We start from the raw sequence: 135,837 nt of genomic DNA, 5'->3' as shown, positions 1-135,837 counted from the left end.
ACGGTTACCCTCTTCTGTGCCGTCGTTCTCGTCTCGTGGCCCTGCCTCGTCCATTTCGTATATAAGACCCTGGATCTTTGGCAGGTCATTAGAGTGCAGATCTGCTCACAGACTCGCTCACTTCTCACTTCCCTCCCTTTTCTCCCTCTCCTCTCCTCGTGAGGCCTCCCCTTCCTGCTCTTGTTACTCTGAGCTGTCCTATCAATCCCAGAACCCCCCCCCCCCCATCCCACCCTACTCTTTGCTTGAGATTCCGTTACACAAGTTTGCCTGCTCGAAAAAGACACCATCTCAACAATGGACGACGAATCTGAACTCAAACATGAGAGCCAGGCGGCCGGGGATCGTATCCGCTGGGATGCTGATGAGGAGGCCGGCAGGAAGGCACATCGTTCTAGTGCTGCTCCGGCTTTGCACCATGCCCGGTCAAACACGTCAATGTCCATCCACTCGGTCCGGTCCAGACGCAATTCTATCGACGCTGCCGCTGAGCTTCCCATCCAGTACCGCACGGTGTAAGTGTGGACATGCGACTTGAAGAAAACATGAAAACAAATGCCTCGGTGTCTTCTTCTCTCGGCTAACGATACTCTTCGAAAAGTTCCTTTGAGATTGAAGAGTACAAGACAAAAAGCGAAGCCGTCAAGAAAGCCAAAAATGTCGCAACAGGTTGGTGATACTGCTGGGAACCCTCCATCGTGATCTATTGTGTGGCGACTATATAGTGAACTACAGTCACTGATACCCATCTGCGCCTCTGCAGAACTCTCGGAACTCGAATGGCACACCCTTTCCGTCGACGAGATCCTCAGACGCCAGTCATCCTCCCTCGCAGACGGCCTTTCCGCAGACCAAATACAGCGCCGAACCGCACACTATGGCAAGAACGCGCCCTCGCCCGCCCCGACAAATCATACAAAACGCATCTTCGGATACTTCTTCAAGGGTTTCGGTACCGTGCTTCTCGTGGCTTCCATCCTCGTCTTCATCGCATGGAAGCCCCTAGGAAGCCCGCCGGCCGTAGCGAACCTGGCGTTGGCCATCGTGTTGCTGGCCGTCTTTTTCATCCAGGCCGGCTTCAACATGTGGCAGGACTGGTCTTCCTCGCGGGTCATGAATTCCATCAAGACGATGCTCCCTGAGAATTGCATGGTCATTCGTGATGGCAACCAGGTTGAACTGATGGCCGAGAACATCGTCCCTGGCGACATCCTCATTGTCAAGTCGGGCAATAAGCTACCTGCCGATGTGCGTTTTCTCAAGGTCTCTTCGGATGCAAAGTTTGACAGGTCTATCTTGACTGGTAAGCCACTCTCTGCTTCTGTTCTGTATCTAACTTGGCACTCGTGATTCAAAATTTTGCTTTCAGCCTACTGTTGATTTCAGTCACTGACAAGGTACAAAACAACAGGAGAGTCTGTTCCTTTGCCCGCTTCTGTTGACTCGACCGATAACAACTACCTCGAGACTCGATGCATCGGTCTCCAGGGCACACATTGTGTTTCTGGCACTTGCACCGGTGTTGTCGTCGCCACAGGTGACAACACTATTTTTGGACGCATCGCCAAGCTGACCAACGAGCCCAAGAAGGGGTTGACCACTTTGGAGCGTGAAGTTTTGCACTTTGTGCTCATTATCTGCTCAATCATGTTCCTCATGATTGTGCTTGTCTTGATTGTCTGGTATGTCGTCAGGCCGGACGTAAAGTCAAAGTTCAAAAGCTAACTACTTCTCACTTACAGGGGTACATGGCTAAGGAAAAAATATCCCAACTGGATCAACGTTCCCAACTTGATCATTTCTTGTGTCTCTGTCGCCGTGGCTTTCATTCCCGAGGGTCTGCCCGTTGCTCTGACGGCCAGTATGACCATCAGCGCCAACATGATGCGGAAGAACAAGATTCTATGCAAGTCGCTCAAGACCGTCGAAACACTTGGATCTGTCTCGATTATCTGTTCTGATAAGACGGGTACTCTGACCCAGGTAAGCTGCACTACTATCCACTTCTACTTTGGTTAAGCGTTAGATTAACCAATTACATTGCAGAACAAGATGATTGTCACCGAATGCGCCATTGGCACCATGAAGATGACAGCCGACGGTGCCCGGGATAAGATCGCAGTTGACAGACACAACCACCCTAACAACAACTCGTTGGAGCAGCTTCGTGCGCTTGCTGGTCTCTGCAACGCTGGGCAGTTCGATGCCGCAACCGTGCGCTTGCCACTTCACGAGCGCGTCATCCACGGCGATGCTACAGATCAGGCCATCCTGCGCTTCTCTGAGAGTCTGGGGCAGACCGCTGAGCTGCGCCGTTGTTGGCAGACAAAGTACGAGCTTGCCTTTAACAGCAAGAACAAGTACATGATCCGGGTTCTCGGCATGTCGCATCCTGACGGACTCTCACTTGCTCTGCCTTCCGACACTGCTTCGGTATTCCAGCCAGGCGACGTGTAAGCCTCCCCCTTTTCCCTCGAAAGAGAACCCCAAGGAGGAAAGTACAACTTCTGACACTGAAATTTAGCTTGTTGACCATCAAAGGCGCTCCCGATGTGCTCATGCCAAGATTGAGCAACTATGTTAATCCTGCCGGATATACTACCTCGCTGGACCCTGAGACCCGTGCTACTATCGAGCAAATTAAGGATGAATGGTCGGCTCAGGGACGTCGTGTGCTGTTGCTCGCTCGGAAGGCCATCTCAAGATCTGCCCTCCAAGGTCACCCATCTGACAGCTCTTACGAGATGGAAATCAACAACCAGGCGAAATCAGGTCTGACGCTCGTCGGTCTTGTTGGAATCGTCGATCCTCCCCGTCCCGAGATTCCCGAGGTCATGAACACCCTTCGTGGCGCGGGTATAAGAATCTTTATGGTAAGCTACCAATCATTTGAAAAAAACATGTTGCATATCGAGGTGACGCAAAAGACTGACCAAAATACAGGTTACCGGCGACTTTGCTCTCACGGCGCAGGCCATCGCAGCGGAGTGCAACATCATCAGTGTCCCGCGCTCGCAAATCGACGACATTTCTGCCCTCCAACGCATCAACCATGCCGACCCCTCCGTCAAGCACATCGTGGACGACCTCGAGTCTTCTCCGCGCCAAGCCCTTGTTCTTTCCGGCCCCGAGTTGATGACCCTCAACGAAGAGCAGTGGGACCAGCTCGCCAAGTACCAGGAAATTGTCTTCGCGCGAACGACTCCAGAGCAGAAGCTCCGCATCGTTCGCGAGCTGCAGTCCCGTCACGAGATCGTAGGCATGACTGGCGACGGCGTCAACGACGCACCCTCCCTGCGCGCCGCCGACGTCGGCATCGCCCTGGGATCCGGAAGCGATATCGCCATCGAGGCTGCCGACATGGTTTTGCTAGACTCCTTCTCCAGCGTCGTCGAGGCCCTGCGGTATGGACGCATGATGTTTGACAATCTCAAGAAGACGGTCGCCTATCTCCTCCCGGCCGGAAGTTTCTCCGAGTTCTGGCCCGTCATGACCAATGTCCTCTTCGGCATCCCCCAGATCCTCAGCAGTTTCCTCATGATCATCATCTGCCTCTTCACTGATGCCGCCGCCGCCATCGCCATGGCGTACGAGGCGCCCGAAGCCGACGTGCTTCTGCGCAAGCCCCGCGTACCCGGAAAGGACCGCCTCGTCGACTGGCAACTGGTGTTGCAGTCGTACGGTCTCGTGGGAGTCTTGGAGACGTTGTCTTCGTTTGCCATGTCCTACTGGTATCTGGAGCGAAACGGCATCAAGTTCAGCGATATTTGGTTCTCTTTTGGCAACTTGCCTTCGTCGATCGACCAAGACTACTACCAACAGAAGCTCAACGTGGCAAGCTCAATCTACTTTGTCAACCTCGTCGTCATGCAGTGGTTCAACCTCCTGGCCATCCGCACCCGTCGGCTGTCGCTGTTCCAGCACCCGCCCATCGGCAACAAGCGCACGCAGAACCTCTATCTCTTCCCCGCCATCATCTTTGCGCTACTGATGGCCATCTTCTGGCTGTATGTCCCTGAGTTCCAGACGACACTTGACACGGCTCCGGTCCCTGTTGAGTATTGGTTCCTGCCGATGACTTTTGGTCTGGGTATTCTCCTCATCGACGAGGCGAGAAAGTTCGCTGTGCGGAAGTGGCCTACGGGCTTTATTGCAAAGTGCGCATGGTAGATATCAACACTGGCGTTGAATTTGGGGGTTTGGGCTGGGGACGATATACTGTAGAGAAAATACCCCTGGGCTGGACGATTCTTTTTCTTAGCGGGAGTAGAGGGGAAGGCATAGTGTTCTTTTCTTGTTCAGCAAGCGAGCCAGCGTTGACTCTGTGAGCAATTTTACATTTATTTGCGTTAATTTTGAACTCGAATCCATCATCCATCTTTCAAACTCCAACAATAACAGAACCATTGTTGACGACTAGGACTTGGCTCGGGTCCCACGTGATGTTTACTCAACTAGCCAAGCTTCATCTGTCGATAAAAGATTGACGATCATCTTCATAATCAGAGAAAACAAATAGTGTTTGGAACGGCCTTCCAACAAGACTTGACACTACATGGGGATGCAAGCCTGCGGGGTGTGGTGCTCAAGAGGTCTAGGCACTGAATGCTCGTTCAGCCATACTTCCCGCCATCGTGGACTAAGGAATACCTGGTACTTAAGACATTGGTTACAACTGGTTTCTGCCGCACCGATATCAACAGACAAGGTTCGTCTTATGTTAGTCAATGATCAAGTTTCTCTAAAGGCTTTGGAACTTCTTGTGTTTCAGGTCAAGTTAAAACCGCCAACTGTGATTGACTTTATTTCTGTCGCTGAATAGATGCGGCTACAAGTTGATCACGGTCTGGACGTTGAGGGAACTCTCTGGATTGTTGTAGGAAAAGAGCAAGTATGACGTGCCACTCCGCCAAGGTCCGGGCGGCCACGGATGACAGTGCGTCGCTAGCTGGAACATTGGATCTTGGAGTACAAGTTGTTACCGCTTCTGGAAAAGCTGCCTGTCGGACCGACCTTGGCACATGGCGCCTATCTGCAGGCGATCTTGGCGACATAAGCCTGGCGACTGGTAGATGGCATAGAGTCGAGACGGACTTTGGTGCCGTTCTGTCGAACCAGCTTGAAACATGCACCTCTGGCATTCACGAGCGCGCTGCTCTGAAGCGGTTTCGTACAGGTCGTGCCAGGTAACGTCAGCACTAAGTCAATCCTTCGACAGCGACTACGTCTGCGCTTACGGACGACATGAAGGGCCATTTTCGAGTACACTTATTATCCAGGAACATGCTCAAAGCGCTATCCCCAGACGTAGCAAGGATGGGACGAAAGAAATATAAAGTCGGCATCAATGCACGTTGGGGTTTTCTAGTTTGCCAAAAGGACCCCAGAACTACCGGTATTTGAAACCCCACGCCACCACCCGGATGAAGTCTCCGAGTTTATTTCGTGCCGCCTTCAACCCGTTTGAGGCGCCCAACGACACGGCAGGAAACCTGCAGGGAACTGGATTCCGACCCACAGTGATGATGGATTGGGCGCGCGTCAACGACGGCTGGGACGCGGCCGAGCTGCTCTTTGAGAAGCACCACGTCTTTCTCGAAATTCTCTGGATCTCGAGCACGTACATGCGTTTTCTAGTGCCAAGTTGGAAGAAAGTTTCGACGCCGACTCATGCAAAGTATGCAAAGCTGCCCTGGATTCCTCTCATGATCCATGTCATTGTCGGGACGACCGAAATGTTCCGATACTACTACCCTCTCGCCATCGCCGGTGAACCTCCCGTGCCAAACTGGATCGACCTTGTTCTAGGACTGGTCTTCTCGGCCGGTAGCTTCCATCTGGCTGCGTATGTCCGTGAGGGGAACATCCCCTTCATCAGAACTACATTCCAGGCAACTGCTGTGCAGCGAGCGCTCGCCTCCACGTTGGGGTACGTGCATGGTGACGCGCAGTGGCACCGGGCGTCCATCAAACTGCTGAACAACTTCACCTGGGTCCGGTGGCTCTCCACGTTCGGGACGTATCTCCAGGGATTCAGAACGTACGGGGAAACCTTCACGGCCACCGTGGTCATGGCTCATCCGCTTTCTTTGTGGGAGGGAGACTACCCCGCGGGGATTCCTCTCTATGCCTCCATCGTGCTCGCGTTGTTAGCCGTCGACAAGTGGGCATCACGAAAACTAGACGGAAAGTGAGTTACGCTAGAAGACCCGACGATCCAATACCGCCGTCCGAAAATGTGGTTTTTGGGCTGACCTGAACGTCACAGAACAGGGTTTGTCCCCCGCGTTCTCGCGAATTGCGGACTTGTCACCGTGAAGAAGGGTTATTTGGAAACGTCGACGTCTGGGGAAAAGCTGGAGTAGCTTCGCTGCGCGAACCATGGTCTGCTAAGGTTTGGGAGGAGGAAGCTTTCTGTGTACCTTACGGATTTCGCGAGAAGTTCTGCTTCGGCTACGGATTACACGCTCGGAAACGTCGCGGAACCTAGTGGAGTCGTGGCTCCCGATTGACACATTGTTTACAGTCACATCAGACTGATAACTTGATTTCAGATTCAATGTTTCAAGTTTTATTTTATTTTTATTTAATTTTTTCTAGATTTTTTCCTTGTGGCTGCTGCTCGTTGAGTAACGTGGTCGCAAAGAGTTTGCAATGGGAATTGGCAAAGTCACAGAGAGAGCCGCAGGACAATGTGGACTCGGTAAACCTCCGAGGTGCGGATGGATCACCGAATCTCGCATGCAGGTTACAGACCCAATCCCAAGTGCCGCAGCTAGTGGTCATACGCCTGCATTGGGATAAGCTCGCCGCGAAAAGGGAGAGCGAAGCCGATCGGCTCGTTGCATTCGTAGTGAGTGCCACAAGTCGCCAGGGTCTGGCCGGCGAGGAGAAGAACACGAGGGCCGTCCTGAGACTTATATGCTTCCAAGATTCGGCAAATCCCCCAGCCCCTTTTCATCAGCATGAGATCTGATCGAAGGGGAGGGCAGGGGAGAAAACGGGTGCGGGCCTTATGCCGCTCTTATTGCGCACTTCTAGAAGGCATAGCGCGTGTCTTGCTTAGTTACGCCGTGTATTACGCCGTCGTCACTATCCCCGTTCGCCGCCGTCTTCTTTACGCCGCGAGTCAGCCAGCCCGTTCGTGACGTGGGGGGTTCTTTCGGTTCGCATATCCACTGATAATGGTTCTTTTGGTCAACTCTTGGCCTTTGTTGGGGCCTTGGCATCGCATGCTGCCGTCTTGGCTGCTGTTGCTTAATTGTCGCCGCATTGCATGGCATCGTTATCAGTGCTGGGCGGAACATCGTCAACAGTTCAACGACACTTCGACGCTTCAACAGAGGCGTCGTGGGTTTCTAGGTGGAACCTTTTCCCACACCGAACCATCCATTGCATCCGACGTGCTTCTAAGGCCCGCATCTGGGATCATACGACTACGACTATACTCTTTTGGCTTTTTCTGCCCCCCTTAGCCGCCTGGCAAAGGCCGGTTCCGCAGATTGCTTGCTGGATGGTGGGAGGGATTTAAGCAGCAAGGCGGGACCCGGGAGGGTCGTCTTGAGCGAAGGCGGCGAATAGGTGGAACGAGAATTCGTCTGAGCGTCTCCACGGGGGAGGTGTGATGAAGCTATCGCCCTCAGGGAAAACGGGACGGGTGTGCCTGGCTCGGTCGACTTCCGTCCTAGCCCTGGCCGAGTCAACCCGGCCACGCACAACGGAACGTGGTCGGCATTGACGACACATGAAGGCCCGTCGTCGCCCGTACGAATACTTCTCAGCTCTGTCAACAAGATACCTTGTCGAGCAGCGAGCCCTCTCCAAGTCCCCAGGGCCGCCAGGGCCGCCAGGACCCTCTCCCCTCGCCTTCGTTTCTCCATCTTTTGCTCGCCGCCCCTCCACATTGCTGACCCTTACCTGAACGGAGAAAGCAAGCTCGTTTGGAGTTTGGATTATGAATCTGCTTTGCGGTCAGAATCCTGCGGGGTCTCCGCAGACCTTTCCCCACAAGGGAACAGTCACATTGAGATGGACGCCGTCCGCTTGATGAAATTCCTTAAGAGCGAGGTCGCCTCGCCTCTCTCCCAGGTGCTGTCCCATCTGAGTTCCTATCCCATCCTCGTCGACTGTCTGTTCTCCTTGCTCCGTGCGGACATACAATCGGGCTGAAGCTTCTCCATCACCTGAAGAATTCGGATCACAGCCGTGCGCACAAAACATTAGTCCCGATAATGGGTGCGAACTACTTCGGCCGCACGGGCAATGCCCTGAGTGTTCTTCAGATCGCTCTTGTCGTCTGCCCGGCCTTCATCCTCTTCGGATACAACCAGGCTGGTCTCGGTGGTCTACTCACTTCTGAGGACTGGGTCAAGACTTTCCCTGAAATTGATACTGTCAACACCACCGGCAAGACCAAGAACGACAACTCGACGCTGCAGGGTTTCGTCGTCGCTACCTTCACCGTTGGTGCCCTCTTCGGTGCCCTCTCATGCTCTTGGTCTGGCAATGCCTTCGGACGTCGCAATGTCATCTTCTTTGCAGGCGTCTGCACTCTTATCGGAGAGATCCTCGAATGCGCTTCCTTCCAACTGGCGCAGCTTATCGTCGGTCGCCTCATCGTCGGTTTCGGAGTCGGTCAGCTCAGTTCTATCGTGCCCGTGTGGCAGAGTGAGACCTCCGGCGCCAAGGACCGTGGCCGCCAGGTTGTCCTTACCGGCCTCTTCACTTGCGTCGGTTACGTCTTGGAGAGCTGGATCAACCTTGGCTTCTGGGAATTCAAGACTGGCCCCGTCACATGGCGTCCTCCTATTGCCATCGCCATTGTCTTCTCCCTGATGTTGATGGGTAGCATCTACTTCCTTCCTGAGTCGCCCAGATGGCTCGTCATGAAGGCCCGATCCGCCGAGGCTCGTACCATCATTGCCGCTTTTCGGGGCTTGCCTGAGGACTCCCTTGAAGTCCAGGCCGAGGTTGCTGGCATCGAGCACTCGCTCGAGGAGACTACGCAAAACGCCGCTAAGCTCTCGGACATGCTCAAGATGGGCGACGACAAGCTCGCCTACCGTTTCGGACTCTGCATTCTGCTCCAGTTCTACCAGCAGATGTCGGGAAGCAACCTCGTGTCAGTCTACGCTCCCATCCTGTTCCAGCAGAACCTGGGTATGGCGCCCGAGCAGTCCAAGGCCCTCGCTGGAGGTGCCCTTACCTGGAAGTTCCTCTCATCGTTCTTGGCCTTCTTCGCTATTGATCGATTCGGTCGCCGTGCCGTCTTCATCCTCAGTGGTTGCGGAATGGCTGCTTGCATGACCTGCCTGGCCATCACGACATCGTTCCCCAAGGACAACAAGGCTGCCCAGATCGCTGCTGGTTGCTTCATCTACCTGTTCAATACCTTTGTGCCTATCGGTTTTCTGGGTGCCAACTTCCTGTACTGTACCGAGATTGCGCCCATCCGTCTCCGTATGGCTATGTCTTCCATCTCTACTGCCAACCATTGGCTTTGGTAAGCCACAACTACATGCCGCCTTTTCCATCACAATTTCTTGCTAACAATTTCCTAGGAACTTTGTCGTTGTCATGGTCACCCCCGTTGCCCTCAACACGATCGGCTACCAATACTACATTGTCTACGCCGTCATCTCGGCCTGCATTCCCGTCAGCGTCTACTTCCTCTTCCCTGAGACCATGGGCCGCAACTTGGAGGAGATTGAGCTGCTTTTCAAGGACTCTCCCTCCGTGTTTGCCACGGTCAAGTTCGCCAAGAACCGACCCATCGCCATGCCACAGGAGTTTGAAAGCGACAAGCCACCACAGAAGGCCGACTACATTGAGAAGCAGACGGATGACTCAATGTAATATGGAATGGAGTTATATTGTGGTTGGAAAAGTTCAGGATGAAACACCACAGGAGCAGTTCAGCATCAGCAAGCGGAAGTCTTTTTTTTAGCGAAATGAATCAAAAGTCATGACTTTGGTATCTGCGAATACCACACCCAACTTCTGCGCATCTCATGGTCATACGTGAAGTATCTCAATCCCGAAGGCGATACGAAGAATAAGTTTAACAGCGATTGTTGTTTTCCCTTTCCGAGTCTCTATGCTTCTGCACTTCCACTTGGTTTCACAGTCGTGATTAATATCCGGAGGGCTGGGGTATTATTTACGACAAAGCCACCGGCCGTGGCACAGTCGTAGCGCCCATGAAATTATCCTCGACCAGTGGGTCGCTAGTATTTCCAGGCCCATTCACAGGCTCTGCTCTCCCTCCTCGGGGTCCCCTGCGGCAAAGGCCAATGCAGCTTACTTAGACACGAACATCACCCCATCAAACACGCGTCCGGGGGTGTGATTTAGGTAAAGTTTAGGAAGAAAGTTTCAGACCGGCCATACTGTGTACGCCTTGGCCTGCATGAACATTAACATTACAATATTCAAGAATCACTGTGTTTGTGTTATTAAACTGATGAATGAGGGCCTGTAAGACAGCGATGCGCGCTCATGATGGGAATGAGATGATCTTGGCTGGGCAACCTGTAAAAGTAAGCCTTGATCAGATCATTTCCAGGGAAATGAGGAGCTGTGAAAAGAGTATGATATTCACGCGTCAAGTGAGACCAACCAAGTTCACGCGCTCATCTCAGAAGGCCAATAGCCCTTATTTATGCACAGATGCCCCGGATCTTGTGAGATTGCAAAGGAGTCAGACGCATATCGGACAGCATCTGATAGTGGCCGTCAACATGTGCCTAGTCTTACTTGCAGCTACACTAAGCCCCAATCTGGCAGGAAACATAGGCTCTAGTGCCTTGGAAGTACCGTCAGCAGAGCTGAAATGCTGGTGTAAGGCCGCTGTGCCTGTTGAAATGCCATCCTCCAGTTGTCTATGGGACGATCGAGGCCTTTTCCGCCTGTTGGCTGCAGAATATTGATCACGGCGACAACATTCAAGCTTGCAACAGTACCTATCAGCGGCACGATGCAACAATAATGCAGCATCTCGTATTCGTCTATGTCTTGGCGGTCGGTGCACTTTTGGGGCGCGATAAGTCGCATGGCTTATATCATGCCTTCGCGCCTTCTAAGGGCAAATTATACTGGTAAAGAGTCTTTCCCCAGACATTCACCTGATCAAATTTAAGTTTACGATGCTCAGCTCAATTCTCAAGACTGTGCTGTTGGCTGCCGCTGTCGTGTCGGCATGCACCCCTCCGACGGAGCCTCTTTCAAACAACATCACCGAGGGTTTCGGAATTCAGATACAAAATGCCTCTGTGCCCATCATTCACAATCGCTACATCAACTTGTGGTCAGCGGGCGGCGGAGACCAGCATCTCTACCTGAGTCCGGCTGGAAACTCTGCTTTCAATTTGACCCTGGTCAACGGCGTGCTGTCGAGGGGAATCATCCATGCCGTCATTAACGGAGAAGTAAGTCAATTAGACAAAGTTTGGCGTAGGCATTTTATTAATAGTCCATAGTACACCGCAGATGACAACACTACCAAGATGTTCATGACGGAGCGCGGAGACCCCAAGGCCTACTTCCAGCCAGTCTATGGATGCAACCCCGACACAGATGCTGTGCAGGTCGAATTGGATTTTGTTTCCAGAGCCGCTCTTTCGGGTGGTTTCATCTGCTTCAGAAGTGCATCCGGAGATAGACATGAGGCGAGATACTCTCCTCCCGGTAATACTGGTAAGTTTCTTAATTCGATTTCTTGATCAGCTTTCCCCCTTATACCGGCCTTATCCTGTAAACTGGAAGATGAGCTCCGGGCTAAGTGAATACTGTAGTCATTAGAGCAGATCGGCCTTGCTATGAGGTAAGATTGGCTTTGGTTCCTGCTCCCGCGGAATGAGAAGAGCTTAAGACGAAGGTATGCGTAACATGAGGAGAGCTGGGTGATTGGTCCATACACCTCGAGAGTCTAGTTGAGTAATCAAGTATTTGAGTTCGTAACAACTGCAAATCACAAGGATCGATCTCAACCGCGGGTCTTCATGCTGAAACATGCATATAGATCATGCCTCATATACTTAATTCTAACTTTGTGAATTCAACTTAAGGATGTCAATCAGACGTCCGTAACTTGAAACTTACCAAAAACAATTGAATGAAGCATTGTTACAATTTCAATATTTTAGTCGTCGTATATTTGAAGTGTTGCTGGATTGCATATGCTGTTGGTCCAGGCTCTTTGGCACCTAGTAGACTAGACGCGTGCTGTACTCACGTGAAACATGCCAAAAGCGCTGTGCAATTTTTGCCGAGGTCCAAACACGATTGCTGGCCTGACATCGCTGCGCACTCGCAATCAACAACTTACCCATCACCACGTTCGTAATCGTCAACGCGTACCTGTCCGTTCTTGATCTCAATCACCAGTAGTTGTAACTCATAATGAGTCGCAATCAGGACGCCGACAGGTTGCCGCAAACAATCGGCGAAATAGAGGCTCTGCCTTGGTGTCGCACCCTCCTCGCAAACCCAAAAGTTACCACATTCGTTCCGCAATCCCGTGTCCCAGAAAACACCAACCCACACGACAGGTTCTTCGGGAAGACGCTCAACAACGCGAGTGGTATACCGGCATGCATCAGCTTCCATCTCACGACGCCGGGAAAATCCGTCATCACCGAACTTTCGTCCCTATTTGCGCTTTCAAGAGGGGTTGATGGCTACCCCAACATCGCACACGGCGGCATCACTGCGGTGCTGATCGACGAGGTCCTTGGCGTGTTGATTCAAAGAAACATGGACACGGAGAGAGAGCATCCAGTTTTCAAGATGAATACAGTCACCTCGTCCATGAACATCAAGTACCTCAAGCCCATCAAAACGCCATGTGTTGTGCTAGGGGTAGGACAGATCAGGGATATCCGTGGAAAGAAAATCCTGCTTAGAGCTATTCTCAAAGACGCAGAGGGTGTGGAGTTGGTGACGTGCGACTCTGTCTGGATTGGTATTCCGAGGGTCAAGATATAGAAGGTTCTTATAGGGATTAAGTAGGATCTGTACGTACACGTCATCCATAAGTTTGTGTGTTGTGAGTCCTTCGGGAGGAAGAAGTCGAAAATAACATCAGTCAAGCCGAAGCATTTGGCAGTGGTTCTCATAGATGCCTTTCTTACTACGAGTTTTGGCTGCATCCTCTCTATTCTGGGCGGCGGATGCAACTCGATTTTGCCGTATAGGTGGATGCAATCGACGTCGTTGTTATCAACTTGGGGAATCAACGTGGGGAAGTATTGAAATATCTCGGTGACAAATTGCTTCCGTTAAACCAAGGGCCCATAAGGTAGAGTGTACAGAGTGCCCCAAAACGGCCATATTCCCCATATGGGATAGATTACTTTGTGGGGAGTTCCTTTCGCGGCAGTCTAACTGACAGCAGCCTCCTTACCTAACGCGGGTAGCACGGATGCATTTTACTTCCGGAAAATTACGTGACCGGGCCAATCATGAAACTACCTCATTCTCTTCCATCATCTTCACTGAGAAATTTCCTGAAATTATCCCGATTCGACCCAGGGGTCTTGGTCGGCTTCTCATTTCACTTCTCGTTTACGGACTGCCGGCTGCTATTCGGAGCCGAGTTACTATTAGCATACCGCAACACGCCGGCCGGCTGTGTGGGTCGCCCAGTCCGGACGCCTTCCCGAAACAGCCATCCGATTCTCAGGTGAAGCGTCCGGGGTTGGCGTTCCGGCGTCCCACACCTCCGCACACCGGTGTGGCACACAAACATACACGCTTTACCATGGATGCCATGGATACTGAGTCCGTCCAGAGCGGACGGACGCAAGACAAAGCTTCCCGCATTGCGAAGGTTCGTAGGACCCTGAGAAGAAATTGTCCACAGACACTTATCCGTAAAAATAAAGGCCTGTCTACGATGCCAATCTAAAAAGATCAAGTGCGACGGAAAGACGCCATCATGTTCTCCTTGCGTCAATCGCAGCCTGGAGTGCGTGTATCAGCAGGTACAGAGGCGGCGTGGCCCAGGCCGAAGGTATGCCAAGTTCAGGATCTGCCCACTTACATACTCATCCATCACAAATGGATGTCGGAATTGACCTTGATTATGTAGCAAAATGTACATCCAAGCTTTAGAAGAGCGACTGTCAAAAATGGAAGCTGTTCTGAATCAAGCTGGGCTTCCGAGGCCCGGGGCACCGCCGACCAGGATATCGCCTTCAGAAACTGATGCCGCGTCTGTCTCTGTGTTGGCCGGCCCGGCGATACCAACCAGCACAGCGCCAATACCGAACCACCGGCTTGATGCCGCACAAGCCGCAGCCAGTCACGCCCCAACAGATCACCCCATGGGTGATGAAGTCGTAGTACCGCCAGCGCCGGGCCCGTCTCGTAACTCTGGCGGCCAATCCAACCTCAGAGGTAGTCAGACGCCTGTCCCTCAGTCTCGAGAGATTCGCGAACCACCGTCGCAAATATCAGACAAGATGCCAGCCTTTGCCGTCATTGCAAGTCGTATGAGGGAGGTTAATTCCGCCTCTTATTGTTCTACATTCAACAGACAGGTCTTCACCCCTCGACTCGAACGGGAGGAGGCCATTACTATCTTGATGCCTCTCTATGAAGACGTAATCAGAAATTACCCGCTTTTGAACTTTCACTACTTTGTTCGCCATTTCGAAACATTACCAGCAGCAGATGACACTTTTAACAGCACATCAGGCTGGGCATATATGAACGCTGTTATTGCCGTCGGAACACGGTGGAAGACTATCAACAATGCGTTTCAGGAAGTCTGTCAACTCGCCTGGCCTTTCTTCAAAAATGCATTTTCCGTCCTTACAGAGCTGATGGTCAAGGGCAGTGACTTGCTATCGGTGCAGGCCATAGTCGCCATGGCAGTCTTCATGCAGGGAACTACTTGCACCAGAACAGCAACTTTGCTATCATCTGCCGCAGTAAGACTGTCTCAAAACATTGGGCTGCATCGGCAGCCTTGCACCATGATGTCGATGTGCGCACAGGATGTCGAGGCACGAAGCCGGGTGTTCTGGGTGGCCTACATACTCGACAAAGAAACTGGTCTGAACCACGGCCTAGATTCGATACAAGACGACGACGACATTGAGACGGAGCTGCCGAGTGGATGGGGAGACGGCGTTGACATCTTGAACCTCAGAGCCAAGCTCGCGATGGTAGAGTCTTCGATCCGCAGACGTTTATATACAGCAAAGGGTCTCCGGCTTACCGACGATGACTTGGTCAAGGCCATTATCGATTTAGATGCCCTTCTTGAGGAATGGAGGTCAAGTATGCCCACAAATCTTCAACCATCCTATGAAACCCCGGCATCAGGGGCAAATATTGCGCCAGACATTCTAAATCTGCACTTGGCCTTTTACAGATGCACAATGATGGTGCACTGGGCAGCAAGACGGCACGATCAATACCCTACCGTAGCTGTTTTTGTGGGAACGCCCGCTGGATTCGAAATGCCCTACATCCAGCTGTCCTTTTCGCAGAAGCGATGCCGCATGGCGGCGCACGCGACCTTGGGACTATTCCGAACTATTATAACGCCGCAATACGCAGACCTATGGTAAGCTTCCGCGCGCGAATCAATGGTCCTTGGTCCTTGGTCCTAGACACTCAGCTCACATTTACAGGCGAATCTTGTGTTACCCCCTTTGCGCCAGCATCACTCTCTTGACGGATGTGCTCGAGAGTCCAGGTTCTTCTCGCGCTCGGGGAGACTTGGCAGCAACGCGAAATTTTGCCCATTTCCTTCAAAAGTTCGAAAAGTCAGAAGGATGTGATTTGAAACGTGTCTTGACGGCGTGCGCCATGATGCAGCGAACGGCGCAACATACTGTTGATGATGCTCAGAACATAATGCGCACCCAGAATCTGGTCGGCAATGACGGCGGTGGTGTGTCCCTCATACCGGGTTTCAGTCTCAGTGAAGATGCGCAGGTGAGACATTGGCTGAATTACAAGCTTGGAGCCACGGCTAATACTTTTGTTCTTTTGATACTTAGGTTCTGCATTCTTTGCTCGGCACGGCAACACATCCGATGTATCTCATTCAAGGACTCATGGGGAATCTGCCCAACCGAGACCAGAATCTTACAATGAGGCTTGCGCAACTGCTTGGTACTCCCTTTGAGAGCGGCAAGCCGGGCAGTCCACTCGGATCTCAACCGTTGCAACCGGAGACGTACGGCTTTGGCTTCGGTCAAGGCCAAGCTGGCAATGACCCAACGGCGAATTGGTCTTGATGATAGCGGCGTTGGTCTAGAATCAGACTCATGCAATACATGGTTGCCATTTTAAGCGACAGGTGTCATAGAGAGTTGAATGCGCTCGCTCCGAGATAGAGAAGTTAGAGCCTGAGAAATCCCGAAACAATTGATGACACATAAGTGTCGGGAACTGGAGCTAAGCCAATCCACCGACGCTCGATCAAGCAGGGGTTATTGAATGTCCGAAATCTCAGTTGAGAATTGAAGCCAAGTTATGGCTGGTGTACCTAAGGTATATTCATACTGCGCGTGGCGCCGCAGACGTGCTTGACTGGATGCCCGGGTACGAGCCTGATGTTGGAGATCAGTCTGCTTCTAAACGGCGCCCATTCGCTCTTGAATTGCATGTGCTACTGTTGGTTTACGTGATCACAGGGTGATTTGTTCGATCGAACCGTGGTGACGAAGGGTCAATTACTCTTGTATTGATCTCTGCGTGAAGTGGAAAAGAGAGGTTCCAACCGGTGGTTGGATCGCCGGTCAAACGCTGATATAGAGACCCTCAGATGGCCCCTGCGCTGGCGCTGACTCGAGGTCGAATTGGGCTTCCAATCCGACAGCTACAGAATTAACAAGCGCTCAACTGCTGGAGGCGGCGCTCTATTTTACAATTTGAGATCACTGTACCGCAACAATCATCCGAGGGAGTATAGAAGGACAACTTGAATTAAGCCGTCTAAATTTCTCAGATGAACAAGAAGCCAAATGTCTATACTAAGTTGTGAACTACCATTATCCGCCCAATTTCTGGAGGCCTGGAAGTAAAGATTCCTTCCGGTCAAGATTTGATCGTTGCCGAATCATCATCTCTTATATGCATTGCAAGAAGTCTTTCCGATGCTACCGACATCCATTGGCACATGAGGTTGTCCTATGACAAGGCGCACCGACCACACAGACCCGGCTTCTTGCCACCTCATCTTGACTTATGTTAAGCCAAATCACAGGGCAAACGTCGCGTCACCTCGGTTCTTGGAGGAGTATGCAATTTAGCAAGTAGCATACATGAATGAGTTATATTTCATGGTGCGCGATGTCTCATATGCGTACTTGAATCAATCGAGTAGATTCATTCAATAGGAAGATGATTCTCTCGCGTTCTCTTCGCCAAGGGTTCATGCTAGTTAAGTCATCACTGGCTTGAACTCTTTTCCGTACACTCATTCAAGGTGCACAGATCATTAATCCTTCTTCGCCAAGTCTTTCCCCGGGCAGCAAGTAGTCGAGAATGCCAGCCGTGAAAGACCTGACACTCGGCATCATGGCCTGGACGAGGACACCACGAACCCACATCTACGGAAAGCTCAACACTGAAGGTAATACAGAAGCTCTCTGGTCTCCCGAGCCATATGACAGGCCAGATATCCTTGTTAGGGTCCAAAGTACGTTCCCTTATGCTTTGTTCAAGCTGTTGTCCCGGTTATTCTCTTCGCTGGTCTCTTATTTGGCGTATTTCGAAGCGACAAAATCACGATCAATAGGTAAAGTTCCAGACTGATCATCCTGAAAAGCTGTTCAATAAGCTCAGCAACATGACATCGGCATTGATCTGGACTGAATCCAAGATCTTTTTATCCCCACCTTTTTCGAAGAAGACGACGGTCTGTACGTCGTATCATCCGATAGTCTCGGGCTGCGACAGGCGGCTGCCGATAGAGGCATCGATTCACCGAGTGTGACTGGCAGCCCGGAGGATATAGTTGGTTACGCAGCCCTATTCAAGAGACTTCTATCGATAAAACCATGGGATGGAGCAAGCTTCCGTTTAACACATATTTCTGGAATACTTCGGTGCAGGTTCTAGTATATTTCAACGCCCATCGCAATGGTAATAAAGGGGGGAGATTGCGTGATTGGTGGAAGAACAACTGGGACTTTCCTTGTCTCCAAAGCTTGGCGGAGATGCACTCAAAACCTCGAGAGGTTCTGAAGCCGCTGTTCACAGCTCTGGTAGGGAATGGCGTGGATGACTTGGTATATACAGCACCGGCTGCGGATGCTAACAAGAGAGGAAAATCCGTATTTTCAAGAAGCAGGACCTGAGGGGCCAAGGGCTCGCGGAGGCAGGTTGCGACGGTCTGTGTGAGTCTGAAGGCCATGACGACTGGTGGAACGAGGTTCTGCAGGACGGTAGGGGACCTATTAAATACATGGACATAGGTCTAGTCTGTTGTACAACATCGCCTTCTTTTCATCAACACTCATCTACAGAATTTATGATGAACACCTTTCATTTTAACCCCCAGCTTCCAGACAACTTCTTGAGTTGGCTTTGCGTTCAGAAGATGATCGATTAGAGGGGAAATGCATGTGATTGATGGGTCAGTGAAGAGCTTCGGCTCGGTAGGAGTACCTATATCTTTTCTCTACCATTTTCAAGTCCTTGCAGTGCCACCTCCATTGACTCGCAGAGTCAACATCTCGTTGCGCCCCTCAACATTGAGGACAAAGCACCTGACCTCAAAACTAAATCTGGTGTTTGGTTTCTTCCTTGACTAAGTTGAGATCCACTTCGCTAAAGGATACCTGGTCAACATCGTCACGAGGCCCTATGGCCAAGGTCCTCAAAAGCATCACCTACCAGGGTCATCAAATGCGGAAAGCCATATCCTAGGAAAATTCGAATCCTCATTGATACTACAGCCTGTTCAGTCCACTAAGATACGGTTTTTGTATGGTTGTGGAGCTGAAGACGGATTCGACGATCGGCAGAGAGGGAATACGAGCTCTGGAGCTATTTTGAGACGACCAGGCAGCAGCATTTAGAGCGCTACATTTTCCCGAAGGATTCGACTGCCGGAACGGGAAACAGACTCGCAGCAACGAAGAAGACGAGTCGTCGACTCGTCGGAAAATGGCTTTCTTCCTTGGCAGCACCGTTTCTCTCACGATGCCATTGGCTCTGGTTGATATTGCTGAATAACATGGGCGGTAGTGCCTTAACATTTCACACAACATTGCATACAGCGACATGCAACTGACGTGTGGCAGACACAAGTTGGCAGATTCCGTGTTTCATCACAGCAACGATCCCACCTGTACCGTGACTATTGGTCAACGGAGTTGTTATCCGGTGGTTGGGGCGTCATATCATTCGAGAGGTTGTTCTATATGAATGAGCTCTTCCCGAGTCTTCGATGACCTCCCAATCAGATAAATCCTCTCATTCCAGCATAGCAACATACCCGTATTAGCTGCAATCCAGGCATGAGCAAGAGTGCTTTTGGTAAGATATACCACCTGCTGAAGGAGGCTCCCATCGCCAACGCTGATCGATACCCCCTAGAAACGATGTCGAACGCTCCCGAAGACTTCAGCATCCGATCTCCGGTTCCTCAATACCAGGCAATGCATACTCCCGCATCAACTGCTATTAGCAGTTCCGGAACTGCTGGGCCCAACGTCAAATACTGCCACGTCGTCCACTGTAACCATGGAGAATCTCTCGGTGAAGGCTCCAGGGCCAACATCGTGCCCGTTGCTCTCGTGAAGAGATGGCCCGCCTTGATTGAGTGCCCTGCTTGCAAGGGAGTCATTCCCACCACCACCGACTATACCATTGGCAAAGGAACGCAGTAAGTCAGGACCAACCATGACTAATATCGCAAACACTTGACTAAATTGTTTTGTAGTTGGATGGCCGTCATGCTCTTCTGCACCACCGGGGTTGGCGTGTTCGCTCCGTACGCCATGAGGCCATTCAAGGACGTCGTTCACAGCTGCCAGCGCTGCGGACGCAAGGTAGCAACTCGTCGATTCGGCGGAGGTACCAAGGCGCATCTTATGTGATTAAACCCATATTTGAATTGATGGATGATTTTTCGGGCAGTAGATGCCAATCCTGCTGCGAATCAAGACATGACCAAGGGTCCATGATCTTCAGATGACTATTTCCGTAGTTTGAGCACGGGTTGTCACGCACCGTTTTCTAAGTCAATCGAAGCTTCATCCTGATTCCGCTCGTACCTTACTTGGCATCCTTGTCGCTGTCCACTGCCTAAGCAGACTTAAGCGTCCCAATGAAGTTCAGCCAGAATGACTGGCACATGCGGCCTTCTTATCGCGTGATACAGGGGAGTCAACAACTGCCGCAGCGCAAACGGCAAATGGCGCTTTGATTTCGGATCAGGATGTATCCACACGTTGCATCCTGGTATCAAAGAATAGGCGGGGCAGCTTCCGTCCGAACACCGCCGATAGAGAAGGGTTACTTCAGACGATTAACCAGTAGCTGATCCTGGTCAGGAAGTTGTCCAACTTCCTGAATTGGCAAAGGGAGCACGGCCACTGCCACCAGGCATGGCAGTGTCCCAGTTTCCTGCTTGAATGGTTGCAGGAAACGTCAAGATAGGCTCGTGGAGTTTGGACATAAAAGGTCTGGGTGGGTGCAGCATCTGCTTCTTCTTCTTCTTGCCTGGGTAAAGGTAATCACAACTTTCACCTTCAGTTTCAAAGTTCCCAGTATATAGGCGCCGGCAAAATGCACCGCGCCATCTTCCTTCTCCCTTTCCTCCTCCTAGCCAGTCCAGTATCAGCAGTGACATGGTACTTCCTCCGGTATTACCCCGCCTCCGGACAGAAGTTCACCTCCTTCTCGGGCGAGATGGTGATCCCGTCTCTACCGCGCGCCGGTGTTTACTACCTCTGGCCAGGCTTGCAGCCGACCGATAACTCTGGCGTATATCAGAACGTTCTCGACGGTCGTAGCGGAACCTGGTGGCTGGGATCCGGATGGTGCTGCTCTAACCCAAGTCTCCCCTGGGGTGGAGGCTTCAACACCTACGGTGGGGAGACAGTATCGTTCCAGAACACTCTCAAATCGGACGATTCGGCGTGGACCAGCATCGTGACGAGACAGACCGGAGGCCAGAGTGTTACTAATGACTTTGCTTTGGGTAAGCTGCAAGTTGATGATAAGCGAGACCGGCGGCACTAATTACCTCCTACCCCAGCCGACAAGTCTTTCAATCAAGCGCTTTTTGCTATTGAGTTGTAAGTAATAGCAGATGTCAAGTCTGACAACGAAGCGTTGACTAGGATGTCTCAGATACGATGTCTCATGGGACTTCGGTCCACTGGCATTCGACAACGTTGTAATTGTATGTTCATCTGTGTCACAGTGTCAATCAAGGAACGCAACTGACACCGTTCAGACGTCTATCGGCAGCTCAAACTCTAGTTGGTGCAATAGCTTGCCGGAGAATTACGATTCAGCGACAAACTATACCATCTCCGGCGCGAGTGCGACTGTAAGCGGTGACACAGTCACTTGCAGCATCCAGTCGGTTGTGCTTCATGCACCGGCGTGAGACACGGAACCATGCGGTTCATCCTTCGACAACGATTGGTATTACGATGTTGTTCTAAGAGAGGTGGCTCTCTGTGTTCAGCATAAGGGGATATTAGGAAAACCAGCTCAAAGCTACATATCAGCCCGCAGGCTCACCCATCTCTCTAATATCTACCTTGGTTATGAACAGACGTCATTGTGAATGAGTGCGTGTGAATGAAAGATTGGTCTGGCGGAAGATCCGCTACAGCTCTCATCATTGCGTGCCCAACAGAAGCAAAAAAGCCCAGTGAGACAAGCAGCGATGAAGCAGCTTAGGGAGCCGGAACCTGAGAAGGGTTCCACCAGGGGTAGAACCGCTCACCCTCGGCCAGGGTCTTGAGGGTGCATGCGGAACCCTCGCAACCGGCACCAATCTGAGTGGTGCCCCACCAGTTCACCTCGGCACCGAGCCATTGGACGGTGAAGAGCATGAGAATGCCCGAAAGTGCAATGCCGGCGGAGAACGAGGCGGACAACACAAAGTTGTACTTGGACCAGAAGGCCAAGTAGCGGGTGCGGACATAGATCCAGGACAACCAGGCGATAGGAACGGCGGGCCAGGCGTACGAGAAGCTGTACGGAGCCCAGTTGATGCCGCCGTAGAAGAGAGCAACGGGGTGGAACTGGCGGAGGTAGCGATTCTTGGGGTAGAACTTGATCAGGTAGTAGAACAGGACTGGCAGGATGATACCCAGAGGGAAGCCGAGCAGGAGGTAGTTGTATTGTCCCTGGTGGCCAAAGACCTTGATAGGTCCAATGGTGCCCCAGAGAACGGCGGCGGTGAAGAAGGTGTTAGGTCCCGGGCACAGGAAACGCATGGGTGCGTTGGGAGTGCAGACGTTGGGGATGTTGATCTGGAAGTTCATGACGCCGGTGCAGACGAACGTGGAGATGAGAGTGGCAACCATCTGGCAGGCAAAGGTCTGGCGAGGAGGAATCTTGAGGTAATGAGCGACTTTCAAGTCATTGGCGAAGTGAACAGCGTGGGCGCATGTCACGTAACTGATTCGATACCATTAGCACCAGGCGCAACCCCAAGTGGGGAGGGTTTTATAGACTTACCCAAAGGACTTGAAGAAGTTCATGGCCAGAGCATTGCCCTGTACCCACATACCACCAATGAACTCGGCCAGAACGTTGAGAGTGACCTCAATACCTGTCATGGCCTTGATGATTCCGATAGGGATGACGAAGATAACGGCCAAGAAGATACCGTAGGGGACAACACCCGGGGTAGTATAAGTAGGCCATGCTGCGACACCTGCAAAGCCGAAGCCAGCTGCGACAATGAGAGTGCCAAGGTACCACCACTCGGAAACTGGAAGGACTTTAGCGTTTGCCGTATTTCATCACTGTTGTGGTGCTCACCTTCAGGGTAGGAAGCCATGAGACGGTTGTGGACGTCCTTGTACTCGCCAGCATCTTCGCCTTCGGCAACGGTCTTCTTCTGGCGGCGAATACTGGCCCACATGTTTTTGAAACCCATCATGATCTCGTAGCGGTGGAAAATGGCAACGTGGGTGACAGCAGCAGCGTAGAGGGCAAAGAATGCGCCGTAGACCAGTGTGTTAGCGGCTCCGAGGTAGGCGGCCGAGTAGTTCATGTACTTCTCATGGTCATACATGCCACGGTCATCAAGGGCGCGTGAGACGTTGTAGAGCTCGCCGAAGTGGTCGAAGACACGGTTCGAGTTGATTGGGAGGTAGGCAGTGTTCCAGGCGTTGGTGTAGTAGAGACCCATGATCACGAAACCGATCAACCACATGCCGAGGGTGCGGTTGAAGGTGGAGAAGGCAGGAACCATCTGTTCATTCAAAGGTTAGAAATGTCCATATCTAGACACTAGATTGGTTCAGGGTACTTACCAAGGGATCGACACTGTCGAAAAGCCTATATGGGAGAACAAAGTTAGCGCAAGTTTGATCCAGATTGGGCTGATTCTCGATGAGTCGAGGGGCGTATACTCACATGACGTTCCAGTCAAAGGTAGGCCAGGGGTTGAACATTCCCAAACCGTTGCGGAAGCCTGTCAAAATCTCCAAGTTTTGATTGTCGGGCGAGATCCAAGTCATCCAGCTGAAGAAGGTGAGGACCTCAAAGATGTAGTTCGGGAACCAAAAGTAAACAAACATTGCGGCAAAGGACCACAGGAAGAACTTGTATCGGGTCATCGAGTACAATCTCTTGAACGGTCCCGGAACCGCAGTGTTGTTCTCGTTGTGGAGCGCCGAATTAAGGGCGATCGTGACGAGAGACGCCGGCCACACACAGTACGAAGGGTACACGATGAATCGACGGGTGAGGCCTAGTCGTCGTTAGAATCAAAGATGCCTCCGAGGTATATAACGCGTGTACTTACCAGCGAGACCGTATCCAATAAAGTTGGTGGAGAGAGCAATCAGGATCTGGTAGGCAAAGCTCTTGGCGTATGGCTGGTTGAAATACTGGGGCAAGACCTGAGTCCAGACAATGTACTGTGTGTACGGCAGACTCTTTGCAGTGTTTGCCATGATGGCGATAAGCATGTGCTCCTTCTTGTTGAATCGGCCTGGATTGAGGGCAAGTTTGTAACCAAAGATGGAGAAAATGGTGTTCGGCATGAACTTCTCCCATGCCTTACCGAGGGGAAATGCAAGAAGCTGGGCGACGTTGGATTCGATACTGATGAGGGGTTGACGGATACTGAAGAGCTATTCCCATTGTTAGCATTTTGCAAGGGACTCATGGAGCGAGGTCCGCGGTCTACAACGTACCTGGTTGATGAAGGCCAAGAACACCGAGAAGAAGACACCAATGGTCCACGCTCGGATCGTCCCGCACGGAAGTGAAGGGTCGTCCTTGTTGTCAACAACAGCTCGCACCTCAGCGTAGGGGCTGTTGTTGGTAATCAAAGCAGCTTCAAGCTTCATCTCCCAAATCAGTTGCTCATGCTTCTCGGGATTCTCGAAAATATTCTCGTTGTCTGCTGTCGTGTCAGTCTTGGTGACGCGGGAAGTCCTCGTCATGTACCACTACTCACCAAGAAATTCATGGATTTTCAGGAGAACGCTGTGAGGAAAGTTCGGATCACGGTTGTGAATCCTCAGCACAGTCTCCATCATCTGCGCCCCGTGTCAACGACATCTTCATATTACACATCCTTCCATCATACCTTGCGCACTCCTTCCAAGGAGAGTGTGGCAGCGACGGCCTTAGCCTCAATGAGATCATCTTCTGTGACGTTCAGATGCCTAAAGTCGTCAGCTTCGGCTGTGATCAAGGTCTTGAATACCGAACTCACGATTCGAAGACCTCTTCCTCAGAGTTGAGACGGTGGAGCTCCTTGGTATGCGCGCCCTTCACAAGCGTGTCAACTCAGTTCGTGCAATTGTTTGTCGTTGGCACTCACAGCAGCAAGTTTCTCGCCAGTCAAGACACCCTGTTCTTTCCCAACGTCTATGGGAGAGACCGGCGAGTCGTTCTTTTCGTTCGCCATCGCGCGTTAAACGGGCTGTAAGGTTGGGCCTGAATGTAGAGGAGTAGACCACGACGCAAGGACCAGACCCGATCGCGTGGGACATGGCGATAAATAAACCTTTTGAAAAGACAAGAGGACGGGCAGGTCGCTTATCAGCGGTACCAAATGGTCGGCGCCCAGATGCCAACCGGGTACCTCACGAGTGACACATTATGGGCTGCCGCTTTTGGATGATGCGAACGTGTGGCAAGGTGTCCAAGATAATTTTCGGACGCATGCCCAATCTAGGTCTACTGGGCAATATCTTGGCTGTCTGGTCGAAAAGATCGACCTTCTCGGTCAGGCATACAGCCGATAGAATGGGGTGGCTAGCAGATATGCAAGAGGACGAGGATTGGCTCGTACGACCAGGCAACTCATCGCCAGTCGCGAGACTGCGATCAAGAAGTCTGGGCGCGATGCCATCAGGCAAGGAGGCAGTGGAACCATTTGAGTTGACAAACAATGGCCCAGCTGTTGGTCCGTCTTGACGGGAAAGCAGGACAGGGAAGGGTGGTCGCAGGAGAAGCAGGGTCTTCGTTGAGGTCCTTGCAAAGTACAGTCGGCTACGTGGGGGAGGGTCCAAACTGGTAGGTCCAAGACAAGGCTGGTATCCATACGCACCTCTTGCTTGCCACGTTCTGTGCACACAGGGAATGATGCGGGTCCAACAGTGCTCTGCATTGAGTAGGGAACGTTTGTTAGGTGTGACTGAGGTGGAGTTGTGGGTACGGATGACTCTCAGAGAGACTCGCTCTAGAACTCAAGGATATCCAAAGGTCTAATGTCATGATCTACCTCCGGCAGCATCTTCGGAAAGCGACTGGCACCAGTGACATGGCACGGCGTTGATGAAGGGTCTCTGGTGAAAGCCCAGTTTGCCATCATCCTGAAGGAGAACGAGCCTATTTCCAACAAATCAGATAGCCTGAGATTATGTCTTGAACATTTTTATTTCTTGCCGTTGCCGGCCCTCGTAAAACAGAGGCAGGAACTCGATATTCAAACAGGGCAGGGGTTCAGCGGCAAGGCGTAGATAGGTGGTTAGTGCGAAGGGCCCGATGCTGGATTTGGCCTAGTTACATAAGCGCCCAGCTTGACAAAAGGCCATCAGATATTTTTGGCCTTCTTGGAAGGCTTCTTGGAAGGACATCAAATTAGCCGGTGTGGTGTTGAGGGGAGATTGAAGAGTGCACGCCCAACAGAGAAGGGGAAGGGAAGAAACGGAGCACCCAACTTGAACATTGGACGCTGAGGTTTGTCACATGTGTGGCTGCACGGGAAAATATTAAGGTTAATTTGGCGCTAGCACGGACCACCCGACCCCCCAAATCAGCCACCCAGCCCACGTGCCAGCTGTGCCAGCTATCTTCTGTGGCTGAGGTGGTGCAGTGAGTGAGTGAGTGGTGTTCTGCCAGCTGGAGCACCTCCTCGGGCCGGTGGCGAGGACATGTCTTTCCAGCTGCATCTCCATCTCTATCCGACAATAGTCTGTCTACTAATACCTTGGACGACCAAACAGTCGGAACCCATTCTCGATGCAAGTCGTCTTCTCCACCAAACGGTAGGCAGCATATGTTCCTCTTCCCAGCAGTTCCCAACCAGGCAGTATGTCGGGAACTTTTGTCAATCACGTTCGGGCTGACGTTGTCTGGGAAGGCCATCCTCAAATCACAAAGCTCGCAAGAGGCGGGGAACAAACATTTTGCGGCAGGCCAACGCCGTCTTCAAGGCTACACTACAGAGTAAAGAGTCTCGTTCTTGGTGTATTTCTTACTAGCGGCCGTTGGTGAACCCCTGCTTCCCACCCTGTCTCTCCCTTCTCCTTGTCGGCAGTGCCCAGATCTCGCTCGGCACCAGTCGAATCATCTCATTGCATACGACTTATCCAGCCGTACCTTCGACGTCCCGTTCGGGCAGGAGGATAACGCCCGCTCTATATAAGAACGGCACCACCTCTCTCTTGGCTTTTCTTGGGTTTCTCTTGGAATTTGCTTGGAACAAAGCCATCCTCTGCGATTGATCCCCTTCCACCCTCGCTATCGGCCTTTCTCTGCGCCCTTGGCTTCTTGGCGGTGTCTGCTATCATTCCCCTCCTCGCGATAACCCCCTCCCGATTCACGAGCCGTGCTCTTTCTTCCCACCCATTTCGATATCCAACACCACCAGTGCTCGGCGCCAACGAGCACCAACGCGCACCAACTTGCGCCTCACAATGGCATCGATCAACGTCTCGGATGGCTGACGCCTCCTGTCTTGTCCTGCCGCAAGTGGCGTTCGTCAGCTTCTTCGCAGAAAAAGGAAGGTCTTCTAGAATACTGCGAGGAGGGAGGCGAGTGCAGCTGATGGACGGCTTTCGACCGCGCATGTCGCATCATTCGTCAAACACCCTGGGCTTATCGCAATCTCTCGCCAAGGATCCAAGACCCCAGGGCTCAAACTGAGCGGGTTTCCCTTTCTTGGAGTCGTCGCATCCTGGTTCACATCGCCATATCCCGGCCCAACCCCCGATGGTGACGAACCTGCGGTTCGGTTGCTGCAGCTGGTCTTGTGCCCCCCTCCCAGCTGTTCTTCGAGCTTCCTACCTCAGAAAGCTCTATGCAGTCCAACCCTGGCATCGACTCTGTCAGACAGCCAGCGCGACCTTCGAAGTCGTCGCCCCACGTTCTGAGTACTCGTGTGTCTATTGCGGGCCGATGCTCTAACAGTCTAGACCGGAGACATTGAAGATTACGAAAGGATGCTTGTTTACCCGTGGTGAATCGGGACAATTCCCACGATGGAGACGCCCGATTCGGCATTCACACACCACTATCACGATTTCGTAATGATCGCGACCTCTGGGGGCAATGGCATCTAAAAGGTCCTTATGAGAGACAAAGAGGACAGACTTTCGACGACCGGCATGTGGCTGCGTCTTGATATCGTCGTCGATGTTACCACATAAGTCGTCAACCGCAACATTACGCAAGACGACATAGCTATGGCAGTTTTGGCTTTCTGGCGCTGGCAAAGACCCGACCAATGTAGTCATGTTCAGACGGAGAATCGTCGCCCGAGTAGGCTCGTTTGATCCTATCACCCCAGTTTCTTGCGAGTGGCCAATTTGAACAACCGATCTATGCGATAAACGGAGCAAACTTCCTCTTCTAGCAGCCGAGGGATTCCAGTTCAGAGTTTGCATCCCGTAGATGTCCAGCTGCGCCGCAGGCGAAGCGGTGTCCATTGGTTCTAGCCAACGCTTTGGGCTTTGCGCCTCGGTACAGCTATACGGAGACAACGTAGTCTGGTGGTGTCATTGATGATGTATGACATGCCCGGTCCGCAAAATAACGTCGTCGCTCGAACCCGTCTGCACAAGCTCTTACGATTTCAAAGGCACCATCAAAATGATCCTTCCACCCAGCGGTTGGAAGTATACTTTATGTTGACAGTCAAATCATCATTGGTTGACTCGGTTGCTGAGACAGAGCCATCGTCTTCTGTCGCGCAGTACCTTGCTGATGTATCACTGCAACGAGCTTGCGGGATACGAGGACCTGATAAACGGCACATGCCGCTTGGCTCTAACCGGGTCCTTGACATCATATCAGAGCCAAGGGACGAGTCTTGCCAGCGGCTTTCAAAAGAATGTCACTGTCTCGGCGCCTATCAGCGAGAGAATGTCAATTTTAACATATCAAACCGACTGGCTGGTACCAATGTGGTATTACAGAGATTAATGTACATGAAACCATGTTTTCCCGAGTTCTCTGATCTCTTCCCATTTCTGAACCTTGACCTCCTGGGCTACCCTTGGATCAGCTCGGTCTGCCAATGATAAGACTACATCCGTACTCAAACAAGTAGGTGAAGGAGTGGAAAGAGAGGCAACAGATAGTTAAGAGAACAACTTAATCAGGTGTGGAATCTTACAAGTACCATAGTTCACCTGAACCGAAGTAACTCGATGACGCTTGACATAAACCAACCGACCAAACTTAGCCAAAAAAAAAAAAACCAAGACGATGTTCCTGTGGTTCATGCGCCGACGCCGAGAATGTGGCAAGTTTGCCTTCGCCGGCGGCTTCTACGCAGATATGCATGCAGAAGCTCTTGTCCTTACCTAGGCACCAGCCAAGGCGTAGTTGGATCAACCACTCCAGCGGGTGGCACCATGGTTGCATCCACTTCGTGGTTTCTTACAGTTCTCCCAGAGACCCGCGAGGTTGGGACATCGTTGACGTCCATCCTCAAGGATTCGAGTCCCCCCCCCTCCGGGCTTCTTATCTTTGACAGGCTCAACTTGGCACCATACACGGCCGTAGGTGATAGCAGATGCGCCGAGAAGACCATGAGAGGACTTTTTTTCACCTCCAATCTATCCTCAGTTCGGATACTTTGCGGCCGTAGGTGGGTGGCAATGTCATCATCTCTAGTCCTGTCCAGTCGTCTATCGTCTCACTTTGTCCCAGATTCCATTGATCGTAAGATAAAGAAGTTACTCACAGCTACGGCATGCTTCCGTTGGTTTGCCATGCCGTGCCGCTCTCACAAGCTCGGAAGTCGGCCTTCGTATTGCACCCATCCGTGTTGGGAGACAGTCGAGGGGGCAAGCGACTGTCGGTTGGTTAGTCGCCGTCGCTCTCTCTCCTTAGTCCTTCTCTGCTATCTGCATGCTCATTCCATAGGGCCACGATGAGATCATCGTTCATGGCCCTTCGATTTCGGGATATCGCGCCAATGATTTCTCCCAAGGATAGGCAGTTGAGACTTCGTTTGCTACCTAGGCCGGCCGATAACGACGGGTGGCGTAAGGTGAAAGTTAAAGGCTCGATTGACTTAGGCCGGTACTCATTTCATTCAATGTGAAATACGATCCTCTTTTGTTCACTCGTAGCTGGCCGCAGAGGATACGGCATCTCCAACCACATTATTTTGGGAAATTTGCGGTAGTGGTCCCGAGGCGGTGGTCCTGAGAGAAAGCAACTTCTGATACCCTTGTAGGTATTGTATTCGGCTCTCAAATCAGGACAGGAGCACTGAGGCCTCATTCAGCCAAGCCGCTCTCTCGTCTCACGCGATTATTTGTCTCTTTCTGAGACACGACAAGAACGTAGCAATGGTTGTAAAGCCCTTCGAGAGGGCCATCAGTATCATGCTGCCAAAGCCTCAAGAGGTCTTCTGCTCAGCAATTACTGGCACCGAGGTTCCTTTGGATGGCATCCGTGAACTTTGCATGTTCTACTTTACATGCCTCTCGATGACCACACGTCGGTGTTCTCACGACTTGACGTCGACTTCGATTATGTACACCAAAGGGGAGCCAGTACCTTGTCTCCTCAGACCATAGCGTTAACATCTTTCTGCAGAGCCACTCCTGTGTCGATCTGCCACATTCATAGAACATAACACCACCTCAGCCGAGCCTCATTGCGCCTCTGGCAAAACCGCAAGAGAGCCGCATCATCGTAACATCTACATCCCACGAACGGTGCTGGAGTTGGTAGTTGCATCCTTGGACGGGTCGTCACTCCAAGTTTCTCCCGGCCTAAAACACCTTCATGCTGTATTCGATCTGCCAGATACGATACACAGCGGTGCTTAGACAGCGGCCTTGGTTGGAGGCAGACGTCACAGCACGTCCTGGACGCTTGCTGCGCCATAGATGAGCACTATGCTGGGTGTCAGGATACCGAAGAATGCAACGAGAGTTCCTTTTGCGGCTGAGTTCCTAGTGTTGATCATCGTCTAACGGCCAAGGAACATAACAGAGTCAAGTAAGGCTAGCCCCGAGGAACGGTTGCATGATTACCAGGCGGGCTGGGAAATCCATTAGAAACAACCCACCAACCCTTGGTCACGACGTACTCGGAGAATAAGGGCACTTCACCACGGCCCTGCTGCCAAAGATGATCGTGCGGGGGACGTAGAGGATATAGGGTCGAGGAGGAGCCGCAGAGGATGGGGAGGTCCCCAGTTACGTCACGGGCGACCACGACGCCGACGAGGTTGCAAAGAATTTCACCGTCACGGCAGCGCTGGCGTTCCGAGAGAAATTGAGACGACATACATCCCGGCTGACGTGGGCCTCGGAGTTTGTCACGGGGCGGCAAGACTCTAACTCGGCTTGCACAGTCTCTACGCCGCGGGTCCGGCCGGGGTATGCCGGGATCCGTTTTCCGGACGGAGGGCGACGGCAACAGCTTCGGAAGACGTTCCTGCCGAACTGCCTTCTTTGGCGCGCTGCGCAGTTGCCCTCGTCGCACTCTGAAGTTCAAGCCCCCCTCCTAGCATACTCGTCAGCGGAAGGTGCATCTCTCCTTTCTTTACCAGCAAAATAGCTGACGATATCGGTCCTCCTCCTGGCTAGTTTATGAATGCAGTGGTACTTCGATATCATGGAAAGAGCACTCACAGCACACGTTGAAACCCTGGGGTGCAAAAAAGCACCGTACATATTAACCCCCCGGACAGGGAAAAAAGACAAGAGCCTGGGTAATGTCGTAATATTGTCGCCTATAACCCTGCTGGAGAGTCCACCGACTGCGAGGGCAATGATGGCGAACGTCGTGGCACTGAGACAGGAAAGGAGGGCTTACACAGTCATTGTAAGGGATGGCCCATTGGGCTGAGGCCAACCAATAGCGTGTACATCCTCTTGACGCCTAGTGAACGGGAGCTATGGTTGATGGTCCTTGGCTCGTTGTATCACGCGGTGTTACACTTGGAAACAAGGAATTTGGGTCAGCGGAGGTTGGAAAAGGCTAGGGTGTCGCCGAGGAGGCCGTCTCGCATGAGGTTACGCGGTCTAGCATCTCCGCGCTCGCAGACCCGGAAAGCGCTAGGAAAATGAAGGTATTCCAGGTACTGGAAGCAAGGATGAGCATATGGATCATGTAAATCACGTCTGGATAATTAAATGGCCTACCACCTGCCCATCAATTATTGCCACCATTTCTTGACCTGATCATAGAACTAATGTATTCCACCGTCCTCAGCGTCTGCCCTTCTTCATTGTACTGAGCGAAGGGCTACTAATGATTTTGAACTTCATCGCAGGCTTGGATATAAGTCGACTTGAAAGCATCCGCTGCTCGCATCGCGTGCTCCCGCATGCTGTGTTCCCAGCAGAGCACCTCACACCTGCAAGTGGGATGAAGCTTGCAGATGTCCTTCAAATCAACTGTCTCGAAACTTCATTCATCCACGTTTCAGTGGTAGCTACAGAATTAAAGACCTTGTCTAGAGGAAATCGTCTCTCAAAAACTGTGGCACTAAAAATCCTTTCAAGGCGTCGTCCAGTAGTCCATGTCGAAACTTAAGGATGGGACACCAGAACACAGCCACACCAGTCACGAGAGAGAAGTGTTTTAACAAGACTGCGAAACTGCAAAAATTCTTCCGGCGTCACCAGGAACATGGACTTTGAATTGTCACCAATTTCTGGCTTTGTACGTGGGATTCCCCTTTCCATGAGACTCTTTGCTTGGATCACGACCATGGCGGAGGGGCACATACACACACATTTATCGCTCGGTCCAGTTCGTCCTGCAGATCGTTATCAACAACGTCAGGGTCCCGGCCAACTGAGCCAAATGCAGGTTTTGTCGCACAGAATTCTTCGGTATGCATGACCTTTTGATTCAGATCTCCTGGATTCGTCTTCACTGGTGAGACAGTCGCATGCATCGGGGTTGCCTTGTGAACCCCCAATTCGGCCATGGGGAATGCAATATTTAGATATTAATAGCTTTGTACAAACAGAAATGGAGGCGCAATTATTGTGGCATCGCCAACTAAATCTTGATTGACTTCCTTCCGAGACTCGGATGGAATGGTCGCCAGAAATGTCTCAACTTCGATGTCATGATCACGCGAGGAGAGCCGCATTCGAGAGGTTCTAGCGGCCCTCGCAGCAGATGCCGTGACCTCGGCGGCGAAGTCGCAACATGCGATGGGAGAGAGGGTAATCCGACATCTGCCATCGTCGGTAGATTCGTGCAGATTCTTCCGGATAGGACCAAAAGCTGTCAATGCTGCCGCTGCGGAACACTCCGAAACACGTTGAACCTCCTTGGATGATAGCGCTTGAAGCTGACGGACAAGACGTAGAAGACGAACACTGGTTCGAGGAGCCGAAACGGACGCTTCAAAGACGGCGCTGCTGACTCCAATGCAAGTTTCGGCGGCCGGATCTGACAGCTCATGGTGATGTGTCTAGCACGTTGCACAGCATCCATCAGCAACGTCACGGAGCACAGCTGGCATTTGCAGAGAATAAGCGCGCTATTTAGAGACGCAAACATGCGCGTCTTTGAGCTCGGTAGTGGTTTTCAGCCACCGCTTCGCGAAAGATTTTAGAAACCAAACCATCTTAACCTGATAGGGAAGCGGGATGCCGGCACCTCTAGTGTCGATTCCAAAGAACCAAATAGGCGCTGGTGGTCAGTAGTACCTCTTCAACGGCGTTGCGCCCGGCTCCGTTGGTGCAGCGCTTCCCAACACCATTGGAAGGCACTTGCCGGACAGCTCAATTCTATCAGCATAGCTATCTCTGAGGAGGCTGGAGCTGGACATCAGGAGCTTCAGAGCGTAGGCGACGGGGATGCTCTGATGGTCGCCGATTGCCATGACCCATTCTGTGGTTGTTCTTAGCATGTGCTGGGCCGTGCTCCGGGCTGTGTAGATGGGATGAAGCTGCTGCGGGTAGCTGGATGTGTGGTGCCAATGATCCATAGCAGAGGTCCATGTCAATGCTTCGGACGACGAAAAGTCAAGTGCACTGACACTACATCAAATACTAGCAGAGGTCGAGGACGAGAACTTAATGAGAGGGAGCCAGGGAAGGATGCCGTCATGGCGATTGACCGTGGTGGTGGTCGTCGTCGATGCAGGCGCTTACTGAGATCACCGCGGCGGTTACTTTCCCACAGTCTCATTTCAGACGCGAAGAGTCGAGCCAGACGGCTGTCACGCATGGGAGGCCCCGCGTCGCGGCCTCACAAAGTACGGACGGCTCCCGAGCACTTGCTTGGATGAGATGAAATGTGGTGGTATTGGCAGTTGTGAGAGGACGCAAAAGGCGTGTCAAGAGCCGTTCGCGTCACAGGATAAGGTTAGTAGGATGATGTGCAATGACGGCAGGCCTCCAGCGCGAGAAACAATCAGAAACCGCCGGAGCGTTTCAATTGACGTGCCCTCCAGTTCGCGGTGAGTCTGACGGTGCTCGACCATGGTCTGAGGTTTGGTTAGGTAAGCAGGTATGTACCCGCGAAGGGTAAGACGAGTGTGTGTGTGTGTGTGTGTGGATGGCAGCGGCACTTGCGGCGTCAGACTGAGGAGGGGTCGGGATGACGGGAAATGACACTGGAGACGGGAGATGAGTGGATCGGACCTCCGCTGGGTCCAGTAGGACAGTGAGCGGGCGGCTGATAGTAAACCCGGGCCTGGTTCGACGCCGGGCCGTTGATCTCAGCTGAAAAGGTGGTGACAATCACAGCTGGAGAGGCGCGATGGGCAGGGCGAGCAGGCAGGAACCCGACAGCTTTTGGTTGACTGAAAGACGGTGGGTGCGTATCCGTACTGCGTAAGGTACCTAGTAAGGTAGTGGGTGGGTGGTGGATGAATTGTGACTGAGTCGCTGGAGGTGGAGGCACTTTGGCGGAGGTGCCTTATCCTTGCGGACCCGGGCCAGATTGACATGGGTGGGGCCACCCTGTGGGCGGTACTTGCGATCTTGTACCTAAGCGAGAATTGTATCTGCAGCTGTGGGCGAATTTGGAGGTCTCGACTCATCTGGCCGCTGCCCGCAACATCTCGTTTTTAATTTTGACCGACTGACTGCCTGCGCAGCTGGATGTTTTATCTTTGACTCTTTGTAGACCTTCGCTTCTCTTGACTCTTGAGTATCGCAAGGCATCCCAGACTTTGGGCCAGCACGCCAGACCATAGCTGCATGCTGATATAATATATTGGACAATGTCCGAGTGGATCAAGGACATTGTCTGGCCGTTGCTATGGCGGCCTCTGACTGGCTCGCCATCCAGGATGAACCTCCCACCCTCCCATGCCGCTTCATAAGGTGCCATGGTACCGTAGTTCTGCAGCCAGAGAGCCTGTTCTTTTCTTCCGCTTCCCAGCTTCCCAGCTCGATGGCTGCAGTGATGATCCAGGGCTACCACACCCACTCAACACGGCCTACACTCGTCTAATCTGCCGCCTGCATAAAGTCTTGTTTATCACGCTGTGGGTTGCTGGGACTCTCACTTTGCAAGCACATGAATTCTCTCACTGTGATTGTGGTTGTATGTATCCATATCCGTACATGCACCACGGACATTGCGCTCTGCGTCTTTTTCACTACCCTGCCCTAGTTGCTAGCAGAGTACGTACTTGGTTGTGTAAATGGAATCGAGATACCTGGGAACATCCGTCGTACTCATGTACCTGACCTCACTCAAGGAAGGGGAAATGGTAGGTACTCAGGGAGGGAGGCAAGATAGGTACGTCCCTCAGGTACCGCCCACTTCTCCGCCCCCAATCAGAAAGGGGGAAGAAAAACTTCTCCACGTCCACCTCTCTCCTCTCCCGTCCGTCTCCTTCATTCTCCATTGGCATCTGCATCGGATCCTGTTTTCCCTCCCCCCCTTTTGCCCCATTCCGCGGCCTACCCTGGTCCTTTTTTTTTTTTCCCTCCTCCCCTCGACAACACCGCCGGAAGGTTGTTCGTCCTGTCTCGCCAGCTGCCTTCCCTGTCCCTGTTCACTCTTGTCTGCTGTATGCATAGCTCAACTCATCGTTGATTTGCCGCTCATTTGCTTGCTCTCTCCAATCTGCCGTCATTTCGGCTCTACACTACTCCGTACCCAATTGCCCACTGCATCTTCACCCCTCCTCATCTCCCGTCACCTTTTTGCTATCTTCGACCTCGTCGCCTCGCCATCTACGTCGCTACCTAGCTTGGCTTATCCCATCCTGCCCCATCCCATCCATCCCACGCTCGCTACTTCATCTTGCCTTACCTTAGTATTCCTTGGATCCCTTTTGTTTCACTCACCCCCTCCAGCCCTATCCCGTCCGTGCCTATCAATTGACACCTCTGCATTAATGTCCGGGTCTTCATACACTATTACATACCGTCACTCGCTACCTCACCTTGCCAACAACGTATCCATACATTAGACCTCACCATACCACCCTTCTTTACCGCTACATTGTCGCCGTTCACGGACTCAAAATCGCTGTTTCTGTATCCGTATATTCGTTCGTTCGCGCCGCACCAACACCACCAACACGCACATTCTTCCATCACTTACCAAACCTATATCGAACCCGAAGTCAACGCTTTCAGCCGTGTCGTCCCATCTTGATTTGACTGACGCATACTCCCGTTGCTGCGTCTTTCGACACGACAGAGCCAGAAGCACGTCCTGTGACCCTGACAACCGGCCAATCCGCCGTCAACATCCCAGCCATCTCGAGACACTTCACCAGTGCTTCGCACACACTGGGCATCAAGGGGTCCCTCCCCACAGACAGTCTGCTTTCGTCTCGTCTCATCATCCCTCGTCGGAAAGACAAGACGATCAAGCACCAGCCAAGCCCGTCGCCAGGGATTGCCCGCTACGCATAATTGCGCCTTGCGAACCATCCGCGCAACCCGCAACCACTCTCCTACCTCAAGGTTCCAACGCCCATATCCCAGCTTTCATTACAGCATAGCCTGGTCCATTTCCCTTGCTCCACGTACCCAAGCAATCCAAGGGGCCCTCCACATCCATCCACCTCTCTTCTGGACTGTTGCCCCATTCTCCCAAGACCTGGCCACGACCATCTCGACCTTCGTTACCGCCAAACAAGCTTTTTGTCTTGTTTTCTCTTCCTCCCTTTTGTTTCCTTACTTTCCTTTTTTTCTCGACACTCGGCGATGCAATGATGATATACGGGCATCAAGATATTGATCTCGCGGGTCCCAGTCCAGGTTCGCCTCCAGGTATGACGTCCTCCAAGTCGTCAAAGTCCTCTTCTTTCAAATCTTTCCATTCCGACGACACTAGCGTCCTGGACGACGTTAGCCACTTTGAAGAAATCGGTCTTGATGACGATGCTTCCCACTACGACACACAACGCGTTCGCGAGTCACATTCGAAGCCTTCTCAACCCTACGCCAGGTCCTACTCCAATGACTTCCGCCCTCCATCATGGAAACCACCGCACTCTCGTTCCCCTCCGATGACACGAGACCTCGCGAAGCCTAGAAGCACAGGTCCCACGGTAGACCTCACTCCCCACTCCCGTGTTTCCTCTCGACCACCCTTCTTGAGCTTGAAGACCGAGAGCCACCTCCTCAACCGCCGTAGCCCAAGCGCTGACCGCCTTTCCGACCCCCGTCGAAGCCCGGTGAACCCGGTGAACCCTCGAGGCTTCGCGAGCCACTCGACGACTTCCCTTCAATTTCCCCGCAAGAACCGCAGCCCAAGCCCGAACTTCTCCCTGCTACCGAGAGACCCCAACGTACCCCTGAAACCGCGCCGGGGTAGCTGGCAGTCGAACCAAGACAGGAAATCGACGTTTGAGTTGGAAAAGGAGTGTGACGAGGACGACACCGACGACATTCCGGATGGCCTCATTCTCGACAATGTTCCCATCTCCCCTAGACCCAAGTTCGAGCGCACACCAAGCAGGCCAACCTCCTCTGGAGCATCCCCCAACAGGCCGCCAAAGGAACGTGTCCGTAGTGTTGGCAACGGAACATCTCCGATCCCAGTTGAGACAGGATGCTTGCGCTCCCCATCGTGGAAGTCTGACACCGCTCTATCGTCAATTGGCGAGCGTGGGCCTGAGCCGCTCAAGACCCGGGCAAGGAGCTGGAATCTCGCATTGGCAGAACTCAATGCTGACGCCAAAGATTTGACGGAGAAGCTCGAAGAGCACTCGGATTCTGTGCGTGAAAAGGCCGCGGAAACTGCCAATCCTACAGGACGTCACACGTGGAATGGCAAATCTCTCGAGCAACATGCCCAGAAGCCCCGGGTCAAGTCCGCCCTTCCCGACCTTCCTTCACTTCGGAGCCAGACCAACATCATGATTGACCCACTTCCTATTTCCAAGGAGAAGGAGGCTGTGCTTAGTCGCACACGGCCATCATGGCTTCCTCCTAAGGACCCCGCGGAAGAGAAGCGTCATCTGCGTGAATACAAGAGAATGATGGCACGTAGCGCCGAGGCAGAACGCCGCCGCGAGGCCTCACGCTCGGCGCAAACGTCTTCACGAGATCTCAAGGCCGACAGCCTGATGCACATTTGGGAGGATGATATCATCCCGAGATGGACCGACGCCATCCGAGAACGCCGCACCCGCGAGCTGTGGTGGAAGGGAATCGCACCGCGCAGCAGAGGGCAGGTCTGGTCAAGGGCCATTGGCAACGAACTCGGTCTGTCGGAAAAGTCCTACAAGGCTGCCCTAGGCCGGTCTCAAGAGCTTGAGGAGCGAGTCAAGGCTGGCAAGGGTGATTCGGAGGACATCCAGAGAGCGGCGTGGCTGTCAGCTATCCGCAAAGATGTGGCCGAGCACACTTGGCAAGATCTTCGGATCTTCCAAGTCGGCGGACCTCTTCACCAGAGTCTCGTCGACGTCTTGTTTGCCTATGCGCTGTACCGGAGCGATATCGGCTATGTTAAGGGTTGCAACGTAAGTCCACCTCAGCTCCCATAAATACCGGTCTCTAGGACGTGATCAAACTAACTCCATTTGTAGACTGTTGCCGCCCTTCTTTTGCTGAATCTTCCCTCGCCGTCCGCAACATTCATCGCCCTCGCCAACGTCCTGAACCGTCCGTTGCCTCTAAGCTTCTACTCAGAAGATCCCGGTGCGAAGGCTTCGGCCTATAACCTCGTGATGCAGACTCTGAGCGTCAAGGCTCCCCGTCTCCACGAGCACCTGACTAAGGACATCTCCGAGGGTGACGCGGATTTCTACCTGGGCCATTTCTTCATGGGACTCGGAACGACACACTTGGCTATGGACGAGGCCGCTCGCCTGTGGGACGTGTACGTCTTTGAGGGCGATGCGGTCTTGGTGCGAGCAGCCGTGGCCACTCTCATGCGTCATGAAATGGCACTTCTTGGCGCCAAGTCCGCTGGAGAAGCCAAGAAGCTGGTCGAAAGCGGCGCCAACAAGGATGGCCGTAAGGCTGTCGTTGGTGACGATGGCGCCGAAGACCACTGGATGCGATCGGTTCGTGAAGCGGGCAAAGCCTAAACTTTTTTGAACGGCCTCATCTCAAAACATCCCTTTACGCTTGATGATTATTTCGGCTTTGGAAAACATACGACATGATCCTAACTGTTTATATCTAATCTCCTGGGCCGGTGTCGTACCGGCCCTTCCATCGGAGGGAATCGCACATACACCAAAAAAAAAAAAAACACTCAACTAAGCTCATTTTAGACAGTCGGCTGCAAGCTGTCTACTCATGGGCGTGTACAAAGAGCAACCGGCGTCTGCGGCGCGATGGACATTACTTGTGGGAGCTGGTTTTTGTAGCAACTTTTTTCTTTGACTCTTTACTGTACCAGACATACTATTCTCACCTGTCACCTGGCTGTTTCGCAGTGCGCGAGCATCTCATGGACATGGACAAGGACAGACATTCTTACTGTGGCGTGTAGATATATAGACGCTGGGCGCCGAGGAACTTGTCCATGCGGAACATGGCAAACCCGGCTTTCCTGCGGATAAAGCAAAGTCACGTTTCTTCCGGATGAGAAACGTCTTGGAAAGAGGATATCACCTGTACTGGCTTGACACCATCGTCGTTGGGTATATTGTTCGTCCCAAAGACGATTCTGGGGGTTTAGCATCAAACATTTTCTGGCGTCGCTAGCGATCCGCATTTTGTTTTCTTCATTCTTGAACCGGGCGGGGTTCAAACAATTTTTTCCGGAAGTGTCGACCACCTTTTTGATATCCCCTTCGTCTCATAGTCGTATTGTAGATCCACCCGTGCTAGCATTTATAACATGTTTACGCTTAGATTATGATAAAGCTCGTGAAAGAGCATGACATACGCGATGAGCACACCTTGACCTAGGTGGTCTTTGATAGACCTCGATCTCCGCGACGTTTGCCATTCGGACTTGTCTATGCGTAGACGTTCTGTAGCCCCAAACGGAAGACCCTGCGCGATATCGTGGAAGACGAGGTCGTAAGAGCCAATATCCGAGATCCTCCCCAAGTGAGAGGCCTCGTAGGATACGTCATTAGCTCACCTCACTTGCACTTGTCAATGGCACAAGATTTGTCTTCAAATCCTTGAATTAACCTTCCTGTGCAGATGCCCCAGCCTCACCTGACCGCCCAAATGAGAAAACAACTTGGAAAGGCTTGTGGCGGGCCCCTAAAAGACTTTTCACTCCTCATCTGGTCCCTTTTCTTTTCCAGGAACTGCGACAACTTGTGGGCGAACGATTTCTGCTGCTTCGTCCTCATCTAAAACACAAAACCCCAAACCCCTTTGTCTTGTCTACTACTTTAGTTGACAATCTCCTCCGTCTCCTCGAGCACCTCCTCCACAATCTCCTCAATGATCTGTTCCTCACCATCGCTGGTCTGCGTCTTCTGGGAGAGAAGGTAGGCAACAATGTCGGCGGGCAGGCCGAGGTCCTTGCGCTCCTCGGCAACCTCCTCTTCGATGGACTCGCGCCAAGCGACCCACTCGGCGAGCTGGCGGCGGCGGGCCTCGACGACCTCGCGGTCGGCGGAGGCGCCACGATCCATGTCCTCCTGCTCAAAGACGCGGCTGTACTCGCGCAGGTTCTTGCGGATCTGCTTTTGCTCCTCCTTGCTGAGCAGCGTCGCGGGGCGCGGGCGCCACGCGAGCTGCTTGAACTTCTCGATAGGCTCCTCGCGGAGCGCTTCGCCCTTGAAGTCGTAGATGTGGTATCCGTTTTCCATCTATATAGTCAGTCTGGTCAGTAATTGCAATCGTAGTGCTGGCGAGACTCGGTGACAACGTACAGAGTGCTTCCATGCAGAGGCCCAGGTGGCGACGAAACGTCCTGAGGGGTCCCACTCAATGTCAGTAACGCCGTAGTGGTCGCCCGTGTTCATGAGCTGAAGGTTGGCGGTCAGATCCTTGTCTGACTCGGGCTTCTCGCCCTCAAAGTCGAGGTCGAAGAAGTCGAGGTCGGAGCTCTGCTGGTTGTGGACGGTGGCGATGACGACGAATCTGCCGCGCGGGGACCAGTAGATGGCGTTGCTATTCTTCTTCTCCAGGGTGCGGAGGTGCTTGAAGTTGCCAACAACATTGCCCTTGGCCTTCTCGGGACAGAAGAAGGCGACGGACGTCTTGGGGGCGACGGCGACAGCGCCGGCGGGCTCAGTTGTCGTGATAATGACGAACCTGTCGCCCTTGGGCTCCCAGGCGAAGTTGATTACGGTGTCCTTGATAGTGTCGACGACCTCGACAGGGACGCCCTTCTCCTTAATGCGGAAGATCTCGAGAGTCGTGGCCTGAGACTTCTTGGACTTGGAATGACGATCGACCTTGACGCAGAGGTATGAGGCATCGGATTGCCAGTGGAGCTTGGCGTCCGAGACGCTGAAGAGGGGCAGTTGACGAACAACCTCCTTGCTGGGGATGCTCATAAGACCGACTTTGGCGGGGTTGCTGCCGATTTCGGGTGTCCAGTAGGTAAGAAGTTGCTCGTACGTCTTAACGCCCTCTCTTTGGACGCTAGCTGGGGCCCAGTCGAACTCCATGATGCCCTCGATCTTGATAGAGGTCTTGTCGAGGAGGTTCATGCGGGGGAGCTCGTACACAGAGATACCGGTCTGGTAGTTGAGACGCGCGACGTAATTGTCATCAGCAGACCACTTGAAGGCGGGCCAGAGAAGCTTGCGCTGCTTTGCCTCGTCCATGCCCTCCATGTCCAGGTTGGCAAAGGAACGGATGGGCTTGCCGGACTCGACACTCCAGATAACATAGTTCTTGCCATCATCGTCAACAGACAAGGCCGGGTGGCCCTCGTCGGGGATGGAGATGGGGCGGGCAGACCATGTTACCAGGTACTTCTCGGAGGGGGACCAATCGACGAAGGTGACGAAGGGGTGGGGGAAACGCTTCTGCCGTGACCACGACGGACCGCCCCAAGTCTGAACACCCTGGGCGTGGACCGAGGTGAGGTAGGTTCCTTGCGGCGACCACCGGATGAAGCTGTCTGTCCAATTTTGACGGTCAACAACGTTCTCGGGGATATCCTTCTCGTTGTTCCAGAAGACGCCGACAGTGTCGCCACGGTACATTGCGAACTGGTCTCTACCACGGCCGCTGGGGTCCTTCATGAATGATCTCAGATGCTCCGTCTCTGTGAACTCCTCAATTTGAGGCGGCGTGTACTCCTCGTGGACCTTGCCTTCGCGGCCGTAGCGGTCGATATCGGTGAGCTTGTTGACGCGGAGGGTGTGCTTCTTGTCGAGGGGGACCTGGTCGAGTCCGCGAACGGCAGCGGCAGCCTCGCTGGGAGATGAGTACTCGACAAAGGCAAATCTAAACGGCCGTCATCAGCATCGCTGGTATATTTCGAGCGCGACCCGTCCCTTTGGATCAGGTCCCGGATTGGATCCACCGAGCCAAACATACCTCAACGACTTTCCATTGTCGCCCATGGGCATGTAAATCAAGTCTTCTCTTGTCTTTCCAACAGAGTTCAGCTTCTTCAGCAAGAACTTGACCAGCTTGGGCTTCTGGTCCTCGTTGACTTCGGGGAGGCCATCAATAACCACGAAGGTGTCATATCCCTGCTCCAGCTGAACCTCGTACTTTTCGCGCAGGTCGGAGATGTCGATCTCCTCCTCGTCGTACTCGTCGTCGTCGAGATCTGCCTCGCGCAGATGGTCGAAAGAAGGCGCCATGATTGCGACGACTGATCAGTCAACAGTCGAGGTGTGGCGGGTTTTTTTTCTTCGGATCGGGGGACGGAAGGGAGGGGGGTTTGCGTGTCTCTCGGTGAGGATCGTTGCGATGGCCTTTCTGTGGTGGGAGGAAAAAAAGAGGTGCCAAATAGAGTGGGGTCGGGAGGCTTTCCAGTGGTTGAAAATGCCCCGCGATTTTCTCGGTTTTTTTGTGAGGGTTTTCGGCCTGCGGAGCGCTTCAAAGTGGCTCTGGATGCAAGGTAAAATCGGTGCAAATTCTACGAACAGGCTCCGGAGTTTTAGAGGCAAGTTTTTTTATCAAGTATCTGGATCTCACGTCTGGAAGGGGTAAGGTAGTCAGTGCTACGGGAGGCAACAGGCACCAAACGGCTGTCGCGCGCACAATTTGGACCTCGTTTTGGAAAGTTTTTGGTGATATGCCAGAATCGTGTGGGCTGGATTATCGGGTTGTTCCGGCCCCGGAGGAAGCCCCTCGCTACTGCCTACCCCCAATAGAGTCACGTGATACGTCTGCCACCCCATACCGTGAGGCACCTTTTCCCAATCGGACTGCTTCAGGGTCGCTCACCGCCCAGAGAAGCTTCTTCGATAAGATGTAACCCCGCCAGGTGCCAGGTGCTGCCGTGAGCGGTGGCGCGCACTGACCACTGACAACTGTTACAGTGGAGGATGGACGTCTGTAGAAACACCACAGCAGCTCTGCTCTGCTCACCAGACTGCCTGGAAGCTCCTGCCCAGCACCCCCCACTTCGCCAGGCTGAACCCCCCCAAATTTTCTACGACGATTTTCTCGGTGAAGCTTCCCCAAGGCTGAGGAATCCGTACAACCCAGACACCTTTGTTTCCCCCCACCCACCGAGTCACCGATTCGACTTCGATACAGAGTGTCTGCATAATACACATTCACCATGGTTCGTCTTGAGAATCTGCTCCCCCGTGTGCGTGGGTCATGGCACTGACAATAGTGTGGCGCCCCTCTAGTCGTCCTTCAGCCCGACACAAATCTTCGAGGACGGAACCACGGAGGAGAAGGGAGAGAATGCCCGTCTTTCCGCCTTCGTTGGCGCTATCGCCGTCGGCGACCTCGTCAAGAGCACCCTCGGTCCCAAGGGAATGGACAAGATTCTGCAGTCTGCGTATGTTGAACCTCGTCCATCTTCAAATCACCCCCATTCCTGTTTGATCCACTGACAAACATGGCTGACAAACTTTCAGGTCAACTGGCGAGATCATGGTCACGAACGACGGAGCTACTATCCTGAAGTCTATTGCTCTCGACAACGCGGCGGCCAAGGTGTTGGTAAACATCTCCAAGGTCCAGGACGATGAGGTCGGCGATGGCACTACATCCGTTGCTGTCCTTGCGGCGGAGCTTCTGCGTGAAGCCGAGAAGCTTGTCGACAAGAAGATCCACCCCCAGACCATTATTGAGGGTTACCGGATAGCAAGCCAGGCCGCCCTCAAGGCCCTGAAGGAGTCAGCCGTCGACCGCAGCAACACTCCCGAGGCATTCAGAAAAGACTTGCAGGCCATCGCCCGCACAACTCTCAGCTCCAAGGTTCTGGCCCAGGACCGCGACCACTTCTCTAAGCTCGCCTGCGATGCCGTGCTCCGACTCAAGAACTCCTCCGACCTGAGCCATATCCAAATCATCAAGAAGGCGGGTGGTAAGTTGAGCGACTCGTACCTCGACGAGGGTTTCATTCTCGACAAGAAGATTGGTGTGAACCAGCCCAAGCGTCTGGAGAAGGCCAAGATCTTGGTGGCCAACACCTCCATGGACACAGACAAGATCAAGATCTTTGGCGCGCGCGTCAAGGTGTCATCGACTAGCAAGCTGGCCGATCTTGAGAAGGCCGAGAAGGAGAAGATGAAGGCAAAGGTGGAGAAGATTAAGTCGCACGGCATCAACTGCTTCATCAACAGACAACTCATCTACAACTGGCCCGAGCAGCTTTTCACGGATGCCGGCATCATGTCCATCGAGCACGCTGACTTTGACGGCATTGAGAGATTGGCGTTGGTGACGGGTGGTGAGATTGCCTCGACCTTTGACCATCCCGATCAGGTCAAGTTGGGACAGTGCGAGCTTATCGAGGAGGTCATTATTGGCGAGGATACTCTGATCAAGTTCTCTGGCGTCGCCGCCGGCGAGGCATGCACGATCGTTTTGCGCGGTGCCACAGATCAGCTTCTGGACGAGGCAGAGCGCAGTCTGCACGACGCCCTTGCGGTTCTATCGCAGACTGTGAAGGAGCCGTGGACCACTCTGGGTGGTGGATGCGCCGAGATGGTTATGGCCAAGGCTGTCGAGGGTGCTGCCACTCGCGTTGAGGGCAAGAAGCAGATGGCCGTCAGCAGCTTTGCGACTGCGCTGCGCCAGCTGCCCACCATTCTGGCGGACAACGCAGGTCTCGACTCTGGCGAGCTTGTAGCGCGTCTGAGAAAGGCCATTTACGACGGCATGACGAATTATGGATTGGATCTGCTGTCACCCGGTGGTGGCATCACCGACATGCGTGACTTGGGTGTCGTTGAGAGTTACAAACTAAAGAGAGCGGTTGTTTCGTCTGCCAGTGAGGCAGCAGAGGTACGTCTCAGTCTCATCTCCAACCCCCTTGGCTCCTGATTGGTGTTGATATTGATATTCGGAATCAATGACTAACACGTAGCAGCTTCTTCTTCGCGTAGACGACATCATTCGCGCTGCTCCTAGACAACGGCAGCGCGCTTAAAGGACACGCCAGTGATGGCAGCACATGAAGAATTCTCGGCAGGAATGGGAGGTCAAGAGAGGGTGAAAAAGTCATATTCGCATGTTGACGTTGAGTGAAAGACAAAAAGTGAATACCATAGACTGGGGGGATCAATCTTGGGCTGAATGAATCAATGGCAGTGTCATGAATGACTCGAGCGTCCTGTCCGTTGGCGGGTTTCGGCACCCATGGTGTCGTCTCATGCATTTTGGTGGTGACTTACAGTACACCTTTGATGCTTCCCAGTCTCACGAGCCGACAGTCGACAAAACGAAGTGGCCATGAGCTGAACTGCGGCTGAGATGTGAGGCTCTGTTCGCCCTACTGCATCGGACGGCAAGGCATGGTGCATGCATGGGTGGTGTGGGTGATGGGAAGAAGCGGCTCAGAATCGGACGACAAGTTACAACAAGCTTCGCCTTGCCCCTGGTGACGACGAAGAAGGTTCCCTGGTGCATGATCGACGCGGAGAGCCGATGCCAGTTGGGGTAATAGGCAGCAGGAGAACTTAATTTCTCCGCACGGCATTGGTTGAGATTCTCCTGTCCGTGCAAGCCAAAGTATTAGTCGGGGATTTGTAGGGTATCGGTACTTCCTTCATCCTCAAATATCCCGTCTCTGGTCCAGGTTGTTGGTTCATCGCAATCTTGCTTTCGTCTCTTGTACCGTTGGCACCTCTCCCAGAGCTATGGATCCGGATTCCTGATGTCCAAAAGAATAACACAAAATAAAAATGGGCAGAGACGCAAAACAAGTAAGGTCCACCGGGCCCGCAGATCGGAATGTCGAGGGATGGAGCCGGAGCGCAAGCATTGTCCAGGAGTCGCATTGATTCGGTTCTTCTCCACACAACCACAGCCGCTCTCACGGTCTTGCCAGCAGTACCTCCGTAAGATCCAAGGTACACGTACGCCGGCGGCCGGGCAGTAACATCCCTCAGGCATGGGGTTGAACCCAGGGCTTAGTCTCCTATTTTTCTCTGCCGGGTACAGCAACTCGGGCATGGCTCCTTCTCCGCTGCCATCCTTTCGTCTTTTTCCCTTGCCGTTGTTTATCGACACCACTTCCCGTCTTCATATTCCTCAATCCCGGCATACAAACGGCCCCATTCAGTTGAGAGGATTACGCAGTAGCGAAGCGACAAGCCAGGCCCAAGCCCAGACCCAGGCCCAGACCCATCTCAACCCGTCTCACGCCACGTTTCTTGGACGACGGTGTTCAATACGGGAACGGGATGTACAGCTCCAACCAAAGGTTCCTATTGCACCCTCGTGTATGGACCGGCTGTTCGGCACAATGACGGTAGAATGCTACGCCGTACTGGACGGGTGGCCCGCCTGGACATGATTGGCCCGTTCCTTGGTCAGAGATAGAAACAAGGCACAGCAAACGCTACGACGGGCTCCCAGCCCCTCCAAGTTCTCCAAGTTCTAACTAGGAAAGGTTGGCAGGCAGTCGTTCTTGTTTGTCTCGCATAAGCATAACTGCGTGTAGCTGCGGTAGCGACTGTAGCCAAGCAGGGCCCCGAGATGTGGACGTGTGTTTGTCACTCAGCCAGGTTGTGTTTGTGTGTGCGCGTGTGTCGGGCGTACGCTAGCCATTCTCCAGGAAGCACTGCCCTCGAGCCGGTCGTCTTGCATGTTCCTATTCCTTCTACCTCTTCCCCGTCTCTGTCCTTGTTCTCTTTTCCTTCTCTCCTTTTGGTCTGGACTCTGGACCCGGTTCAGCTTTGACCTGCTCTGGCCTTTCTTCCCCCCCCCCCGTCAGCTTGTCACTTTGCCTGCCGCTTCCATCTACCTTACCTATTCATAGGCGCGCGTGCACACAAGTCTGCCCATGGTGTGGAATTGGACCAAGATCATGGTCGCGTAGGATTTCTGACCGTAGCATAATCCTTTTGGCATTCTCCTCTCGTTCTTCTTCTCGCATCCCAGACGACTCCTCGTCATCTGCTTAGGTATTCCGTTGCATCTGCCGCCTCCGTTTCTCCGCTTGCCAAGCCGGCTCTGGGCAAGGCGAGTTGACACAGGCCGATGGCGGCCCCGCTGAAGAGACACGGCATCTTGGCGGCTTGGTGAGTGAACACCATCATTCCATTCCTTGCTGTACGCCCATACGGTCTCAGATCAGTTCTTGACTCGGTTTTCTCTTTTCTCGTTTCTCGCCCAATTGCGTTTCTTCATGCAGTATTGACCTCTTGTCACTGACATTGGACATAATTCCAGTATTCTGCTTCTTGCATGTACAGCATGGATATCCTCACGGTTTAACAGCAGCGCCGCTTTTGGTCAGTAAAACCCACGGGCACCCGGCCTCATCTACCGACTGCGACACAGACCATCGCATATACAACGACCACTAACACCAAACAGAGCGGCCAATACACTTCTCCATCTTGACGCTCCTCGAATCCGGTCTGCTCATTGCAATATTGTGCATACAGCTCTCGCCATGGAAAAGCTCGAGCAGCAGCGGGTACCATCTCGTAACCTTTTCAACCTCGAAGCATGACTGGCAAAGACGACTCCAAGCCGGCATCGATGTCGCGCGCAACCCTCGCTTCTTGTTGTCGCCCTACTTCTTTCTAGGATGCGCCCTTGTACTGCGATCGCTGCTCTTCTGGCGCACCATCCGCACGATTCACTGCTCGTGGGAGAGCTTCGAGGTTAGTCTACGAGCAGTTGCCGCACTGTTGAGGAAGCCCACCATCGTGAAGGACTAACACGCCGCACGCAGGTATTTCTCCCAGCTCTCGTCGCCCTTTATACGACGGCGTCTCCGTCCACAATCCGACTCCAACAACACAATGGCGACCAAGCCCGATCCCGACGCTGCTGTAACGTTGCTCACTTGCGCTACCTCATCATCGCTATCGTTTGGGCCTGCGCCACGAGGGCCACCCTCTCACTATCGACACGATCTGCCGGCGCGATCTGTCCCGCAGGCTTCCTTCGCTGGGAAAGACAGATTCCCCTGGCCCAGGTCGTCACAGTCAATTTGGATGCGCTGCTGCTCTTCGGCCTTTCGAAATGGCGGCAGGACGCTGTGGACGATGCACCGCAGGCTTGGAAGTTCGCGTCGAGGCTTTTTCTGGGATCTGCAGGTGTACTGGCCTTGCTTGCCTGTTTCTCCCTCCACAATCTTCAAAACATACGATGGGCGTTTGGGCTGCACTTTGTCGAAGTACGAGATCTTTTGGCGGACAGCACGGTGGCGTCGCTTGGTGTGATTTCGGGGTTTTATGTCATAAGTGACATGCATCCCAGCACGCTGGGGATGATTATCACGGCTTCAGGTGTTTATGCGCATCAGCTCGTCCGCATGCTGCAGGCAGTGGCGCCCATGGACGGCTCTCTGCCCTACATGATAGCCAGCGGCCTTACGATAGCAGGCGTCGGCCTCCTGTTGCGATACGAAAAGGACATCGCCAGCGCCTCTGGCTCGTCATCAGGGGACCCACGGCTCATCCGGTTTCTCATGGGGTGGTACGTCGTCCTCGTCGGCTTCCTCTGCGGGACTTACCTCATCTTCTATCCCGATTTTAACTCCACCGATACTATATCCTTTCCCGATCTCCTTTCTGCAGCCAATACCCAATCCGACGCCTGGATCGCGCACGCGAATCAGAGCTCCACCCTGGTGAGCGCGGTGAACGAATATCAACGGCGTTATGGTGTGGCACCGCCTCCCAATTTTGACAAGTGGTTCGAGTACGCTGTCGCCAACGGCTCGCCCATTATCGACGATTTTACTCAGATCAACGACGATCTACTCCCATTTTGGGGTGTTGCGCCGGGCGTATTGCGGGACCATACGAAGCATTCTTTGGAGGTGCCATGGCTTGGGATGGGAGGCATTCGGGTTCGTGGGGGAAAGGTTGGTGTGGCTCCCGGCACGCCTGGGTCGCACATGTGGATGATGCATTCGATGAAGAGTATGATTGAAGACTTTGCCGAGCATCTGCCCAACATGGACTTCGCCATTAACCTGAACGACGAGCCTCGTGTGGCGATTCCATTCGAAGACATGTTGAGGCTTCACAGCATTGGCTCAGGACCGAGGACAAGGCTACTCCATTTGAAGGACCGGAAGACGTTTGACGGATCCAGGCCGGCAGTCTGGAGCGACGAAGACGCTGTCAGGGGACCCGAGGAGCGGTCTCCCCACTTCACCGACCGCATCCGAGACCAGATCTACTACGACTATGTCGCTCCAGCCTGCCCGCCTGATTCAGCCGCTCGAAACACAAGATGGTGGAGCCGGAAGGAGGCGTGTCGCGGATGCCTTCTACCCCACGCTATCCGCGTCTTCGAAGCACTTGAGAATCCCGTCGTGTCAAATTGGACCTCGGCAACAGATCTCTGCCACCAACCGGACTTGGCGTATCTTCATGGATTTCTAGTGTCTCCTGCGCCGGCCCTTTTCACGAAAGAGGCATTTCCCGTGTTCAGTCAAAGCAAGACTTCGGGGTTTGCCGATATTCTGGTGCCTTCGCCTTGGAATTACGATGACAAGGCTTCCTATGATGAAAACGAAGACATGGAATGGAGTCAGAAGAAGAACACCATGTTCTGGAGGGGGTCGTCGTCGGACGGATACGCAGCCTGGGGCTCGTGGCAGGGCTTCCTCAGGGCTCGGTTTGTCCAGGCTGCGAATTCGATAATGAAGGTTCCCAAATTTCAACAAGATGGTCAGAGGCAAATCTCAAGATCGGAAGATCTGCCAGATTTTGACGTCGGCTTTGTGAGTAAATGGTCCAAGTGCCACGCAGATGACTGCCAGAGCGAAAAGGACACTTTCTGGGGTATCGGACGGGACTCTCCAGACAAGCCCAAGGTCCCCTTCACCGATCATTGGAAGTACGCGCACCTGATGGACCTCGACGGCGCGGGCTTCAGTGGACGTTTCATTCCCTTCCTCCGCAGTAAGAGCCTCGTCTATCGTTCCGGTCTATTCCGGACTTGGTTTAATGAAAGGGTCCACGCGTGGCGTCACTACGTCCCCGTCGATGTGCGGCTCCACGAGCTTTGGGATATTCTGTTGTACTTTGGTACTGATACAGAAGGCAAGAGGCGAGCAGAGGTCATTGCTGAGGAAGGGAGGGCTTGGAGCCGCAAGGCGCTCCGGAGGGAGGACATGCGTATTTACATGTTCCGGCTATTGCTGGAATGGGGACGACTTGTGGATGATGAGAGGGAAAATCTTGGGTTTGCGGTTTGAAAATACCCCTTTTCTGTATCTTTCTTTGCAGTGCTGGTTCGCGATAGCATGGGATGGATGGCGCAACTTGGATGAGAACTGGGCCACCGGCGTTGGGTTGATCAAAGGGCTCATGCTTGGCATCCCGTTGATAGAGCATCGAGGGATAACGAGTAACGAACACGATTATCGGTAGCGGCTTGCGGCCACCCTAGGTATATAAATGAGGACATCACTGCCATGTAATGCCTTTTCTTGGTTTCTTTCCGATCCATTAGTGTGAAGTACTGACTGACCCCTTCTAAGCTCAACGATTATGCCTGTTCTTGGACAACCGCCAGTGACCCGGTCTGGCTACCTACACTGTTGAACAACCAGAATATTCAAGGTGTTTATCAAGGATTCCCGCCAGAATCAAGACATGGAAGTTCTGAACGAGCCACGTCACAGTCAAAGGCGGCAACTTGTTCCTGTCAGAAAAGACGTTTGGAAGATTGCCTCGAATGATCAAAAAGCGAGTTTGCATTTCATAGATCAAATCACATCATCATCGAGGAGTAAAGCAGGATTCAAATCTTAATTATAACTCACCACAGCCTGATGCTCTGCTTTCTATGCAATGACTCTGGCCCGCGATACTTGGATTTCGGAACGAGAACGTTATACTCTAGAAGCAGGAGTGATTCCCATCATCGCGGAGAATGAGCTCCATATCAACGTCGGTAGTAAAGTAAGCGTGTGATGGGAACCATTGCGGAGGAGCGGCGACCAACCTCAGTATCCATGGCAAATCCGACTTCGTCTCGTTCCTGGCTTGCGGGACGAATTTCTCCGACATGTAGGCTCAACACCAGTGAAAGATTATAGATAATTAAGCAGCTAGATGATAGATTATAAGGCATAGAATTTCCAAGGCCAAACTTGATTCAAGTTTGACCACTTGTATTGGATGCCTCCGAGTATTACGTGGTGAGGCAAAAGAAAAGGTACAAGCATTTATACGAAGGCTTTGCAACTACCCATAATATTCGCAAATACATTGCATAAACCAACGATACGACAAAATTCACAAGCTGCGTACACATATTGCCATCTTTCATGGCTCAAACTGTACGTTCCACTTGATCGCATGGTTGGGAGAATACGGCTTTGGATCGGTCTTGGCTGTACCAAGGCTAACATGCGATTCTTACGGGCTACCGCAATAGTTCTACTTCATTTCGGCTTGCACTCAACAGCTTGCCGGCTGCCAGCCGCAGAGTAGAGCCTGCTAATGCTGCACATCCGCCTCCCGGTATGTTCCTCCCGGCGCTGGAAGCGATAGGGGCAACGGTGGCACCTACTGGCCCAGTACGAAGGTGACATGCTACAACATCTTGAGCTACCTCGCGAGGTATCAGGCTCTCCTTTGGGGCTCGGAGAAGGCGTTTGTGAGACGCGGGGTTGGATTGTTGGGGTGTCTCAGGCGCCACGGATGGGGCTGGCGTTGTCTGACAGGAGGCACAACTTTTGCTCATGCTGATATACAAGGCATGACAGAGGGCGACAGGCTACCTATCGCCCTTTGGGCCTGTCGTTGCTTTCCTCTCTCCGAGAAGCATATGAACCGCTTGGGAAGCTACTCGCAGTAAGCTGGTTAGTATTAAGAGTGTTACAGCATTTGCCGATGAAGCTTTTGAGAACGGTGGCATGTCGAGGAACAGAAATGGCAGTGGAGGCACGATATGCAGATCTTTGAGACGTGTACTTTCACATGTCTACGACATGATCTGCCGTTCTCTCGAAAGGCGGGCAGCAGCCAGACAGGCAAGCAGCCGTAATACCGTCACATTGAGTCCGCGCCGGGTATCATTCTGACGTCCTGTCACGAGGGATTTGGACAGCGAGATTCTTCATAGGGACATGCACGATAACATTGAGGGAGGGTCTGTTTGACATGCAGCGGTATCTGGTGAGAAACTGGATTCATGTATCGTTGATTGGCGGTCAAGAAGCACTGGTTCAGGCTCACGCGACTGAGGCGGTGAATAAGAGGGCGTGTCCAAAGCCTGACTTGAGACTTGAGGCCCGCAGTGGCAATCTATGAAAAGATTCACCGCGGTTTCTTGCCGGTTTCAAAATTTCGATTGCTTCCAAGAGAAAGCTGTATGCCAGAAGGAATGTGTGAGGCTGTGGTTATGGCCAATGTCTCACCCAATCACTCACTCACTCCGAGTCACATTTTCGTAAACTCTTTTTTCGAGTGACATGCTGGAGCTAGAGCTGTCAGTCATCCGGACGGGTCCTGGGGCAACCGAGACAAAGTGTTGTCAGCTGAAAGCCTTACGAGACATGGTCATCTTTAGCCGCAAAAAGTCAAATCTTTCATCAGCTGCGGATGATTGGTGCTAATGCGAATGCCCTTCCTCGTTGTCGTTGTCGTTGTCGTCCTCGTACTCTTCCTCATTTTCCTCGACAAGAGATTTCGGAGCAGCGTACCCGTACACAATCCCAAATTTCCTCCAAAACGGCTAGGGCAGATTAACCTGACTGAAACGCCACCCTCCCCTCCGGGACCAGGCGGGACGAAGGAAATATTCCGCCTCTAGCCAGTTTTACTGCCAATCAAGCGATGTTCGGCCCCGACTCGTGTATCTCTGCGTTAACTCGCAGGACACTTTGCCGAGACGGGGAGGTATCAGCAGAGTGCCAATGCCATCGTTCCCTGATTCCCCTGCAAAGCTAACGAGTGTGAGTGCTAGCAAGGGGTGAACAGAGGATGTCGTGACTTTTGAAGCAGGTTGTGGCGCCTGTCACTACCGTCTCGCGTACCTACTATGGTAGGAAGCAAATCACATGTAAAGGGAATTGGTCTTGTGGTCCGTGAAAAGAACCCAGCCTCGGTTTCGTTATGGATGAGCAGTGGACGGCACCACACCATGATAGTACACAACGGTGGGCCCGAGTTGCGCGAGTGCCATGATGAGCAGTGCAGGCTCGGTCTGCAAAGGCGTCGTGCAAATAGCTGTTGGCTGTGGCATCTGGATGATGGATCTCGAAGGCACACTTTTTCCCCTGGCGCCTCGTTGGTTCGCTGCCGGAACGGATATTACTCGAGGCTGGGGAGCACAAGAGGATCAAAATCGAACAATTACCATGTGATGATTGGAATTGGTAGTAAGCAGCAGACGCCTTGTCGACAAGCAGCTTGCCCCGATCCTTGTCCCTCGTGTAATTGAGTATGTTGGGATGGCCCCCGAGGATCTCGATGGTCTCAGCGGTGGGTGGAACAGTGGTAGAAGGTCTCCGCGATACTAAAAGCGAATGGAGCTTTGTTGTCCAGTCCACAGAATATCATAATGTCCGGCATTGATGTTGATCAGTGAGAAAGGGACGATTCCACGCAGCTTCCATAGCAAGCACGCAAGGTATCCATCCGTTTTGAAGCATTCAAGACCTGAACTTCCCGAGGTACGTAACCCTGGAGAGAGCAGGAAGTTGCGAGAGTACGTAAGGTACAGAGTAAAGACAGGCGATTCATCCCTCTGAGTGGGGTTCGGTCAGTACGTACCTCGTACCAATGAAGCTCTGCCATCGCGACAAGGCCCTGCCCTGGACTGCAACCATCTCAACAAAATCGAACCCCAACAGAAAATTTCAAGGGCAGCAAATAAAAATAAAAAAACAAAAAGTAGGGGCAAAAGGAGGGCAATCGATCTTCACGCTACAGAAGCGAAGCAGGCAAAACCGGACCCTGGAATGCCATGATGCTTCCAGAAAACGGCGTTCCCACCTTGTTTCAGGGTCTTTACGTCCTGTTCAAGCTGCGAGCTGTGGAGGATGGCAGTCGAGCGACTCGATCCCAGACCGTTTCATCCTCTATCTCGCGGGTTTGCCCGAGGTAAATCGAGTCGAGTCCAGTCGAATTGCCGTACGTATTGTTGTTGTCGTTGTTCGGCCTCGCCTTTGGCATGGCAGATCTGGTGCGAAAATTGAATGCCATGCAATGCGATTCCGCAAAGTTGCCGGCGGGCGAGACGCATTTTTGGCATTTTTGAGACGTTGTATCCGTAGACTAAGGTAGACGAAAAGCGAAGGCGTCAATTCAAGATTCAAACCCCTTCCCCAGCTGCGGGCCCTTGATTGGCTAGCCGCGTCAGCAGCTTGCCCTACTCCCGATTGGCTGGATCAGGCTGGAGACGTTGCTGGCCAATTGTGAGGCTCCAGTCTGTCGCGTCTTCCCAGCCCGCCCTGCTTTCCGCTGCTGCTTCGTTCGTGGGGTTAAAACGGAAGGAGAAAGGAGAGCCACTTCGTTGCGTGCAGAAGTACGTACAGTTTGTACACCCCTGTCAACCAACTGAGAAGCGTGGGGAACCTGGGTACGTACTGCCGTCCCTGAGGGCGGGCACCTTATCGATCGTATCCCCAATGATTCCTGCTTCCTGATTCCTGTCAACACATTAAAAGTCCAACATTTTGGCCCCGGTCTATTGCGGCGCAAGAGGATTCTCCGCCGTGTACTTACATTGAGACTCACCCCAGGGACATCCCATATTGAAGCAGAATCTCCTGATTGCGAACCTGTCGGAGTAAATCGGCGGAGAGAAGTTCCAACTCCCAAGGCAACAAACGTACTGGGCACGTTGGGGTACGGTTTGCGGGCATGTGGTGAGATCAAGACGGACATGAACTGCGAGTCAAATGGTACAGGGTTTGGGGTGGTTGTTGATCTGACTCGATATTGGCTGCGCAGCCACACTACCGTTTACCCTACGACTGGAGGATTTTCCGATCTGAATCTTGCCCCGAGCAAGCGCCATCTTCACATGCACAGACGAACGCCGGTTTGTGCCAAACGTGCAAACGTAGGCTCGACATCTGGGGGAGTGACTGGTGGCCGGTGGCTGCACCACCTCCTAGAACAAGACCAATCGACGGCCTGCGTGTAGCACGCTTGCTACAAGACAAGACGTCAGCGAGCGCCAGTACGACCCGGGATGCATAACGGGAGCGGCAAGACACCTAGTGCAGCTCGGGCGGCAAATCAACTTGGACTTACACGGTGGTGTCTTGGGTGCTTGGGTATTGCCAGCCCGCAGGTCTGAAGGGCTAGTACCACAACAGTTACAGCATCAGGTAGGCTGTCTTGCGCAAAATATGTCCAACTCGGGCCTCCGAAGAAGCTGTCCCAGGATCTGCCGACTTCTGATGGAAACGGAGGATACGGCATTTAGTCTGTTTGTTTTGTCAAACTGTCGAGGCCATCCAGGATCAACTGACTGACCCGGCATGCTGCTGCTGATGGATCGACCCAGCATTGCTACTGCCTGCCTGCCTATGGCTTGAGTGCTTGACTCTTGAGACTCCAGCAGACTGGTTCGAAGGGCGGTGAGGTTGGCTCATGGCCAGAGTGGACCACAGGTAAGGGTGCAATAACATAAGCCATGCGGTACACTGCAGTGACTAGTAAGGAGGCAAAGGGCTGCTTGAGAAATGGAGGGCCAAAGGTAAGGTAGCTAGATAGGTACAGAAGAGACAGCTTGCCTCTGCCTGTCTCGCGTTGCAACGGATGAGTCCATGTGTTGCCCTGACAGGCATTGATTCGCTTCCCAATAGAAGCCCCAATGGGGATAGAGTCGGTGCTGGAACATGAATGGCAGATGCAAGCAGTGGCAACGGCGCGAGGATCGAGAGCAAGTAGCGTCACGAATCGATGGGGGAAGAGTACCTAGAAAGAAGACGTCGAGGTGCCGCTCTAGGCCCCCAATTGCTCAGGCGTCAAGTCAGAATAGGAGCAGGGCAAAATTCAGCACGGTCAAGACGCATGTTGCCTTGCCCCCCGAGTCTGTGCGGCAATGCAGCGTGTGAGATGTGAGAGAGGAATGGTCAGTGGAAGGCACCTCACTGCATGCTTGATGCAGGTGGACTGCATAGATTGGGTGGGAAGGTTGCGGATACAAGCAGCCCAGGTCGAGATAAGGTCAAGACTGCGCAACAATTACATTCATAGGTGTATCAGTACCTACATCCGACTCGGCTGATGCATTCGCGAGTCCCGACCTTCCTTCTCGCCCTACCAGGTGCCTTACCTAGGCTCAGGTACGTACCGAACCAAGACCCTTCAGACCGCCGACTTCGTCCCAAAAATTCTTCTTCAGCCGATCTTTCCCCTCTCTCTGGTATGGTTAGAAAAAACAAAAAAACAGAGAACCTTCTCCAAAAGTTTTTGGGGCAACGACCTCGTCCAATTTCGGCGTTTCCAAGTCGTCCATGAAAAAGACGGCAAGCTGGGATTTGGCTTGTGAATGGCATGGGGAAGTTGTTCACCAGTAAAAGTGTGACGTTATTGCTGTTGGGGAGGGGGAAATTCGACTTCCGTTATCAATAGGAGCCGAGGAAAGGCCACCAGAATCCAGAGATTTAACGGGAGCACGGGTACTCTGTGGCTAACCCTTGGCTGATGACTACATTGATGTATGTATTCAATGGCATTTGACATGACCGAAGCCCGTGTCTGAAAGTCTGGACGCCGTCTGGAAGAGCTTGTGCCCCTCCTGCACTCCGAGCCAAGGTACCGATAGACCAATCTGCAATCCCTTCCTTACCTTACATGAGGTAAGACAAGGTAGATCCAGATAGCTGACCTGGTGCACTTTCCAGCTTCGGTATTTCCTTCCGTCCGTCTCTCGTGGGATTCGCAAAGGCTAGTTGGTATTAGCCCGTGGAGGGAAGGAGGTGGGGGGAAAAGATACCTCTTCAGCATAAGATAATTGGTGTGGCATTCTTGTACCTTTCCTACGTACTCGACTTTCTCGCCGCCTCCTCCTCCTCCACCTGCTCCTCCTTGGTGGGTAACTCGATCAACGGGCAGCGAGGCCCAGCAGAAAAATCCAACAGCATTTGGGAAGGAAAGCAACCGGCCATCACACGGCACGACACGACACAATTCATTGCCCTCACACCCCGGTACCCCCCTGCCGCGCATTTCGTCCCTCCCGTCCCCGGTCCTGCTCTCCCCTTGCACCGTGCCCTGCAAGTCCCCGCAGGCCACAAGCAACGGAGTTGCCTCTCTCTCTCTCTCTCCATTTCGTCCCCAACAAAAACGGAACCGAGGGACAGACAGACAGACAACACGCAGCCAAGGAACAAGAAGCACGCAGTCGCTTTACCTGCACACCACTCTTCCGGGAAGTCCCAGGGATCTCCTTACGCTCCATCCGTTACGGTGCCTGACCGGCCAATTGTTACTGCTCGGTAGGTACTAGCATAGCGAGCCAAGGCCCGGGAGAGACACAGTTGACAACTGGTCCCGTCCCGGTCTATCGTTTGCTAACTATTTTGTCTTTTCGCCTCCGCCACGACCCGATACCGACCTTCGGTTTTTCCTTCGTGCTTCATTTATTACTCCCCTCCCTTCCTCTTCCTCCCGTCTGCTTCGTGCCCTTCCCTGCGACCCAATCGGCATCCTCCTCTTTTCTCCCAAGGGCCATTGGAACTTGTCCACCGTTCCTCTCAGTGTGTTATTTAACACCGAGGCACCCATCATTAAGCTGCACCCATCCCTATTCTCTCCCTAGAAGCAGCACAATAATACCAATCACCATGGCTTCCACCACTTCGTCTGCGCCGGCCGGCCAGAACCCCATTCTCCGCCGCACCGTCACCAGCACCACCGCCGAGACAGACGCCTCGGTCCCTTCGACTGCCATGGCTTCTCCCGTTGACTCTCCCCGGCCCTCGGCTTCGTCGACGTCCTTGTCGTCTATGGCGTCTGACGATGCCGTCCTCCAGAAGAAGGCCAACTACACCAAGCTGTACGACACCTACGGCAATGAGTTCACTCCTCCCGACTTCACTATCAAGGACATCCACAACGCTATCCCCAAACACTGCTTCGAGCGTTCTGCCCTCAAGGGCTTCGGCTACATTGGCCGCGACATCCTCTGTCTGGCCACCACCTTTTTGATCTTCCACAACTTCGTTACCCCCGAATACGTGCCCTCCAAGGCTGCGCGCGTCGGTCTGTGGGCTGTGTACACCGTCCTTCAGGGTCTTTTCGGTACCGGTCTTTGGGTCATTGCTCACGAGTGCGGTCACCAGGCCTTCTCGCCCTCCAAGACGCTGAACCACGCCGTCGGCTGGGTTCTCCACTCCGCTCTCCTCGTCCCCTACTTCAGCTGGCAGATCTCCCACAGCAAGCACCACAAAGCCACTGGCCACATGGAGCGCGACATGGTTTTCGTGCCCCGCACTCGCGAGCAGCAGGCCACCCGAGTCGGCCGCTTGGCCCACGAAGTTGGCGAGCTGGCTGAAGAGACTCCCATCTACACCTTCCTGATGCTCATTGCTCAACAGCTCGTTGGCTGGCCCAACTACCTTATGACCAATGTCACCGGCCACAACTTCCACGAGCGCCAGCGTGAGGGCCGCGGCAAGGGCAAGCACAACGGTGCCGGCGGTGGTGTCAACCACTTCGACCCCAGCAGCCCCATCTTCGAGGCCAAGGACGCAAAGCTCATCATCATGTCTGACATTGGCCTCGGCATCACCATCAGCATTCTCACCCTCCTCGGCAACAAGTTCGGCTGGTCCAACCTCCTGGTCTGGTACTTCATTCCCTACCTCTGGGTTAACCACTGGCTCGGTAAGCGAAAAGAAAAAACCTCGAGTTTGACCTGTGGAGTGTGAGCTAACTCGTTGCAGTCGCTATTACCTTTCTTCAACACACCGATCCTACCCTTCCTCACTACACTGCGGGTGAGTGGAACTTTGTTCGTGGCGCTGCTGCCACCATCGACCGCGAAATGGGCTTCATCGGACGCCACCTCCTCCACGGTATTATCGAGACCCACGTCCTTCACCACTACATCAGCACCATTCCCTTCTACAACGCCGACGAGGCTTCCGAGGCTATCAAGCCTGTCATGGGCAAGCACTACCGTGCTGACGTCAAGGACGGTCCCATTGGCTTCATCAAGGCCTTGTACAAGTCTGCGCGTATGTGCCAGTGGGTTGAGCCTAGTGCCGAGGCCCAGGGCGAGGGTAAGGGTGTATTGTTCTTCCGCAACCACAACGGTCTCGGTACGGCACCGATCAAGGGCCCGGTGAACTAAATTACGGTGTCGAGCGACTAAAAGAAGAACAAAAAGGTCGTGTCATCTCATGAGCCGGTCCGTGATGACCCTCTCTGCATATGCTGGTGTGGGACTAGGGCGATCTATACCGCCGAGGTCTTCGAGCTCTGGAGTTGTCCGTCGTCTCGTTAATGTGCGATCTTTCGAGGACGCCGTGGTAATGTCGAGTCGAGTGCGAAAGCCCAGAAAGGTTTGGAGACGGCACAGAAGCTATAGTGCAAAAGGAAACTGGCAAGGCGTTAGCATTTTTATACCAGTACCGAATGGATAGATCTATAGACAGAGAGAAGTCCAAGAGTGAGCAATAGAATGAAAGCTTCCGAGCGTTCTGATCACACCGCCATGCTTGTCAGTAATTCTCTGTGTGATAAACATAAAACCCGCTTTCTGTTGCGAGCTACTGGAAGAAACTACGACCCTCGATGCGTTCTAGTATCATGAACGAACGAGCGTCTTTCACCTAACGCATTGTAAAGGGGGCTGCGGCTTCAAGCAAACCCACCCTATCTACTGACCTTAGTTAGGCCAGAGCCTCATGAACACCTGAGAATGCACGTACGAGACGTGCACAATACTCCCAGGTCAAAAGGGGAAGCGCATGGTCAGGTTGTCGTATCACTAGCTTCAAAGTGGCGCGTGTAGTTGGGAAATAGTCCAGAAGTTCCCGAAGCTCGACAGGTTCGGTTTAAATCATCCTGATCGTGGAGAGAATGCGGGGTGCGCATGCAACCTTGCGGACGCCCTCAACTCGGACGGGCCAATCAACGACTGATCATCTGATGGTAGAGAAAAGGCCTGGGGGCCCCGGGCGGAAAGAATTTGTGGCTTGGGGGATACGGACCGTGAGCGTACAGGGCGTTTGTGTCGTGGCCTGGGCCTCGTGGGTTTTTGCTAACCGAGATGACATGCTCTGCCGTCCCGACCGCTCCGGGTCGCGCGGATCCGAAAGGAAAAGAGGAGACCGGATTACTGATGAAGGCCCGAGTCCGGCGGTATGCAGGTGCCGTTTTTTCAACGTCTTGCCCGGGTTTTTCGCGTGCGCCAAAGGTTGCATTCATGGGCTTGGCATCGAGCGTTGGATGTTGAATACCGAAAGACACCGAGTATGGTGTATCAATGCGATCCGTCTAGTCATCAAAGCTCTTTTGCTTGCTTGTTTGGGGTGGGTACAACCCATACCCTCCGCTCCGCTGAGCTGGTATTCGGGGCGTCACTTTAGATCCTATTGCCCTATTTTCAGCGCAGGAATCGGGCTAAACTACAAATCACTCGGTGCAAAGGATTTGGACCGAACCCAGGTTGTCTACCTAGCTGGAGGGACTACATTGCCGAGTCCCTCGCTTGGGGTCTTCGACTGCTGCTTGTCGTCAACTAGAAATGCTATGCAACATTGAAAACTAGTGGTTGCAGTAGCGGAGATTCCGATGCTTCATGCATCTGAAGGCCTATCACCGAGGACCACATGAAAAACTTGAATCTACTACTGACTTTCATGCGTTTGCAATGTCCCGTCCATTACTCGGCCTCCAAAGCCAAGGTCGAGGCGCTTTCGTGGTCCACTGATGCTTTCACATTTCGCAGTGCGAACACATTCCATGCCGGAGCTGATAATTGCAAAACATGAGAGTTTCGTCTACTTAACATGCTTGCTGCCGCAATTCTGGACTTCAAGAGAAACGAGGAGGATACGATAACATGACTTGAGGAGGTGTTGGTCAGTATGCAGTTGTAGGAGCATTCTTCCCTCAATTTTCAGCATCAAGATTGCTGACTTTGCGCCATAATCTGTCACTCGATTCCGCCGGTAGCGAATGCCGTCTTGCAGGAGCAGTGTCTCCTTGTTGGGCTGCGTGTGAAGTCGAGACTATCCGGCACGTCTTCATGGCTCTTGGTGAGGAAGTATAAAATGAATGAGCGAGTAACTCGTCGTTCTGTAAGCAGCAAGCATGTGGAAGCAAAAGTGGGAAGCTAGGGAAGAGCTATTCATTTGAGCCCATAACGATTCGGCTCCAAAAGAACAAAGCTTCCCGTGATGTGATTTCTCTTCAGTGTTGATATATGGCAAGGAGGCCAAGTTACGGGGGACATTGGTCATTGGTAGCCGGTTGCAAGAAACCTCTCGAGCTTGAATTCGCCCATGGTGTTGCGCGTCAAAGCCTGGAGCCCATCGTCTGTCGAACCTTGCCATGTAGCATGGAACTCCACGTCCTTAGATACGACCGTGAGGACAGAGCTGGTGGTGGGCCAATAGAGAATGACTGCGCCGACAAAAATTCAACACGGATCTCTTATTGGCAGAACGTACGCCGCTCGAATTTGGAATATGGAAGCAAGGTAGTGGAATATTCTCTGGCAACTACCTTGACGAAAACAGCATATCGCTGGGCCCTAAACTCTCTGTCTAGACCAGCGACTCATCGACCTAGCAAACTCAGAGTTCAAGCTTATTTAAGGTGTCAACAGAGACTTCGTCATAGGGGTTCTCGACTGTGGTCTGCGTGGTGTCTCGGATGCGGTAGTTGAAGGCGTGGACCGCGTGGACTGCGAGAGGAGACTTTTGTCCGCCCTCAACGATTTTCATGGTCCTTTTGCGTGGGCCTAGCTTTGAGAACGCCGTGAACGTGGACAACGCCTGGAGACTCCGATGGATGCGGAAAGTGAATACGTCTTTAGACAGCAAATCGTTTTCTCAAGTAACAGGCCTACTCTGGAGAGAAAACGCCCGTCAGATGTACGGCACCTCGGAGTAGATTCCGATTTTCCAAGGGTCCGGGTCTCCACTCGACTTCACTAGTCTCTGAAGCCAAAGTGGTTCCCAAATTCTGGGTAGGGGAGGAGGAAGGAAATTTTGAACTGCATGCGGAAGTGGGAAAGCCATGCTCTTGACCCTCATGGCAGTAGAGAAAGAGGATGCCATTCGGAGAAAGTATTTCTCACGAGGGACTAACGTGGCCCGCACGAGGAGGGCCCGGGTCTCGACCGTCAAGTGCTGACGGTGTTGTGGCGAGAAGATCACTTACCTTTTGGTAGTAGTTGGGGAGACGGTCGTAGACCAGCGGAAAGGGAACGGCGGACGGGCGGTGGGGCCGGGGGGATGAATGGCAGCAACAAGACATTGGGGCCGGCGGACTCCAGTCTCGAAGCCGTCAGCTTTTTAGGTCAGCCGCTTTGTCCGAAGAGGCAACGTCTCCCCGGGGCCTAGAGATTCGTTAGTTGTTAGACGACTTGGTGATTTCGTTGACAGATGCTAGAGTCGGCCTCTCGACTGTATTCGTTCACGATTTACGGCAATCGGAGCGGGCTATAATTTAGAGGTGATCTGAGACTATTCTGCCGTCCGCCCGGGCATCGGCCGATACGACTTAGAGGGAAGCCGACATTGGGCAACTGAGAGTCGGCGAGAGATGAATGCTGAGGGATGCATGGGCGTGGGAAGTTTAGCCAGCCACAAAGAAGCGAGATGGGGTATGAATTCCTCAGGAGCTATGACTAATTGGACAGTACGACATAGCGCATTCATCTGAGACACCTGACTTCGACGTTTCTTGTACACCTATCCGTAGAGACCCTTCCAGAGCAATGTGATTTGCCTTGCCGTCACCTTCAGCTGGTTGGCCTGGTCCCGCGAAGACCATGCCTAGGCCACGTTTTCGAGACACGTTTTTTGACGTTTGCGAAGAAGTTCACGTGTGATGGGCAGGGTGTGATGGAGAAACGTCTGCTTGGAGGTATGCCATGATGAAATGTCGTGTAGAACAATGGACGGAGTGAGGTGGTATCCAACAACTTGCAACAGTCTGATAGTGTAACGAGGGAACAAGACAACATCGATATCGTGTGACTTGATTCACTTATTCTAAGCTTTAACCAATCGTGACATCGATCGTCTCACTTTCGAATTCACCCGTCAAGACCCCGTCGCCAAATTGCAACTTCTCAAGCGTCTCCTCGCTAAGCTTGTCCGCCGTCGTGGGCCAAACAGTCTGCCACTTGCCCTTGACAGCCACCCGTGCCGTCTTGCCGAGCTTATCGAGCGCCACGATGGGCTCCTTGAGCACCACCTCCTGGTCCTTGCTTTCACCCGGCTGGAGGGTGACGAGGTCCTCCGGGCGCGGCGGCATGATCCGGCGCAGCTGAACAGTGTGGACCTCGATCGGTTCGCTCTTGCCCTCAGGCGTGATGGAGACGAGGCCGACTTGGATGGCGAGCGGGTCGAGGGGCGTGTTCCAACGCAGGATGGTCAGCGGGGCGTCGTGCTTGTTTTCCACGGAGAAGGATAGTGTGGGAGGCGATTCTGAGGTCTGACGGATGCGGAGGGAGAGCTTAGATAGCGCACCGGCTTGCTGGTTCTCTTGCGCCATGATGTCTCTGGAGTAACCGCTGCGATTACAGGTTGAGAGGATGAAGATGAGGGCTACGATGAGGATGATGGGCCGAAAGAGCGAGCGAGCTTGGCAATTGCTCATCGATCCTGGTGCTCTTGTGATTGGTGTTGGAGAAATATGAGGATGGCGATAGGCAAGGACATGTGCGAGAATTGGAAGTCTTTCCAAGTTCTTGACTCGAAAGGTGTTATGTGGGATGAGAAATGAGGCTACGAAAGCAGGCGATGTTGACGTGGGCAGCAGATGTGTCTGAAGCGGAACAGCTTCCTAAGGCGGCAAGTGGGATGGGAGATGCCGGATGACGTCAATCGATCAAATGCGGTCGCCTACCAGTGCTGCTGGAAAATTCCTTTTGTTGTTGAATGTTTGGTGAAAAGAGGCAACATGGTGAATGGAATGAATTGTCGCGAGAACGCGCGCGCTAAGCTCGGAACAGCAGTAGAAGCCGTAAGTGTCTGGGAATGTCCAGCGGCTTCGACCACGCGAGTTTGGTTCCGTTCCTTTGGGACGGACCAAATGCCACGCTTGCCATGGTTCATGAGTTCAAGCTACGGAGACTATAGTCTTCTCGCGATGGTGTCAGCGGCGTGGATGAAGTTCATGAGAGACCCCCGATGTTTACGACGATGCGATTGAAAGCGGGCCAAGCTTCATCTAGAGAGCACGGCAGATCGGTTTTGCGCTTCTATCCGCTGAGGAGGCTGCCCGATCCCCAAATAAACTTACCTACTTGCGATGAACTAGATGACAGCTTCGGCCGGACGGCGGGAGACCCCGCACCTTGCATTGCATCGAAGATTGATGCGCCATGCTGCCCCCTGTTCTGCCTCCCCCCCCCCCTCTCTCTCTTCCTAGACTCGGCATTGGGCTAGTTGGCGACACGACTTCAGACGACGCTAGAATGGCAGGACGGGAAGGTAACACGTCGACTTCAAACTTGGTGCATAAAAATCTCGCGCCGGTCTACGGACGAAAGAGGAAGGTTGCCAGATCAGCGCTTTTGCGAAGGAAAATGACGGGGGTGCGGGGGAAGCAAGGATACGGAGGTCGGCGCCGGTGACCCACTATTTCCGTAGGTTCACTCCGTCCGGTAGTTGCCCGCGCCACTACCGGTCCTAGGGTCGAGGCCCTTCGGTGATGTTTCCGTTCTGCTACCGACGTCATCTCGAACGAGAAAAACGTGAACAACGTTTCTGGACCGCCATCCACTGCAGCGTGTCTCACTTGGTTTGCCGGCAACCTGGGACACTCAATAGGAGGAACTACTCGCTATTACGAACTAGCCCCAGCTGCCCGGGCACGGAGAATCCCTGTCTCACTCGTCAGCCAGCCCGTGTCTCGCAGCCACCGAGGGTAATTCGTGTCATGTCTCACGTCCGCTCCTTGTCTCTAGGAGACATCCAGCAAGGCGCGGTGCGTTAACCATCTACAGAAGAGGCTACGGCTCCCCAGGCTCTTTATCCCCACAATCCCGAAATCCGTTTGCGGACAGTGAGCCTCTTGGCCCAAACCGAGCCCCATGTAATCCGCTCCGAATGTAGGACGGTATTTGTGATTGGATGATCTTCCGACTTGAGTCCACGGCAGTTGAAGACCCGTGGTCCTCGTGTATACTTGCAGATCACTTGCAGATCGGCCAGGCTTGGCCTTTCCGTGGTCCTCAGGTACGCTGGAGTTTCCTGGTGTAATCAACACGCGATGTGACACCCACTTCCAAAGCGATTGGAGATTCCAAGGCGATTGGAGAGCGACATAGAGGCCTTAGTCTAGTGGCGCCGGGTGTCTTGTCTCTCCTCTCAATGAAGCTTCCGCATCTGTCCTTCGTGGCTTACACAAACCCAGGCTGTCCATCACGTTGGAACCTTAGTTTTCCCTACTAGGCTACTCGAGCCTGACGCACTTGCCGATTCCAGGCACTGCCCTTGCCCCCTTGTGAGGTGTATGCATCCCTCTCCAACTTCCTGCTCCTTCAGAGGTACTATACGCTTACCCTCCTTTAGCCTTTCGGTTCTCCTGTTGATCACAAGTAAGGTGTGCTCTCGATTCTTTGGCTCGACAATGGCGAGCGCCTCCCGCCCCATGGACTCTTCTTAGCCATCGGAACATCCTTTGGAGCCTCAAATTCCTGCCAGACTGCGATTTCGCGTGGCTTGGATCATGGCCGCTCTATTGCCCAACCGGATCGGGGAGCCACCAGATTTGATGTCAACTCGAGTGGTATCGTGCGCTGAACGGTAAGACCCGTTGAGTTTTCATTTAGTATAAAGCCAAATGAAATCCCATCCTCTTCATGGCTTTTCGTTTGGATCACCACTCTCAACTCCAACAGTCTCTCAACTATTCACCATCGACACCGAAAACTCTCCGCTTCGCAAGTCAAGATGAAGTTCTTCGCTGGTCTCACCATCCTGGCCTCCCTTGTGAGCGCTTCTCCCATCGAGCTCGTGAAGAGGGACACTCCGCTCCAAGCCAATGTGACCAAGAACGGCAACACGGCTGTCAAGATCGCCTTGAAAAACGTTGGCAAAGTTGACCTCAAGCTCTTCACTCCCGGCACCATCTTGGACACGGCTGCCGTTGAAAAGGTTGCCGTCTTCAATGGAGGTAAGAACTTTTCTAAAAAACCTCAAAATCCTGGCGCTGACTCAAATTATAAGACAACCGCCTCCCCTTTGATGGCGTCCGCTTGCGCATGGCCCCACAGAATCTCCTCACCGACGCCTCCTTCAGGACAATCAAAGCTGGCGAGACTATTGAATCTGCAGTCGACTTTGCAGAATTGCATGACTTGGGCAAGGCCGACACCTTCAAAGTCATGGTCAACGGCGGTATCCCTTACGCACAGGCCGGCTCGACAACCATCGCCGGCGTCCTGAACATCGACAGCAACACGCTCAACATCAACAACGTCAACGTTACCAAGGCGGCCCTCACACGCACGTCATACAAGCAGATGATCAAGCGAACCATTGTACAGTCCGATTGCAAGGGCGTTCAGAACAACACTGTGACCGCGGCTCTCATCAGCTGCCAGAAGCTCGCCCGCGCCGCTGCCGACTACGTCACCAAGGACGATAAGCGCTTGACCGAGTACTTCAAGTCGACTACCGCTGCCAGCAAGAAGACCGTCGTCGACACCTTTAACAAGGTCGCTTCCGAGTGCGGCAGCCGGAACAAGGGCGTCTCCAAGCAATACTGCAGCGACGTCTACAAGTCCTGCTCTCCCGGCGTCCTGGCCTACACCGTCCCGGCATACAAGTACATGGTCAACTGCCCTTTGTACTTCACTGCGCTTCCTTTGCTTACCACCGGTTGCCACAACCAAGACCAGTCGACGACAACTCTGGTACTTATTCTCTCCTCGAGACTTTTGAGTGGAGCTAACCATTTTGATCGTTTAGCACGAGATGACGCACTTGCTCGAGGTCAAGGGAACACTCGACTTTGGCATTTACGGCTACACTGCATTGAAGACTCTTACGAGCGCTCAAAACCTCAACCATGCGGATACCTATGCGGTCTACGCGAATGGTAAGTCAAGAGAACCCAAGAGCCAACTAAGAAGTGATGGCTAACACTCTAATTTCAGCTGTCAACATGGGCAAGACTTGCTAGCCGCGATGAGGAGTTGAGAGTTTTCGTACATATCCACCAACAAAGACTACCGAGTTCTTCTGTGCATATTCAACGGGACCGACTAGGCTAGGAGTCTACGCTGCTCCATGTATAGGCGACGGTCTTTTTTAATGTTCAACTTTAATGGTCAACCACTAGTACTTAGCTTTGGTATTGGGAATTAGAGGGGCCCTTAGATCTGTCATTTTCAACGCAATAGAAACGAGATCATGATTCATTCACACTTCACAGATATCTGATGATATAGTGACTCTAATGTGCTAAGAACCACCTGAGCCCCCTGCAATTCCGAGGCGAGAGCCTGTCTCCAATCGAAGTGGAAGAGCGAATGATGACGATTAGTTGTTCAAGTGCTTCCAGGACAAATGAAAAACAGGCCTGGTTGACGACTAGCCATCGTAGGTCATTAGTCTCGTATGTTATTATCGATAGTGCATCTTCTGTAGTCATCGCCATTGCTAGCAAAGCATACACGAGATCGAGGAAACGCTCAATTAAAGGTAGTTTAGGAAGAACAGTAAAGTAAGAAGAGTACAGCGACGAGCAAGAGTGTGGGCAAGAGCTTGTGTGAGGTTCTTCGTCAATTGCGCCCCAGTTAAATCATTCTGTCAGGGAAGGAGAAAGCAGGGGCAAGTTTTCGACAGAGACATCCGAGCGAGGATAGACTTTGTGTTGGACCATACCTGATTGACTAAGTATAGTCTTATATGGTAACTCGTTGTGTTTGTTGTAATCCTACGTCGTCCAAACGTTAGTGACAAGTCTGACACACGACCCTTGACCAAGGGGTGCCCATTTGGGGTGGCGGCACTAGGACACCAGGTCAACATGCAGGGCATAGACATTGACATGAAAAAGACCCGATCCTCGCCTGATCAAGCTTCTGGAAGCTCGTGACTTTCTTTCGCCAGCAGCATTTTCTAAATTCTAACCGGGACTCTGCATGGATGTTGCGGGTTGGGCATGCATGCTGTTCCCGGGCGCTAATGGCAAGGCGCAGCACAGGAGAGGCGGTCTTGATTTTTGTTGGAAAATAGTTTCCCTCCTAGATGAGTTGATGTACGCATACCCGTTTTTAATCTTTGTATTTTGAATACCATACCAAGGCGGGCCCAGCCGTGAGGGGCCAAGGAGGCGAAGCTCAATAGTTCACCTTACAATTTCACGTGCGGTTAGTTGGAGAGGAGCTCGAAGTCCGGGCTGCAAAGACTCGAAATAACATCGTATCTATCCCGTCCCGCTGGGACATTAGACATGGGTTTTGCCGTAGCCAGCCGTCGGCCTGAACATTAGATCCCAATCACTCAATGATGAGCCCCGCTGGGTGGGACCGTCGACCGTTCGTGACCTCGCACTCGGGCCCAAGAGCGGGTGCCGGTAATCGAAGGACTCTAGTGTACGGATACAGAAGTCTCTCATTTTCATGACCCGGTTAAGTGGATGTTGCGAGATGCGTACGCAACTACGCAATCGTCAATGGGGCTACTACTGTTTACGCTGCCCGCGCCTTGCACGCGTGTCATGCGTAACTCCGCATACTCATGAAAGCAGGACAGGTCCACAGGATACAGCGAGCTTGAGGTTGTCGTCGTGAGGGTTTTATGATACGTGCTAGTCCTGCAGGACGAAAAGTTTACCGAGTCGTGGGCCGCATCTTGTCCGTGCTTTATTACACGCGCGGGCGCCAGAGCCTCGAAGCCTAGGGGGAAGAAGCAAGGTTTGCTGGAATGCCCCGTGTGCTTTGGCATATTTTTAAACAGGTATTATTGCGCCGTCCCGGACGGCGCAGGACACCCGCGTAGAGTTTTGGGCCGTTCGGACTGGCAAAAGTGTAAAGCTTGCGAAGAAAGCACCGAAGCAAGGGATATGGGACGAGCTCGCATTGCACGGCCGGCACGTTGCGTAGGGAGACAATCACACACACGCACAGCAGAAAGGAAGGCCTAATACGAAAGGGATGGCGGGATGTCTAGGATGTCGCGTCTTGTCACTTGCAAAGTTCCATAGGGGGGAGATTCCGTGATTCCGTACGAACGCTGAGGGGATTGATCGGCCATGGCAAGGTTTAGTTGGCTGAACGGCGACAACAGTCTCTCTCGAGACCAAACACCTGTGCAAAGAATGGTTACACAAGTGCAAGCCACCGAGACTCGACAGAAAGTTACAGTGAACAGTCCATCTCTGTACGGACGTACTCCGTACGGATATCCTGAGGATAACATATTTGTTTGCGTGCTTGTTGTGACTTGTGAAGTGGGCGACGCGGGACGGACAAGTATCAGGGGGTGGCGAGTTACGCAGCAGGGTGGGTAGGTAACCTTGCCATAGTTGTCTTCCCTGTGCCGACAGGATCTCCTCTTCTGTGTCTTGTCAAAAGGTACGAATGCTGGACGACGTCTACACTACACAGTGCGATGGGCTCGGAGCCGGCTATTCTCCCGTGGCGCCAAAAATTGGTGCTCGTAGTTGCTTGCTTCCCGCACCTCCATCTGCTCCTGTTTTGCCAACCAGTGACGGCGAAGCTGCAGGAACAACCAGCATCACAGTCAGATCGCGGCGGTGCTAATGAGAAATATCCCCTGAGGACACTGTGTCCGACACACCTGATCTGCTGGATCAGCGGTTCCGTCAACCAAGATGGACCGCCACATCGACAGACTCGGCGAATGATCTGTTCCTCGACGGGCTGGACGGCGGCGCTGGATTGGCTCCGATTCGGCAGCCGACCAAAGAAACGAACGGGAAAACCCATTCACTACCGACCTCAAACAGCCATTGTGCCATGCTCTCTACGATGATTATGTAAACGACACTGAAGACAGCGACGGGACCACCGTGTAGACCGGGTCTTGATGTACTGCGTGGTGGTGCGTTCAGAGTACTACGTATTGCGTACTAGCGTATGCAGCACAGTGGACAGCGACAGCTAGCTCCCGCGAGCGGTCGAGGGTCGAGGTCGCAGTCCAGTCGGGTCCTGTGGATCGTCATCTTCAAGAACGCAGGTCCGGCCACATTCGCACCCTATCGTACAAGTTCTAACTTCCCCCTTACGGCGTGCGGGCGAAACCTTGCAACTGCAAGTGTGCAACTGTACCATTGCGACACCGGCCACTAGGCAACTCTGGTCAAACTTCTAAGCCATGTCGATTCGGACTCGGCGAGCGGCTAGGGGGGCCTGGTAAAAGGGTTCGGGACGCGGAGCCCTAACGAGGACCCTGGATCCTCTCTCTTGGGTTCTTGAATATGTGAATGGGAGGCTGATGATATTATATTGATGGCTGAATAAATGTCGAAGCTGGATGGGGCGGTAGCACGGCGGAGAGAGAGTCTGTTGGACGAACCTGACGACCAAATCAGTGTTCCGCTTTTCCACAGCTTGCTATGGAGTTTGGCAGATCATGCTGTTTGGGTTGGCACGCTTGGAACACCCCCGCGATCCCAGTTTGCCACAGTTTGAGGCTTCCTAGGGGCGATGCTTGTGTCCCTCGACCGTCGACCGTCGACAACGAAGGAGATGGATGTGGAGGGGGGACGGGATGCGCAGGGCAGAGAGAAAGCGTGTGGTGCCGCTGGCCGCTGGTGCGCTTCTTCTCCTCCCTTTTGAAACTGGGGGAACGCTTGCGAGCTCTGAATGGCCGAGGTGACGGTGGTGGGTGGGGCTCGCTTGACGGGAATGGTGGAGATGAACAGTGTGAAGCCGTTCCTATATGAGAAATAGGCACTATATACAAACTTCCTCCAGTGGTTTGTCTGACTTGTGCTGTCCGCTGTCCAAAGGTGTTGACTCTCTCAACTCCAGGCCTTGAACAAGCCCCGTTGCCCCGTTAGGCTCCCCGTTTGGTCAAAGTTGATCCTGGTCAGCCCGCTGTCCCGGTCGAGCCTACGACGACACCCACAAACGGCCGCTTATCCGCACTGTATACAAACGGCACCCAAGAGCTTCCCTTGCCTTCCACCCTTCCACAGCCCGCCTGGCGCCTGCCGGCTTTGCTGGTGACCTCCAGCTCCCGCCGGTTCCTGACAGACTTCCATAACCTACCTACCTTACGGAGGAAGGTAACCTGGGCTGCATTCACTGGCATGGTCACTGGGCTAATTAGGTACCTTCGGTAGCTGACAGACCTTGAGGTGACTTCCACCTCAGTGCATGCTTCCATTGGCTTACCCCCGGTGCGTGTGCTTGTACCTGTGCTTCACCCCCCCCAAAAAAAACCAAAGCTGACAAGGTCGAAATCGAGGTGAGAGAGCAAGAGCAGGAAACATTCAAACCCGTTGCTCTCGCTCCCTATTTCCAACGGAGCCACCACTCTTCTTCTCCATCTCCATCCTCACCTTCGTCCCCCCAACCTACCTCGCAATCCGTCAACGGAACCACTTCACCTATCCTTCATCAAACCTACTGTTGATACCTCCCATCCGCCTCCACAGCTGCATCCCACCTGCTGTGTACGGAGTACCTTTTCGTCTTTGTGGGCTCCGATTCAGTTCGCTAGCCCAACCCACATTCACATGGTCCTTTTCCGCCGTCGGACCATCAACACCACAACCACGAACACGACCTCTACGACGCCCACAGCTGCTTCCATGTCTCGCCTGCTCTTCAACCAACACTGGGAAGCGTTGATGTAAATCCCTTCCGCATTACAACAAATCTACCATGCTGCGACGGCCTCCAGGCGAAGGGACGCGCGTTGCTCGTCAGCGAACCTACCTCCTTGCTCTCGCTGTACTCGCCATCTCATGTCTACCCCTCGCCGATGCTCAGCAACAGCAGAAACCTATCGAGCCCATCCCCCAAATACACAGAGTCCATCAACACCAACCCGCTGCCGGAAGCAGTCAACACGAAGCCGTTCGTGATGTACTCCCTGACGCTGCTGCCCGCAACTGGGCCGCTACCAATATCAAGGCCGACAATGCTGTCGAGTCTCCGAGGCGTCGAAACTCCGTAACCTCGAAGCAATCCCAACCCAATAAACAAGAACACGAACGTCGGTCCGACCCCGACAACATACTCATTCCTCACGATGCGAGCGCCATCGCAACTTTGGCTCCGGCTCAGTCCGTGCGAGCACCTCCTTCTGGACATCGACCCATTGCCTCCCGCGTTGGAGGTGGTGGGATCTCTACGCAGCACCATGCGCGGAGTCTGAAGGACTGGGAAGTAGAAGACTTCGTTCTTATGGCGACCGTCGATGGACACCTTTATGCCAGTGATCGTAATCACGCCACTGAGCGCTGGCATCTCGAGGTTGATCAGTCAATGGTCGAGACGACACATTATCGTCTCAACGCGTCCGATCTGGACGATGACTACAACCATATCGACCACTACATCTGGGCCATTGAGCCCAACCGCGATGGAGACATTTACTACTGGTCTCCAGCAGGCTCCACTGAGCCCAGACTATTATCTACCGGCCTGACCATGAAGCAGATGGTTGACGAGGGCGCCTCGGCCCTCGATAATCCCCCAATCGTCTACACGGGCACTAAGAAGACCACCATGATCACACTTGATGCCGCTACGGGCCGCGTGCTCAGGTGGTTTGGCTCCGGCGGCTCCCACGTCAACGAAGCAGAGAGCTGCTTGCGCCCAAACGCACTATACGACCAGAACAACGAAGAGTGCCGCTCCGCCGGCACAATTACTCTGGGCCGCACTGAGTACGAGGTCGGCATAGCTCGCAGAGACGGTCGACCGATCGCTACTCTCAAGTTTTTCGACTGGACTCCTAACACAAATGACTACGACCTGCTCAACCAACACCATCAATCCATTGACCAGCGCTACCATACCACCACACATGATGGCAAGATCTATGGTGTTGATTACGCCAATGCTCACAAGGACAAACTGCCTATTTTCTGCAATGCGCAATTTGCCTCGCCTGTAGTCAAGGTCTTTGACGTCTGCAGACCCATGGGACTCGAACCCTTGAGCAACCCCGATCTCATTGTTCTTCCCCAACCTGTCCCACCAGCCAAGGATGACAGCAACGCCCGGATTCGAAGCCAACGCATCTTCGTCAACCAGACCGACACGGGCAACTGGTACGCTTTGTCCGGGCGTTCTTACCCTCTCATATTGGACGCCCCCGTGGCCAAGACTTCGTCACCTGACTGGCTCCAGCTTGCCCAACCGTGGGGCAAGCTGAACGAGACGCAGCGGGTTGGAGCAATGATCGGAACCCACTACATGGATGGTGTCATTAGGGGAAAGATCTACCAACCCCCTAGTCTACCTGGACGCGCAGAAGCGTCTGATGCAGTGGTGGACCCTGAAAACCATCCAGTTCTGCCCACTACTGTTCCAGACGACGCTGTAGAGACGCCTACCATCGTCAACAAAGTCAAGTCTATCCCGCATCACGTTTCCAACAGCGTTATCGACTTCTTCTCCAATCCTGTTTTGATTGTGCTCATTGTTTCCGTTCTGTTTTACTATCAGAAAGATCTACGTCGTTGGTACAAAACTAAGACGACGAAGTGGTATATGCGAGATGAGGCTGCTTCCGACACAGAGGATATGGGTGCCGATGCAACTCCTGAGCAAACGATCCATGACGAGATCCCTCCTTCTGCGCCTGAGCAGGCGGATGCACGTTCGGTACCACAAGAGGCTGCTGCCGACAAGCAGCTAGCGCCTGAGGGTTCAGTCCCCGCAATTGAACCTGCCACTGAGAACGAGAGAGAAAGTGAGAAGACGCCAATAGTTGATCAATTGGCCGCAGGCGTGGACAAGCAGTCTTCTGCCACCCCCCCTGAGCCCGGTACCCCTGATGTCAAAAAGAAGAAGCCTGCTCACCGTGGCCGTCGCGGAGGCACAAAGCACCGGAAGGGAAAGAAGAGAGAGGAGATGTCGCAGTCTCGCGACGACGAACCACCTGCTTCCGTCGAGGAAGCCGTCAACAAGGCCAAGAAGCTTGGTGTACAGGCTACTGGTTTGGAGCCCGATGTAATGACCATGACAAACGACATGCAAGCGGTAGGCGAGTCGATCATCAAAATGGGCGGCATCGAGGTCGACACCGAGAATCAACTTGGCACGGGCAGCAATGGCACCCTGGTCTTTGCTGGTAGATTTGACGGGCGTGAAGTGGCTGTCAAGCGGATGCTTATCCAATTCTACGATATTGCCTCTCAGGAGACGAAGTTGTTGCGAGAGAGTGATGACCATCCCAATGGTAAGATTTGAAAGACGAATGCTTCTGTGGACAAGTCTAATAAACAATTTTAGTCATTCGATACTATGCCCAGCAACAACGAGATGGATTTCTGTACATTGCTCTCGAGCGCTGTGCAGCCTCTCTGGCAGATGTCATTGAGAAGCCTCACCACTTCACCCGATTGGCTCAGGCAGGCAAGATGGATTTGCCTGGTGTCTTGTACCAAATCACCAACGGCATCCACCATTTGCACAATCTTCGCATAGTCCACCGCGATCTCAAGCCACAAAACATCTTGGTCAATATGGGCAAAGACGGACGACCGCGCCTTCTCGTATCCGATTTCGGTCTCTGCAAAAAGCTAGAAGGTGGCCAGTCCTCCTTCGGCGCCACCACCGGTCGCGCCGCGGGAACATCTGGTTGGCGAGCCCCTGAACTGCTACTCGACGACGATGCCAGGGACACTGCCACTATGGAGTCCAGCATTCAAAGCGGATCAGGATCTATACTTGTTGGTTCCGACATGATGTCCAACCGTCGTGCCACTCGCTCCATTGACATTTTTAGCTTGGGTCTGGTATTCTTCTACGTCTTGACGAATGGTTCACATCCTTTCGACTGTGGCGATCGTTACATGAGGGAGGTGAATATTCGCAAAGGCAATTACAATTTGGCGCCTCTAGATGCACTCGGCGACTTCGCGTATGAGGCCAAGCATCTTATCAGCTTGATGTTGAATGCCAACCCCAAGGAGCGTCCTTCAGCTCGTGATGTTATGGCTCATCCCTTCTTCTGGTCTGCCAAGAAGCGCCTTGCTTTCTTGTGCGACGTCTCGGATCACTTTGAGAAGGAACCCAGAGACCCTCCTAGCGACCACCTTGTTCACTTGGAGAAGCACGCGCAGGCGATCACCAAAGGCGACTTCCTGCGTCTACTGCCACGAGACTTTGTGGATTCTTTGGGCAAGCAGCGTAAGTACACGGGGTCCAAGCTGCTTGACCTGCTGAGAGCCCTACGTAACAAGAAAAACCATTACGAGGATATGCCCGATTCATTGAAGCGGACAGTTGGGCCTTTGCCGGAGGGTTATTTGGCTTTCTGGACAGTAAAATTTCCCAGATTATTGTTGGATTGCTGGAACGTGGTATGGACCGTGGAATGGGATAGTACTGACCGCTTCCGGGAGTACTATGAGCCGGCTGGTCTTTGAGGTAACCTTCGTTTGTCCTAGTCCACATAAAAGTCATTCTTTTCAAATGTATTTTCCTCGCCTGCGAACCGATGATGTTGCTAGTGAACGCATGGAAATGTCGGCGACCCTCGGGGTACTTACTAAGAGTCTCGATTCCCCAACTTTTAGCTGGCAATAAAGAGTACAGGTCACGTAAACTTTCTCTCGAGACTCCGAGCATCGTACCCACTGCCCCCTCGTGCGGGTTTGACGAAGTGTGTAGCCAAGTCTATCCGGGTCCTCATTGCTACAGACGACCTACGGTGGTAACCGAGAGGGCCAAGGCTCATATTTGCTCTACTTGACGGCCTGTTTATTTCTTGTTACTTTTCTGCAACTCCTAGGTTTTCTTTATTCCTTCTCAAAACTCCGGGCCACGTATGGCCAACTCCCTAGGTATTGAGCAATCTTCTTCACAGCGCGGCTTAATATGCCGTTAAATACTGTCACTCATCCATCACAACGCCTCGTACCACCAACTTCTTCTTTAACCCCACTGGACAAGCACCTTTTTGCCCTTCTTCTTCTTTCCGCCTGTGCTCTGGACAGCGTCCTCCTCCTCCTTCTCCGACACATTCTCGCTTGCTGCTCCGCTTCCCGGGGCCGATCCCCAACTGAAGCTGCTAGCGGCACCGCCAAGATCGCGTCGTACACCTCGGCCCGTGCCGTAGCCGAAGATTGTTGTGAGGGGTTTCTGCGCTGGGGGCAACGCGGGGAAGGCAGAAGATGGCGGCGGGCGACCGGCGGGCGTCGAACGCACCGGGCCTGCGGGGCCGGATGATCTGGAGGCGGAAGGTTTGTTCGGCCCGATCCAGGATGGCTGGGGTGCCGAAGACTTGGATGACGAGGAAGCCGCGGGGAGCGCAGGGAATGCGGATGATACTGGTGGAGGACGCGAGCCGCTCGATGACGAGACCCAGTTACTCGAAAAGGCCGGTGTCACGGGCTTAGGTCCCGAGGCGCCGGCTCGGGTGCTGTTCTTCAGCCTTAACACTCTGTTTGAGTGCTTCTGGTTCTGGTTCGGTGCCGCCGCTGGTGCAGTGGGGGATGGGGAGGCCGCGCTGGCCCAGCCGCTTGAGGCTGTCGTCGCGCCGTGCATACCGCCCAAGCCAGGCAGAGACGGGTAATCTTCATTGATGGCTCTCCAGTCCTGCCATGCTTTATGCAGGGCAGTGACCTTGCTCTTGTCCTCGAACAAATCAGCAACCTCACGGACCAGAGTGCCCAACGCGTTTGACGATGTGTCGGCGAAGAGCGAAAAGAAGGCATCGACCAGTTGAGGGGCGGTAAGTTTTCCTTTCCGGAAATTCGAAATGTACTCGCGGAACGCATTCATCTTGGACTGGTCGTGGCCAAGCATGTTTGAGGCGCGCTCAACAACTCCTTGGTGGCGCAACATCACCGCCCTCTCCTGAGGAGGCAACGATGCGATATCGGTCACGTTGAGCTGCTCCATCTCGACAGTGGGCAACACAGGTGCAGGGTTAGCCGCGGCTGCGGGACCTTGACGTGATGATCCTCCAGGTGCCGGCGCACCGTTACCTCGGCGAGTCGAGGAAGCCGGTGTCGTGCTTGATGGCTGGGAGAGCGAGCCATCAAAGGTGCGGTTGGAAACTGACTGTGCTGAATGGATGGCCATCTGTCTTTGGAAGGCAAGCTCATCGCGACGGAGCGGTTGCGCAGAGCTCTGGGGTATGGGCTCTGCATTGGGATCCCGACCACGGCCACGACCTTGGCGTCCGCCTGAAGGTCCATCGCCACTGCCGCCGCTTCTTCCTCCCCCACTCCCTCCGCGTCTCTCGTTCTCGTATGGCGATCTATAGTCAAAGCCTGACATGTTGACTACCCTCGCATCTCTCCGAACATCCTTGGACAGAGAGTTGCCATGCTCTGCCAGTTGATGTGCCTTCAAGTCCATCTCCGACTCAAAGACGACGAACTTCTTCTCCAAACATTCTTTATCCAGACAAGGGAAGTGATCTTTTTCGAAATGCTTCTCTAGGGCATTGTAGTTGACAAAGTAGTGGGGGTGTCTCGAGTCTCTCCGGTCGCAGATGAAACATCTCTCGTGCTTTTCGCGACAGTGATCAAATAGCTTATCGTCGTCGTAGAAACGCGATCCGCAGAATCCGCAGAGTGGGTGGCCCTTAAAGCCCGTCTGATCAATGGCACCTGGTCTGTCGTCTCCATGTCTCATATGCTTCTCGAGCTCTTTGTCCGCGAAGAGCTCGTGCTCGTGAGTAAAAACCTTCTTGTTCCTGGTACACAGGTCGCACATCTTCATTTGATGCGTTGAGCGGACGTGCCTGTGAAGATCTGGCCAGCCTAATCCAGCGAAAACGCAGTCCTCCGCAGGGCAGTTGTATCGGAGGAGCACGACAGTGTCGCCAACAATCTCCTCGTTGGTATATCGAATACCAATGTTGCTGTCGAAACTTGTAATGTCGGCGTTGGTGTAATCTTCGTATCGCTTATTCGCATCCTCTGTGAAGACGACGAAGGGAGAAGGAGTCTAGCTTGGGGTCAGTTTCCGCGTATCAGTATAGCGCCAGTGGAAGTAAGACTTACTCGGCAATGAGGACAGTCCTTGGTCTTGTACAGGGCCCTCATGCGAAGACCACAGATGTGGCAGGTCTTGTGGTTGCATGGTGCAATCGAGTGGAACTTGATGGGCTCTGCGCAGATGAAGCATACCTCTCCGTCGCTACTCGCCGTATCATCATCCTCTGCGGCCGTACGTGTAAGCACCTTGTTATCGGCCTTGGTGATAGATGGATGAGATGTGCTCGAGGTGTCTGGCTGAGTTGGCACTGCAGCGTTGTTACCGCCCCTGCCACGTCCTCCTCTTCCTTTTCCCCGGGTTCCAGAATTGCCTCCTCCTCCTCCTCCTCCTCCTCCACCGCCGCGACCTCTTCCGCGGTTACGACTGCCCCTCGAGGGGTTAGAGTCACCGCCCGCAGCTTGAGTGTCGGCCATCGGGAGAGTCGTCTTTCATGCAGACAGCGGGCGTGGAAGCCAAGGATGGGGTTGTCCAGTCGGCTGAACAGCTCGGTCGAGACCAGCTGTCTCTCTTGTACCAACAGTGCGCTTGTTTGATGCGCGAAAATGGTCTTCGACTTAGACTTGGTTATGACCCGGTATAGCTGCAGCTGGAGAGCTAGTTCCGGAGTGTGTGTAATGGTTTTGAAGTGCAGCGCAAATGGAGGCAAAAACGAGAGAGGGCTTGGATGTAGGCGGGCAGCCCGGTACTTTTAATCGGGCGCGGCGAGACGAGAGACGTCGAAATTAATGATTATGTGTGGCTCCCAAGGGAACCGCAGGTGGGTTGGGTTGGCTCTGGCATTGGTGGGCGGAGGGAATTCATGGCGGGGTCCAGCAAAAAGTCCCCTTGCTTGTTGCTGCCCCGGGACGGCTAAGCGACCGGGGTTTATCCGTGCTCTCGGTGTGCGTCATTCACCCCTGCAACCGCCTGCTGCCACCGCCAGGTTCAAGAAGCTTCGAAGGTGCTGGGGTGGTTGCACAGGCTTACATAACAGGAGAGATGGAACATAAGCTAACAGCTGAGCTTCATGGAGTCACCAGCAAGGTCTAGGACACGTGTGGCTTCGCACCCAAGTCATGGAGGCGGTGCACGAGAGATGGATAATCAAGTCTTCTTGAGACTTCAAGGATTGGAAATCATCCATACTCTAGAGTATATGCAAGATGACTCATCTGTAATCATCCTTTCTCGTACGGATACGAAAGTCCTGACAAGTCATAGTTACGCTGTGGCAACTTATTCTCTCCTTTGATGCCTCTCTGCTACTCTCTGAACTAGGTAAAGGGAGTAATATATCGTTATCACTCGAAAAATATTGCGTCGCTGGAGCGGCATGATGCTAATCAAGTCTGTTTGAATAGAGTGTCTAATGGAGACTAGTGTCGACCTACTCCAAAGGCCGAGCTAGCCCAGATTCTCTACCTGGCGTAAAGCCTGCAATTGCAGCAATGGCTGCGACGGCCTGCATGGCTAAATATGTGAAGATGCCATGCCGACAACGGACCCACCCTCTACTAATATCTTCCTCGAGAAAGCACTCGGTACTTCGCGGTTCACCGTCCATTTGCTGCCTATACCCGGATGCCCAACCAAACCGCCCGAAAGTTCTGATTGCCAGTCCCAAACCAGAAAGACGCCACTGCTTTAAATCGCCCCGCTCGTCCGTGTTATTTTCATCCTGGGCCACCTCCTTATGTTCTTACTGCTCTTCAACCGGGTAAAGGTGGGCGCCGATCATCTTGTTCATCTGGAACATATCCACCTTAGATTGCTTGAAAATGGCATGCATCTTGTCGTCGCAGAGAATTTGTCGCTTGTTTTCTGGATCCTGCAGGTCGTTGCCTTTGATGTGTTCCCAGAGCTTCTTGACAACCTGCGGGCGAGAGAGCTGGAGGGAAAAGTTAGCATGTAACCACCACCCCACATGCCCTCCGGCGAGGCCATACCTGGGGTTCGCCAAGCAACTCTGACAACGGTTCGCTCAGGTTGAAGGGCTTTTGGAATCCACCGCCAGCCTTGCGTTTCGGTGCTTCCCCGTTGTCCTCGACGTCACTGTCATCAATTTTCTTGTCGCTCTTCTTGCGAGGCGCCTTCTTCTTTTTGACCGCCTTGCCGCCCTTGCTACTTGCGCCGTTGCCGCCACGAGTCGTCCGTCCTCTGGCCATTCTGTTCTCCTGAGCTTGTAGCTCAGCGGCGAGCTTGGCGTCGGCGTCTTCTGACGAGTCTTCGCGCTTCTGCCTCTTCCGGACAGGCGCGACGGACACCTCAATCTCGCCATCGATATCATCGTCGTGACCGTTGGCTTCTCGCTTCGGGGCGGGACTTGCGGAGTATGAGTCCGGTGCTGCGTCATTGGATCCGGAGATGGCGTCGAAGCGCTCTTCGATCAGTGCCTTGATGGCATCCTGCAAGCACTTGGGTCAGCTTCAGCTCATCGAGAGGTACCTGCCAACTGACTTGGGTAGCAAAGGTATATGCCAGCAGTTGGCGGCGGGATCGTTGAATTTGTTACCTTTTGATCAGTCAAGTCCTTCCCGCCAAGAGCTTTCTCCAGACCCAAACGGATTTTCTTGCGAGTGATGGTCGTCAAGTCTGCGGTCGCGAGAATACCGTCAATGATGGCGGTGTAATTATCCTCATCCTCGGAGCTGACTGCACATTTCACTTTAGCGACGGTGTGGCAGGCAACGAAACCCAGAATGCAGGAAACGTACGGGGAAGAGACATGATGCCGCCGGAGTGTATGATATTCCTGGACCAATATTTGTATATGTGTCGAGATTCGATCCGAAGCGGCCGATAGTTACAGGTGCACGGCCGGTTGAGGTTGTGGTCGACCGAGAGGATATGAAGCAAGACGCAGCTGGCCGGTCGATAGTGGCGGAGGAAGATGAGGAAACGGCAAGGAGGTCGTAGTCGGCAGGTGGGATGTGTAGTTGGCCTCGAATCAAAGCATGTCTTTTGCTACCTAACCCTACCTTGACATCAGAGGGAATGCGCGACGAGCATGGGAATTCGACTAGGGAATTCGACTAGATAGTGCGAAGCGGGATAGCACGATCCACGCCTCTGGCTGTATCGCGGCGGAGTGCATCAACGTGCCGACGCACACACAAGGCTGAAAGAGGACGATCTCGTAGTGGGGCGTCGCTGCCAAGGCGGGAGTCGCGAAGGATAGATGATGCACCCGTTGGATTTGAATATAAGGTGTCGGTTGAAAAGGTGGTGGTCTGGGGGGGTGAAAATGGAACGAGGAGGCTTCGTTCCAAACAGCCAGATGCGACGAGTATGCGGTGTCGGTGCAGTGTGTGGTGCGATCTGTGGCCCGGGCAAGAAAAGGTGAGGCTCACACTTTCCGATGTTTGGTTCTTGCCGGTACCTTTAGCGTGTGCTCTGTTCTGAGGACCGGGTAGGTATCCGTAGACACCTGAGCAACCAAAACCGACGAATAGGAAGCCCAAGTGCAGAATATGTGTGGCTGAAAGGAAAGACGGAAAAAAAGTGGTCTTGGGTCTTGCATTAGACGTTGGCTCGTGCTGCCATCAGTTCCAGACCGCGACTCCGTGCCAATCACATTGCCGAATTGACTCCCGGCTGATGTTCCTTCGGCAGGCCCCCCCACACCGGTCGATTGACAAGCATCACGTGGCTCGGTTTGCACGGCCGGGGAAGGCACCGCCGTGAGGTTTTACTCAGTCTTACCTCATTGGATGTCAATCAGAACATCTCAGCCTCCGTCGCACCTGCACGTCCTGGAATCTCGACATGGTTCGAAGCTTGTCTATTTGTTACGTACCTAGTAAGCCGCTGTGGCGGATACTTGCATGAGGCGAATTGCAATAGCCACGCTCCAGTTCAGAGTCAGGACAGTCACCTTAGGTTACCTCATGCCGTTGACCGTATCTCACTCACTGTTCCTGAGGTTTCGGTACCTTGCTCAGTGACAATTCAAACGCAAAGGTCGAGCGACGGATAGGTCTCCCCTTTGCGAGGCAACCCCCCTTTAGAACGAGACGAGAAGTTTCGCTACGGATACCACGTCTCGAAACCGCCCAAGAAAGCCAGCCTTGTCATCTTCAAGTACATCACAGGGTACTTCTCAAGGTGCCTTACTGAGGATGACGTTACACGGCTCGACTTCGGTCGCCTGTCAGCACCTTGTCGGATCGGGGAAGCTGACCCTCGGTGTGCTGTCCAATCAAAACATCGAAGCCCCCTCGGTGAAGATCAGCACGGATCCCAAATCGGCAAAGGCGCACTCCACCATTCCAAGTTAGCTTCGGGCCAATGAAGTCTCCGGCGGTCACAACTGTATGATATTCCTCAGAACACCAAACTACCTTTTGTGATCGGACTTAGCCATTCAAGTGGTGACGTCGGTTTCCGTAGTCACACTCAACTTATTCCATTCCCATCCTCAACCCAGCACTTCTGTCTTGTATTGTCTAGATCAGTGCATTCCATCTTGCTTTCCATTCCGTCGGGCAGAAAAGTCAGAATGCTCAACCCCTTCAGCATCTTCACTCAGGCCTTTCCGCCGCGGCCGCAGTTCACTGAGAAGGATATTCCTGATCTCTCTGGCAGGGTTAGTCAATAGCGTAATGTGATGAATATGAGTCGCTTGAAACTTACACGTCGCAGGTCTGCATCGTGACGGGAGCAAACACTGGTGTTGGCAAGGAAGTCGCACAGATTCTCTACTCCAAGAACGCCACCGTCTACGCTACCTCTCGTTCAGAGGAAAAGGGTCGTTCTGCCATTGTTGCTATCAAGGAGGCAGTGCCCAATTCCACCGGAAAGCTAGATCTCCTCACCCTAGATCTGGCTGACCTCACCACCATCAAGCCCGCAGCCGACACCTTCCTCGCCAAGGAGACACAACTCCATCTTCTCATCAATAATGCCGGCGTCATGATGCCACCTCAGGGGAGCAAGACGGCCCAGGGCTACGAACTACAGCTGGGAACGAACTGTGTCGGCCCGTTTCTCTTCAGCAAGCTGCTGACGCCGACTCTGGTGCAAACGGCCAAAACAGCACTCAAGGATAGTGTTCGCATTGTCTGGGTTTCCAGTTCAGCCGCAGAGGTTTTGTCGCCTTGTCCCGCCATTGAGATCGATAACCTCGACTACAACAGGGATAGAATCAAGGAGTTCAAGTACGGCATCAGCAAGGCAGGCAATTATTTTCACTCCACTGAATTTGCCAAGCGACACAAAGCCGACGGCGTCATCAGTCTCGTAAGTCTCGGCGCAGTCCTGGCGTAGATGCGAAATGGACAACTGATTATAAATAAGGCATTGAATCCTGGAAACCTCTCATCAGAGCTGGACCGGCACATCACAGCGCTGATCCCGACGTTGTTCAGGAAAGCCACCACATATCCCGCTATCAATGGTGCTTACACTGAATTATTTGCGGCGCTTTCTCCCGACGTGACGATTGAAAAGACAGGTGATTGGGGTGGGTTTGACCTTGTCTGTTGACTTTTGTGGATTGCTAACCAGAAGGACCTTAGTTATTCCATGGGGTCGATTTTATGCTATTCGGGATGACCTTGTCCAGGGCTCCAAGTCTCGCGAAGAGGGTGGCACAGGCCTCGCCGAAGATTTTTGGAGATGGACCGAGGAGCAGGTAGCGAAATACCTATGATGTACGCATACGAGCACTGAAAGAACCCATAGAGGTCAAACCCCTTCTAAGCCATGAACTTTGCTACTCATATCTCCACGAGCGAATCCAGCGATACGGCGAACTCAAGGTAGATGAAAGTGGCGAGTCATTGGTTCAGTTTCACACGTGCGGTGAGTTGGTAGCCATTGACGTCGTATACTGAAGAATATATTCAAAACTAAGTCCAGTAGGCATAGTGACAAGTCTTATATGCAAAAAAATGATATGTACATCAAAAATGGTCCTTTTCTCGCCTCAGAGTCCAAGTGAACGACCAAGCCACCTCATCCACGAGCGCCGTCAATGACAGCGGCACTTAGTTGCGCTTCTGGAGGTTGCGGCGGCGGCGGCGGCGGCAGGCGGGCTTACCACCAGCAGAAGCAGTCGGGGTAGGGCTGGAGGCGGGAGCGGACGGCTCCTCAGGGACAACCGGGGCAACGGGGGTAGAGGGGACAGGAGTAGCGCTGGGGGTGGTGGTAGGGGCCGCGGCGGAGGGGGCGTCAGCAGCGGGGGCAGAGGGAGCGGCAGCAGCTGGGGCAGAGGGAGCGGCAGCAGCTGGGGCAGAGGGAGCGGCAGCAGCGGGGGCAGAGGGAGCGGAGGAGCCAGAGCCAGAAGATCCAGAGCCAATAGCCTTGGTGATTTCACCATTCTCGATGTAAACACCAGAGAAGTAGAAGTCCTCGGTCTCATCGGCGTAGCCTTCACGGGGGAGCTCGAGGACACCGACGTGGAAGTCGGCACCGTTGCTAGAGGCGGAGGCCGGGACGGGGGCAACGACCTGGGTCAGGGGGTCGGAGCCGGTGGAGTGCCAGAAACCGACGGAGCCACCATCGAAGTCGATCTCGTAGACCATGTTGTGCCAGGTGTCAGCATCCCAGTTGACGCTCCACTGAGTCTTGCCGCCGACATCCCAGCGGAGGAGGGGGTCCTCGGTGCCAGTGGCGCCGCTCTGCCAACCAGACTTCATCTCAACAAAGTGGCTCTCGAAGAAGGCGATCTGGTGCTCCTTGTTCAGGGAGGGGGCGTTGGTAGCGCTGCGCTTCAGGGAGAAGTGGTAAAAGAGCTTGCCCTTGCCGATGGCGGCGGTGGTCTGGGGGATCAGCTCGGTACGGCGCATGGTCTGGCCGTTCCAGAAGGAGGTGCTGGTCAGGGAAATCTTGACACCCTGCTTGGAGCCCGTGTCGGCCGGGTTCTTGAAGTCCTCGGAGAGGTTGACGTATTCGGTGGTGGCGCCGGAACCGTGGATGTAGTACTGGTAGGGGCCGGTCTGGGTGCTCCAGGACCACTTGTCGAGGTCAGTGGCAGAGGTCATGTCATTGAAGCGACCATCCCAAAGAATCTCGCCCTGAGCGCGGGTGGCCAGCAGAGCCGCGCTGGCGATGCTCCAAGTGAACTTCATTTTTGCAGTAAGGAGGTGTCTGAGAAGACTCGATGGTTTGACTTTGTATAAGTGAGTGAATGCCTAAACCGACCGGGCGGCTTGGAGAAAGCTTGAATTGTAGAATTTGAACGAATGGAAGGTTTCGAAAAGAAAGAGAGGACGCAGGTCGCAGCAATCGATGCCTTGGCCTTGCTTCAGGAAGTTCAGTAAACGATAGAGAATGTAGCTAAGCTCAACGGAGACGAAGCAAAGGGGTACGCGTTGGCGTACCGGCTCCTTTATGTAGGTAGGTCCCTGGGCTTCCAGAGGTCTGCCCCCCTCGAGACGACTTTTCAATCCATGTTCGCTCCGTGGTTCCTGGAAAGGAGATGACCCCGCAGGTTTAGCGGCGAGGAATAGAGTAGAAGGCTCCATTGGGGAAATGGGCCATGCAGAAGCACTTTGTTTCACGGCAAGGTCTCACGGTTCAGCAGATTTCCAAAGGCGTGCGGCGTGCCATTTGCCAGCTTTATCAAGCGAGGGCCCGTGAGTGGGTTTAAATTGCGGAGTTGTCCCTGACTTCAGGTGAGGCCGTGGTTGATGAGGCCACACCATATCCGTACATGTCCGTATCCGTATATGTGCGGCATGCAGGTCCCATGTTGCGGCGGCAAGGAGGGGCATCGCAAGAGGCAGAGGCTGCATCGGCCCGCAGCGAAGGGAGTCATGGAAATGCCAGAGCGCGAACAGCACAGTGAACTTGAATGGGAGAGCGGACCAACAGAGCCCTACGGGTATACAGTAGAGAAATGAACAGGGCGGCTGCTGGGCGCTTGATGTTAATGAAGGCGAGTCCACATCTCGTTTGCATCTTGTATAGATGACAATGCAGGGGGTGTTTAAAAGCTGAGAAAATTCGCGTTGTATCCGAGGTCGTGGCCCTCGTGGCCCAGAGCCCAGGCGAAGCTTCCCGTCTGCTGGTGGGAAATTTGGGTTAGGGGCTTGGGGTGGACCCTCTAGTCCGAATCGGGGCCATTTCCAAACAAGCCAGCTGCCAAGTGCCCCTTTTCGGCACAACCGGGAATACCCTTCTTGGGCCGCGGGCGTCCGCCGCGCGACATTCGAGTTCGTCCCAAAACTTAATTCCCAAAGCCACCGCTTGTCAAACTCCCACGGCTGCCACTGTCGGGTCGTAAGTTGTGGGCAACGGCATGGCGGTGGGAAGGGCTTTGTATGACGTGATGTGTTATACCCGGAATAATGTTTTTGGTTTCGGCTATCTCTCACCTCAAGGTAAGGTATTACCAAGGGTCAAAACCTATAGGTATGTCAAGAACTAAGGTGGCAGATCTCCCGAGGCCAGCATGCATACCCGGGCCCGAACCTCCGGAATGTACACAAGTCGCCCCAGCTTTCTCATTGGGGGGCTTCGCATCAGCTCTGATCGACGCAAGACAACAGTCGACATACAAAAGGGCCGTAGGAAATACCAACGCAATACATCATTTCTGGTCTTCTGGTACACAGCACTGACATGTAACCAGAAGCTGCAGCATCTCCATGAGTTTTCCACAAGCAACCAACCATCCGGTCATTTACCTTCAATTTATCTGTAAAGCCTACGTACGTACCTCTTCACGACCGAAGGTACTCACAGACACTCTTTCCCCAACGCGATGCCCCTTTGTATACCCACATGCCAGGCGCATTGCCGGTCTTCAGACCTTCTATGGCATCAGCGAGCACAGGCCCGAACCCCTCCTTCTTCACCTCTTCTATAGGCGTGAGATACGTCTTGAATGAGAACAGGATCGCCCCGGTCCTGGGAAGCCTGGTCAAGGTTTGTAGTTCTTGGCGTAAACGAGCCTATACGTTGTGAGTTCCTAGGCAGATGATGCATGCAAGGTTCAAGACGGTCATCTCACCTTTGTAATGTCAACATCCTCATCCTCTTCTGTCTTGTCGCCTTCGTAGATATGCAGATTGCCTGGACTGAAAAGGTTGTCGTGGGTCGAGACAGACCACTTTGTCACTCATCAGCTGGAAGCCTCGACATTCGGGAACGCAAAGACTCACGTTCATCCGCTTGAAGCTCTTTCCGACCTGCAATCGACTGAAGAAACGTTCCATGCTGCCACCAATCTTTTCGTATGAGGGTACGGGCGTATGGATGTCCTTCATCAGCTTCCCTAGCTTATCGGAAGGGTCGAATCCGGCGGGATGACAGCAAACGAATGCCACAGCACGATGGCCTTCTGTTGTCTCAACCAGCAAGAACATATCGTCTTCCACGGTCTCTCCCAGAGCCTTTAGCGCAGCCACCGGGTCCTCCGGCGGCGTGAGGGGTAGCGATGTGTTCGTGACGTGATTATGGAATTCAGTCATGTCTTCGGATAAGGAGAACATAGTTGGATACCGTTTTGGCAGATACTCTGACAGCAGATAAGTCCAGGTCTCATGGAGAGCAGGTATGCCTTCTGGGACAGCGCCCGCCACCATTGACCTATGCTTCTCTAGGATTTGCCGACGCTCAGTAACTCGTTCAAGATAGTTGTTATCTATAATGATGAGGTCTTCAGGAGGGCTTGCGTGGATGGCTAGGGTGATTCTTCGTCAGAACCCAAGCGGGATTACTTTAGTTAGTGACGGCGTACCCATGGTAATATGATAGACTGGCTTGAATGGCCGGTGCTTGGCAGGATCAACATTCTGCCAGTCAAAATCTTTCAACGGTTTTATATCAGTCTTTTCATCTGACTTCTCCTGGGAGCTGGCGACCGCAAGCTTTGCCTTTGTCGTAGTCAGACGTCTCATTGAAACCTTCCTAGATTGAAAAGATCTCAGACGCACCTTTGTGGCATATCGCCACTTCCATCTCCAAGCGGAAAACAGCAATACAGCTACAGCCAAAGCTGAGAGGAGGAACATATCGACGCAATGGAATAGCCTAGGATGTGAAGCCTGGATAGAAAGATGTTTGATGTATTGGTGAGATGGGATGAGTTGCATCGTTTCAGTCTGGATACCATCTGGTGACGTGACTCAGGGCAACACCCAACTTATACGGCGAGGATCCCTGATACAAGTCGAGGAGCCAAGAACAGACCGTTATCGGCCCATACAGTAGGGTACTACACCGCGTCCCCGCTAGCACTCTCTAAACTTTCCAAATCGTGAAATCCCGCCCAGGGCCGCGATACCTCTTTTGGGCAATAGATTGAGACTACCAGGCAATCGTCTGACCTCGATTGGCCCGGCCAATGAGGTTCGATATATTTAGTCCATAAAAAGAGACATGCAACAGCATTCCGTTCTCTCTGAATGTGCACCAATGTATCAAGACCCAGCGTAATTAGCTTATCAAGCACACGCCGTCGCATTCTACTGCCGGTAGATCTCCCACCTGGGGATGTTGTGTTGAAGCCAATGCTTCCCCGCAAATGGCGCTTGCCACCCACAGAACGACTCTAAGTCCATTTGATGATGTCGTCTTGTAAGCCCGCGATATCAGCTTTTTGAGGATTTTGTACGTAACAGAACTTGAGCAATGTAATGCTTCAGGCACCGGCTCGACCTTCCTACTTCAGCCCATTCCCGGAGAGAGGGGATTTGCATGGCCGCGGCGCGCAGACACCTAACCAAGAATCAATCCCAGTCTCCCAACCACGAGTCTATGAGAGGTGATCGTGAGATCTTGGTGCAGCTAGCTTCTCCACGTTTCCTCGCACCTAGCATTCTGCATGTTCCCGTACGTATTTTTTGTTAAACCCACCACAATAAAAGAGATAAGTGCAGGTCAGAAAGACCCCACCATCAGGCCTTGAGTAGATGGACTCGCAAAACTCTGGTCAATAAGATAAAGCATAACGCTGACGATGTGGAAGTAAACGCCGGATCCTTTCATGACTGTGCGTGACTCCACCCCGCAATCGGACTTTGGATGCCGACAATCGATAAGACGAGTTCAAATGAAAAAGACAACGATACCTCCCCAAGCTTACTCATCATTCTTCATGGTATCCGTAGGGTACGGATTACGGAGACCTTACCTACCTTAGTACGTACCTAAGCTAGCTAGGCTCTGAGGGCTCATAAATCAGCAGAAGCTTATCTCTTCAGCTACGTAATCACGCAAGCTCCCACAGGGGTGAGCTCCTCATTCGACTCCACGCTCTCACCATCATCCATGTCATTGACCAGTCACATTGCCGAAGTCGCGACCGAGGGAAGCGATCACTCCCCCGTGTGCCCCTCCAGATAATCCAAAAGCTCATTGTCGCCTGCGATGTCTGCGCTCTGGGTTTGAAACGCCGGCCGATAATCCAGCCGAAGCGTCAGTCACCTTCTTCATTGGGTCAAGGGCTCTCCAAAGGAACTCAATCCTGAGAGGCTTGGAGCCAATATAACGTATCACTTGCTCCTGGAGTCTTTAGCATCTTTCTTTCGTTCCCTTTGCTTCAAAAAAACATCAAAACGTGGTTGTTATGGATTCGGAAAAGAGCGGCATGCTGCCGCCGTACAGCGCCGCGGAACTCCCAACGCCCTCGGGCCCCCGGCGTTCGTCTCATCACCACAAGCGATGGTTACGACCAAGACGCAGCATGAAGCTCGTTGTGGGATGTCTTGCGTTCATTGCCTTTGCTCAATGGAAACAGCTTTCGATACTGCCTTCGCGAGGGCCATCCTCATCCCTCTCCGCGGAGCATTTACAGCAGGACTTGGCGACCTGCGCGAAGTTGCGACACAAGCCACAGGATCCAATTGGCCTCGGTCGAGAGAAGAATGCCCGTTACGTCGACGGTCAGCGTCCAACACTCATCCGCAATGCCACAATCTGGGTTGGCGAGGCCGTCGAAGGAACATCCTCAGAAGACGCGCGCGCCGGCAAAGGTTATTCGTGGATCACTGCCGACGTCCTCATTGATTACGGTCTGATTCAGAAGGTCGAGGCCGACATTTCTCTCAGCTCTCTTCCCAAGGACATCCAGATTTGGGATGCCAAGGGCCGCCAATTGACCAGTGGCATTATTGATATGCACTCCCACGCTGGTGTCGGTGCCCTGCCCGAGCTTAACGGCAACCAAGACGTCAACGAGCTTTCCGACGACATTACTCCCTACGTTCGTTCGATCGATGGGCTCAACCCCCTCGATCCACAGATTCAGGTTATCAAATCTGGCGGTGTTACTACTTCGCTCGTCTTGCCGGGCTCTGGCAATAACATAGGAGGCGAGGCCTTTGTCATCAAGCATGCTGTTGGCAAGCCCGATGGTCGCACCGAGTTCTCCGCAGAGGATATGCTGGCTGACCCGGATCGCAACTGGCGGTACATGAAGATGGCATGTGGAGAGAACGCGAAGCGCGTGTACGGGAAGATCGGACACAGCCCATTCTCACGTCTCGGCGAGAGCTGGGAGTTCCGTCATGCTTTTGAGCAAGCAGCGAAGCTCGTGCAAGAGCAGGATGACTGGTGTGCGGCGGCCGACAAGTTTGGCGTCGAGAGCCAGTCGTCATACTTGCCCCAGGATCTCAAGTGGGAGAGTCTCAGTGCTGCCCTAAGAGGCCAAGTGCACATTAACACCCATTGCTACACGATACCTGATTTGGAGGCATTCGTTGACCACACCAACGAATTCAAATTCCCAGTGCGGGCCTTCCATCATGCTCACCAGACCTTCTTGGTTCCGGAGGTACGTCTTTCTATCTTCGCTGCTAGCGAGTACAACACTAACAAACTCACGTAGATCTTGAAACGCGTCTGGGGTGGTCGTCCGCCTGCTTCTGCGCTGTTTGCCGACAACATGTACTACAAGTCTGAGTCGTACGTTGGCTCCGAGTACGCTGGCAAGATCCTTTGGGAAAACGGTCTTACCCCCGTATACGTCAGTGACAACCCAGTTTTGAACGCCCAGCACGTTCTCTTCGAGGCTGCCAAGGCTTATAGATACGGCCTCCCCTACCATGCAGCCTTGTCCAGTGTGACATCTGCACCTGCCGAGTTGTTGGGCTTGGGCCAACGAATTGGGAAGATCAAGCCCGGGTTCGATGCCGACATTGCCGTGTGGGACAGCGATCCTCTGAGTGTTGGTGCTGCGCCCGCGCAAGTATGGATTGATGGAGCTGCCCAGTTCTCTGATCCTTTTGAGCTCAAGAAGCCTCTTGAAGGCCCCATCTCTCCAGACCCCAAACTGGCCAACACTACCGAGGACATCATTGATCTCAAGGAGGTTGTTTTCACAGGCGTTTCCAATGTATGGCTGTCGGGAGAGGAAGTTAGCACGGCCAACGACGAGACGGTGAACGTTGTCTTCTCCAACGGCGCTATCAAGTGCATTGGTGCCTGCGCGGAGGAGGTCGCGGCTGCCAAATCCTCGTCCATGAAGGTTATTGACCTGGAGAATGGCCACATCACCGAGTCTTTCACCGCGTTCGGTTCCCTCATTGGTCTCAACGGAATTGACAACGAGGCAGATACGGACAACGGCCGCAACCCCACTGGGTTCAGTCGTGGTCTCGACGGCCTTGTGCTTGACAATAAGAAGCTGCACGTGGCTAAGCGATACGGCGTCACCAAGGCCATCTCGGCGCCCAAATTCACCGGCGGATTGACGCATTCTGGAACCAGTGTTGGTTTCAACACCGACGCCAAGCACGCGCTCGAGAAAGGCGCTGTCTGGGCTGAGGATGTCGCTGTCCATCGTACACTGACTCTGGCCGCGAAGACAGGCGATAACCCCTCGATCTCTAGTGCCATTGGCGCGCTCCGACACGCTCTCTTGGAGGCAGTCGCAACCAATGACACTGGATCGGATCCTTTCTCGGAATCGGCCTACCTCAAGAAGGTGGTCAACGGGAAGCTGCCCTTGGTCCTGACAATCCACAGTGCCGATGCCATTGTCGCCGCCCTCAGAGTCAAGGCCACGGTCGAGGAGGCGTTGGCTGCAAAGAGTCATTCATCGGAGTCTCCCAAGCTCCGTGTTTCCATTATTGGAGGCGCGGAGTCCCATCTCGTCGCTTCAGAGCTGGCTGCTGCCAGTGTCGGTGTGCTTCTCGCACCATTCCAGTCATACTCAACTACCTGGGACCAGAGACGTTCTTTGACCGGCGCTCCTCTCACGAACGGTACCGCTATTGATACCCTCATCGACGCTGGAGTCATCACTGCCATTGGTTTGGAGGAGGATTGGTTGATCCGCGACTTGGGACTGCTGGCCGGCATTGCGCAGAAGAACGGAAATGGTCGGTTGAGTGAAAAGAAGGCCTTGGATCTGGTTTCCACCAACGTCTACAAGATCCTCGGCATTGAAGAGTCGCAGTCGAAGAGCGCCCGCCACTTTGCTGTGTACGAGGGTAGCCCACTTGAGATTGGGGGAAGAATTCGTGCTGTCAGCAGTGGCCGTGACACTGTGTCTGTTTTCGTGTGAACACCTACGCATCTAAATCAGGTACTTTTTGTTTATCGAAAGGCCCATTAATGACTCGGAAGGTGTTCCGATCCTGGTTCCGAGCCGCGCGGGGAAGATAGTAATCCAACACATGATCGAAACGCGTAACGGCTCACTTGATGACGGAGAATGATATTGAAAATGCCCCATTGGAAGCTCATTATTAAAATGATTAGATACAGCTGAATCAGCTCTAGCCGTCCTGATTTGCCGCAGGATGGTGCTGATATTCCTTTGACAAAATGGTCCCGCGCGGGTATTACCAATCTGATCCCGGACGGAGGCGATCTCGGCATATCACCCGTTGACCAATGAGAAAGACCTAATGTGAAACCAACCAAACAGATGCTCTTGCTATTTGAGCTCCCTAGTCCCCCACCATCCGATCGGTTAGTAAGGGTCCAATCGCAGCTAAACAGCACCGGATGACAACAGAAACAAGAACTCTATCTTACTTGACCAGGACTCTGCGATTCCCGAAAATTAATTGGGCCAGCAAACGGAAGTATAGACAATCATCCACAATGACACGCGCTGCAGCAGTTTGTGTGTCGCACGGCGGAGGTAGCTGAGCCCCTTTATAGACCCCAGAAAGCTCCAGCACTGACTTACACACCCAAGGTCCCCTGCCTGTCTTAGGAGACCCTGGACACGCTGCCTCAGCCGCATCACTCAAGAAGCGCGTGCCCAAGATTCTGAAGCTCAACACACCAGACGCACCGAGAGCCATCGTGGTTGTAACGGCACATTGGTCTGAAGGTGCACCAACCATCTCATCGGGAGATCGCCATGAGTTGTACTACGACTATGGCGGCTTCCCGCGGGAAGCATACTCACTCAAGTATCCCGCCGCGGGATCCCCAAGTATCGCACAAGAGTTAAAGCAAGCTCTTGAGAAGGAGGGTCTTTCACCGGTGCTCAACTCACGTCGCGGTAAGTCGAACCGATGGATGGCATACCCGCGGCAGTTGACCTCGACTAATACACAATTCAGGTTGGGATCATGGCGTCTTCATTCCACTCCTGCTCATCCACCCTGCCGCCGACATTCCAGTGATCCAGCTTTCAGTACTCGCCTCCGAGGACCCTGACGAACACTTTCGCATGGGTCGTGCCCTCTCGGCCTTGCGCGACTCAAACGTTGCCGTCGTTGGCTCAGGGTTTGCTTCGCTTCACGACATGGGAAAGCTGCGATCCATCATGCTGGGAGGAGATCCGGCAACAGGAAAGAGGATCGGAAAGCAGGTTGATGAGTGGAACAAGGAGCTTACGGATGCCGTACTCCTAGAGAAGCGCGAAGACCGTACAAAGGCGCTGTCCAACTGGCGCAAATTCTCCCACAGCTACGAAATACACCCTCGCTACGGTGCTGAGCACTTCATGCCTCTACTGGTATGCGCAGGTGCTGCTGAGGACGAGGTTGGCCGGGAGTACAATGACGACTTCTATGGCGCGAATATCAAGACATACTATTGGGGAGATGTACGTGTCTGATTATTCTAACTAGCACTTTATTCCATCTATATGCCCATACCGAAGCGCCAGTTCCTGTCCGCATCTATCCCAGCGAATTGTGGAGACGGCGAGACACTGTATCTGCGCCCTTCTATCCCATAATACATTGACTCGTCACATCATGATTCTTTCAATGTTCTCCTGGCCAAGAACCCCGACGCCCAATGCTGATGGAAAATAATACAGTCCTCCAAGTGGAATAGCCCCCGAACATCCTCCAATTCCGTCCAAGTGAAACATATTTTATGAGCGCAAAGAACACAAAAAGTGGTGTAAAACATTATGGATTAGGGGCCATGGTATAGACCGGTCAGATAAGTCGTTAGAACTTGCCTCCAATGCCCATGGCATCGACAACGTGAGAGTCTTTTTCGACGACCCAGCCGGTTTGCACGTAATTGGAAAGCCAGCTGACCTCACGTCCGCGGTGGCCATCGCAGTCACGGCATCCACGTCTCGCCATCTCGAGGCCGGTGACACCGTCCATGACGCCGCTTCTGCCGCCGACAGTCGCTCCCAGACCGGTCCAGCTGAGACGGCGACTGTCTTTGCGGGATCGGCGTGTCTGCGCGTGGTTTGCCATGGCGGCGAGCTCTCGTTTCTCGGCAACGTCGCGGTCAATCATCATGACATAATCGAGGATGCTTCTGGGTGCTTGAGGCGATGAAGGATCGGGAAAGAGAGCCGAGAGGTAGTCTGTCAGAAGCATCACGGGGCGTTGGTCGGGAACCCAGTGGCCAGAGGGTTGGGGAACCTGGTTTTGAATCACAAAAACGCCACCGCAGAAGCGGCCGTCAAGCTTCTTCTGAACAGAACGGAGCACACCCATCTGCGCAAATGGGTCGTTGGCATAGGCGAAGTGCTCGATGTGAGGACCGCGGTCTTCGACCACAGCGGTGGATCCATCGTCAAAGCGTGTAACTTTTCGGCTGGTTTCTCCAACAGGGATGACGAATTCTGAAGCCGCGGCGCCAAATGTGTAGATCTCGAGCTTAGAGAGCTTTTCGGCCTGGATATCGGAGCAGAGACGGGCGAGAACGTGTGCAACGGGGAGAGAGCCGTTGTTGTGAGCGAGGACAACGACACGGTGAACGGCGCCGTCAAGGAGTGCTGTACGGAGCTCGGTGTAAAGGGCGCGCGAGGCCTGAGTCTCGAATGGGAAGCACCGCTGGATGGCGAGGAGGAGCATGTCGAAGGGGAGGCCGTAGGTTGCCATCTGAATGCCGCTGAAAGAGCGGCCGAACAAGCGGGCGAGACGAGGAATCGTGCATTGCGTGAGGTGGGTTGAACTTCGTGGTTGTCAGTTTCTACGGAGTCGTTGTGGATGAGGTGAAAGAGGGGGGAAACTCACCTCGTACCCATGCCGCCAATGAAGATCCATCTCTCATTATCATCGTCGATATCTGTTGTGCTGTTCCCGAACTCGTCACAGCTGGCCATGACTTCGTTTCCGTTCATCAACCAACTCAGACCCAAAACCATGCTCATCGAGATTCCCAACCAAGCTCCGAACAAGATCCCCGGAAGAACGATGAACAACGGGATAGCGAGTGTCACGATCCCGACCTCAACAATGGCCAGGCTGAGTTGGACGACGATGTCCTTGAGGTGGCTCTTAGAAAGGTGCTGGCGGTGGTTGGCGACGTGTGTTCTCAACGAAGCCATCAGACCCGGCATCATCTGCCACATTTCTCGTAGGTCTTCGTGAAGCAAAGGTAATGTCGGCTTCTGGGCTAGTGGCACGGTTCCGCAAGCTCCATCGATGAGTGGTGGGATATATGTTACTGAAGGTCCGCATGTCTTGATCGGTCCGCATGTGCTGTTCCTTGGTGATGTGCGGGGTGAGCCGGTGGGTGATTGATACGACGGTGATCTCGCCAGCCACGGCATGACAGGCGAGGTTGTTGGAGATCTTTTTGCTGCTATGAACGGCATCGGAACAGGCTCTTGGAAGAAACCAAAACGCAGGGCGAAAGAAGGATATAGAGAGACGGGTTGAGGTAGGTATGGAGCCAAAGAGCTTGGAACGAATGCAAGGGGGTCCGATCAAGAAGTTAAGGTTACACCCATGAAGATTCACATGCAACTGGGGGTTCTTTTAATCTTCGTTGCGTTGTTGTTGTTGATGTCTCGTCGTTCATGCTAGATTTTAGTGCTTGCTCTCCCTTATCATTCCTCTTGCCGCTCGGGCAATCTTGTTGCAGACACCGGCGCAGAGCGCTTGTTTGGTGGCGCATTCCGCGGCCAAATTCGCCTCGTGCCTTGACCATCTGTTTAAGTCGTGCCCTATTTGAGCCAGAGTGAGAAATTGGTTTAGGAAGTTTGTTTGGGTTCTCGTCTGGGCCGGTTTGTTTACTTTCGAGTTCATCCCACTTACAAGAATTGCTCCGAACTCACGAGGGGCTCGTCCGACATTGTCTCCAGAGACGCTGATTGGTGATGTCTTGCAGGATGATCCGGACGCACGAATGGCAGAACAAGTAACCTCCCAGGCTAGTTTCCATCAACCTTGCAGCCTTCGGAGCCCCTGCAGCGGACCGTCGATTCTCGTCCGAACTCTGAGCAGAATTAAGATGGCATTGATCACCCGGGCTACTCGGGTTCCAAAGCCGGGTCTCTCCCGTTGCAGCTAGATGCTGGGGTCATGTTGGGCATTCCTTTGGGATGAATGGTGCACCGAGCAACAAACTTTCACGTTGCAGCCCTAGGAGAACGAGGCGCACAGACGGGCCGTTTCTTCTGCTCGTCCTTCTTCCACTAAGCCGCTTGGGTTCAGGGTTCTGGTGAGCCTCTGGGGAACTAAAAGGCGAGAAGGCGCTGGACTGGAAGACGATATTTTCGTCTAAGCTCTAGGTGGCGGCCCTTAGCCGCGAGCTCCCTTGCATGTGAAGTTCTGACGTAAGTTCGTCTGGTCTCCCGCGCCCGGCAGAGCACGTTTTTTCTTTGTGCCCGGATGTTGAGCTTCGGTCTCCGATGGGGCCGTGACTCGGGGCCTAAGACTTCGGTAGAGCTTCTGCCCACCACTCAGCGATTGGAACTCGCGGGAGGACGGGAATCTCTGAAACACTAGACAATGCCAACTGAGGATTGACCCCCAACTGATAGCGGATTCCCAAACGTTTCCAGATCCCAATCTTCCCTTTCGGTAAGGTATCTGCGGGTTAGGAATGGAAACACTAATAACCCCAGAGATATATGGGTCTCGAGACACTCGGAGACACTCGACAACGCATGTCAACGCAGCGCATCCACGGTGATCGCATGCATTCTTGGGCAAGCGACCCCCAACCAGTATCTTCTTCTAAGTACAGAGACAGCTCACTTGAGATAAAGGTTTGCTTAGAATAGGAGGATCAGTTTGAGCTTCTAGTCCAGGAGGTCAACGCCCACTTTAAAACATGAGGCGCTCAGTTTCTATACTGGAAGGATTCTAAGCACGGACTGGACGTGGCTGCGGCTTGCCAGAGGCCGTCCGTTATCCGTTTATCAGTGATGGACTTGAAACTGTTTCTTTGAGAGTCCCTGTTGGGTCGCGACCTGGCTTGTAGACTTCCGTTTATCAACTGGTGGTCCTGTGGCATTGGACCTTGCATGGTGGGGTGGAAGTATGGTGGCCAAGCCGGCTCACGCGAGGCGTCTTTGAAGATCTTGTCTAGCCTCCGTGAAGAATGCCATTGTATGTGGCAAAGAGAATCAGCGACGCCAATCGGCACTCGCAGCCACATATTCATCATACCCGACGAATGCGACGCCAATATTTCAGATACGGGTTGCAGCTCCAGCAACCACGTTGTCAGAGACGACACTCCACGAGTATGGACCAAAATTACGTGTAACAGTATTCATCCGCTACTGAATGAGCCAATGTCTACCGAGAAACTTTTGCACTCGGCTGTCTCCAAAAATCGAAAACTTCGACACAAAGACGGTGAAATTTTGACTTCCTGAAGGCTGACACTCTCCGTCAAGGCATCACCCTAGTCCCTGTGATCCATCCGATCTCGAGATCGTCAAAAAGAAGCCCAGGTCAGGCTAGATTTTTTCTTCTGCATTATCTTTGCATTAATTTATTTAATTCTTCACATGAGCCCAAACTTCAACTCTTCGATACGTGGTGCATGAACCAATATGGCATTCTGTAAATACGTAGAGAGGCGTTGCTCAACTGTAAAGAGGCGATGCTCAACAGGAAAATGTAGTGCTGCATTCACAAGTGTCTTCCGAGATCACATGTACAAAAGACAATTGACAAATTGGGTTCTGTTCTCAACGCAGAGCGCTTCTGGACGGCCAATTCGACAATGGAATTGACATCACTCATAACGACGATTGGGATTATTAAACCACTCGGGTCAGCAAGTTACGTGTTACAGATTAACTAAGAAGCAAAAGACCATTGGCGGAAAGTGTAACGATATTAAGGTCATTTGGACGAGCTGGTAGTTTCTTGGCCGATCAGCACCAGACATTTAATATACACCATGCAAACTTGGATCTTGGCTCAACATCCTCCCTGGCCACGTGTGTAGCTAAGCTTGGTAGATCGAATTGCGACATTATTTAGAGCCCCAATCTGATCCGCGATAAGACCAGCACCAACTTGCAACGGCGAGTGATGTTTCAATACGCGTAATCAGTAGCTCACCTTGTAATCTTGAAGGATATCCGCACTAATTGATTGGTACGCTGCCGCTTGTCCACTGGAGTTGAAGTCTACTTGGTATCATCAGGGGCTACTGAGTGGGTTCGAAGAATCACGGCATACAATAGCACCGGGGAATGTACACTTTGTAGGCTCAAGTGGGCAGTCGATGCCGGACAGTAGTCAGTGGAACTTGGAAGAGACATTTTCTTTTGCAAGTCACTTGAAGGTAAAACGCTGAAATCTTGGTATATGCAGGCTTAATGCTATTCAAGCTACTATGTACAGGAATACAGAAGGTGAGGTTGTGTTCCAGAAAAGTGAAACTCACATGCCTCTAGAACCGTGCACCGGGCAAGACGCAGTAAGCCTGGATTGCACATCTGGTGTCCATGATAAAACCCAACTCCAACTTGTGACTCGTGGAACCATCATGGTTGAAAGAACCATCTATGACCGCTAAGTCGCACAACTCTCTCGTCTCTCTTCCCAGCTTCACAGCGCTAGACGAATTTAGTGAGCAGAGCGGCGGGCCTTGCGGGAGCGGCGGCGCTTGCAGCCGGCGCTGGGGGCCTTGGAAGGAGTAGCAACCGGGGCAGCAGCGGAGCTGGAGCTGGCAACGGGAGCAGCAGAGCTGACGGCCGTGGCGAGAGTGGTGGGCTGGGCAGCAGCGCTAGAGGAGGCGACGGGAGCAGCAGTGGTGGTAGCAGCGGGAGCGGCAGAGGAAGCGGGAGCAGGAGCGGGGGAGGTGCCGGAGCCGGAGCCACCGGTCCAGACCTCAGGACCGGGAGCCTTGTAGGTGGAGGCGTCGGCGCTATAGAGGTTGAAGTGAATACCGGCGTCGGAGTACTTGTAGCCGGTGGTGAAGTCAAAGTTCTGGGGAGGGACATCGGAGCCGGTACCAGTGATCTCGAACTGGGCGCAGGCGGGGTAGAACTGGGCACCACGGGCGGGGTTGACGTCGTAGGTGGTATCGGACTCGTGAAGGGCAATGATCTCCTGGCGAACAAGGTACTTGCCGGCCTTCAAGGTGGCAGGAATGGTGACCTTGGGAGACTGGCCCTTGTTGGCAACAAGGGTCTCGACAGCCCACTTGCCGTTCTCGTAGGTGGACTCCTGGATCTTGGTCCAGATGGCTTCGGCACCGTTGCCCTCGGTGTAGGGAGCGATGTAGGTGCTCACGGGACCCTTGTGTGAGAGGTCGATGATGTCGTCACCACGGCTGTTGTGGTACCACTCGAACTGGAACTCATCGCCAGCAGCGGCCTTGACGAAGCCGGTCTGAGCCTTGGCACCGTTGACGTTGCAGACAATGCTGGGGCTGGTGATGTCCTTGACGGGGTTGTTGTTATCGGGGGAACGGATGTACTTGGTGGTGCCGGTACCGGTGGAACGGCCGTCGCCCTGGTCCTCGCCGTTGACCCAGACGTCGATGGTAAGGGTGTGGGCGGCTGAGTAGCCGATGAGAGTGGCAAGAGCCGCGGCGGTGAATGAGAACTGCATTGTGACGGTGATGGGGAGTTTTCGGTCGAAAGTTGGTTGGATCTGAAGTGAAAGTGATGGAGGTTGTGCTTTGTGAGCGTGGGCGAACGTCTAGTTCGTAAATGAGCGTATGGCACAGCCAACAAGAGAGAGACTTGAGTACAGGGAAAGAATGACACCGGTGTGATAATGAGGAGAGAAGTAGAAAAGAGGTAAAAGGGTTCAGGAGGAGTAGGATGAGGGAGTTTTATAAGACGTAGGTGTACGTTGTTGCGGTAGTTGATAGTTGGACCCCCGTCCACAACATCTTCCAAGCCGTAATCCATCTTTCCTGCTTCAATCTCGAATCGTCTACGCCCATCTCCGACCCAGACCCCATCTCACCGCACTAAGTCGAGGTAGGCAGCCAATCTGGGACTGCATCTCGCCTCCTCCATCGCGCGGCTAGAGCTGGCGATTCCGTCAGTTGCCCAGCAGGCCAGTCTGCCAGGGCCCCTGACTCCCCAAGTGGTGTTAGTCCGCAATACAAAGTATTGATGTGGACTCGTGGAGGACAAGGGTTTGCCCTGGCAGCGCGTACGGACAGACGACGATGGAGTCTTTCGTCTCATCCTCCTCTCCTGCCAAGAGCCGCAGGAACGGTGCAAGACGTAGAGAATGAGATGAGGCTAATGGGTCCGTGGGGTGTTCTGCCCATGGATAGCGTGTTGGATCCCGTCAGGCCCTGTCAAGCCCTGCTGTTCGGCCGCAACCGAGGATGGATTCATTAATGAAGCCGTTGCGATTAAAGTGAGCTTGGGGACGTGAAACACGCAACCAGGGTGGCAGTGGATCATGATGAGGCCCCTTGCAGCGGCGCGGCTAACCCAAACAACCTTCTTGGGGCTTGATTCCCGGGGTAGGGGCGACTTGAAGACCCGGTCGAGTGGCCACACCCTCCTGGTCTCCGACAGGGTAACCCTCGAGGGGCCATTCCCAAGCTGGGCAAGCACTCGGTTGAGGAACATGGTCGAACATATGGAGACGTTCTCGTTGGTGGCTCACTACCTATCCGTACTGGTGGACAAGAACCACTTGACAGTTTGCCAACTTTTTTGTCAGGGAAGTGACATTAAAGTATAATGCAGAAGAAAGCAGATAATCGCCCAGTTTCAGGTCGTTGATGCACGACGCAACGCTTGCATCGGCCATCACAAGTCGGCCAGGCACAGGACTTTCAGTCATCCATGGACGGATAGATTACAGGTCTGGGCCTTGACATGCCTGCTTTGTTTGGAAATCATTGGCCGATGAGAACTAGAAGTTGATAAAATTATACCTCATGTAGGTATTCGTAAGGGCAGCTCGCCCACCAGGTTATGAAAAGTCTACCCGGAAAGGCGAGTATTCTGGACAGAAAGGCATGTCATGATCGAGGAAGGTAAAAACCTGGAGAACGGTCGGAGAGCGAGACAGACAAAGAAAGGGATTGGTAAGAGATTTGGGGAACAGGAGAGAGGGAGAGAGACACCAGCGGAGATTATTGCGTGAAAACCGTGTCAGATCCGGGCCCGGACATGTACGTCAATCAATTAGGGATCGATTCTGGGAAGCTGGCTGGGCCGCTGGGGGGCTTCTGTGGAACCAAGCTGAAAAGTGAGGCCGGTCTCTTGGTCCGTCTCCCAAACTTACCATGAGCTCGTCTGTTTGATCCCAGCGACCTCTCGAGGTCGGTCGAAGTGGGGTGCCGTTTCTGTGGGTGAGAAACGGAAGCAGATGGCGAAAATGCGGTGACGATCATGGAATGTGTCTTTTAACGATCGTATGTTGCATGATCTCCATCTTAAAGGTCTTCACTATGACTCCTTGGCGACTGGTTGTGTGTGACGAGGGCCAGCAGTTGATAGATCGGGTCGCTCCAGTCATCAGAGGACCACATGTCCCCGTGTTCTTGGTAGCCGGCAGTGCCTATCCGTATTCAAGCATGTATTCGTAGGCGGGCAAACACGAAAAATCAGTCCTCGGGGCGATGAAAGGAATATGTGGGGAGTATGTTTGCCACTCGACTGAAGAGCAAAATCGATAAAAAGGGGCCAGCCCCAGGCTCGGGTAAACAGACCAGTTGGGTAAACAGACCAGTTGGGCTGTCGGCTCATGCAGTGGTGGAGATTAACTAGAAAAAATCATGCTGTGTTCGGGTGATGGGCCAACTCGGGGGTATGGCAAACTCATTTCGCAAGAACCTGGCAGATCCGCCCGGCGTTGGTGATGATGCCTGCTGACAGGACTGCGGCGGCATCGGAGTATTTGCGTCTGCAATTTTCTACCGTCCACCGCCCAATTCTTTGCGGTGTGAGTTAATAGGGGCGACCAAGGTGAGTATGAATTATGATTGTGCGCGGCCGGAAAGATTCCAGGCGGCGGGTCTGCTGAACAAACAACGTCCGCGGGTTCCGTGGTCGGGGGAGTTGTTCAAGTCCTTTCAACGCGACGTACGGAGTACTCTTACCCGTACTAAGACTTGCCTTTCGGGTTGGAACTGATACGTAGGTTTGTGGTATTAATCAGTTGTCGAAAATCTTCAGTGAGCCAAAGAGACACAAGCCTCAAGGTGCCCGCGTCCGCTGCCTGCGTCCGCGACGGCGGCTGAGGTTCGATGTGTGCCAGTGTAAGACATGGCACGGGGCTTGACAGCGCTTCTGAATCGAGCTTGTGCTAGATTGGCGATCGTGGCGGTTCCCAAAAGCAACGGCGTGTCTCTCTTACAGTTGCCCTCCACATGTCGGTTCTTGGCAGCGACAAGCCGCACCAAATAAACGAGGTCTGTCTTTCGTGCCGGTGGGACGTGGGATTCTGGAGTGGGATGGGCAGCGGGGTGGTGTCCAAACCTGGCAGGAACAAAAAAAGAAAAAGAAAAAGGGGTTGGGGAAGGGGAGGGGGTTTTTCGCACCTCAGTCCCTGTGTGCGTATCTGTATAAGGCACTGGGTCACGGGTGCAGGTGGAATATCACGGGTATCGTGGACGCATCTGGATGATTGACGTCGGGTGGGAAAAGAGGGACGAATGTGGTTGAAATAAACACCATGCACAAGAGCACCACTTCATATCCAGTGTTGTGTCTACCTTAACGATAGAGTTATGGGAAACCTTGAACTCTATTGAGGAAAGACCTCAGTTTGTCGGCAAAATCGGCCTCACGCGGCATGGGCATGCGTTGCCGGATTCCCACCTGCCACCCTGCCACCCTGCCACGCAACTTTGGTCTGCGGCAAGCTGCAAAGGTGAGCGGCCCGCGGGTGCGTGGCAGCGTGGGCGCCGGGCGGGCACTGCGCAGTCAATCATAGAAGCGGATCTTAAGGTTCAATCGCTGCTGGGCATTGCCCTGTACTCGCTTCAAATGGCTTTCTGCTGCTCGCTGCACTTTGGCTTTCTCTCTGTCTTGTTCTTGGCGGGTGCAGGGACATTTGTTACCTTAGGAACCTACCGCAGGTAGCGAGCGACTTGGAGACTGGAGATTTTTTTTTTTTTTTTTTTTTTTTTTTTTTGGAGAAGAGGCCCTGTGGATGCCTCTGAAGTATACCCCATTTATCAGGCATCAAAATGAGGTGCTCTTATCTTATCGCGGTCAGCACTCCTCCCGTCACAACGTCACCAAAGTAAATGTTTGTCGCATTCCGCCAGCAGCAAGCAGCAAGCAGCAGCGCAGTGTGCCTTTAACCACCCCACAAGTTGACTGAAATCACCAAACCAAAAGCCTCAGCCGGCCCTCCCTGCTGCCACCCTCGACCGATTACCGTTGATTGTAATGTCGGAGCCCCAGAAGCCTGCAACGGGTGCCCCCGAAAAGGTCGACGAGACCTACACTGAGAGCAAGGCCAAATTCGAAGGGTAGACCAACCTACCCGAGCAATCCGATTCCGCAACAATTTACCAACGGAGTCATATAGGAAAGCGAAGAGTGAATACTTTGACCCTTGCCAAGAGCTCGCGCAGAAGAGCATCAAGTGCCTGCACCGGAATGGGGGTGACAAGTCCATGTGCGGAGATTACTTCCAGTAAGCGCGTGCCTCTACCTTTGATCTGTTGCTCGGGATATATTGAGTCTTCTGCTCAGAAATGGTAGAAAGTGTAGGCTGACCTTATGTCCCAGAGCATACCGAGATTGCAAGAAGGCCTGGGTATGCCTCCCCCTCCCTCCTTCGTCTCATTGGCACAGCCAGCCATATCCTCAGCCACTAATTTCACTACAGTTCGACAAGCTTAAGGAGGAGCGCAAAGCGAAGGGTGCTTGGTGGTGATGCGGAGGTTTCCGATTGACGTACGCCTACGCCGACATGATATCGAGACGAACCGAACCGAACCGACCCAAGTCGAAAAAGCCCTTGCAAGGGCAAAAGGACACGTCCTTGTACATTTTGTAAAACAGCACGCACACATGGAATGGAGTAATTATATGTATGAGTAACTCGGTCATGTTTCAAGATAGATACCACCTCGTCTTGTTGGGTTTCAATGGTGTTGACTTGGATTGCCAATAGAGTAAACCTGCCTACCCTAAGGCCATGCATTACTGTTGAAAGATGGCCTTCTTTTAGATTGCACAGCTTTGGTGTGAGCTCTTGCTTGAATGCTGGACAAATGACGGGGGCTATGCCGGGCTAAAGTAGTTAATAATCCGAATGTCATCATGGAACCCATATCCAGCTCAGCCATCGATACGGGCCGGATCGGCACCGGGCTTACGGGGGCAATACGGCCGGGGAACGGCATCCCGCCATAAGTCTCGAGGTGATGTGGAGTCCCGGCTTTTCGGGAAGAATGTTTACCCGAGTAGCCAATCAAGCAACACAATCACCATAATCGTCTCACCAGCTCCTGCAGCACCTTACAGCACAGTGCCCCTCCAAAGCTGATTCTGCCCCGCCATCCGATCAGAAGCATCACCATGTCCTGGAACCGGCCTCAGCTGAGGAGCGGCACCGATCTGCAGTTGCAGTCGGCTTTCAACGACGGACAATGGGCCAACGCTATCCGTCTCGCTGAGCAGCGATTCCGGACCTTCAAAGATCCTTATTTTGAGGTTTGCTCTCGCCTCACCGCCCAATATGACCCAAAAATACAACTGACCATATCATCCAGGCCGTGAAGATATGCGCCGAAAGTCAGCTGGATTCACCTGTGGAGAAGGCGTCACCTTTCATCGCCATCCAAAAACTGGTTCAGGATCCGTCCGCCGTGAGGGACCCCGACACTCTGGAGTTGCTGGAGTGGGCTTCCGAAGAGTTTATTGGGGATCAGGACTTTTCCGAGACCTTTGGCCCCTTGAAGCTGCGCTATGTCAAAGCAAAGCCCAAGGAAAAGAACGGCGGCACGAGATGCCTTGAATCATGTCTGCTGCACTGGGACTTGATTAGTGCACAGCAAGTGAGTGGCCCTGAAACTATGAAGGATCAAAGATACTGATGCGCGCAAACAGATTGCAGCAGTGCTCGGCAAGTCGTTCCCGCAAGAGAGAAGTTTCCTGTTCTGGAATATCGCCATTACCCATCTGCTAGCAGTGAGTTTTTCATTCTTTCAAAAAGTCAAGGGTCGCAGCTAATTCCAAGCAAGACCAACGACCAATGTCCAGCAGGAAAGAAACAGCTCTATGGCATGCTCGCTCTCAAGCAAATGCAGCGCGCTGCGCAGTTTTCTGAACAGGTAAGAGTAGTGGCAGTAACTCAACACGGTAGCTGACCTAAGTGACAGAGCGGCGCCGAGAGGAAAGACGAAGTCTCCGACCGAGCCATTAGGACTGAAGAAGAGATACTCCTCTTTTACCGCATTCTTGAGGCCCATGGCTCTACTGCCGAGTGGGATGCGGCTCTCAAGGTTCCCATTCTCAATCCAGTCTACCAATTTAGGAAAGGACGTAAGGATTTGTTTTTGCAAGCTATAGAAGTTCTCGAGCGGAAGGGAGAGTGGAAAACTGTCTACGATCTGTGCAAGGATTGTCTCTCAACGACGGACGAGAATAAACAGTTGAGCCTTCTTGCTTGTGACTATGCTGTGTGGAAGAAATTCCTCAATGCAGCTGGCCAGATAGGACAAACTCAAGAGTGAGCCGTACCCCTTGCATTGATGCTGTCTTTCTCTAACGCTAGCAGGGCCTCGGCCGAGGTTTCCGAACTCATCGACCGTTTTCTGACTCAAGAGGGTGTACGGTCTATTTATAAGCGCAACGTCCGTCTGGCAAAGGTTGAAGCAGCATTCCTCTTTCCCAAGACCGCACAGCCAGGCTCTGATGCCATTTCGAACGAGTTCGAGGAACTTCGCCAATACATTGAAGTCGAGTGCGAATCGCCCGCCTGCTTCGACGACGTCAAGGGCTTTGCCGAACGACTTCCGCCACAAGAGAGCAAAGCACTTGCCTATAATTTTGTTATTGGGCTGTCTCAAGAGTCCCAGCACCCTGCGAGATCAGCGTCTGTGAAGGCACTTGCCTACAAGCTGCAGTACCTCGGACTGTCCTCAACTAAGAACCTCGTTCGTGTTCCGAACGAAGACGTCAAGGGACCAAATGATTGGAAATGTCTCATTTGCAACACTACGAACAAGTCATCTACCTGCACAGCCTGTGTTAAGAAACTCCTGGAGTCAACATTGAGCTTGTACTCTTCCCTGATCAATTCTTCCGAAATCGGCCAGCTCGACTGTATACCGGAACTTGCTATACTTGCAGCATCATGCTGTGTTAGGCTGAGCTGCGCCCACGAGCGTGGCACTGACAATCCCACATCGCCTTCAAGCAACGGCAGACCTGATCGCTTGCTTCAGGCTGCCCTCATCATCGAGGACCAGCTCACCAGAACTCCAAAACACACACGACTTACACTGGTTCTCGTGCGCATCTACCTTGTGCTTGGCTGCGCTTCCCGTGCTCGTGAAGTGTGGGATACCGCAGACGTCAAGCGCACCATTATCGATTCGCTCGGCCCCTACTTCTTTGATCGCCTGTCAACAGTTGCGCCAACGTTGGTCCTTCCGCCGAACAGACCCGAAGGGGGACTGATGCAGGGACTAAAATCACATTACAGGGCCTCACTCAAGCTGAGAATGCCTAGAAGGCTGGCTGATGCCTTTGAGGCTGAGAGCTACACCGCAATTCTCGACATCCCCAGTTACACTGAGCGGCTGAGGTCGAGTTGCACTTTGGTGATGGGATATGTAGAAGAATCTCGAGCTGCTCGAGCCCTGGGTATTCATAGTGACTCGGTATTTGATGAGCCGGCGATCGGTAAGCCATGTCCACTTTGACGCGGATTTCTTTGCAGTCCCTTGATGCTGATAGTCTATTTGCAGAAGAGATCACCGACAACTCTGTGCTGAACGAGGTTATCGACTACGGATCTGTGCCTAACTTGGAGGCTGCCTCAAGCCGGCCTATATACGACGTTCTGCGGCTGGGTCCTGATCCATCAGTATGTATTTCGCGAATGTGCTCGATTCCTTTTCTAACTACTTAACCAGAACCTACGGTCCCACTTGGCTCTCGCTGCAGAAAGATTCTTCGAGATCATGTCATTTAAACCGGCATCGTCTTACAAGGTCGCCAACGTCGCGCAGATGACAGCGGCAGAGCTGACCTTTGTCGTAGAATCCCTCCAGCGATTGGGCAACTCCCTTAGTAGATTCCTCCATACCCGCGGGAAGAATCTTACCCAGCAGGAGGAAACCTACTACGAAGTCATTTCTCTTCTGACTACCCTGATTCCCAGCTCTGTCTCCGCCAGTAGAAGCCCGCCGCCTCCCGAACTTCTTGCAAGCATTGTGTCGGCGATCAAGTCGGGTCTAGAGGTCCTTCGGGCGCAAGCGCTATCGACGCTAGCTGATGCAGAAGAGCCCAAGTTGCTACTGATGCTGGGCTCGCTCCATGGCCTGTCGATTCTTCGCGACGCTGCCGCTGCCGTGAAGCTGGCGACATCGTACATTGTGGCTTTCAACGGGCGCGAGAAGGAGAGGGACCGCTCCGGGCAAAGCAACGTGCCCAAGGATGTGATGGCTCAAGTCAAGGCTTTAGAGGCTGCAGCTGGCACTGCCTTTATAGAGGGTAAGGCGCGGGTTGCTCTCCTGAAGCAGGAAAGCAATACGCTGAGTGCCAAACTGAGCTCCTGGACGTTTGAGACAGAGTCTGGGGACGACTTGTCAAAACAGATACGTGAAGTGGCAGGATCTCACGTAAGCGTTTGGTCACAGCGGGTAACCGACAGCTGGCGAACGAATGTGAAGGGTTGGGAGTCGGTGCGATGGGAGTAGACGCCTCATTTCATTCATGATCCAGCCCATACCCAAATTTTTTTTTTTTTGGGAGAAGTTGGAGCTGGAGGCTATCACCCAAAAGCTCAGGAGCCCAAAATAGAAAACCGTCATGTCATACATCGCATGATTACTGCGCCGGGTATGCCTTTTCGTAGCGCTTGCCATCCCAAAACTCCACACAATGCTAGAAAGGCCACGCCAACGGCCCGGGCCTTCCGGTAGGGCGGTCCCAAATTCATCGATCCCGGTTGTGGTTGGGCGAATACCCTTCTTCCAAGTAACATCGAGCGGCTGACCACGCGTGAGTGCTCATGCTGTCTAGTTATATCCTGACTGGCTTCCCCTCCTCTTGTGTTGGTTTTTGCGCTGGAACTCTTCCTGCTCTTCACGCAGGGTCATCCAAGCCCAGAACCAGCACAACATCTCGAGGAACGCAAAGGTCAAAAAGACACGATTCTTGAGGCCGTCACCACCCCAACTTGAAGGTGTATAGCGCGGGTTATTCGTCTGGACCGAGGGATGGGCGAAGCGATTGCCGCCTTTCGAGGTTCCGCCGTAAAGGGGTGACGAAGGGCCGAAGAAGAAGGTGTAGACGACGAAACCGAAGGACATGACCATGCGAGTCGGTGCTAAGTTTTGCCTGTGAGAGGTTGCTCCAAATGATGGGCTTTGGATGGATGTGTCCCCTACCCTGTGTTCCCCAGTGGTAGATCAGCCAGACTTCTTCGGGCATGCTGAGGGTGACGAGGTCGCTGATGCCGAGTATCGCAAGCACAGCAGCGAGGAAAGCGAGGGCGGGAGATCTATTTTCGAAGCTTCGCGCATAGGGCTAAAGAGAAGATGTTAGCGCCCGAAAGATGGAAAAAATAATAATAATAATGAGAAATTTCGGAGCCATACCATGCCCATTGACTCGCCCAGCACGTACACCATCGCCTGGTCTGCGATGGTCACCGGGTTTGTCATGAAGAAGAATGCGAGGGTAATATGGAAGAGTGACAGGGAGGTGATGATAGTTTTTGCCGATATGAGCGCCATGATTGCGGTTCCTTGCGATGTCCTGTGATCATGAAGGAAAATAACTGGGAAAAGCCGGCCAGGAGAGGAGAACAGTTGATGTTAAAGTCCCGTTGGACAAGAAAAGAATGGACGGAAATCCGGTGCATGTGTTATCGGAGAGCAAACAAGGTCAGGTAAGGTACCTAAGGTAAGCTAAGTAATCATGCAGCTGCCAGGCTTATCGATCTGGAGCTTCTCATTCGTCCCATCGAGGCAGGGCGAGGCTCCAGCGCCGTTCAGCGAACTTTCAGCGAACCCGCTCCTCGCTAGCGCCGTCCCTCTTTACAACAGGTACGCTGAGCTAAACCTGCTCAGGCGGAGGGTGCAGCTCTGCTGGGGGGGGAGTGGGGTCCCTTTCTGGTTGTGTACTGGCCTGACCGGGGAGGTAAGGTGGGATGAAAGGTCCTCTAAATGGATTGGGGATTCATTCACTTAGCCAACATCCCGCATCCAACGAACCCCCACCACTCTTCCACCCGACTGCGATCTTCGAATCTTTCACGGCGAAGATGGCAGCCGACGCGGCGATGCCGCTTGAAAAGCCGCGCCACATCAAGTACTGGCAACGCTGCCACAAGACCTTCCTCCCACATCAATACACGTCGTCCGACAGCACGCGCATAGCTCTCAGCTTCTTCATCCTCGCCGCCCTCGACATACTATCCCCCTCAGAGCCGACCAAGAAAAACCCTCATCTTCTTACCCCGACTGATCGAGCCGCCGCGCGCAAGTTCGTTCTAGGCCTCTACCACCCCGGCGGCGGCTTTTGCGGCTCTCCCAACCATGCTCTGCCGAGCGACTTGTACGCCGACTGGGATTTTGAAAAGGGAAAGTCCAAGACGAGGAACGTAAGCTCGGCGAATTTGGCCTCAACGTACTTTGCGCTGCTAATCTTGGCCATTGTCGCGGACGGGGTGGAGGAAGCGAAGAACGCCTTTGCGGGCGTGGATCGCGTTGCGACGTTGCGGTGGTTGAAGCGACTGCAGCGGACTGACGGCAGCTTTGGCGAGCTTGTTCTAGATGATGGACGAATTGCAGGTGGGAGGGACATGCGGCTGTGCTTTCTTGCCGCCATGATACGGTGGGCTCTGAGGGGCGACACCAAGGAGGGCCACGTAGACTGGGTTGAGGACATTGACGTCGACGGCCTCGTTCGGCACATTCGCCAGGGACAAACCTATGACGGTGGACTCGCTGAGAGCTCTCACGATAACGAGTCTCATGGTATGCTCTTGCTGCAGAGGTGATGTTGAATATTAGAAGCTGATTTGAGGTTGAAGCTGGCTACGCGTATTGTGCTGTCAGCGCACTGGCCCTCCTCGATCGACCACCTGACCAGAGTGCAACTCTACACACCAGCCAGACCCTCAAGCAAGGCGTGCCTGATATATCATTGCTGGTAAAGTTCTTGGCTTACCGCCAGTTTGAGTACCTCGACAAGGAGGACGATTCAGACGACACTGACCACGCCAACTTTGCGCTCCCCGAGTCGTTGAGCGAGCTGACATTAGACCCGAGGCTGCGCTGCGTTGGGTTCAATGGAAGGTGTAACAAGGTTGCAGATACGTGCTATTGCTGGTGGGTGGGAGGCACACTACAGGTATGTGGACCTTGTTGTCAACTGATGACGACCATGGTTTACTGACGTCTTCAGATGCTCGGTCACGTCGACCTCATTGACGTCGAGCCGTCGCGCCGCTTCATCATCCGCAAAGCGCAACATCTCATTGGTGGGTTCTCGAAATATCCTGGGGGCCCGCCAGACATTTACCACGGCTTCCTTGGCCTAGCTGCGCTTGCCATCATGGGAGACTCAGACCTAAGGCCATTCGATGCGTCCATATGCGCAACAGATGCGACTGTGCGCAACATCATATCTGCGAGGAATGGGCTCATCGAGGCTACCAAGAAGGCCTAAACCTGATAAACGAGTTCTCCCCGAGTGACGACATTACTTGCGAGTATTTGCTTGGGGATATTGGTGACTAATAACACGAACATTGAGCGAGCACCAGCACGGTTTTGAAATCATACGATAGAAGTAGATACACTTAGCGTTGACTTGAAGTTCCTATCGAGTTGCACAAAAAGAAAAGAAAAGATCAACACCCTTTGGTTTAGTACAAGGTATCCTCTAAGTATAGTACATGTCGCCGAAAGGGAAATATACGGAAAGGAAACTACACTATGAGAGCTTTTGCATGAGCTCATTCCTTTGAGCGTGTTAGATCAAACTAGCAGTAAACGTTTTATCTTGAGAAAAGTACGTCATCAACCTCGGTGATGACGGTAGAAAGGTAGTTGGGGTTGATCATGTCAGGACAGGAGCGGCTGCGGCTTTTGGCGTTACTGGAGCAGCAGCGTCCTCCTCGTTCGACTGCTCTGCCAGGGCCTCTGTCTCGCTGTCTTCAATAATTTGCTCCTCGATGCGCTCGCCTGGCAACCCGACGACAGGGCTAAACGCGTCAACCTCCTCAATCTCTTCTTCCACTTCTTCGCCTTCTTCCTCCTCCTGTATGGTGACTTCGCCTGACCGTCGTCCGATCCCAGAAGCACTTGCACTGCGCGAATGGTTAGAACCGGTGCTTCGTGAGCTGCTACCTCCTCCTCCGCCGCCGCCGCCACCATTGCCACCTCCCCCAAAAGTCAGCATCGGGCCCTTGAAGATATTTCGCTTCCGCTTGGCAAATTGAATTCCCCCTCCCAGGGCAAAGGGATTTGGCGAGCCGGGAGCCTGCATTCCCGATGCTACGGGCGGGGGTGGCATGCCCTCATTGAATAGAGCAAGAGGAGCCGGAGGACCTGGCCCTCGAACTAAACGGATATTTGACGGGAAGGCAATCGCGGTCGGAGTGGCAGGGAGAACTTTGACTGAGTGATGAGGTGATTGCCCACGCTGGAGTGTATTTTTGGACATGGAAGTCGAGACTGAACCGTTGGAGCTTGTTGACGATGCCTTGGAATGAGAGTGGTGGTGGTGGGGCATTGAACGGATGGACGAGACTGATGATGAAGTGGACTTGCGGCCCCTCAAACCTGCCGATGAACGCCGCATTGTAGTACGCGGGGTCATGGGAGATGGCGACAATGATTGTCGCTTGTAGGATGTTGCAATTCGGGACGGTACCCGCGAGGGAGCAGAGCCCCCACCATAAGCTGAACTGCTGAAGCCGCCAGATCCTCCGTGATTTGGCAGTGCCTTGTTGGCATGGCCATTAGCCACCACACCACGAGGCAGTCCAGCCGTTCCCTGAGGTATTGCCGCATCCGTTGTTGGATACTTGCTTGTCTGCGGCCGAGGGCTTGTGTCCTTGGAGTGTTTACTGCTGCTGCCTGCAACACTGCCGTTTTTATCGACCAGGTTGGGTGTCGAGTGACTGCCTCTCTTGTTCGCGTGCCGTCCCCTGCGGGTGTTTTCGAAGAACCAATGCGTCCAATTCTTCCAGTGTGCAATGATGGCCTGTGAGGGCTTCTTGCGAACTTTGCGCTGTTGTTCAGGGGGTCGCTCTGGCGTCCCGTTAGCCGCCAAAGCTTCCGAAGTGGTCACTAGATGAAGGGTCGAACCCCGAGATCTCGCACTACGGATCACACCCTCCTTAGGGGGGGGAACCGGGCGACGGTGTCTAGACGTACTGGCAGACCGGATCGAATCCTTATCGATTGGTGGAGGTGGTTCCTCTGTATCTGGACTTCCGTTTTCCTTGCTGTGCTCCGGCAGGCCCGGCAAGTCCCCCAAGTCGGAGTAATGCGCACTTCTTCTCTCTGACCGGCCTCTTGTCCGTGGCGTCACGGGCCCGTCTTCAAGTCTGATGAAACGGTTTGTCAACCCGCCGTCTTCGTCGACCTCTTGCAACACGGGCGCAATCCGCTCAAGTCTGCTAGACGCGGCGGACAGACGACGCAAGCTCCTGTTTTCAGCCTCCCTTTCCCGACGTTTCCTCTCCCTCCTCTTGACTTTCCGCTGTTCCTTTTCGATAAGCAGCGTCCACCAGCCACCCAAAGCATCGCACCGCTGAGCAAGCACACTTTCGATGACAGAGTCAATATCGACACCCGCACCCCGCATGCGCTGAAGAGTCTCCTTCTCTAGATGTGTTGAGAAAGGTGGCGGCCTTTGTAGTTTCAGGATTGCTTGCTGTGCAGGGGCATGTTCGGCGAGGAAAGGATTGGTGAGGATGTCGGGGAGGGAGGGTCGAAGTAACGGTCGCTTGGAGAGTAGGGACTTGATTAACGGAATGGCGACAGGAGGGAGATGATCGGGGTACTTTGGTTCTTCACTAAGTATCTTCGTCCGTGTTACGTTGTCGTCGTCATCGTCGAATGGCAGCTCTCCGCATAGAAGGGCATACAGGATAACACCGAGGCTCCAGACGTCGACTTTTTCTCCGGCATATTTCTCGCCCTTGAGCATTTCGGGCGCCGAGTAGCATATTGTACCGCAGAATGTCTGCAGGTAGTTGGACTTGCCCTCGTATTCTCTGGTGAAACCAAAATCCACCAGCTTGACGTTCTCGTGTTTGTCAAAGAGTATGTTTTCCAGCTTCAAGTCGCGGTGAACACATGATTGCTGATGTACGTGTGCGACAGCGCCAACGAGTTGGGCAAATATCTTTTGGACCTTGTGGACGGGGAGGGGCCCATGTTCGAGGAGGTAGTTGTAGAGTTCATCGCCTACCAAGTCTTTGTCAACCGCGAATTCCGTGTCATCAATGCAATGGCGAGCCTACCAGAACAGTATTCCAAAACCAACCACACCAGATTCTCGGTAACTATGACCTCATACAGTCGGGCAATGTGCGGGTGAACAAATTGGCGGTGGTGGTGTATTTCGCGTGCGAGGTTCGAGTCGCCCTTGTTAGCAGATTTGAGGACGACCTGTACCCAAGCAAGTCAGTATCGCCGGTCGAGACTAAACATCATGGTCCCAGCACGTCGACCATTACCTACTTTGGAGCCATTAGTGAGCTTGTGAGAAGCCAAGTAGACCTTGCCAAAGGAACCTTTTCCGATAAGACGACCGAGAGTGTAGTTGCCGACAGAGCTGAGGTCTTTGTTGGAGAACTCGCTGAAGGCGATGGATGTTAGCTTCGGATACGCACGGGAGCGGGCGGATGGGCAGGCATAGTGGAACTTACTCAAGAAGCTCCTGATACGAGCGAGCAAGCTGTCACAGTTTCATTAGCCACCAAATTCGATCTGGTGGACCATGATCCAAGGCGATTGGGATGGTCGCGAAAGGAGCACATGGCATGACGGGTAGGGCAAGTTTGGTGACGCACCTTGGCCTTGCGACCCAGGGCCTCAGCGTTTCCTCTGTTGGCCTGCATCCCTTCGCAAGGCGATGACCAGGCACGTCAAAGCCGACCGAAGCGAAGCCAGGCAAAGCGGGCGGGCTTGAGCAAGACACACAGTAACTCGGCTTTAGGTATCGTGGGTCGGGACCGGGCAGGCGTGAGGAGGTTTAGGATCGACGTCTCGGGAGCCCACAATGGCGCGCAAAGAGTGCCAGCTGCATCTAGAACGGGTGGGATGGGAGGATCGGATCGAATTGGGGTACTATGGTTCGGCTGCGCGTGGGCGAGGTGGTGGAAAGCGTCACGGCGTTGCAATTGAAGCTGTTGGTGAGCGCAAGTTGAGGCTGGCGGCTCACTGATCATGGAAAGCAATGGATGGGGAGATTTGCTGAATTCACGACCGGCCCCTGTCTGCAAAGGTAGCGTGCTACCTGTGGTCGGGACTCAGGACTCATCAATCAGTGTTGGACTGCTGGCGAGGCAAGGCGAGAGCAAGCAAGATGGGACACGGAGCGGGCCAGGTACCTGGGGGAGGTACCCCCAATTCAGCGCAACAATTCAGGTGCGTCCCAGAGAGGAAAAGAGCAGCGGTCAAGTGGGTCACCGGCCGATGGACACACGACTAAGGTTCCTCATCTTGATTAATCGACCTTATTAGCTACGTATTTTACTTGCCTTTTCGCACGCTTGAGGTGTGGACTGGAGCTCAAGAACCTTGCCTAAGATCAGTAGGTAGACCTGGGGAAAGAACGGGCGACTTACCTAATTCACTTTTGCGGCCTGGAATTCTTCGGTTACATGTTGGCGGTGTCGCCCAGAAATGCCAGCTACCTTTCCTACCTACCTTACCTTGGACGTCCCGGATTGGACGTCTTGTTTGTTGGCCTCGACCGGGCCTCCCAGGTGACCGACTTGCAGTGCCTCGGGCCGCTTGGAACGACCTTGAGAGTAAGCTGTGCTCAATGTGTCCGTCAGTCAAGAGGAGTTGAGGAGATGCCGGCACTTGGCCGTTTGCAAACAGGAGAATAGTCACGTTAACCTGATCTTAAAACAAGTCGTTTCAGTATTCATTGCACAGATAACAAGAAAAACTTAGAAAAAGAATCTTCCACACTTGTTCTCCTTGTCGTATCAGGTACATTGTTTGCCAGCAGTAAAGATATTCTTCACTAATATGAGCCTGCGGTGGAGAGTGAGGCGTCATTATAGGAAAAGAGAGAGTGGATAGCAGCAGAGCAATTGACATATAAACTCTGGTACTGTGAATACTACAGAATTCAAGAGTTTGTCAGCATCGTCATCTCTAAGTCCACCTCACCTCGTCTGTCTGAGACGCTGGCTGAGACTGAAGAAGCTATCACCCCACCGCGGTCTCATCGGACGGGATTGAGGAACCGACCTGGCACGTGCTTGGAAAGCTTGGATCACCTCCCCGACCCCGTGGGAACATGGGGGTGGCTAAGGGGGCCTTGCTTCCAGTCCGTGCTCGTGGCTGAAGCCAATGTTTCCGACACCGCTCCGTTTGCGGTTGCACCATAGCCAAGTCTCCGGGGAACTCTTACGCCCGCCGCCGGTCATTGGCGATTTGGCGCACCATCTCACTAATTGACATTGACATCCTTTGATTGATGCTTGAGAAACATCGTCCGTCTACCTTTCCATAAGCTTGAAGCTCCGCCACCACCATCCACCATGCATGTCTCTCAATTCCTGGCCGTGAGCTTCATGCTCCCCTTTGCCGCCGCCTCGCGCTTCCAGCAACTCCTCGGCGTCGAATCTTCCCCGCCGACAATTCACGGCCCGGCCGCAGTCTCAGGCTCCTCGTCCTTATCCGCTGTCCCCGCTTGGCGCGACGACCTCATCTCTTTGCATCGCTCTCTCGTTGAGATCCCTTCCATCTCGGGCAATGAGAGTGCCGCCGGAAAATTCTTGGTCGACTATCTGACCGGCCGAGGCTATGTCTCATCTCTGCAATTCCTGCCACCGCGCATTGGCGATACCCAAGAGACCCCGCGGTTTAATGTCTTGGCCTGGAAGACGAACCAACGTCAGCCCAGCCCTCGCGTTGTTGTGACCTCGCACTACGATGTTGTGCCGCCTCATATCCCCTACAGCATATCTGATGACACAATCGCACCCGACACTCGTATTAGTGGAAGAGGAAGTGTTGACGCCAAGGCCAGTGTTGCTGCTCAGATCATTGCTCTCGAGGACCTATTCGAGGCCGGCAAAGTCAAACCCGAAGATGCCATGCTCTTGTTCGTTATTGGCGAGGAGGACACTGGCGATGGAATGCGTTTCTTCTCTGATGCGCTTCAGGAAGCTGACCCACCGGTGCAATTTGGTTCTGTCATTTTCGGAGAGCCTACGGAGAACAAGCTCGCGTGCGGTCACAAGGGTGGTGTCTTCTGCGACATCTCGGCCAAGGGTGTCGCTGGGCACTCTGGCTACCCGTGGCTCGGCAAATCGGCCAACGAGATCATGATTAAGGCCCTCGCCAGAATCATCACGACAGATCTCGGAAGCACCGAAAAATGGGGCAACACCACTGTGAACGTTGGCCAGTTCAACGGCGGCGTTGCTCAGAATGTCATTCCTGCCTCTGCTCTGGCAAGGATTGCTGTCCGAGTCGCCATTGGCCCCGAAAAGGACGGTGGCAACATTGTCAAGGAGAGAATTCAGAAGATTCTTGACGAAACTGATGCCGAGTCCCTCGAATTAACCTGCACCCACGGATACGGCGTCGTGGAGGCCAACTGTGACGTCGACGGTGAGATACCCACGCCTCAATCAAGTAGCCTGACCAGTCTGGACAATCACTGACGAGTGACTACGTAGGCTTTGAGACCATTGTGGCCAATTATGGCACTGATATTCCTAACCTCAAAGGGTCGCACACTCGCTATCTTTATGGACCAGGCACTATTCTGGTTGCGCATGGCCGCGATGAGAACATCACCGTCGCCGAACTTGAGGAATCCGTGGGAGGCTACCAGAAGCTGATCCTACATGCTCTCAAGGACTCTGCTTAATGTCACGCGACGGTCTTCCGGCAGCGCGCTGCCGTAACGCCATGTCCCTCATAGACAATGTCTAATCTTGCACATACAACGGGCTCCAGGGTATTACTTTAATGATCATTACCATCCGTACAGGAAAAGAAAGAGCATCTATCACTGGCCGACCACCTGCGCCCATCTCTCGGGCATGATGTGACGGAAATCAAAATGACCCTCAGCGTTCTTGACTACAGCACCCTTCTCCGTAACAACAGCATCGATCAGGTCATGCGGAGTAACGTCAAAGGCAGGGTTCCAGACGTTGACGCGTTGATCCGCCGTCGCCACGCGCGCTGTACGAGTGACATCGACACTCCCATCAGCCTGGACGACAGCACCGGAAATCTGCGTGAGCTCTTCTCGCTTGCGTTCCTCAATCTTGATGCCCGCGCCAGTCTGGGTCTCGAGGTCGATGCTGGTGGTGGGAGCAGCGACGACGAACTTGACGCCGTGATACTTGGCCAACACGGCGAGTTGGTAGGTTCCGATCTTGTTGGCAGTATCACCGTTGCGAACAACACGGTCAGCACCAACAATGACGGCGGCAATGTTCATCTTCTCTTTTTGCAGTTTGAAAAGCGCAGCAGCCATGGAGTCGGTAACAAGAGTGCTGGGGATGTTCTCGTAAACAAGCTCGAAAGCGGTCAGTCTGCTACCCTGGTTGTAGGGTCTTGTCTCGGTGCAGTAGGCGTGCTTAAGAAGGTTGTTGGACCAGAGTGTTCTGATAATTCCAAGTGCGGTTCCGTGACCAGATGTTGCTAGAGAGCCGGTATTGCAGTGGGTAAGGACGGATACTTTGGATTCGGGAGAGGCACCAGCCACTTCTTTCAGCCAACGGGCTCCATGGTCGCCAATAGAGAGGTTTGTCTGGAGGTCTTTTTGCAGGATCTTCTCGGCTTCCTCAATGTAGGCAGCAATGACAGTGTTGGCATCATCTTGCGGCGCGCATCTAATGCGGGTTTTTAGTTGGTTGATGGCGTTGGTCAAGTCGACAGCAGTAGGCCTGCTTTCCTTGAGGTAATCCAGACGCGAGTCAATGTAAGTGACGGTGTCTTGGGCTGAAGTAGCGCTGCAGCTGCCGTTGTGCAGCTCGACAGCATGGGCGAGGGCAGCGACGATGGCAATGGCTGGGGCACCACGAACTCTCATTGACTTGATACAGTCGAAAGCCTCCTCGCTGGTGGATACCTCATCATAGTGGAATTCGTGAGGAAGTATCAGCTGGTCCAAGACCTCGAGACGACCCCGGGTGTACTTGACAGCTTGGAGTCCAGACATGGCGTCGAAAAAGAGGAGATGCAGCGTAAAATAGGAATGCTGTTGTGGGAGAAGGGTAGTCAATACATAAAAGACTCTCTATTGTAAAAATACCTCCCGTCCACTGCATCAGCGGCAGGGGAGGGGCAATTCTGAAGCAAAACCAAAAGATTCTGCCGAACCCCTCCATTGGCGTGCAGCAAGAAGCGTCATCTTGAGCCAATCAATTCAGCAAGGAGCCGCACACCGCTCTCGGCGGATCATCGGAGGCTGAGCTACGAGTAGGGCGACAGGGGTCCCGCCGTTTCGGCTATCGCTGGCCGGCGCATTTCGCCAGTTTCCAGCCTTCCAAGTTCCAACAGACCCCCTTTCAAATTCCAGCTCGAGCTCGCTGAATCGCGCCCGGCGTCTCCACCGAAACTAGAACCTCACCGAGCGAGTTGTACACCTTGCATTCGACCGGCACCCACCCTCCGCAATTTGTCAAATGAAGCCGCGACGGACCATGTAATTTAAAACTCCAAATTGGAGGAGCCGTTCAAGATGGAGCGGCCTTTTTCAACCTCCAAAGTAACAGGTAAGCTCCGCGCGTCTCATCATCCGCTGTTGTTTTGTTGGCCTGCGAATACTCCTACCTCATTGAGTCCTCCCGAACTGACCCAGCATGCTATTTGCAGTCGAGTACTTCGATCCCCATGACGTCTACAAGCTCGTCACCCCGGGCCTCATTCCACGACTTCCTCTTCGAAATCTCCACTGGCAGTCGCATGCTGGACCTTTGCGCTCGATCGATACCCTTCATGTCGAGCTCACACCCGCCGGCGGAGAGCCGTCTGCCCCAATCTCACCAACTGTTTCCCCCCCGCTCCGCCGATCAGTCAGCGCCGGCGCCAAAGACGATGGCTTTCAGACGCAATCAATTGGAGGCAAGAGCACATCGTCAGATATTTCCGATACGCCAACTGTAGCTGCGCGGCAGCCCGGCAAGGAACGACGCCACCAAATACCGGGCCTGAGGCGGACACCCTACCTCAAAGTCCTACTCGTTCGATGCGACGACAGCGATACGTACAAGTCCCAAACAAGGGCGGAAATCAGAGAATGGATCAAGAAGAACACGCCGCCCTCGCAATCTACGCGCAAGTTAAACACACAAGAGAACCATGATGCCTTTGAGTTCCTCATTATCCACGTCGTGATACCCAATACTTTTGCTGCAAATCAGCCCAGGGTCAGCGGAAAAGGTCTCGATGCCGCAGAGAAAGCAAGGTCATCTAGATGGGGCTCCGGATCTTCGACACTACTGGAGAAGCTTCGGTCGGACTTCAACAGTTCAAGCAAGGGCGCGATGGATCGCGTGGCCCAGATTCGTATCGGCATCAACGACGTTCCATACGACGTGCTGCCTCGAGTTGTTCCTGCAACCCCAACCGGCTATACCGAGTCGCGCCAGGATGCCGAAAACGCATGGGATTACCTCATTGGAAAATTCAAGGAATTGATTTTGTCATCCTTTGACATGAGGGTATCCCAGTACGAGGAAGACATCAAGGAGAAGGACGCTCAGCGGGTTCTACCGGGATGGAATTTCTGTACCTTCTTCATACTCAAAGAGGGTTTAGCGCGTGGCTTCGAGAGCGTCGGTCTTGTGGAGGATGCTTTAGTCGGCTACGATGAGCTCAGCGTTGGCCTTGACACCGTCATTCAAGAACAGGCTACATCCGGAGATCCCCGGACGCACGGTGGCTCTTTGTTGAGCCACACAGAGGACCTCGTGAAGCGAGCTGAGGCTGCCGTTGCAGAGCTGGGTGCTGAGGACGAATCTCTGGTAGACGATCAGCTTGTTGATCTCCAGGCCACGGGTGCCCCCAAGACGGACAAGTTCGACGACATTCCCATTAGCGCCACCAAAAAGCCATACCGCGAAATGATAGTCGCCAACAACGTGTCGGTCTTTGACTTCCGCTGCTACATCTTTGCGAGACAAATATCGCTGTTGCTTCGCCTCGGCAATGCTTGGTCGACCAGGGAAGACCTCCTAGCAAAGCTTAGGGAGCAACAGGAGTCTGTTCTTCACGGTGTTGCACCGCGAGCGCCGCCTCCAAAGCAGACAGAAGAGGCCGAAAACCTGTCCATGTTGGCCGAGATCTGCCGCAGAACGCTCGAGTTTGTACCGGCTGTTTCGCAAGTCATGAGAGCCGACGTCTTGGCGGCGGTGAAGAACAAGCTTACCGAGGAAGATTCCCCAATTCTCAACCCTGTCCTGGCAGAGGCTATAGATAATCTTGTTGCATCCTTCGCGTTTTCCGTTGCGCAGCAGATTCTTGCTCAAACATCGAGCAAAGCGCTGCCCATACCACCATCCACCCTGGCTCCCTCTGACGGTCATGAGCCAAAGTCATCAATCCCGGAGCTGAAGACTATGTTACACCCTGCTCGAAACTCGTCTCTGCGCGTGGGAACAAACTCCAACACGAGTATGAGACCGCCGCTCAGTCCTGGGATATTTCCTGGAGCAACAGGTTCCAACCCTAATGACACAGTGACACCCAACGCCCAATTTCTCAAAGCTGGTTTAGAAGAATTGGCTGCGCGTCGTGCAGAGCTGTATGCTTTGTCTAGGAATGTCCTCCAAGGCAGCGGCAAGAAACGGGGCTGGGATATTGGATGGACTTCGGCGCCCGTACTGGGGGAAATGGATGGCAACGACTTTGAAGACATCGATCTCGACGGCGATGACAAAAAGTCGCAGACAGACAACCCAGAACCGTTTTGCATAGGTCTGGCTGGTATTGAGAACGGCCTTCTCCATACCGCTCTCGACAGTCGAGATGACTTTTATCGCCTGTACGAGACACTTACGGACAAGGCCTTGCGCCATTATACCGTGGCCAACCACACTCATGCAGTGAAGACTAGCATGGCTGACCTCGCTGTGCTCAAGTATCACCTGGGCGAGTATGGCCCGGCCGCTTCATACTTTTACATGACTACACCATTTTTTGGAGAAAACAGCTGGAGCCTGTTGGAACTGTCTATGCTTGTCATGTACTCTCGATGTCTCAAGGAGCTTCAGCGCAAGGATGAGTTTGTTCGTGTGGGATTGAAGCTCCTGACGAAAGCGGCAGCCGCAGAAAACGAGAGACTTGAAAAGAAGAAGCCCTCAGTTGGAGCCCATTCAGAGGTCCAGTACCCCGAGAAAAGCGCCATTGTTGGTTTCCTCGATGAAGTGTTGAGTGTAGCCAAGACCCTGTCCAACGAAGTCAGGGTTCCCCTAGGGCATCTTTTTACCCAAGTTGAAGTGGTCGGACATCCCGACTACCACACTGGAAAAGACTGTTTCTCTCTCACCATCAAGTTGAGGAGTTTGCTTATAGATGACCTGAGTTTGGAGAAGGCTGCCATTCGTTTGTCCAGGACGTCATCGGGAGGAACAAAGGAGGTTTGGCTACATACTTCTGAGGCGAACACTCTTAAGCCAGGGATCAACAAGTTGCGGCTTACCAGCACTGTGAGCATTATGCCCACGACCCAATTCGAGGAAGTCAGCTAACAGACGGCAGACAAACGTTGCCGGACATTACAGAATTGACCGGGCAGATTTAATTTGCAACAAAGTAGACCTGCACTGGGAGCGAGACGTCAACCAAACACCCAGCAGGACGGCACATATCTTCCGTCTGCCCGACTTGGAGCTCTATCGCCCAGCCGGCGGTCTGAGCTGTCGCCTGACGGCAGCAAGAGACATACAGTTGGACAAAAATAACTCACTTGACCTGGAGCTCCTAACGGGGTGGAACTCTATCAAATCCTGTGAACTTTCGGTAAAACCGTCCACCGGCGGTCTTCGAATCATCTCGACCGAAGCAACGTTCCTTGGGCCTACATTTGAATACGAAAAGCCTATGGAAGCCGGACTCTTTCGCTTTGAAACTGTCTCCGCGTCGTCCGCCATCAAAATGCGTTTCCCGTACACCATCGAGCAAGATGTTTCAAGTATTTCGGCAAGAGTCGAACTGACTTATACCACAAATGCGGGCACCTACTCATACTCTAACGTATTTTCAGTCCCTGTGGCGCTCGCCTTGGGTGTCAACGTTCAGGACGTCTTCAAACACAATGCCTTGTTCTCCCGCTTCAGCGTTTCGACAGCCTCGCTGAGCCCGCTGAGAGTGTTTGAGACGCAACTCATTGACTCAGATGTTTTTGCTGCGCACTCTGCAGCCCCACCAAACAAATCCGTCATGGTGTTCCCAAAGCAGCCTGCCAGTTTGCTTTATAAAATTACGCGCAAAGCTTCAGGCAATACCACACCCAAGACTCAGCGGATCCTGTATCTCAAGCTCCATTATAGCGTTGTATTGGATGAGATTATTGCCCTCATCGAAAACTCCCTGTCAAAGTTTATTCAGAAATCCCCGCTGTCCTCATTCTCCGGCCTGTTAATCAACCGAGTTCTTGCAGAGGTGCGGTCTTGCTTTTCGGCTTACGACTTGGAACGAGCTGCCCTTCTCGGCGAGGTCTCGACGGCCTTCGTATCGCCTTTGCTGACAGATAAGATCTTCAGAGGCTTAGGGATAGTCCCTGGCGATGATAGAGATGCTTCTACAGCGCTACAAGCATTCCTCCTGGCCTGGCAGTCAACACATCCAAAGTTGGCCATCAAGGAAATCCAGTCGACCAGTCGATCGATCCTCATTCCTGTTGATGTTCCCTCCATCCCCGTTTTCCACTCGATTGACATTCAGCTTCCACTGCCCGACGAGCAGATTGCAGGTTCAACATTGGCTGTCAACCAGCTCCTATCTGCCAATTTACGTTTACGGTGGACCCGCATATGGGACACGGCTATCAGTGATGGCAAAGGCATCAATAGGGACTACGAGTTCAGCTTCGATGTGACCGGCCCAGGCGACATGTGGCTCATCGGGGGCCGTAAGCGCGGCAACTTCAAGAGCCTGGGAGTAAACAAGTCAGATGCCAAGTTTGGAGAATCCGAGTTGCACGTTCCCGTTCTCATCGTTCCGCTGCGCGAAGGGCGACTGCCCTACCCCAACGTTGAAATTCGCGAGGTTAAGAAGGAGGAGAGCGACGAAACAGCCGGACATCATGAGATCGATTACCAAAACATTGGAGAAACAGTGCGTGTCGTTGCAGACTTGCAACGGGTCACGTTAAGTCTGGATGCTAGTGGTCCCAGTGGTGGTCCACTGATCCTCGAGAGCGAACGACGCGAGTTCCAGCATCGTATTTTGTTGTGACAACACCACTGAAGTGTCTTGCTTCAGTCACCTAGTCTGCTATAGATAATGAAAAACACAATGCCAAAAAAGCGATGAAGCCATTCGCATTGGATCTCCTTAATGGCTCGGATAGTGCGACTGGCTGGACCGGCAAGCGCATTGCCTCTATTTTCGGGGTTGTCGTTACCCTAAATGAGCTGGCGACAGCTTCACGTTGCCCGACAAATCTATGTAGTTGTTACACATTTCGTTCTGAGGTTCGGACTCGAACCCAACCAATAAGTATTGGCCAGCGACCAACACATCCACCTTTGAGTCCAAGATAGGAAGGTGGCTGAGCTGTGCCCCCTCCTCGTAACCGCGTTGTTGCCCGCTGCGCCGCAGTAATACAATGGGACAACATCTTCATCAGAAGGTAAGTAAGGTAATCAGCTCTATCAAGTCTGGTATGAATGCACCTGGGCAACTACAATGGATGGTATGTGTAAACGCAAGCATACCGCGCCTCCAGAGAGTATACTACTTTGGTGTTTCTCTTCAATCAATCAGATCAATAACTACCAAGCTCCAATTTTCACGCCTTTGGCCAGTTCATCGCCGAAAGCTCGACTATTCTCTGCTTAGAACCTAGTCACAATTGCAACATTCTCCCTCTTACCCACAACCTTACGGTTCTGCTCGTCAATCCATCACTTCAACAAGCAGAAAGCTCTCGTCACACTCCTTAGAGAGAAAGCGTGATGTCTGGTCAACTCAGCAATGCCGACAGTCATAAACCGCTCATAGGGCTTGAAACTGAAGAGTCCAAGTCGGCAACTGCGCCCAAGAAGAAGTCACTCTATCAACGTACGCAAGACAGAAACTGGGCTGAAATTTCAGAGGAAGAGTTCCAAAAGTACACAGGAATGAATAAGGCTGATGTGCTGGGTTGAGCCAAGGAAAGCCCTCTTGTGGGAGCAAAAACACCCGCCAACGCGAAGAGAAAATATGAATCTTGGGAGTCCATGCGTGTCACTACAAGAATCATGTCATTTGAGTTTAACGCATTAAAATGAGGATAGATTTGCTAGGGCGCACATCGGGGGAATTGCCAATCTAGGTAGACAGAATATGAAAATTGTGTTCAGTACTTTAGATGATAGACATTATTCTTATGATTTCCTATGTTGCAAGATCCGGCACAAAGAATTCCTCATGCCCCGATTGGAGCAGTCGAATGCCATTTATATCACCCTCAAAGAAGCGTACGCTTCCCAGCTTGATGAATATAGTTCAAAGTTCAATAAGTAGAGAGACCTGCCCAGCAACTCTTGAAGCATGAGTTGAAGAGCCTATTTCATGAGCTCTAAACTAGTTGCACTTGTCTGAAAACTAAGCCATTACAAGTTTGGACTCAGGCGAAGCTATCTTAGACCGCATTCAGGAGATATTAGTTAGAGAAATATCGGTATAGATACTACCGTATTTTCCCTACGTTGAGAATGTGAGAAGCACGGGTCCACCTCCATTCTCCATGTTGTCTTGCTCGGAAGACCCGAAGAGCGGAACAGCCAGTGGATTCTATGGCACCCCACTTCCCGAGTCTGGATCCCATACTATGTCGGCAGCAGATGATTGGCGCGAGCCGGGAAACTCAACCATTCAGGATCTAGACTGAGTGCTTGTATGTATCGCAACATGAGCCAGCTAAGCAGACATCGCCGAGCGTTTCGACTTTGACGAGTGCGATTACCTTACACAGAATTTATCAAGAGGAAACCTTTTTGGAATACCCTACCATCAGCGTACAATATGGTGGCCGCATACCAGAGTCTCGCGGGTAAAGTTGCCATGTCCTTTGGTAGTTGCAGTAGCATTCTGTCAAGAAATAGAGACTAGTATCATCACGAAGACGTCTGCCACGTGCTTACTCACGTGGCCCTCACTATTACGCAGTATATACATGTAAACTTGACCTTTTCCTCTGTTCACTTCGGGTTATTGCAAGCCACTTTCTGCCCAATGAGTAAACCCATTGCTGTGTGGTCTAACTCGTGACTCAATAGCAAGGGAGCTGAACGGTCTAGGAGCCCACGCCGTAATCAACTAGCCATTGGCCTCCATGACTAATTAAGCGGCCTAAGCAGTAGCTGCTCTTCCCACTAGCGGCATTGCCATCGAGACCGACATTAGCATAGTGGACGGACTGGGGAATTTAGTTTAGGGTTTTATCACGTTTACGGTCATATCGACATTCACTTCAACGACACCGCGGTTGCCATTAACTTGCCATTCGAACAACAAACGCTCGATCGTTGGGATTATCTGCTGAAACTCAACGGCCGTGGGGCATTTATTTTCACAGAAAAAATATGTCATACCTCATACGTGGAAGTGAGCGCGTTGTTGACATTTGTTCCATCAGGTCTCGTGCTGTTCCTCCGCTGCAAACCATTCTTCCAGAAACTAAGGGCATGGTCTGCTAATTCACACGGGTCTGGGTGAAGGAACGCCCGCTCAAGTATGGCTGTGCCGTCAACGCTGTGTCTTCTGGCCCTACTGCGACGCATGGAGTTTTGAGCGCTAGATGAAGCGGTGGAAGTTCTAAAACCTATCATCGAGGCAACACCGGCAGTGAAAAGGCTGGGCCAACCAGCAGAGATAGCGGAAGCAGTAGCGTTTCTATGTAGGGAAAAATTCCGATGCTTCAACAGAGAACACATAGGGTTTGCGGAGGGCTATACTTAAACTGAAACTCATCGCGACGTTAGTAATAAGTTAGAAACGTCTGAAGTAGCACGGATTACTTAAATAAACGTTGGACCCCTTGTTTTGTAAAGTAGCGAACACTGAGTAAAGGAGTGTTCTCCTTAATATAGACGGGCACTAATTAGTTATTAAGTGCCTACTAATCACACAAAATGTCGGATTGGAAGCCCAAGTCGACCTCGAGTCAGCGCCAGCGCAGGGGCCATTTGAGGGTCTTTATATTAGCGTTTAACCGGCGATCTAATTAACAATTAAAACCTCTTTTTTCCATTTTATATAGAGATTAATATAAAAGTAATTAACCCTTTGTTACTACGGGTTGATTAAATAAATTACCCTATATTTATATAAATTAATATTAATTAATAATTTAATTATTATCGTAGTTAATAAAGCTATTATAAAATAAAAAAGGCGACTTTTTAATACTATATAAAAAAAAAAATCGCGCTATTTTAAGTTTTTATAAAAATTAAAAGAAACGACTTTTTAACGCCGTATAAAATAAAAAATTTCCGATTTTCTAAACTTTTATTAAAAAAGAGACGTTTATTATATTAATAACGCTTTTAAATAGTCTATTAATAAAACCGTTTAAGTTAATTATTAATTATCAAAAGAATCCTTTTTTTTATACTTTTTTTTAATTTTAAAAGACTTTTTTTTTATTTTTTTTATTTACTTTTCGTAATCAATACGTAAATCTATTTATTTTATATTTATATTAACGTACATATATAGCGAGTCGCCTATTATAGCGAATCGCTTACTTTCTTTTCCTTTTATACCTTTTATTTTAATAGCTATTTTTCTTTATATACGATTATAAATTTTTTTTTAAATAAAAGTCGTATTATCTTTATATTTTAAATTATTAAAAAAAACCTAAATTTATTTATATAAAAAGTAGCTTTTATTTATAATATTTTAAAAATAATACTTCGTAATTAACGTACTAACTTATTATTTTAATATAAAATTCATATAAATTTAAAAAAAATAACTTTTTTAAAAGAAACCGTGATTTTCGAACGAGTTATTAATTTAATTAATTAAAGATTTCTATCGCAACTTAACGACGTATAAAATATAATTAATTACTTTTTTAATAAACGCGACGCGATACGTATTAAACCGTAATAAATAAAAAAACTTTATACGACGTTAATTATAATTAAAAACGCGTTTTTAATATAAAATCGACTATTAAAAAATATTAATTAAAGATTTTATAATTATCTAAACCTAGTTTACTTTTATATAAAATATAATTACGAAATACGGAATATATAATTATAATATTTATAATTTTAATAAAACGGGCTTTTTAATAAAAATATTTTTATATATAAAGGTTATTATAATTTTTAATTATTATAGAAAGCCTTATATAAAGTAGCTTAGTAATTAAAAATAGGTTTTTATTATTTAAAGTATATATATAAATAGCTAGGCGCTGCTTTTATACGTTATTATAAAAAGTAAATATTACCTCCTCTCGTAATATATTAATAATTAATTCCCCCCCGAATAGCGTATTTACCTTAATAAAAATAAATAGATTATAAATAAGATCGGCCTAGATTAGCTAAAGTATTTTAAAAAATATATAAAGTTTTATATAAAGGGTATTAAGCGGCTTTTAATCTTTAATAATTATAATAATTATAAATCGATTAAATTCGATAATTATTATAAAAAGTATAGTATTATCGTTTTTTATATACTTTTTTATTTATCGTACGAGCTTTAGCTTTTTAATATTAGTTATTTTAGCTTATTAAAAGCTTTATATAATAAAAAAATCAAAAAGATAATACGGATATAAATTACGTATATTATTAAAAACGACTTTTTTTTTATTTTTAAAATAGTTTTTTTTATTTTAATAAGTAAAAAAAACGTACGAGTTGGTTTTAAATAAGTTAAAATTATACTTTTTAATTTAAAAATAGTTATTTTTTATTTAGATTTTAAATTAAAAACGCTAATATTATTTAATTTATGTTTAAATAATTAAGGCTTTTAAGATTTAAAAATATTAATTATAATATATAACGCTATATAAAGCTTTATTTTATTTAAAAAACGGATTTATAATTATTAATATAGCTTATTAATATATTTATATAAAGTTATTAACTTATAAGCTAAAAGTATCAATAAGTTAGTATATAAATTAGCTTTTATTAAAACTAAATACCGCGGGCTTTATACGATAAATAAAATATTAAATAAGCGCTAAAAGGCTAAAAAAATATAACTACGTCTTAAAAGCTTATTTAATACTATTAAAGCCGAGGTAATTTAAATAGAGAAAGGGGTTATTAATATTAAAAACGAAAATATATATTAAAAAAGTGTTTATATAAAAGGGGTTAAATTGCGTAGGCGGTAATATAGTAATTATAGAAAAATTAAATATAATATATAAATATATTAAATAGTTTAGGAGACTTTTAAAAAAGAGGCTAATAAGTAGTTTTAATTAATTTTATATAATATAGCTTAATTAATTTATATAAATAATAAAAAGGTATTTAGAAGTAGGCGACTTGTTATAATAGGCGACTCGCTATGTATATACGTTAATTATAATTAAATTATATAATATTTACGTTTATTTTATAATTTATAAAATATAAATATAAAAAAATCTTATACGGTAGCTTTGAGAGGTGGAAGATAAATATATTCTTATAAAGAGATAAGAATATATAATATTTATATAGAAGTAAGAATATATAAATTAAAGGGTAGTAATACGTAAATAACTGAAGTTTTTAGGAGTAAAAGGAGTAATATAGTTAAATTACTATATAAAGAGTTACTTACTTAAAAAAAGGTCTAAGTAGGTAAAACTACGCCTTTATATAGACATAAAAACCTCCTACTAGAATATTTTATAGCTTATTAATAAAGATTGAATTAATAAGCGTATTTGTAAGTGATTACGTAATCGTAGTGCGTAATCCTATAGAAAGAAAGCTCCCGAACGTTCTAATAATTTCTAATACGTTTGATCATTTATATAAGCTTATGTAAGCAGTTTTGCTTACATAATTAATATCTATATTAATCTATATTTTTTATAGATTAATATAATATATAGTTTACTGACATAATATTATTAAATAAGGCAAATAAGAAAGTAAATATATTTACCATTTTAATAAAAAAAAATATAAAAAGTAAATTACGTAATCTATTTAATTTGGTAAACATAAAAAATAAGCCTTTAGTAAAAATATATTAAAACGACACGCAATTAAGAATTAAAAAGATCTTTTAAATAGATCGTATTTACGTTTTTTAATAAAAATAAAAGTAAAGAAAATAGCTTTAATAAACTTAAGCTATATAACGATTAAATTAAAAAAGAAACTAAAAATACAAAATAAACCTCGTAAAATCTTATTTAATTTAACTTTTTTTTTAATTTTTTTATTACTTTTTTAAATAAACGAATAAAATATTATTTTAATAAGGATTTATAAATAAAAATAAAGCTATTATAAAATTTTTAAATTTAATTAGTTTATTATAAATACTTATTATATAAAAGTAATAAATATTTTTATAATTTAATAATAGGCGTTAAAAAAAAGGCTAAAGCTAAAATAATTTTAAAAAAAATAAAATTAAAAACGGATTTAAAACGGTTTTTTTATATTTTTTAAAAAAAAAATTATTAAATAATAATAATTTATTTAATAAATATATACGCTTTTTAAATATTTATTTAAAAAGAAACGTATATATTTAAAACGTTATTAGATTAAACCTAATTTATTTTAATAAAATATAATAAAATGTTACGACCTAACACGTATTACTAAACTAAGGCCCTGCCCTATAGGACCTACGGCGGCTACTATACTATATATATAATAATAAAAACTTAAACGGCCTCCTTTAAAATAAAAGAACTATAAATAAATTATATAATTATAATTATATAATAAAATAAAAAACAGACGCTTATAAATAAATAAAACGGGCGATTATAAAAATATAAAACGAACGACCGCTTAGTAAATAATTAAATAATAATAAATAAAATATTATAAAAAATATATTTACGATTAGGATTTATATATAAAATAGCCTAAGCTAGGCTCGAAAACAAACTTCTATAACTTTTTTAATAATTAATTTTTATATTAAATTTAATAATCGTTTTTAACTATTTTTATTAAGAATTTATTTAATAAAACTATAATTAATTACTAAAACCTTATTTATTTTACGATTTATAAATAATAAGCTTTACTAAAATTATTTTTATAATAACTATTATTTATAAATATTATAGCCTTAATTTTTATTAATATAAACTTTATTATAACTAACTAGCCGTAATATTTTAATTACTTTTATTTAATAAGTCGATTTTATAAAAACTTATTAAATAATATAAACGATATTTATTTAATTTTCTTTTAATAAAAGTAAATAGCCCTAGGCTCTAAATACTAAACTTTCTTAAGCCGAAAGAGATTCGAAAATATTTAATATTAAATTTAATTCCGACGGAAACGTAATCCTTAACTAAATAATATACGCCTAAATACATAAAATTATTAAAAAAAGCGTTAAATATAATAAAGAACTAAATAAACTTTTTAATATTAATACCGCTTAACTAACGAAAATTTAAATTAAAAACGACTACGATATTACTAAAATATAAAAAATATTTAATACTATATTTAAAAAATTTAAAAATAAATACTAAAAAGTTTTAAACTTTATTAATTAAATAAATACGTTTTAAAATACTATTAATATCGTTATTACCTTTTTTAATAAAGAATAATAAAAACTTAAACTTAATATACCTATTACTTTTAATAGGACTTTTAGAATTTTAAAAAGATTTTTAATTTAAATTAAAAACTTTTAAAACTTTTATTAAAAAAATTTTAATAATAAAATCGAAAAGGTCGTATACGCTATTAGCTTTTTTAAAAAATAAACTTTTAAATAATTTAAACTTTTTTAAAAAAAGTATTTTTAAAAAAAAACTTTTAATAAATACTTTATTAAAATACGAAATATTTATTATAATTTCGATAGGTTTAAAAAAACTTTTAAATCGTTTTTTTAAAATTTAAATAAAAAACGATAAACCGAGCGTAATATATTATAACTTTAATAAATTAAATTAATAAAAGACTATTTAGTTAAGTTTAAACGCTTTAGTACTTAACTTAATTTTATTAATAATATTAAGATTTTTATATTTTATTAAGGATTAAAAGATAAGGTTAAGGACGAATTTATTAAAATTAATAAACTAAACGATTTTTTTTAATATATAGAACTTATAATTAAAATCGATAACTACTTTTATAAAAAAAAAAAAAAAAAAAAAAAAAAAAAATAAATTAAAAAAAAAACTTAAAAAAATATTTAAAAAAAAAAAAAACAAAAATTAAAATAAAATAAATAATTAAAAAAAAAAAAAAAAAAAAATAATAATAAGAACTTAATTTAAAACGTAAATATTAATAATAACCTTAATATAACTTTAATTAAAAACACCGTTATAACGAGAATAATAACCCTTAATAAATTATTATTTATAAATAATATAGCGGACTTATAGACCTTAATATAACAAAATAAGACTAATCTTATTAAAAAAAAGAATTTAAATATTATAATTACGATAAGTTAAAATATATAATTAAAAATTATAAATAGCTTAAATAAATTTAATAACGACCTATCCTTAAGAAATAAATTAATATTACTTCTAAAGAAATACCTTATAAATTACTCTCTTAGACTATATATTACGACGATAATTACCTTACCTACCGAAATAATAAAGAATAATTAAAATAATATTTTAAAAAACCTTTTAATAAAACCCTTATTATAATAAATAAGTAAAAAATAGTTTAACGTTTTAAGATTATCGAAAACTATAATAAAAAGTATATTTAAATATTATTAATAATATATAAAGTAATTAAAATATAACTTATTAGCTTTCTTAAGCGAGCGTAAACTTTTATAATAATAAAAAGTAAATTAAAAAAAAAATTAATAACTAAAAATAAGGACGACCTATTTTAATTAAAAAACGAGATCTTAGTTTATAAAATACGGATTTTAAATAAATCTATTTATATAATACGACGAATATTTAATAAAATAATTTAATATTATAAATAACGCTTTTTAATAATAAAAGATTATAATAAAGATTATATTTATATTTTAATTAATTATTATAAAACCGGCCGATTATTAAAAAAAAAGCGATTAAATATAAAAACGATATTTATTTTATTTTAATAACGATTTTAAAAACGACTAAAAGTTAAAATAAAAAAAGACTTTTTTTAATTAAAATATAAAATCGATAAAAAAATAGATATTATATATTTAATATACGGACTTTAAATATTAAAAAAACGTTATTATTAACGTATTAAGGAATTAAATAAGGTTTATTATATAATAAACCTTTATATTTTTTAATATTTAATTATAAAAATAGTCCTTATTATTTTATAATAACGATTATATAAATAATTTAAAATAATAATAAAAAATAATATATTTTATTTAAAATAAAACTTTCTTATATTTAAAAAAAATATTAAATTAAATAACTTAAATAAAGAAACTACCGACGATATATTTATAGAATTTAATATTAAGGGACTAAACTACGACCCCTTTTTAAATAATATTAATATATCGGATTATAAATAGCTAATAGGCTAATAATCGTTTTATAACTTAAACGAACCTTACGACGTCGCTTAATAACGTGTTTAATTAAAAATTAATTATAAAATACTACTTAATATTAACGATTTTATTATTAAAAAAAAAGCCGATTTAAATAAATAATTAAAATAATAAAAATTTATAAGCTTCTAAAGAGAATTAAATTAACTTATTAAAGACTTAAAAAACTACCTATATAACCGATATATTTTAAATATATAATTTAATATTAAAATATTTAAAAATTATAAATTATTTTTTAAAAGGAGAGAACTTATTAATAAAAAAATAAACGATATTTATAATATTATTAACGTATTATATTTATTTATTAAAAAATAAAAACGTCCCGATTTAGTAATTAATTATAAACGGCTCGTAAAAAAAAAACGGGTATTAACCCTCGAGATATTAAAAAACTAAATACGCTAATTATAAAAAAATAATAAAAAACGGCTAAAATAAATAAATTTTTATATTTTATAATACTCCTTAATAAAAAATATTTATAATTTAAATTTTAAATAAACGAATACCATATAAATATTATTATTAATAACGGCGTTTAAGGAATTTTTATTTTATTAAAAACGGTAAATAAATATAAATTATTATAAATATAGAAAATAAACTTATATATTTTACAAATAATAAAAGAAAAATAAGTTAATTATAACGACGGATATATTAATTAGGAAATTATATACCTTACGATATATATTAATAATTAATTAAAATAATCAAAATATCTTGCACGATAGCTTTAAGAGGTAGAAGGTAAATATATTCTTATAAAGAGATAAGAATATATAATATTCATATAGAAGCAAGAATATATAAATAAAGGGGTAGTAATGCGTAAATAACTGAAGGCTTTATGAGTTAAAGAGAGTAATATAGTTGAATTACTATATGAGGAGTTGCTTGCTTAAAGAAAGGTCTAAGTAGGTAAAACTACGCCTTTATATAGACATAAAAACCT

General features: G+C 51.1%; 36 protein-coding genes across 36 annotated transcripts; 23 read left to right on the top strand and 13 right to left on the bottom strand.

Moving 5' to 3' along the window:
• Nucleotides 1–297: 297 nt before the first annotated feature.
• CORC01_11439 (Na+/H+/K+ antiporter P-type ATPase) lies at nucleotides 298–4,170 on the top strand (the record flags this gene model as incomplete). Its single annotated transcript, XM_022623063.1, has 8 exons — nucleotides 298–515; nucleotides 602–669; nucleotides 764–1,303; nucleotides 1,412–1,682; nucleotides 1,743–1,983; nucleotides 2,047–2,453; nucleotides 2,525–2,873; nucleotides 2,944–4,170. The coding sequence occupies 8 exons, from the start codon at nucleotides 298–300 to the stop codon at nucleotides 4,168–4,170; spliced, it is 3,321 nt and encodes a 1,106-aa protein (XP_022470462.1).
• A 1,253-nt stretch (nucleotides 4,171–5,423) lies between these two features.
• CORC01_11438 (uncharacterized protein) lies at nucleotides 5,424–6,365 on the top strand (the record flags this gene model as incomplete). Its single annotated transcript, XM_022623062.1, has 2 exons — nucleotides 5,424–6,190; nucleotides 6,269–6,365. 2 exons carry the CDS (start codon nucleotides 5,424–5,426, stop codon nucleotides 6,363–6,365), a joined length of 864 nt encoding a protein of 287 aa, XP_022470461.1.
• Nucleotides 6,366–8,231: 1,866 nt separating this feature from the next.
• On the top strand, nucleotides 8,232–9,855 carry CORC01_11437 (uncharacterized protein; the record flags this gene model as incomplete). Its single annotated transcript, XM_022623061.1, has 2 exons — nucleotides 8,232–9,502; nucleotides 9,561–9,855. 2 exons carry the CDS (start codon nucleotides 8,232–8,234, stop codon nucleotides 9,853–9,855), a joined length of 1,566 nt encoding a protein of 521 aa, XP_022470460.1.
• A 1,289-nt stretch (nucleotides 9,856–11,144) lies between these two features.
• CORC01_11436 (uncharacterized protein) lies at nucleotides 11,145–11,857 on the top strand (the record flags this gene model as incomplete). The annotated part of the gene is made up of 3 exons (XM_022623060.1): nucleotides 11,145–11,426; nucleotides 11,505–11,694; nucleotides 11,781–11,857. 3 exons carry the CDS (start codon nucleotides 11,145–11,147, stop codon nucleotides 11,855–11,857), a joined length of 549 nt encoding a protein of 182 aa, XP_022470459.1.
• A 542-nt stretch (nucleotides 11,858–12,399) lies between these two features.
• On the top strand, nucleotides 12,400–12,984 carry CORC01_11435 (thioesterase superfamily protein; the record flags this gene model as incomplete). The annotated part of the gene is made up of 1 exon (XM_022623059.1): nucleotides 12,400–12,984. The coding sequence occupies one exon, from the start codon at nucleotides 12,400–12,402 to the stop codon at nucleotides 12,982–12,984; it is 585 nt and encodes a 194-aa protein (XP_022470458.1).
• A 1,145-nt stretch (nucleotides 12,985–14,129) lies between these two features.
• CORC01_11434 (uncharacterized protein) lies at nucleotides 14,130–16,253 on the top strand (the record flags this gene model as incomplete). The annotated part of the gene is made up of 3 exons (XM_022623058.1): nucleotides 14,130–15,574; nucleotides 15,642–15,948; nucleotides 16,014–16,253. The coding sequence occupies 3 exons, from the start codon at nucleotides 14,130–14,132 to the stop codon at nucleotides 16,251–16,253; spliced, it is 1,992 nt and encodes a 663-aa protein (XP_022470457.1).
• Nucleotides 16,254–19,484: 3,231 nt separating this feature from the next.
• On the top strand, nucleotides 19,485–20,066 carry CORC01_11433 (uncharacterized protein; the record flags this gene model as incomplete). The annotated part of the gene is made up of 2 exons (XM_022623057.1): nucleotides 19,485–19,852; nucleotides 19,910–20,066. The coding sequence occupies 2 exons, from the start codon at nucleotides 19,485–19,487 to the stop codon at nucleotides 20,064–20,066; spliced, it is 525 nt and encodes a 174-aa protein (XP_022470456.1).
• Nucleotides 20,067–20,757: 691 nt separating this feature from the next.
• On the top strand, nucleotides 20,758–21,586 carry CORC01_11432 (uncharacterized protein; the record flags this gene model as incomplete). The annotated part of the gene is made up of 4 exons (XM_022623056.1): nucleotides 20,758–21,172; nucleotides 21,230–21,269; nucleotides 21,325–21,376; nucleotides 21,431–21,586. 4 exons carry the CDS (start codon nucleotides 20,758–20,760, stop codon nucleotides 21,584–21,586), a joined length of 663 nt encoding a protein of 220 aa, XP_022470455.1.
• A 295-nt stretch (nucleotides 21,587–21,881) lies between these two features.
• Nucleotides 21,882–25,084, bottom strand: CORC01_11431 (OPT oligopeptide transporter; the record flags this gene model as incomplete). Its single annotated transcript, XM_022623055.1, has 11 exons — nucleotides 21,882–22,611; nucleotides 22,672–22,927; nucleotides 22,978–23,413; nucleotides 23,475–23,499; nucleotides 23,578–23,914; nucleotides 23,969–24,299; nucleotides 24,363–24,571; nucleotides 24,629–24,710; nucleotides 24,761–24,839; nucleotides 24,890–24,945; nucleotides 24,998–25,084. The coding sequence occupies 11 exons, from the start codon at nucleotides 25,082–25,084 to the stop codon at nucleotides 21,882–21,884; spliced, it is 2,628 nt and encodes an 875-aa protein (XP_022470454.1).
• An 8,033-nt stretch (nucleotides 25,085–33,117) lies between these two features.
• CORC01_11430 (uncharacterized protein) lies at nucleotides 33,118–34,321 on the bottom strand (the record flags this gene model as incomplete). The annotated part of the gene is made up of 3 exons (XM_022623054.1): nucleotides 33,118–33,304; nucleotides 33,543–33,875; nucleotides 34,281–34,321. 3 exons carry the CDS (start codon nucleotides 34,319–34,321, stop codon nucleotides 33,118–33,120), a joined length of 561 nt encoding a protein of 186 aa, XP_022470453.1.
• A 2,697-nt stretch (nucleotides 34,322–37,018) lies between these two features.
• On the top strand, nucleotides 37,019–39,346 carry CORC01_11429 (TBC domain-containing protein; the record flags this gene model as incomplete). Its single annotated transcript, XM_022623053.1, has 2 exons — nucleotides 37,019–38,776; nucleotides 38,843–39,346. The coding sequence occupies 2 exons, from the start codon at nucleotides 37,019–37,021 to the stop codon at nucleotides 39,344–39,346; spliced, it is 2,262 nt and encodes a 753-aa protein (XP_022470452.1).
• Nucleotides 39,347–40,618: 1,272 nt separating this feature from the next.
• Nucleotides 40,619–43,000, bottom strand: CORC01_11428 (eukaryotic translation initiation factor eIF2A; the record flags this gene model as incomplete). The annotated part of the gene is made up of 3 exons (XM_022623052.1): nucleotides 40,619–41,041; nucleotides 41,105–42,635; nucleotides 42,729–43,000. The coding sequence occupies 3 exons, from the start codon at nucleotides 42,998–43,000 to the stop codon at nucleotides 40,619–40,621; spliced, it is 2,226 nt and encodes a 741-aa protein (XP_022470451.1).
• A 929-nt stretch (nucleotides 43,001–43,929) lies between these two features.
• Nucleotides 43,930–45,756, top strand: CORC01_11427 (T-complex protein 1 subunit beta; the record flags this gene model as incomplete). Its single annotated transcript, XM_022623051.1, has 4 exons — nucleotides 43,930–43,932; nucleotides 44,003–44,157; nucleotides 44,237–45,611; nucleotides 45,697–45,756. The coding sequence occupies 4 exons, from the start codon at nucleotides 43,930–43,932 to the stop codon at nucleotides 45,754–45,756; spliced, it is 1,593 nt and encodes a 530-aa protein (XP_022470450.1).
• Nucleotides 45,757–47,810: 2,054 nt separating this feature from the next.
• CORC01_11426 (uncharacterized protein) lies at nucleotides 47,811–50,997 on the top strand (the record flags this gene model as incomplete). Its single annotated transcript, XM_022623050.1, has 4 exons — nucleotides 47,811–47,851; nucleotides 48,003–48,064; nucleotides 48,150–48,442; nucleotides 48,514–50,997. The coding sequence occupies 4 exons, from the start codon at nucleotides 47,811–47,813 to the stop codon at nucleotides 50,995–50,997; spliced, it is 2,880 nt and encodes a 959-aa protein (XP_022470449.1).
• Nucleotides 50,998–58,557: 7,560 nt separating this feature from the next.
• CORC01_11425 (fatty acid desaturase) lies at nucleotides 58,558–60,068 on the top strand (the record flags this gene model as incomplete). Its single annotated transcript, XM_022623049.1, has 2 exons — nucleotides 58,558–59,599; nucleotides 59,659–60,068. 2 exons carry the CDS (start codon nucleotides 58,558–58,560, stop codon nucleotides 60,066–60,068), a joined length of 1,452 nt encoding a protein of 483 aa, XP_022470448.1.
• Nucleotides 60,069–63,952: 3,884 nt separating this feature from the next.
• Nucleotides 63,953–64,555, bottom strand: CORC01_11424 (uncharacterized protein; the record flags this gene model as incomplete). Its single annotated transcript, XM_022623048.1, has 1 exon — nucleotides 63,953–64,555. One exon carries the CDS (start codon nucleotides 64,553–64,555, stop codon nucleotides 63,953–63,955), a length of 603 nt encoding a protein of 200 aa, XP_022470447.1.
• A 2,300-nt stretch (nucleotides 64,556–66,855) lies between these two features.
• Nucleotides 66,856–68,089, top strand: CORC01_11423 (deuterolysin metalloprotease; the record flags this gene model as incomplete). Its single annotated transcript, XM_022623047.1, has 4 exons — nucleotides 66,856–67,078; nucleotides 67,132–67,820; nucleotides 67,876–68,005; nucleotides 68,064–68,089. The coding sequence occupies 4 exons, from the start codon at nucleotides 66,856–66,858 to the stop codon at nucleotides 68,087–68,089; spliced, it is 1,068 nt and encodes a 355-aa protein (XP_022470446.1).
• Nucleotides 68,090–72,767: 4,678 nt separating this feature from the next.
• CORC01_11422 (uncharacterized protein) lies at nucleotides 72,768–76,489 on the top strand (the record flags this gene model as incomplete). Its single annotated transcript, XM_022623046.1, has 2 exons — nucleotides 72,768–75,297; nucleotides 75,351–76,489. The coding sequence occupies 2 exons, from the start codon at nucleotides 72,768–72,770 to the stop codon at nucleotides 76,487–76,489; spliced, it is 3,669 nt and encodes a 1,222-aa protein (XP_022470445.1).
• A 508-nt stretch (nucleotides 76,490–76,997) lies between these two features.
• CORC01_11421 (zinc finger protein) lies at nucleotides 76,998–79,486 on the bottom strand (the record flags this gene model as incomplete). The annotated part of the gene is made up of 2 exons (XM_022623045.1): nucleotides 76,998–79,022; nucleotides 79,079–79,486. The coding sequence occupies 2 exons, from the start codon at nucleotides 79,484–79,486 to the stop codon at nucleotides 76,998–77,000; spliced, it is 2,433 nt and encodes an 810-aa protein (XP_022470444.1).
• Nucleotides 79,487–80,751: 1,265 nt separating this feature from the next.
• CORC01_11420 (DEK C terminal domain-containing protein) lies at nucleotides 80,752–81,779 on the bottom strand (the record flags this gene model as incomplete). The annotated part of the gene is made up of 4 exons (XM_022623044.1): nucleotides 80,752–80,940; nucleotides 80,999–81,457; nucleotides 81,565–81,704; nucleotides 81,767–81,779. 4 exons carry the CDS (start codon nucleotides 81,777–81,779, stop codon nucleotides 80,752–80,754), a joined length of 801 nt encoding a protein of 266 aa, XP_022470443.1.
• A 1,771-nt stretch (nucleotides 81,780–83,550) lies between these two features.
• CORC01_11419 (short-chain dehydrogenase) lies at nucleotides 83,551–84,702 on the top strand (the record flags this gene model as incomplete). Its single annotated transcript, XM_022623043.1, has 4 exons — nucleotides 83,551–83,637; nucleotides 83,694–84,290; nucleotides 84,348–84,504; nucleotides 84,569–84,702. The coding sequence occupies 4 exons, from the start codon at nucleotides 83,551–83,553 to the stop codon at nucleotides 84,700–84,702; spliced, it is 975 nt and encodes a 324-aa protein (XP_022470442.1).
• A 337-nt stretch (nucleotides 84,703–85,039) lies between these two features.
• CORC01_11418 (uncharacterized protein) lies at nucleotides 85,040–86,122 on the bottom strand (the record flags this gene model as incomplete). The annotated part of the gene is made up of 1 exon (XM_022623042.1): nucleotides 85,040–86,122. One exon carries the CDS (start codon nucleotides 86,120–86,122, stop codon nucleotides 85,040–85,042), a length of 1,083 nt encoding a protein of 360 aa, XP_022470441.1.
• A 289-nt stretch (nucleotides 86,123–86,411) lies between these two features.
• CORC01_11417 (uncharacterized protein) lies at nucleotides 86,412–86,633 on the top strand (the record flags this gene model as incomplete). The annotated part of the gene is made up of 1 exon (XM_022623041.1): nucleotides 86,412–86,633. A coding segment is annotated over one exon (222 nt), but the record flags the coding sequence as incomplete, so codon positions are not given.
• A 1,085-nt stretch (nucleotides 86,634–87,718) lies between these two features.
• Nucleotides 87,719–89,011, bottom strand: CORC01_11416 (uncharacterized protein; the record flags this gene model as incomplete). Its single annotated transcript, XM_022623040.1, has 5 exons — nucleotides 87,719–87,949; nucleotides 88,009–88,107; nucleotides 88,160–88,680; nucleotides 88,738–88,873; nucleotides 88,934–89,011. 5 exons carry the CDS (start codon nucleotides 89,009–89,011, stop codon nucleotides 87,719–87,721), a joined length of 1,065 nt encoding a protein of 354 aa, XP_022470439.1.
• A 1,556-nt stretch (nucleotides 89,012–90,567) lies between these two features.
• On the top strand, nucleotides 90,568–95,022 carry CORC01_11415 (amidohydrolase; the record flags this gene model as incomplete). Its single annotated transcript, XM_022623039.1, has 5 exons — nucleotides 90,568–91,773; nucleotides 91,828–93,489; nucleotides 93,874–93,898; nucleotides 94,150–94,461; nucleotides 94,523–95,022. The coding sequence occupies 5 exons, from the start codon at nucleotides 90,568–90,570 to the stop codon at nucleotides 95,020–95,022; spliced, it is 3,705 nt and encodes a 1,234-aa protein (XP_022470438.1).
• Nucleotides 95,023–95,365: 343 nt separating this feature from the next.
• On the bottom strand, nucleotides 95,366–96,978 carry CORC01_11414 (uncharacterized protein; the record flags this gene model as incomplete). Its single annotated transcript, XM_022623038.1, has 2 exons — nucleotides 95,366–96,332; nucleotides 96,395–96,978. 2 exons carry the CDS (start codon nucleotides 96,976–96,978, stop codon nucleotides 95,366–95,368), a joined length of 1,551 nt encoding a protein of 516 aa, XP_022470437.1.
• A 3,220-nt stretch (nucleotides 96,979–100,198) lies between these two features.
• On the bottom strand, nucleotides 100,199–101,188 carry CORC01_11413 (glycosyl hydrolase family 61; the record flags this gene model as incomplete). Its single annotated transcript, XM_022623037.1, has 1 exon — nucleotides 100,199–101,188. The coding sequence occupies one exon, from the start codon at nucleotides 101,186–101,188 to the stop codon at nucleotides 100,199–100,201; it is 990 nt and encodes a 329-aa protein (XP_022470436.1).
• A 3,764-nt stretch (nucleotides 101,189–104,952) lies between these two features.
• Nucleotides 104,953–105,445, top strand: CORC01_11412 (cytochrome c oxidase-assembly factor cox-23; the record flags this gene model as incomplete). The annotated part of the gene is made up of 4 exons (XM_022623036.1): nucleotides 104,953–105,035; nucleotides 105,095–105,202; nucleotides 105,298–105,325; nucleotides 105,398–105,445. The coding sequence occupies 4 exons, from the start codon at nucleotides 104,953–104,955 to the stop codon at nucleotides 105,443–105,445; spliced, it is 267 nt and encodes an 88-aa protein (XP_022470435.1).
• A 548-nt stretch (nucleotides 105,446–105,993) lies between these two features.
• CORC01_11411 (N-acetyltransferase B complex non catalytic subunit) lies at nucleotides 105,994–109,442 on the top strand (the record flags this gene model as incomplete). The annotated part of the gene is made up of 8 exons (XM_022623035.1): nucleotides 105,994–106,227; nucleotides 106,287–106,571; nucleotides 106,624–106,704; nucleotides 106,758–106,847; nucleotides 106,896–107,245; nucleotides 107,294–108,423; nucleotides 108,489–108,607; nucleotides 108,657–109,442. Coding segments are annotated over 8 exons (3,075 nt in total), but the record flags the coding sequence as incomplete, so codon positions are not given.
• A 321-nt stretch (nucleotides 109,443–109,763) lies between these two features.
• Nucleotides 109,764–110,483, bottom strand: CORC01_11410 (uncharacterized protein; the record flags this gene model as incomplete). The annotated part of the gene is made up of 3 exons (XM_022623034.1): nucleotides 109,764–110,074; nucleotides 110,136–110,274; nucleotides 110,346–110,483. 3 exons carry the CDS (start codon nucleotides 110,481–110,483, stop codon nucleotides 109,764–109,766), a joined length of 588 nt encoding a protein of 195 aa, XP_022470433.1.
• Nucleotides 110,484–111,013: 530 nt separating this feature from the next.
• On the top strand, nucleotides 111,014–112,422 carry CORC01_11409 (prenyltransferase and squalene oxidase; the record flags this gene model as incomplete). Its single annotated transcript, XM_022623033.1, has 3 exons — nucleotides 111,014–111,728; nucleotides 111,785–112,104; nucleotides 112,159–112,422. 3 exons carry the CDS (start codon nucleotides 111,014–111,016, stop codon nucleotides 112,420–112,422), a joined length of 1,299 nt encoding a protein of 432 aa, XP_022470432.1.
• Nucleotides 112,423–112,815: 393 nt separating this feature from the next.
• On the bottom strand, nucleotides 112,816–115,831 carry CORC01_11408 (uncharacterized protein; the record flags this gene model as incomplete). Its single annotated transcript, XM_022623032.1, has 6 exons — nucleotides 112,816–114,050; nucleotides 114,138–115,175; nucleotides 115,232–115,379; nucleotides 115,452–115,569; nucleotides 115,640–115,668; nucleotides 115,784–115,831. The coding sequence occupies 6 exons, from the start codon at nucleotides 115,829–115,831 to the stop codon at nucleotides 112,816–112,818; spliced, it is 2,616 nt and encodes an 871-aa protein (XP_022470431.1).
• Nucleotides 115,832–117,490: 1,659 nt separating this feature from the next.
• Nucleotides 117,491–118,830, top strand: CORC01_11407 (uncharacterized protein; the record flags this gene model as incomplete). The annotated part of the gene is made up of 2 exons (XM_022623031.1): nucleotides 117,491–118,568; nucleotides 118,637–118,830. 2 exons carry the CDS (start codon nucleotides 117,491–117,493, stop codon nucleotides 118,828–118,830), a joined length of 1,272 nt encoding a protein of 423 aa, XP_022470430.1.
• Nucleotides 118,831–118,971: 141 nt separating this feature from the next.
• On the bottom strand, nucleotides 118,972–120,135 carry CORC01_11406 (S-methyl-5-thioribose-1-phosphate isomerase; the record flags this gene model as incomplete). The annotated part of the gene is made up of 1 exon (XM_022623030.1): nucleotides 118,972–120,135. The coding sequence occupies one exon, from the start codon at nucleotides 120,133–120,135 to the stop codon at nucleotides 118,972–118,974; it is 1,164 nt and encodes a 387-aa protein (XP_022470429.1).
• Nucleotides 120,136–120,778: 643 nt separating this feature from the next.
• On the top strand, nucleotides 120,779–125,375 carry CORC01_11405 (uncharacterized protein; the record flags this gene model as incomplete). The annotated part of the gene is made up of 2 exons (XM_022623029.1): nucleotides 120,779–123,625; nucleotides 123,678–125,375. The coding sequence occupies 2 exons, from the start codon at nucleotides 120,779–120,781 to the stop codon at nucleotides 125,373–125,375; spliced, it is 4,545 nt and encodes a 1,514-aa protein (XP_022470428.1).
• Nucleotides 125,376–126,097: 722 nt separating this feature from the next.
• Nucleotides 126,098–126,289, top strand: CORC01_11404 (uncharacterized protein; the record flags this gene model as incomplete). The annotated part of the gene is made up of 1 exon (XM_022623028.1): nucleotides 126,098–126,289. One exon carries the CDS (start codon nucleotides 126,098–126,100, stop codon nucleotides 126,287–126,289), a length of 192 nt encoding a protein of 63 aa, XP_022470427.1.
• Between the last annotated feature and the right edge of the window lie 9,548 nt (nucleotides 126,290–135,837).

This window comes from Colletotrichum orchidophilum, assembly GCF_001831195.1.
Source record: "Colletotrichum orchidophilum strain IMI 309357 chromosome Unknown Scaffold_124.1, whole genome shotgun sequence".
Taxonomy (NCBI): domain Eukaryota; kingdom Fungi; phylum Ascomycota; class Sordariomycetes; order Glomerellales; family Glomerellaceae; genus Colletotrichum; species Colletotrichum orchidophilum.
Note: the sequence above shows the minus strand (reverse complement) of the source record. Positions and strands in the feature narration are given on the sequence as shown.